The 144,179-nt window shown below is 48.0% G+C and overlaps 1 protein-coding gene across 1 annotated transcript; it reads right to left on the bottom strand.

The window, feature by feature from the left end:
* Window positions 1–55,926: 55,926 nt before the first annotated feature.
* Window positions 55,927–137,756, bottom strand: fhdc1 (FH2 domain containing 1). The gene is made up of 11 exons (XM_078211221.1): window positions 137,122–137,756; window positions 118,635–118,696; window positions 91,819–91,921; window positions 70,634–70,719; window positions 69,278–69,378; window positions 68,607–68,677; window positions 68,397–68,504; window positions 67,424–67,494; window positions 64,690–64,807; window positions 62,453–62,617; window positions 55,927–60,635 (listed from the first exon to the last, which is right to left on the bottom strand). Exons 1-11 carry the CDS (start codon window positions 137,533–137,535, stop codon window positions 58,194–58,196), a joined length of 3,741 nt encoding a protein of 1,246 aa, XP_078067347.1. The 5' UTR covers window positions 137,536–137,756; the 3' UTR covers window positions 55,927–58,193.
* Window positions 137,757–144,179: the final 6,423 nt, after the last annotated feature.

The following is a 144,179-nucleotide window of genomic DNA, read 5'->3' as shown; positions in this document are numbered from 1 at the left end:
CCTGACCCAGTCTGAGCCAGGATGGGCAGCAATCTGACCCAGTCTGACCCAGACTCGCAGCAATCTGCCCCAGGATGACCCAGGATAGCAGCAGTCTGACCCAGGATGACACAGGATAGCAGCAATCTGACCCAGTCTGACCCAGACTAGCAGCAATGTGACCCAGTCTGGCCCAGGATTGCAGCAATCTGACCCAGCCTGACCCAGGATAGCAGCAATCTGACCCAGGATGACCCAGGATGGCAGCAATCTGACCCAGGGTGACCCAGGATTGCAGCAATCTGACCCAGTCTGACCCAGGATAGCAGCAATCTGACCCAGTCTGACCCAGGATTGCAGCAATCTGACTCAGTCTGACCCAAGATTGCTGCAACCTGACTCAGTCTGACCCAGGATTCAGCAATCTGACCCAGTCTAACCCAGGTTGCAGCAATCTGACCCAGTCTGACCCAGGATAGCAGCAATCTGACCCAGGATGACCCGGGATAGCAGCTATCTGACCCAGGATGACCCAGGAAGGCAGCAATCTGACCCAGTCTGACCCAGGATTGCAGCAATCTGACCCAGTCTGACCCAGACTAGCAGCAATCAGACCCAATCTGACCCAGGAACATAGAAATCATAGAAATCCTACAGTGCAGAAGGAGGCCATTCGGCCCATCGAGTCTGCACCGACCACAATCCCACCCAGGCCCTACCACCACATATCTTACCTACTAATCCCTCTAACCTACGCATCCCAGGACTCTAAGGGGCAATTTTTTTTTAACCTGGCCCATCAACCTAACCCACACATCTTTGGACTGTGGGAGGAAACCGGAGCACCCGGAGGAAACCCACGCAGACACGAGGAGAATGTGCAAACTCCACACAGACAGTGACCCGAGCCGGGAATCGAACCCGGGACCCTGGAGCTGTGAAGCAGCAGTGCTAACCGCTGTGCTACCGTGCCGCCCAGGATGGCAGCAATCTGACCCAGTCTGACCCAGGATAGCAGCAATCTGACCCAGGATGACCCAGGATGGCAGCAATCTATCCCAGGATAGCAGCAATCTGACCCAGGATGACCCAGGATGGCAGCAATCTGACCCAGTCTGACCCAGGATAGCAGCAAGCTGACCCAGTCTGACCCAAGATAGCAGCAATCTGTCCCAGGATAGCAGCAGTCTGACCCAGGATGACCCAGGATGGCAGCAATCTGACCCAGGATGACCCAGACTAGCAGCAAGGTGACCCAGTCTGACCCAAGATAGCAGCAATCTGACACAGTCTGACCCAGACTAGCAGCAATCAGACACAGTCTGACACAGGATAGTAGCAGTCTGACCCAGGATGACCCAGGATAGCAGCAACCTGACCCAGTCTGACCAAGGAAGGCAGCAATCTGACCCAGTCTGACCCAGACTAGCAGCAATCTGCCCCAGGATGACCCAGGATTGCAGCAGTCTGACCCAGGATGACACAGGATAGCAGCAATCTGACCCAGTCTGACCCAGACTAGCAGCAATCTGACCCAGTCTGGCCCAGGATAGCAGCAATCAGACCCAGGATGACCCAGGATTGCAGCAATCTGACCCAGGATAGCAGCAATCTGACCCAGTCTGACCCAGGATTGCAGCAATCTGACTCAGTCTGACCCAGGATTGCAGCAATCTGACTCAGTCTGACCCAGGATTCCGCAATCTGACCCAGTCTGACCCAGGATTGCAGCAATCTGACCCAGTCTGACCCAGGATAGCAGCAATCTGACCCAGGATGACCCAGGATGGCAGCAATCTGACCCAGTCTGACCCAAGATAGCAGCTATCTGACCCAGGATGACCCAGGAATGCAGCAATCTGACCCAGTCTGACCCAGACTAGCAGCAAGCTGACCCAGTCTGACCAAAGATAGCAGCAATCTGACCCAGTCGGACCCAGCCTAGCAGCAATCTGACGCAGTCTGACACAGACTAGAAGCAATCTGACCCAGTCTGACCCAGGATAGCAGCAATCTGACCCAGTCTGACCCAGGATAGCAGCAATCTGACCCAGGATGACCCAGGATAGCAGCAATCTGACCCAGTCTGACCCAGACTAGCAGCAATCTGACCCAGTCTGGCCCAGGATTGCAGCAATCTGACCCAGCCTGACCCAGGATAGCAGCAATCTGACCCAGGATGACCCAGGATTGCAGCAATCTGACCCAGGATAGCAGCAATCTGACCCAGTCTGACCCAGGATTGCAGCAATCTGACCCAGTCTGACCCAGGATTCAGCAATCTGACCCAGTCTGACCCAGGATAGCAGCAATCTGACCCAGGATGACCCAGAATGGCAGCAATCTGACCCAGTCTGACCCAAGATAGCAGCTATCTGACCCAGGATGACCTAGGAAGGCAGCAATCTGACCCAGTCTGACCCAGACTAGCAGCATGCTGACCCAGTCTGACCAAAGATAGCAGCAATCTGACCCAGTCGGACCCAGACTAGCAGCAATCTGACGCAGTCTGACACAGACTAGAAGCAATCTGACCCAGTCTGACCCAGGATTGCAGCAATCTGACCCAGTCTGACCCAGGATAGCAGCAATCTGACCCAGGATGACCCAGGAAGGCAGCAATCTGACCCAGTCTGACCCAGACTAGCAGCAAGGTGACCCAGTCTGACCCAAGATAGCAGCAATCTGACCCAGTCTGACCCAGACTAGCAGCAATCTGACACAGTCTGACCCAGGATAGTAGCAATCTGACCCAGTCTGACCCAGGATAGCAGCAATCTGACTCAGGATAGCAGCAATCTGACCCAGTCTGACCCAGGATAGCAGCTATCTGACCCAGGATGACCGAGGATGGCAGCAATCTGACCCAGTCTGACCCAGACTAGCAGCAAGCTGACTCAGTCTGACCCAAGATAGCAGCAATCTGACCCAGTCTGACCCAGACTAGCAGCAATCTGACGCACTCTGACCCAGGATAGTAGCAGTCCGACCCAAGATGACACAGGATGGCAGCAATCTGACCCAGTCTGACCCAGGATACAGCAATCTGACCCAGTCTGACCCAGGATCATAGAAATCATAGAAATCATAGAAACCCTCCAGTGCAGAAGGAGGCCATTCGGCCGAAAGAGTCTGCACCGACCACAATCCCACCCAGGCCCTACCTCCACATATTTTACCAATAATCCCTCTAACCTACGCATCCCAGGACTCTTAGGGGCAATTTTTTTTAACCTGGCCAATCAACCTAACCCGCACATCTTTGGACTGTGGGAGGAAACCGGAGCACCCGGAGGAAACCCACGCAGACACGAGGAGAATGTGCAAACTCCACACAGACAGTGACCCGAGCCGGGAATCGAACCCGGGACCCTGGAGCTGTGAAGCAGCAGTGCTAACCGCTGTGCTACCGTGCCGCCCAGGATGGCAGCAGTCAGACCCAGTCTGACCCAGGATAGCAGCAATCTGACCCAGTCTGGCCCAGGATGGCAGTAATCTGACCCAGTCTGACCCAGGAAACCAGCAATCTGACCCAGGATGACCCAGGATGGCAGCAATCTGTCCCAGGATGGCAGCAATCTGACCCAGGATGATCCAGGATGGCAGCAATCTGACCCAGTCTGACCCAGGATAGCAGCAAGCTGACCCAGTCTGACCCAAGATAGCAGCAATCTGTCCCAGGATAGCAGCAATCTGAGCCAGGATGACCCAGGATGGCAGCAATCTGTCCCAGGATGGCAGCAATCTGACCCAGGATGATCCAGGATGGCAGCAATCTGACCCAGTCTGACCCAGGATAGCAGCAAGCTGACCCAGTCTGACCCAAGATAGCAGCAATCTGTCCCAGGATAGCAGCAATCTGACCCAGGATGACCCAGGATGGCAGCAATCTGACCCAGTCTGACCCAGGCTAGCAGCAAGGTGACCCAGTCTGACCCAAGATAGCAGCAATCTGACCCAGTCTGACCCAGACTAGCAGCTATCTGACACAGTCTGACCCAGGATAGTAGCAATCTGACCCAGGATGACCCAGGATAGCAGCAACCTGACCCAGTCTGAGCCAGGATGGCAGCAATCTGACCCAGTCTGACCCAGACTAGCAGCAATCTGCCCCACGATGACCCAGGATTGCAGCAGTCTGACCCAGGATGACACAGGATAGCAGCAATCTGACCCAGTCTGACCCCGACTAGTAGCAATCTGACCCAGTCTGGCCCAGGATTGCAGCAATCTGACCCAGCCTGACCCAGGATAGCAGCAATCTGACCCAGGATGACCCAGGAAGGCAGCAATCTAACCCAGGATGACCCAGGATTGCAGCAATCTGACCCAGGATATCAGCAATCTGACCCAGTCTGACCCAGGATTGCAGCAATCTGACTCTGTCTGACCCAGGATTGCTGCAACCTGACTCAGTCTGACCCAGGATTCAGCAATCTGACCCAGTCTGACCCAGGATTCAGCAATCTGACCCAGTCTGACAAAGGATAGCAGCAATCTGACCCAGGATGGCAGCAATCTGACCCAGTCTGACCCAGGATTCAGCAATCTGACCCAGTCTGACCCAGGATTCAGCAATCTGACTCAGTCTGACCCAGGATTCAGCAATCTGAACCAGTCTGACAAAGGATAGCAGCAATCTGACCCACGATGGCAGCAATCTGACCCAGTCTGACCCAGGATAGCAGCTATCTGACCCAGGATGACCCAGGAAGGCAGCAATCTGACCCAGCCTGACCCAGGATAGCAGCAATCTGACCCAGGATGACCCAGGAAGGCAGCAATCTAACCCAGGATGACCCAGGATTGCAGCAATCTGACCCAGGATATCAGCAATCTGACCCAGGATGACCCAGGATGGCAGCAATCTGACCCAGTCTGACCCAGGCTAGCAGCAAGGTGACCCAGTCTGACCCAAGATAGCAGCAATCTGACCCAGTCTGACCCAGACTAGCAGCAATCTGACACAGTCTGACCCAGGATAGTAGCAATCTGACCCAGGATGACCCAGGATAGCAGCAACCTGACCCAGTCTGAGCCAGGATGGCAGCAATCTGACCCAGTCTGACCCAGACTAGCAGCAATCTGCCCCACGATGACCCAGGATTGCAGCAGTCTGATCCAGGATGACACAGGATAGCAGCAATCTGACCCAGTCTGACCCCGACTAGTAGCAATCTGACCCAGTCTGGCCCAGGATTGCAGCAATCTGACCCAGCCTGACCCAGGATAGCAGCAATCTGACCCAGGATGACCCAGGAAGGCAGCAATCTAACCCAGGATGACCCAGGATTGCAGCAATCTGACCCAGGATATCAGCAATCTGACCCAGTCTGACCCAGGATTGCAGCAATCTGACTCTGTCTGACCCAGGATTGCTGCAACCTGACTCAGTCTGACCCAGGATTCAGCAATCTGACCCAGTCTGACCCAGGATTCAGCAATCTGACCCAGTCTGACAAAGGATAGCAGCAATCTGACCCAGGATGGCAGCAATCTGACCCAGTCTGACCCAGGATACAGCAATCTGACCCAGTCTGACCCAGCATTCAGCAATCTGACTCAGTCTGACCCAGGATTCAGCAATCTGAACCAGTCTGACAAAGGATAGCAGCAATCTGACCCACGATGGCAGCAATCTGACCCAGTCTGACCCAGGATAGCAGCTATCTGACCCAGGATGACCCAGGAAGGCAGCAATCTGACCCAGCCTGACCCAGGATAGCAGCAATCTGACCCAGGATGACCCAGGAAGGCAGCAATCTAACCCAGGATGACCCAGGATTGCAGCAATCTGACCCAGGATATCAGCAATCTGACCCAGGATGACCCAGGATGGCAGCAATCTGACCCAGTCTGACCCAGGCTAGCAGCAAGGTGACCCAGTCTGACCCAAGATAGCAGCAATCTGACCCAGTCTGACCCAGACTAGCAGCAATCTGACACAGTCTGACCCAGGATAGTAGCAATCTGACCCAGGATGACCCAGGATAGCAGCAACCTGACCCAGTCTGAGCCAGGATGGCAGCAATCTGACCCAGTCTGACCCAGACTAGCAGCAATCTGCCCCACGATGACCCAGGATTGCAGCAGTCTGATCCAGGATGACACAGGATAGCAGCAATCTGACCCAGTCTGACCCCGACTAGTAGCAATCTGACCCAGTCTGGCCCAGGATTGCAGCAATCTGACCCAGCCTGACCCAGGATAGCAGCAATCTGACCCAGGATGACCCAGGAAGGCAGCAATCTAACCCAGGATGACCCAGGATTGCAGCAATCTGACCCAGGATATCAGCAATCTGACCCAGTCTGACCCAGGATTGCAGCAATCTGACTCAGTCTGACCCAGGATTGCTGCAACCTGACTCAGTCTGACCCAGGATTCAGCAATCTGACCCAGTCTGACCCAGGATTCAGCAAACTGACCCAGTCTGACAAAGGATAGCAGCAATCTGACCCAGGATGGCAGCAATCTGACCCAGTCTGACCCAGGATACAGCAATCTGACCCAGTCTGACCCAGGATTCAGCAATCTGACTCAGTCTGACCCAGGATTCAGCAATCTGACCCAGTCTGACAAAGGATAGCAGCAATCTGACCCACGATGGCAGCAATCTGACCCAGTCTGACCCAGGATAGCAGCTATCTGACCCAGGATGACCCAGGAAGGCAGCAATCTGACCCAGTCTGACCCAGACTAGCAGCAATCTGACCCAGTCTGACCCAGGTTGCAGCAATCTGACCCAGTCTGACAAAGGATAGCAGCAATCTGACCCAATGTGGCAGCAATCTGACCCAGTCTGACCCAGGATACAGCAATCTGACGCAGTCTGACCCAGGATAATAGCAGTCTGACCCAGGAAGACACAGGATAACAGCAATCTGACCCAGTCTGACCCAGACTAGCAGCAATCTGACCCAGTCTGACCCAGGATTGCAGCAATCTGACCCAGTCTGACCCAGACTAGCAGCAATCAGACCCAGTCTGACCCAGGATCATAGAAATCATAGAAATCCTACAGTGCAGAAGGAGGCCATTCAGCCCATCGAGTCTGCACCGACCACAATCCCACCCAGGCCCTACCTCCACATATTTTACCTACTAATCCCTCTAACCTACGCATCCCAGGACTCTAAGGGGCAATTTTTTTTTTAACCTGGCCAATCAACCTAACCCGCACATCTTTGGACTGTGGGAGGAAACCGGAGCACCCGGAGGAAACCCACGCAGACACGAGGAGAATGTGCAAGCTCCACACAGACAGTGACCCGAGCCGGGAATCGAACCCGGGACCCCGGAGCTGTGAAGCAGCAGTGCTAACCGCTGTGCTACCGTGCCGCCCAGGATGGCAGCAATCTGACCCAGTCTGACCCAGGATAGCAGCAATCTGACCCAGGATGACCCAGGATGGCAGCAATCTGTACCAGGATAGCAGCAATCTGACCCAGGATGACCCAGGATGGCAGCAATCTGACCCAGTCTGACCCAGGATAGCAGCAATCTGACCCAGGATAGCAGAAATCTGATCCAGTCTGACCCATGATCGCAGCAATCTGACTCAGTCTGACCCAGGATTCAGGAATCTGACCCAGTCTGACCCAGGATTCAGCAAACTGACCCAGTCTGACCCAGGACAGCAGCAATCTGACCCAGGATAGCAAAATTCTGACCCAGGATGACCCAGGATGGCAGCAATCTGACCCAGTCTGACCCAGGATAGCAGCAAGCTGACCCAGTCTGACCCAAGATAGCAGCAATCTGTCCCAGGATAGCAGCCATCTGACCCAGGATGACTCAGGATGGCAGCAATTTGACCCAGTCTGACCCAGGCTAGCAGCAAGGTGACCCAGTCTGACCCAAGATAGCAGCAATCTGACCCAGTCTGACCCAGACTAGCAGCAATCTGACACAGTCTGACCCAGGATAGTAGCAATCTGACCCAGGATGACCCAGGATAGCAGCAACCTGACCCAGTCTGAGCCAGGATGGGCAGCAATCTGACCCAGTCTGACCCAGACTCGCAGCAATCTGCCCCAGGATGGCCCAGGATAGCAGCAGTCTGACCCAGGATGACACAGGATAGCAGCAATCGGACCCAGTCTGACCCAGACTAGCAGCAATCTGACCCAGTCTGGCCCAGGATTGCAGCAATCTGACCCAGCCTGACCCAGGATAGCAGCAATCTGACCCAGGATGACCCAGGATGGCAGCAATCTGACCCAGGATGACCCAGGATTGCCGCAATCTGACCCAGGATAGCAGCAATCTGACCCAGTCTGACCCAGGATTGCAGCAATCTGACTCAGTCTGACCCAGGATTGCTGCAACCTGACTCAGTCTGACCCAGGATTCAGCAATCTGACCCAGTCTAACCCAGGTTGCAGCAATCTGACCCAGTCTGACCCAGGATAGCAGCAATCTGACCCAGGATGACCCAGGATAGCAGCTATCTGACCCAGTCTGGCCCAGGATTGCAGCAATCTGACCCAGCCTGACCCAGGATAGCAGCAATCTGACCCAGGATGACCCAGGATTGCAGCAATCTGACCCAGGATAGCAGCAATCTGACCCAGTCTGACCCAGGATTGCAGCAATCTGACTCAGTCTGACCCAGGATTGCAGCAATCTGACTCAGTCTGACCCAGGATTCCGCAATCTGACCCAGTCTGACCCAGGATTGCAGCAATCTGACCCAGTCTGACCCAGGATAGCAGCAATCTGACCCAGGATGACCCAGGATGGCAGCAATCTGACCCAGTCTGACCCAAGATAGCAGCTATCTGACCCAGGATGACCTAGGAAGGCAGCAATCTGACCCAGTCTGACCCAGACTAGCAGCATGCTGACCCAGTCTGACCAAAGATAGCAGCAATCTGACCCAGTCGGACCCAGACTAGCAGCAATCTGACGCAGTCTGACACAGACTAGAAGCAATCTGACCCAGTCTGACCCAGGATTGCAGCAATCTGACCCAGTCTGACCCAGGATAGCAGCAATCTGACCCAGGATGACCCAGGAAGGCCGCAATCTGACCCAGTCTGACCCAGACTAGCAGCAAGGTGACCCAGTCTGACCCAAGATAGCAGCAATCTGACCCAGTCTGACCCAGACTAGCAGCAATCTGACACAGTCTGACCCAGGATAGTAGCAATCTGACCCAGTCTGACCCAGGATAGCAGCAATCTGACCCAGGATAGCAGCAATCTGACCCAGTCTGACCCAGGATAGCAGCTATCTGACCCAGGATGACCGAGGATGGCAGCAATCTGATCCAGTCTGACCCAGACTAGCAGCAAACTGACCCAGTCTGACCCAAGATAGCAGCAATCTGACCCAGTCTGACCCAGACTAGCAGCAATCTGACGCACTCTGACCCAGGATAGTAGCAGTCCGACCCAAGATGACACAGGATGGCAGCAATCTGACCCAGTCTGACCCAGGATACAGCAATCTGACCCAGTCTGACCCAGGATCATAGAAATCATAGAAATCATAGAAACCCTCCAGTGCAGAAGGAGGCCATTCGGCCGAAAGAGTCTGCACCGACCACAATCCCACCCAGGCCCTACCTCCACATATTTTACCAATAATCCCTCTAACCCACGCATCCCAGGACTCTTAGGGGCAATTTTTTTTAACCTGGCCAATCAACCTAACCCGCACATCTTTGGACTGTGGGAGGAAACCGGAGCACCCGGAGGAAACCCACGCAGACACGAGGAGAATGTGCAAACTCCACACAGACAGTGACCCGAGCCGGGAATCGAACCCGGGACCCTGGAGCTGTGAAGCAGCAGTGCTAACCGCTGTGCTACCGTGCCGCCCAGGATGGCAGTAATCTGACCCAGTCTGACCCAGGAAACCAGCAATCTGACCCAGGATGACCCAGGGTGGCAGCAATCTGTCCCAGGATGGCAGCAATCTGACCCAGGATGATCCAGGATGGCAGCAATCTGACCCAGTCTGACCCAGGATAGCAGCAAGCTGACCCAGTCTGATCCAAGATAGCAGCAATCTGTCCCAGGATAGCAGCAATCTGACCCAGGATGGCAGCAATCTGACCCAGTCTGACCCAGGCTAGCAGCAAGGTGACCCAGTCTGACCCAAGATAGCAGCAATCTGACCCAGTCTGACCCAGACTAGCAGCAATCTGACACAGTCTGACCCAGGATAGTAGCAATCTGACCCAGGATGACCCAGGATAGCAGCAACCTGACCCAGTCTGAGCCAGGATGGCAGCAATCTGACCCAGTCTGACCCAGACTCGCAGCAATCTGCCCCAAGATGACCCAGGATTGCAGCAGTCTGAACCAGGATGACACAGGATAGCAGCAATCTGACCCAGTCTGACCCCGACTAGTAGCAATCTGACCCAGTCTGGCCCAGGATTGCAGCAATCTGACCCAGCCTGACCCAGGATAGCAGCAATCTGACCCAGGATGACCCAGGAAGGCAGCAATCTAACCCAGGATGACCCAGGATTGCAGCAATCTGACCCAGGATATCAGCAATCTGACCCAGTCTGACCCAGGATTGCAGCAATCTGACTCAGTCTGACCCAGGATTGCTGCAACCTGACTCAGTCTGACCCAGGATTCAGCAATCTGACCCAGTCTGACCCAGGATTCAGCAATCTGACCCAGTCTGACAAAGGATAGCAGCAATCTGACCCAGGATGGCAGCAATCTGACCCAGTCTGACCCAGGATTCAGCAATCTGACCCAGTCTGACCCAGGATTCAGCAATCTGACTCAGTCTGACCCAGGATTCAGCAATCTGACCCAGTCTGACAAAGGATAGCAGCAATCTGACCCACGATGGCAGCAATCTGACCCAGTCTGACCCAGGATAGCAGCTATCTGACCCAGGATGACCCAGGAAGGCAGCAATCTGACCCAGCCTGACCCAGGATAGCAGCAATCTGACCCAGGATATCAGCAATCTGACCCAGTCTGACCCAGGATTGCAGCAATCTGACTCAGTCTGACCCAGGATTGCTGCAACCTGACTCAGTCTGACCCAGGATTCAGCAATCTGACCCAGTCTGACCCAGGATTCAGCAATCTGACCCAGTCTGACAAAGGATAGCAGCAATCTGACCCAGGATGGCAGCAATCTGACCCAGTCTGACCCAGGATAGCAGCAATCTGACCCAGGATGACCCAGGATGGCAGCAATCTGACCCAGTCTGACCCAGACTAGCAGCAAGGTGACCCAGTCTGACCCAAGATAGCAGCAATCTGAGCCAGTCTGACCCTGACTAGCAGCAATCTGACACAGTCTGACACAGGATAGTAGCAATCTGACCCAGGATGACCCTGGATAGCAGCAACCTGACCCAGTCTGACCCAGGATGGCAGCAATCTGACCCAAGCTGACCCAGACTAGCAGCAATCTGCCCCAGGATGACCCAGGATTGCAGCAATCTGATCCAGTCTGACCCAGACTAGTAGCAATCTGACCCAGTCTGGCCCAGGATTGCAGCAATCTGACCCAGCCTGACCCAGGATGGCAGCAATCTGACCCAGGTTGACCCAGGATGGCAGCAATCTGACCCAGGATGACCCAGGATTGCAGCAATCTGACCCAGGATGGCAGCAATCAGACTCAGTCTGACCCAGGATTGCAGCAATCTGACCCAGTCTGACCCAGGATTCAGCAATCTGACCCAGTCTGACCCAGGTTACAGCAATCTGACCCAGTCTGACCCAGGATAGCAGCAATCTGACCCAGGACGACCCAGGATTGCAGCAATCTGACCCAGTCTGACCCAGGATAGCAGGTATCTGACCCAGGATGACCCAGGAAGGCAGCAATCTGACCCAGTCTGACCCAGACGAGCAGCAAGCTGACCCAGTCTGACCCAAGATAGCAGCAATCTGACCCAGTCTGACCCAGACTAGCAGCAATCTGACGCAGTCTGACCCAGGATAGTAGCAGTCTGACCCAGGATGACACAGGATAGCAGCAATCTGACCCAGTCTGACATAGGATTGCAGCAATCTGACCCAGTCTGACCCAGGATACAGCAATCTGACCCAGTCTGACCCAGGATCATAGAAATCATAGAAATCATAGAAACCCTACAGTGCAGAAGGAGGCCATTCGGCCCATCGAGTCTGCACCGACCACAATCCCACCCAGGCCCTACCTCCACATATTTTACCTACTAATCCCTCTAACCTACGCGTCCCAGGACTCTAAGGGGCAATTTTGTTTTTAACCTGGCCAATCAACCAAACCCGCACATCTTTGGACTGTGGGAGGAAACCGGAGCACCCGGAGGAAACCCACGCAGACACGAGGAGAATGTGCAAGCTCCACACAGACAGTGACCCGAGCCGGGAATCGAACCCGGGACCCCGGAGCTGTGAAGCAGCAGTGCTAACCGCTGTGCTACCGTGCCGCCCAGGATGGCAGCAATCTGACCCAGTCTGACCCAGGATAGCAGCAATCTGACCCAGGATGACCCAGGATGGCAGCAATCTGTACCAGGATAGCAGCAATCTGACCCAGGATGACCCAGGATGGCAGCAATCTGACCCAGTCTGACCCAAGATAGCAGCAATCTGTCCCAGGATAGCAGCAATCTGACCCAGGATGACCCAGGATGGCAGCAATCTGACCCAGTCTGACCCAGACTAGCAGCAAGGTGACCCAGTCTGACCCAAGATAGTAGCAATCTGACCCAGTCTGACCCAGACTAGCAGCAATCTGACCCAGGATGACCCTGGATAGCAGCAACCTGACTCAGTCTGACCCAGGATGGCAGCAATCTGACCCAGTCTGACCCAGACTAGCAGCTATCTGACACAGTCTGACATAGGATAGTAGCAATCTGACCCAGAATGACCCTGGATAGCAGCACCCTGACTCAGTCTGTCCCAGGATAGCAGCAATCTGACCCAGTCTGACCCAGGATGGCAGCAATCTGACACAGTCTGACCCAGACTAGCAGCAATCTGCCCCAGGATGACCCAGGATTGCAGCGGTCTGACCCAGCATGACACAGGATAGAGCAATCTGACCCAGTCTGACCCAGGATGGCAGCAATCTGACCCAGTCTAACCCAGACTAGCAGCAATCTGACCCAGTCTGGCCCAGGATTGCAGCGGTCTGACCCAGCATGACACAGGATAGCAGCAATCTGACCCAGTCTGACCCAGACGAGCAGCAAGGTGACCCAGGATGACCCAGGATTGCAGCAGTCTGACCCAGGATGACCCAGGATTGCAGCAATCTGACCCAGCCTGACCCAGGATAGCAGCTATCTGACCCAGGATGACCCTGGATAGCAGCAACCTGACCCAGTCTGACCCAGGATGGCAGCAATCTGACCCAGTCTGACCCAGACTAGCAGCAATCTGCCCCAGGATGACCCAGGATTGCAGCGGTCTGACCCAGCATGACACAGGATAGCAGCAATCTGACCCAGTCTGACCCAGACTAGCAGCAATCTGACCCAGTCTGGCCCAGGATTGCAGCAATCTGACCCAGGATGACCCAGGATGGCAGCAATCTGACCCAGGATGACCCAGGATTGCAGCAATCTGACCCAGGATAGCAGCAATCTGACCCAGTCTGACCCAGGATTCAGCAATCTGACTCAGTCTGACCCAGGATTGCAGCAATCTGACTCAGTCTGACCCAGGATTGCAGCAATCTGACCCAGTCTGACCCAGGATTCAGCAATCTGACCCAGTCTGACCCAGGTTGCAGCAATCTGACCCAGTCTGACCCAGGATAGCAGCAATCTGACCCAGGATGACCCAGGATTGCAGCAATCTGACCCAGTCTGACCCAGGATAGCAGCTATCTGACCCAGGATGACCCAGGAAGGCAGCAATCTGACCCAGTCTGACCCAGACTAGCAGCAATCTGCCCCAGGATGACCCAGGATTGCAGCGGTCTGACGCAGCATGACACAGGATAGCAGCAATCTGACCCAGTCTGACCCAGACTAGCAGTAATCTGACCCAGTCTGGCCCAGGATTGCAGCAATCTGACCCAGGATGACCCAGGATGGCAGCAATCTGACCCAGGATGACCCAGGATTGCAGCAATCTGACCCAGGATAGCAGCAATCTGACCCAGTCTGACCCAGGAGTCAGCAATCTGACTCAGTCTGACCCAGGATTGCAGCAATCTGACTCAGTCTGACCCAGGATTGCAGCAATCTGACCCAGTCTGACCCTGGATTCAGCAATCTGACCCAGTCTGACCCAGGTTGCAGCAATCTGACCCAGTCTGACCCAGGATACCAGCAATCTGACCCAGTCTGACCCTGGATAGCAGCTATCTGACCCAGGATGACCCAGGAAGGCAGCAATCTGACCCAGTCTGACCCAGACGAGCAGCAAGCTGACCCAGTCTGACCCAAGATAGCAGCAATCTGACCCAGTCTGACCCAGACTAGCAGCAATCTGACGCAGTCTGACCCAGGATAGTAGCAGTCTGACCCAGGATGACACAGGATAGCAGCAATCTGCCCCAGTCTGACCCAGGATTGCAGCAATCTGACCCAGTCTGACCCAGGATACAGCAATCTGACCCAGTCTGACCCAGGATCATAGAAATCATAGAAACCCTACAGTGCAGAAGGAGGCCATTCGGCCCATCGAGTCTGCACCGACCACAATCCCACCCAGGCCCTACCTCCACATATTTTACCTACTATTCCCTCTAACCTACGCATCCCAGGACTCTAAGGGGCAATTTTTGTTTTAACCTGGCCAATCAACCGAACCCGCACATCTTTGGACTGTGGGAGGAAACCGGAGCACCCGGAGGAAACCCACGCAGACACGAGGAGAATGTGCAAGCTCAACACAGACAGTGACCCGAGCCGGGAATCGAACCCGGGACCCTGGAGCTGTGAAGCAGCAGTGCTAACCGCTGTGCTACCGTGCTGCCCAGGATGGCAGCAATCTGACCCAGTCTGACCCAAGATAGCAGCAATCTGACCCAGGATGACCCAGGATGGCAGCAATCTGTCCCAGGATGGCAGCAATCTGACCCAGTCTGACCCAAGATTGCAGCAATCTGAACCCGGATGACCCAGGATAGCAGCAATCTGACCCACGATACCAGCAATCTGACCTAGGATGACCCAGGAAGGCAGCAATCTGACCCAGGATGACCCAGGATGACCCAGGAAGGCAGCAATCTGACCCAGTCTGACCCAGGATAGCAGCAATCTGACCCAGGCTGACCCAGGATAGCTGCAATCTGACCCAGTCTGACTCAGCATAGCAACCATCTGATCCAGGATGACCCAGGATTGCAGAAATCTGACCCAGGATAACAGCAATCTGACCCAGGATGACCCAGGATTGAAGCAACCTGACTCAGTCCGACCCAGGATACAGCAATCTGACCCAGTCTGACCCAGGATAAGAACATAAGAACATAAGAAATAGGAGCAGGAGTAGGCCATCTAGCCCCTCGAGCCTGCCCCGCCATTCAATAAGATCATGGCTGATCTGACGTGGATCAGTACCACTTACCCGCCTGATCCCCATAACCCTTAATTCCCTTACCGATCAGGAATACATCCATCCGCGCTTTAAACATATTCAGCGAGGTAGCCTCCACCACCTCAGTGGGCAGAGAATTCCAGAGATTCACCACCCTCTGGGAGAAGAAGTTCCTCCTCAACTCTGTCTTAAACCGACCCCCCTTTATTTTGAGGCTGTGTCCTCTAGTTTTAACTTCCTTACTAAGTGGAAAGAATCTCTCCGCCTCCACCCTATCCAGTCCCCGCATTATCTTATAAGTCTCCATAAGATCCCCCCTCATCCTTCTAAACTCCAACGAGTACAAACCCAATCTCCTCAGCCTCTCCTCATAATCCAAACCCCTCATCTCCGGTATCAACCTGGTGAACCTTCTCTGCACTCCCTCCAATGCCAATATATCCTTCCTCATATAAGGGGACCAATACTGCACACAGTATTCCAGCTGCGGCCTCACCAATGCCCTGTACAGGTGCATCAAGACATCCCTGCTTTTATATTCTATCCCCCTCGCGATATAGGCCAACATCCCATTTGCCTTCTTGATCACCTGTTGTACCTGCAGACTGGGCTTTTGCGTCTCATGCACAAGGACCCCCAGGTCCCTTTGCACGGTAGCATGTTTTAATTTGTTTCCATTGAGATAGTAATCCCATTTGTTATTATTTCCTCCAAAGTGTATAACCTCGCATTTATCAACGTTATACTCCATTTGCCAGATCCTCGCCCACTCACTCAGCCTGTCCAAATCTCTCTGCAGATCTTCTCCGTCCTCCACACAATTCACTTTTCCACTTATCTTTGTGTCGTCTGCAAACTTCGTTACCCTACACTCCGTCCCCTCCTCCAGATCATCTATATAAATGGTAAATAGTTGCGGCCCGAGTACCGATCCCTGCGACACGCCACTAGTTACCTTCCTCCAACCGGAAAAACACCCATTTATTCCGACTCTTTGCTTCCTGTCGGATAGCCAGTCCCCAAACCACTTTAACACACTACCCCCAACTCCGTGTGCCCTAATCTTCTTCAGCAGCCTGTTACGGGGCACCTTATCAAACGCCTTTTGGATAGCAGCAATCTGACCCAGTCTGACCCAGGATAGCAGCAATCTGACCCAGGGTAGCAGCAATCTGACCCAGTCTGACCCAGGTTGGCAGCAGTCTAACCCAGGATGACCCAGGATAGCAGCAATCTGACCCAGGATGACCCAGGATAGCAGCAATCTGACACAGGATAGCAGAAATCTGACCCAGTCTGACCCAGGATTGCAGCAATCTGACCCAGGATGACCCAGGATGGCAGCAATCTGACCAAGGATAGCAGCAATGTGACCCAGGATGGCAGCAATCTGACCCAGGATAGCAGCAATCTGACGCAGGATAGCAGCAATCTGACCCAGTCTGACCCAGGATAGCAATAATCTGACCCAGGATTGCAGCAATCTGACCCAGGATAGGAGCAATTTGACCCAGGATGACCCAGGATACAGCAATCTGACCCAGTCTGACCCCGGATAGCAGCAATCTGACCCAGTCTGACCCAGGATTGCAGAAACCTGACCCAGGATAGCAGCAATCTGACCCAGTCTGACCCAGGATAGCAATAATCTGACCCAGGATGACCCAGGATAGCAGCCATCTGACCCAGGATGACCGAGGATAGCAACATTCTGACCCAGGATGACCCAGGACTGCAGCAATCTGACCCAGGATTCAGCAATCTGACCCAGTCTGACCCAGGATAGCAGCAATCTGACCCAGGATGACCCAGGATAGCAGCAATCGGACCCAGGATGGCAGCAATCTCACCCAGTCTGACCCAGGATAGCAGCAATCTGACCCAGGATGACCCAGGATTGCAGCAGTCTGACCCAGTCTGACCCAGACTAGCAGCAATCTGACTCAGTCTGACCCAGGATTGCAGCAATCTGACCCAGTCTGACCCAGGATAGCAGCAATCTGACCCAGGATGAACCAGGATGGCAGCAATCTGACCCAGTCTGACCCAGGATGGCAGCAATCTGACCCAGTCTGATCTAGACTAGCAGCAATCTTACCCAGTCTGACCCAGGATATCAGCAACCTGACCCAGTCTGACCCAAGATAGCAGCAATCTGACTCAGTCTGACCCAGGATTGCAGCAATCTGACCCAGGATGAACCAGGATGGCAGCAATCTGACCCATGATGACCCAGGATGGCAGCAATCTGACCCAGTCTGACCCAGACTAGCAGCAATCTGACCCAGTCTGACCCAGGATAGCAGCAATCTGAGCCTGTCTGACCCAGGATGGCAGCAATCTGATCCAGTTTGACCCAGGATTGCAGCAAGCTGACCCAGTCTGACCCAGGTTAGCAGCAGTCTGACCCAGGATAGCAGCAATCTGAACCAGCCTGACCCAAGATAGCAGCAAACTGACCCAGGATGACCCAGGATTGCAGCAGTCTGACCCAGGATGACACAGGATAGCAGCAATCTGACCCAGTCTGACCCAGAATAGCAGCAATCTGACCCAGTCTGACCCAGAATAGCAGCAATCTGACCCACGATGACTCAGGATTGCAGCAATCTGACCCAGTGTGACCCAGGATAGCAGCAATCTCACCCAGTCTGACACAGACTAGCAGCACTCTGACCCAGTCTGACCCAGGATAGCAGCAATCTGACCCAAGATAGCAGCAATCTGACCCAGTCTGACCCAGACTAGCAGCAAGCTGACCCAGTCTGACCCAGGATAGCAGCAATCTCACCCAGTCTGACCCAAGATAGCACCAATCTGAACCCGGATGACTCAGGATAGCAGCAATCTGACCCAGGATAGCAGCAATCTGACCCGGGATGACCAAGGATAGCAGCAATCTGACCCAATCTGACCCTGGATAGCAGCAATCTGACCCAGGCTGACCCAGGATAGCAGCAATCTGACCCAAGATAGCAGCAATCTGACCCAGTCTGACCCAGACTAGCAGCTAGCTGACCCAGTCTGACACTGGATAGCAGCAATCTGACCCAGTCTGACCCAAGATAGCAGCAATCTGAACCCGGATGACCCAGGATAGCTGCAATCTGACCCACAATAGCAGCAATCTGACCTAGGATGACCCAGGAAGGCAGCTATCTGACGCCGGATGACCCAGGATGGCTGCAATCTGACCCAGGATGACCCAGGATGGCAGCAATCTGACCAAGGATAGCAGCAATGTGACCCAGGATGGAAGCAATCTGACCCAGGATAGCAGCAATCTGACCCAGTCTGACCCAGGATAGCAATAATCTGACCCAGGATTGCAGCAATCTGACCCAGTCTGACCCAGGATAGCAGCAATCTGACCCAGTCTGACCCAGGATAGCAGCAATCTGACCCAGTCTGACCCAGGATTGCAGCAACCTGACCCAGGATAGCAGCAATCTGACCCAGTCTGACCCAGGATAGCAATAATCTGACCCAGGATGACCCAGGATAGCAGCCATCTGACCCAGGATGACCGAGGATAGCAACATTCTGACCCAGGATGACCCAGTACTGCAGCAATCTGACCCAGGATTCAGCAATCTGACCCAGTCTGACCCAGGATAGCAGCAATCTGACCCAGGATAGCAGCAATCGGACCCAGGATGGCAGCAATCTCACCCAGTCTGACCCAGGATAGCAGCAATCTGATCCAGGACGACCCAGGATTGCAGCAGTCTGACCCAGTCTGACCCAGACTAGCAGCAATCTGACCCAGTCTGACCCAGGATGGCAGCAATCTGACCCAGTCTGACCCAGACTAGCAGCAAGCTGACCCAGTCTGACCCAGGATAGCAGCAATCTGACCCAGTCTGACCCAGGATAGCAGCAATCTGACCCAGGATGGCAGCAATCTGACCAAATCTGACCCAGGATAGCAGCAATCTGACCCAGTCTGACCCAGGATAGCAGCAATCTGACGCAGGATGACCCAGGATAGCAGCAATCTGACGCAGGATGACCCAGAATGGCAGCAATCTGACTCAGTCTGACCCAGGATAGCAGCAATCTGATCCAGGATGACCCAAGATAGCAGCAATCTGACCCAGTCTGACCCAGGATGGCAGCAATCTGACCCAGTCTGACCCAGGATAGCAGCAATCTGACCCAGGTTGAACCAGGATGGCAGCAATCTGACCCAGTCTGACCCAGGATGGCAGCAATCTGACCCAGTCTGACCCAGACGGGCAGCAATCTGACCCAAGATGACCCCGGATTGCGGCAGTCTGACCCAGGATGACACAGGATAGCAGCAATCTGACCCAGGTTGAACCAGGATGGCAGCCATCTGACCCAGTCTGACCCAGGATGGCAGCAATCTGACCCAGGATGACCCAGGATTGCAGCAAGCTGACCCAGTCTGACCCAGGATAGCAGCAATCTGACCCAGTCTGACCCAGGATTGCAGCAAGCTGACCCAGTCTGACCCAGGATGGCAGCAATCTGACCCAGTCTGACCCAAGATAGCAGCAAACTGACCCAGGATGACCCAGAATTGCAGCAGTCTGACCCAGTCTGACCCAGGATAGCAGCAATCTGACCCAGTCTGACCCAGACTAGCAGCACGCTGACCCAGTCTGACCCAGGATAGCAGCAATCTGACCCAGTCTGACCCAGGATAGCAGCAATCTGACCCAGTCTGACCCAGAATAGCAGCAATCTGACCCAGGAAAGCAGCAATCTGGCACAGGAGGACCCAGGATAGCAGCAATCTGACCCAGTCTGGCCCAGACTAGCAGCAATCTGAGCCAGTCTGACCCAGGATGGCAGCAATCTGATCCAGTCTGACCCATGATTGCAGCAAGCTGACCCAGTCTGACCCAGGATAGCAGCAATCTGAGCCAGTCTGACCCAGGATTGCAGCAAGCTGACCCAGTCTGACCCAGGATAGCAGCAATCTGACCCAGTCTGACCCAGACGAGCAGCAATCTGACCCAAGATGACCCAGGATTGCAGCAGTCTGACCCAGGATGACACAGGATAGCAGCAATCTGACCCAGGTTGAACCAGGATGGCAGCCATCTGACCCAGTCTGACCCAGGATGGCAGCAATCTGACCCAGGATGACCCAGGATTGCAGCAAGCTGACCCAGTCTGACCCAGGATAGCAGCAATCTGACCCAGTCTGACCCAGGATTGCAGCAAGCTGACCCAGTCTGACACAGGATGGCAGCAATCTGACCCAGTCTGACCCAAGATAGCAGCAAACTGACCCAGGATGACCCAGAATTGCAGCAGTCTGACCCAGTCTGACCCAGGATAGCAGCAATCTGACCCAGTCTGACCCAGACTAGCAGCAAGCTGACCCAGTCTGACCCAGGATAGCAGCAATCTGACCCAGTCTGACCCAGGATAGCAGCAATCTGACCCAGTCTGACCCAGAATAGCAGCAATCTGACCCAGGAAAGCAGCAATCTGGCACAGGAGGACCCAGGATAGCAGCAATCTGACCCAGTCTGGCCCAGACTAGCAGCAATCTGAGCCAGTCTGACCCAGGATGGCAGCAATCTGATCCAGTCTGACCCAGGATTGCAGCTGCTGACCCAGTCTGACCCAGGATAGCAGCAATCTGACCCAGGATGACCCAGGAAGGCAGCAATCTGACCCAGCCTGACCCAGGATAGCAGCAATCTGACCCAGGATATCAGCAATCTGACCCAGTCTGACCCAGGATTGCAGCAATCTGACTCAGTCTGACCCAGGATTGCTGCAACCTGACTCAGTCTGACCCAGGATTCAGCAATCTGACCCAGTCTGACCCAGGATTTAGCAATCTGACCCAGTCTGACAAAGGATAGCAGCAATCTGACCCAGGATGGCAGCAATCTGACCCAGTCTGACCCAGGATAGCAGCAATCTGACCCAGGATGACCCAGGATGGCAGCAATCTGACCCAGTCTGACCCAGACTAGCAGCAAGGTGACCCAGTCTGACCCAAGATAGCAGCAATCTGAGCCAGTCTGACCCTGACTAGCAGCAATCTGACACAGTCTGACACAGGATAGTAGCAATCTGACCCAGGATGACCCTGGATAGCAGCAACCTGACCCAGTCTGACCCAGGATGGCAGCAATCTGACCCAAGCTGACCCAGACTAGCAGCAATCTGCCCCAGGATGACCCAGGATTGCAGCAATCTGATCCAGTCTGACCCAGACTAGCAGCAATCTGACCCAGTCTGGCCCAGGATTGCAGCAATCTGACCCAGCCTGACCCAGGATGGCAGCAATCTGACCCAGGTTGACCCAGGATGGCAGCAATCTGACCCAGGATGACCCAGGATTGCAGCAATCTGACCCAGGATGGCAGCAATCAGACTCAGTCTGACCCAGGATTGCAGCAATCTGACCCAGTCTGACCCAGGATTCAGCAATCTGACCCAGTCTGACCCAGGTTGCAGCAATCTGACCCAGTCTGACCCAGGATAGCAGCAATCTGACCCAGGACGACCCAGGATTGCAGCAATCTGACCCAGTCTGACCCAGGATAGCAGGTATCTGACCCAGGATGACCCAGGAAGGCAGCAATCTGACCCAGTCTGACCCAGACGAGCAGCAAGCTGACCCAGTCTGACCCAAGATAGCAGCAATCTGACCCAGTCTGACCCAGACTAGCAGCAATCTGACGCAGTCTGACCCAGGATAGTAGCAGTCTGACCCAGGATGACACAGGATAGCAGCAATCTGACCCAGTCTGACATAGGATTGCAGCAATCTGACCCAGTCTGACCCAGGATACAGCAATCTGACCCAGTCTGACCCAGGATCATAGAAATCATAGAAATCATAGAAACCCTACAGTGCAGAAGGAGGCCATTCGGCCCATCGAGTCTGCACCGACCACAATCCCACCCAGGCCCTACCTCCACATATTTTACCTACTAATCCCTCTAACCTACGCGTCCCAGGACTCTAAGGGGCAATTTTGTTTTTAACCTGGCCAATCAACCAAACCCGCACATCTTTGGACTGTGGGAGGAAACCGGAGCACCCGGAGGAAACCCACGCAGACACGAGGAGAATGTGCAAGCTCCACACAGACAGTGACCCGAGCCGGGAATCGAACCCGGGACCCCGGAGCTGTGAAGCAGCAGTGCTAACCGCTGTGCTACCGTGCCGCCCAGGATGGCAGCAATCTGACCCAGTCTGACCCAGGATAGCAGCAATCTGACCCAGGATGACCCAGGATGGCAGCAATCTGTACCAGGATAGCAGCAATCTGACCCAGGATGACCCAGGATGGCAGCAATCTGACCCAGTCTGACCCAAGATAGCAGCAATCTGTCCCAGGATAGCAGCAATCTGACCCAGGATGACCCAGGATGGCAGCAATCTGACCCAGTCTGACCCAGACTAGCAGCAAGGTGACCCAGTCTGACCCAAGATAGTAGCAATCTGACCCAGTCTGACCCAGACTAGCAGCAATCTGACCCAGGATGACCCTGGATAGCAGCAACCTGACTCAGTCTGACCCAGGATGGCAGCAATCTGACCCAGTCTGACCCAGACTAGCAGCTATCTGACACAGTCTGACATAGGATAGTAGCAATCTGACCCAGAATGACCCTGGATAGCAGCACCCTGACTCAGTCTGTCCCAGGATAGCAGCAATCTGACCCAGTCTGACCCAGGATGGCAGCAATCTGACACAGTCTGACCCAGACTGGCAGCAATCTGCCCCAGGATGACCCAGGATTGCAGCGGTCTGACCCAGCATGACACAGGATAGAGCAATCTGACCCAGTCTGACCCAGGATGGCAGCAATCTGACCCAGTCTAACCCAGACTAGCAGCAATCTGACCCAGTCTGGCCCAGGATTGCAGCGGTCTGACCCAGCATGACACAGGATAGCAGCAATCTGACCCAGTCTGACCCAGACGAGCAGCAAGGTGACCCAGGATGACCCAGGATTGCAGCAGTCTGACCCAGGATGACCCAGGATTGCAGCAATCTGACCCAGCCTGACCCAGGATAGCAGCTATCTGACCCAGGATGACCCTGGATAGCAGCAACCTGACCCAGTCTGACCCAGGATGGCAGCAATCTGACCCAGTCTGACCCAGACTAGCAGCAATCTGCCCCAGGATGACCCAGGATTGCAGCGGTCTGACCCAGCATGACACAGGATAGCAGCAATCTGACCCAGTCTGACCCAGACTAGCAGCAATCTGACCCAGTCTGGCCCAGGATTGCAGCAATCTGACCCAGGATGACCCAGGATGGCAGCAATCTGACCCAGGATGACCCAGGATTGCAGCAATCTGACCCAGGATAGCAGCAATCTGACCCAGTCTGACCCAGGATTCAGCAATCTGACTCAGTCTGACCCAGGATTGCAGCAATCTGACTCAGTCTGACCCAGGATTGCAGCAATCTGACCCAGTCTGACCCAGGATTCAGCAATCTGACCCAGTCTGACCCAGGTTGCAGCAATCTGACCCAGTCTGACCCAGGATAGCAGCAATCTGACCCAGGATGACCCAGGATTGCAGCAATCTGACCCAGTCTGACCCAGGATAGCAGCTATCTGACCCAGGATGACCCAGGAAGGCAGCAATCTGACCCAGTCTGACCCAGACTAGCAGCAATCTGCCCCAGGATGACCCAGGATTGCAGCGGTCTGACGCAGCATGACACAGGATACCAGCAATCTGACCCAGTCTGACCCAGACTAGCAGCAATCTGACCCAGTCTGGCCCAGGATTGCAGCAATCTGACCCAGGATGACCCAGGATGGCAGCAATCTGACCCAGGATGACCCAGGATTGCAGCAATCTGACCCAGGATAGCAGCAATCTGACCCAGTCTGACCCAGGAGTCAGCAATCTGACTCAGTCTGACCCAGGATTGCAGCAATCTGACTCAGTCTGACCCAGGATTGCAGCAATCTGACCCAGTCTGACCCAGGATTCAGCAATCTGACCCAGTCTGACCCAGGTTGCAGCAATCTGACCCAGTCTGACCCAGGATACCAGCAATCTGACCCAGTCTGACCCTGGATAGCAGCTATCTGACCCAGGATGACCCAGGAAGGCAGCAATCTGACCCAGTCTGACCCAGACGAGCAGCAAGCTGACCCAGTCTGACCCAAGATAGCAGCAATCTGACCCAGTCTGACCCAGACTAGCAGCAATCTGACGCAGTCTGACCCAGGATAGTAGCAGTCTGACCCAGGATGACACAGGATAGCAGCAATCTGCCCCAGTCTGACCCAGGATTGCAGCAATCTGACCCAGTCTGACCCAGGATACAGCAATCTGACCCAGTCTGACCCAGGATCATAGAAATCATAGAAACCCTACAGTGCAGAAGGAGGCCATTCGGCCCATCGAGTCTGCACCGACCACAATCCCACCCAGGCCCTACCTCCACATATTTTACCTACTAATCCCTCTAACCTACGCATCCCAGGACTCTAAGGGGCAGTTTTTGTTTTAACCTGGCCAATCAACCGAACCCGCACATCTTTGGACTGTGGGAGGAAACCGGAGCACCCGGAGGAAACCCACGCAGACACGAGGAGAATGTGCAAGCTCAACACAGACAGTGACCCGAGCCGGGAATCGAACCCGGGACCCTGGAGCTGTGAAGCAGCAGTGCTAACCGCTGTGCTACCGTGCTGCCCAGGATGGCAGCAATCTGACCCAGTCTGACCCAGGATAGCAGCAATCTGACCCAGGATGACCCAGGATGGCAGCAATCTGTCCCAGGATGGCAGCAATCTGACCCAGTCTGACCCAAGATTGCAGCAATCTGAACCCGGATGACCCAGGATAGCAGCAATCTGACCCACGATACCAGCAATCTGACCTAGGATGACCCAGGAAGGCAGCAATCTGACCCAGGATGACCCAGGATGACCCAGGAAGGCAGCAATCTGACCCAGTCTGACCCAGGATAGCAGCAATCTGACCCAGGCTGACCCAGGATAGCTGCAATCTGACCCAGTCTGACTCAGCATAGCAACCATCTGATCCAGGATGACCCAGGATTGCAGAAATCTGACCCAGGATAACAGCAATCTGACCCAGGATGACCCAGGATTGAAGCAACCTGACTCAGTCCGACCCAGGATACAGCAATCTGACCCAGTCTGACCCAGGATAAGAACATAAGAACATAAGAAATAGGAGCAGGAGTAGGCCATCTAGCCCCTCGAGCCTGCCCCGCCATTCAATAAGATCATGGCTGATCTGACGTGGATCAGTACCACTTACCCGCCTGATCCCCATAACCCTTAATTCCCTTACCGATCAGGAATACATCCATCCGCGCTTTAAACATATTCAGCGAGGTAGCCTCCACCACCTCAGTGGGCAGAGAATTCCAGAGATTCACCACCCTCTGGGAGAAGAAGTTCCTCCTCAACTCTGTCTTAAACCGACCCCCCTTTATTTTGAGGCTGTGTCCTCTAGTTTTAACTTCCTTACTAAGTGGAAAGAATCTCTCCGCCTCCACCCTATCCAGTCCCCGCATTATCTTATAAGTCTCCATAAGATCCCCCCTCATCCTTCTAAACTCCAACGAGTACAAACCCAATCTCCTCAGCCTCTCCTCATAATCCAAACCCCTCATCTCCGGTATCAACCTGGTGAACCTTCTCTGCACTCCCTCCAATGCCAATATATCCTTCCTCATATAAGGGGACCAATACTGCACACAGTATTCCAGCTGCGGCCTCACCAATGCCCTGTACAGGTGCATCAAGACATCCCTGCTTTTATATTCTATCCCCCTCGCGATATAGGCCAACATCCCATTTGCCTTCTTGATCACCTGTTGTACCTGCAGACTGGGCTTTTGCGTCTCATGCACAAGGACCCCCAGGTCCCTTTGCACGGTAGCATGTTTTAATTTGTTTCCATTGAGATAGTAATCCCATTTGTTATTATTTCCTCCAAAGTGTATAACCTCGCATTTATCAACGTTATACTCCATTTGCCAGATCCTCGCCCACTCACTCAGCCTGTCCAAATCTCTCTGCAGATCTTCTCCGTCCTCCACACAATTCACTTTTCCACTTATCTTTGTGTCGTCTGCAAACTTCGTTACCCTACACTCCGTCCCCTCCTCCAGATCATCTATATAAATGGTAAATAGTTGCGGCCCGAGTACCGATCCCTGCGACACGCCACTAGTTACCTTCCTCCAACCGGAAAAACACCCATTTATTCCGACTCTTTGCTTCCTGTCGGATAGCCAGTCCCCAAACCACTTTAACACACTACCCCCAACTCCGTGTGCCCTAATCTTCTTCAGCAGCCTGTTACGGGGCACCTTATCAAACGCCTTTTGGATAGCAGCAATCTGACCCAGTCTGACCCAGGATAGCAGCAATCTGACCCAGGGTAGCAGCAATCTGACCCAGTCTGACCCAGGTTGGCAGCAGTCTAACCCAGGATGACCCAGGATAGCAGCAATCTGACCCAGGATGACCCAGGATAGCAGCAATCTGACACAGGATAGCAGAAATCTGACCCAGTCTGACCCAGGATTGCAGCAATCTGACCCAGGATGACCCAGGATGGCAGCAATCTGACCAAGGATAGCAGCAATGTGACCCAGGATGGCAGCAATCTGACCCAGGATAGCAGCAATCTGACGCAGGATAGCAGCAATCTGACCCAGTCTGACCCAGGATAGCAATAATCTGACCCAGGATTGCAGCAATCTGACCCAGGATAGGAGCAATTTGACCCAGGATGACCCAGGATACAGCAATCTGACCCAGTCTGACCCCGGATAGCAGCAATCTGACCCAGTCTGACCCAGGATTGCAGAAACCTGACCCAGGATAGCAGCAATCTGACCCAGTCTGACCCAGGATAGCAATAATCTGACCCAGGATGACCCAGGATAGCAGCCATCTGACCCAGGATGACCGAGGATAGCAACATTCTGACCCAGGATGACCCAGGACTGCAGCAATCTGACCCAGGATTCAGCAATCTGACCCAGTCTGACCCAGGATAGCAGCAATCTGACCCAGGATGACCCAGGATAGCAGCAATCGGACCCAGGATGGCAGCAATCTCACCCAGTCTGACCCAGGATAGCAGCAATCTGACCCAGGATGACCCAGGATTGCAGCAGTCTGACCCAGTCTGACCCAGACTAGCAGCAATCTGACTCAGTCTGACCCAGGATTGCAGCAATCTGACCCAGTCTGACCCAGGATAGCAGCAATCTGACCCAGGATGAACCAGGATGGCAGCAATCTGACCCAGTCTGACCCAGGATGGCAGCAATCTGACCCAGTCTGATCTAGACTAGCAGCAATCTTACCCAGTCTGACCCAGGATATCAGCAACCTGACCCAGTCTGACCCAAGATAGCAGCAATCTGACTCAGTCTGACCCAGGATTGCAGCAATCTGACCCAGGATGAACCAGGATGGCAGCAATCTGACCCATGATGACCCAGGATGGCAGCAATCTGACCCAGTCTGACCCAGACTAGCAGCAATCTGACCCAGTCTGACCCAGGATAGCAGCAATCTGAGCCTGTCTGACCCAGGATGGCAGCAATCTGATCCAGTTTGACCCAGGATTGCAGCAAGCTGACCCAGTCTGACCCAGGTTAGCAGCAGTCTGACCCAGGATAGCAGCAATCTGAACCAGCCTGACCCAAGATAGCAGCAAACTGACCCAGGATGACCCAGGATTGCAGCAGTCTGACCCAGGATGACACAGGATAGCAGCAATCTGACCCAGTCTGACCCAGAATAGCAGCAATCTGACCCAGTCTGACCCAGAATAGCAGCAATCTGACCCACGATGACTCAGGATTGCAGCAATCTGACCCAGTGTGACCCAGGATAGCAGCAATCTCACCCAGTCTGACACAGACTAGCAGCACTCTGACCCAGTCTGACCCAGGATAGCAGCAATCTGACCCAAGATAGCAGCAATCTGACCCAGTCTGACCCAGACTAGCAGCAAGCTGACCCAGTCTGACCCAGGATAGCAGCAATCTCACCCAGTCTGACCCAAGATAGCACCAATCTGAACCCGGATGACTCAGGATAGCAGCAATCTGACCCAGGATAGCAGCAATCTGACCCGGGATGACCAAGGATAGCAGCAATCTGACCCAATCTGACCCTGGATAGCAGCAATCTGACCCAGGCTGACCCAGGATAGCAGCAATCTGACCCAAGATAGCAGCAATCTGACCCAGTCTGACCCAGACTAGCAGCTAGCTGACCCAGTCTGACACTGGATAGCAGCAATCTGACCCAGTCTGACCCAAGATAGCAGCAATCTGAACCCGGATGACCCAGGATAGCTGCAATCTGACCCACAATAGCAGCAATCTGACCTAGGATGACCCAGGAAGGCAGCTATCTGACGCCGGATGACCCAGGATGGCTGCAATCTGACCCAGGATGACCCAGGATGGCAGCAATCTGACCAAGGATAGCAGCAATGTGACCCAGGATGGAAGCAATCTGACCCAGGATAGCAGCAATCTGACCCAGTCTGACCCAGGATAGCTATAATCTGACCCAGGATTGCAGCAATCTGACCCAGTCTGACCCAGGATAGCAGCAATCTGACCCAGTCTGACCCAGGATAGCAGCAATCTGACCCAGTCTGACCCAGGATTGCAGCAACCTGACCCAGGATAGCAGCAATCTGACCCAGTCTGACCCAGGATAGCAATAATCTGACCCAGGATGACCCAGGATAGCAGCCATCTGACCCAGGATGACCGAGGATAGCAACATTCTGACCCAGGATGACCCAGTACTGCAGCAATCTGACCCAGGATTCAGCAATCTGACCCAGTCTGACCCAGGATAGCAGCAATCTGACCCAGGATAGCAGCAATCGGACCCAGGATGGCAGCAATCTCACCCAGTCTGACCCAGGATAGCAGCAATCTGATCCAGGACGACCCAGGATTGCAGCAGTCTGACCCAGTCTGACCCAGACTAGCAGCAATCTGACCCAGTCTGACCCAGGATGGCAGCAATCTGACCCAGTCTGACCCAGACTAGCAGCAAGCTGACCCAGTCTGACCCAGGATAGCAGCAATCTGACCCAGTCTGACCCAGGATAGCAGCAATCTGACCCAGGATGGCAGCAATCTGACCAAATCTGACCCAGGATAGCAGCAATCTGACCCAGTCTGACCCAGGATAGCAGCAATCTGACGCAGGATGACCCAGGATAGCAGCAATCTGACGCAGGATGACCCAGAATGGCAGCAATCTGACTCAGTCTGACCCAGGATAGCAGCAATCTGATCCAGGATGACCCAAGATAGCAGCAATCTGACCCAGTCTGACCCAGGATGGCAGCAATCTGACCCAGTCTGACCCAGGATAGCAGCAATCTGACCCAGGTTGAACCAGGATGGCAGCAATCTGACCCAGTCTGACCCAGGATGGCAGCAATCTGACCCAGTCTGACCCAGACGGGCAGCAATCTGACCCAAGATGACCCCGGATTGCGGCAGTCTGACCCAGGATGACACAGGATAGCAGCAATCTGACCCAGGTTGAACCAGGATGGCAGCCATCTGACCCAGTCTGACCCAGGATGGCAGCAATCTGACCCAGGATGACCCAGGATTGCAGCAAGCTGACCCAGTCTGACCCAGGATAGCAGCAATCTGACCCAGTCTGACCCAGGATTGCAGCAAGCTGACCCAGTCTGACCCAGGATGGCAGCAATCTGACCCAGTCTGACCCAAGATAGCAGCAAACTGACCCAGGATGACCCAGAATTGCAGCAGTCTGACCCAGTCTGACCCAGGATAGCAGCAATCTGACCCAGTCTGACCCAGACTAGCAGCACGCTGACCCAGTCTGACCCAGGATAGCAGCAATCTGACCCAGTCTGACCCAGGATAGCAGCAATCTGACCCAGTCTGACCCAGAATAGCAGCAATCTGACCCAGGAAAGCAGCAATCTGGCACAGGAGGACCCAGGATAGCAGCAATCTGACCCAGTCTGGCCCAGACTAGCAGCAATCTGAGCCAGTCTGACCCAGGATGGCAGCAATCTGATCCAGTCTGACCCATGATTGCAGCAAGCTGACCCAGTCTGACCCAGGATAGCAGCAATCTGAGCCAGTCTGACCCAGGATTGCAGCAAGCTGACCCAGTCTGACCCAGGATAGCAGCAATGTGACCCAGTCTGACCCAGACGAGCAGCAATCTGACCCAAGATGACCCAGGATTGCAGCAGTCTGACCCAGGATGACACAGGATAGCAGCAATCTGACCCAGGTTGAACCAGGATGGCAGCCATCTGACCCAGTCTGACCCAGGATGGCAGCAATCTGACCCAGGATGACCCAGGATTGCAGCAAGCTGACCCAGTCTGACCCAGGATAGCAGCAATCTGACCCAGTCTGACCCAGGATTGCAGCAAGCTGACCCAGTCTGACACAGGATGGCAGCAATCTGACCCAGTCTGACCCAAGATAGCAGCAAACTGACCCAGGATGACCCAGAATTGCAGCAGTCTGACCCAGTCTGACCCAGGATAGCAGCAATCTGACCCAGTCTGACCCAGACTAGCAGCAAGCTGACCCAGTCTGACCCAGGATAGCAGCAATCTGACCCAGTCTGACCCAGGATAGCAGCAATCTGACCCAGTCTGACCCAGAATAGCAGCAATCTGACCCAGGAAAGCAGCAATCTGGCACAGGAGGACCCAGGATAGCAGCAATCTGACCCAGTCTGGCCCAGACTAGCAGCAATCTGAGCCAGTCTGACCCAGGATGGCAGCAATCTGATCCAGTCTGACCCAGGATTGCAGCTGCTGACCCAGTCTGACCCAGGATAGCAGCTATCTGACCCAGGATGACCCAGGAAGGCAGCAATCTGACCCAGCCTGACCCAGGATAGCAGCAATCTGACCCAGGATATCAGCAATCTGACCCAGTCTGACCCAGGATTGCAGCAATCTGACTCAGTCTGACCCAGGATTGCTGCAACCTGACTCAGTCTGACCCAGGATTCAGCAATCTGACCCAGTCTGACCCAGGATTCAGCAATCTGACCCAGTCTGACAAAGGATAGCAGCAATCTGACCCAGGATGGCAGCACTCTGACCCAGTCTGACCCAGGATAGCAGCAATCTGACCCAGGATGACCCAGGATGGCAGCAATCTGACCCAGTCTGACCCAGACTAGCAGCAAGGTGACCCAGTCTGACCCAAGATAGCAGCAATCTGAGCCAGTCTGACCCTGACTAGCAGCAATCTGACACAGTCTGACACAGGATAGTAGCAATCTGACCCAGGATGACCCTGGATAGCAGCAACCTGACCCAGTCTGACCCAGGATGGCAGCAATCTGACCCAAGCTGACCCAGACTAGCAGCAATCTGCCCCAGGATGACCCAGGATTGCAGCAATCTGATCCAGTCTGACCCAGACTAGCAGCAATCTGACCCAGTCTGGCCCAGGATTGCAGCAATCTGACCCAGCCTGACCCAGGATGGCAGCAATCTGACCCAGGTTGACCCAGGATGGCAGCAATCTGACCCAGGATGACCCAGGATTGCAGCAATCTGACCCAGGATGGCAGCAATCAGACTCAGTCTGACCCAGGATTGCAGCAATCTGACCCAGTCTGACCCAGGATTCAGCAATCTGACCCAGTCTGACCCAGGTTGCAGCAATCTGACCCAGTCTGACCCAGGATAGCAGCAATCTGACCCAGGACGACCCAGGATTGCAGCAATCTGACCCAGTCTGACCCAGGATAGCAGGTATCTGACCCAGGATGACCCAGGAAGGCAGCAATCTGACCCAGTCTGACCCAGACGAGCAGCAAGCTGACCCAGTCTGACCCAAGATAGCAGCAATCTGACCCAGTCTGACCCAGACTAGCAGCAATCTGACGCAGTCTGACCCAGGATAGTAGCAGTCTGACCCAGGATGACACAGGATAGCAGCAATCTGACCCAGTCTGACATAGGATTGCAGCAATCTGACCCAGTCTGACCCAGGATACAGCAATCTGACCCAGTCTGACCCAGGATCATAGAAATCATAGAAATCATAGAAACCCTACAGTGCAGAAGGAGGCCATTCGGCCCATCGAGTCTGCACCGACCACAATCCCACCCAGGCCCTACCTCCACATATTTTACCTACTAATCCCTCTAACCTACGCGTCCCAGGACTCTAAGGGGCAATTTTGTTTTTAACCTGGCCAATCAACCAAACCCGCACATCTTTGGACTGTGGGAGGAAACCGGAGCACCCGGAGGAAACCCACGCAGACACGAGGAGAATGTGCAAGCTCCACACAGACAGTGACCCGAGCCGGGAATCGAACCCGGGACCCCGGAGCTGTGAAGCAGCAGTGCTAACCGCTGTGCTACCGTGCCGCCCAGGATGGCAGCAATCTGACCCAGTCTGACCCAGGATAGCAGCAATCTGACCCAGGATGACCCAGGATGGCAGCAATCTGTACCAGGATAGCAGCAATCTGACCCAGGATGACCCAGGATGGCAGCAATCTGACCCAGTCTGACCCAAGATAGCAGCAATCTGTCCCAGGATAGCAGCAATCTGACCCAGGATGACCCAGGATGGCAGCAATCTGACCCAGTCTGACCCAGACTAGCAGCAAGGTGACCCAGTCTGACCCAAGATAGTAGCAATCTGACCCAGTCTGACCCAGACTAGCAGCAATCTGACCCAGGATGACCCTGGATAGCAGCAACCTGACTCAGTCTGACCCAGGATGGCAGCAATCTGACCCAGTCTGACCCAGACTAGCAGCTATCTGACACAGTCTGACATAGGATAGTAGCAATCTGACCCAGAATGACCCTGGATAGCAGCACCCTGACTCAGTCTGTCCCAGGATAGCAGCAATCTGACCCAGTCTGACCCAGGATGGCAGCAATCTGACACAGTCTGACCCAGACTAGCAGCAATCTGCCCCAGGATGACCCAGGATTGCAGCGGTCTGACCCAGCATGACACAGGATAGAGCAATCTGACCCAGTCTGACCCAGGATGGCAGCAATCTGACCCAGTCTAACCCAGACTAGCAGCAATCTGACCCAGTCTGGCCCAGGATTGCAGCGGTCTGACCCAGCATGACACAGGATAGCAGCAATCTGACCCAGTCTGACCCAGACGAGCAGCAAGGTGACCCAGGATGACCCAGGATTGCAGCAGTCTGACCCAGGATGACCCAGGATTGCAGCAATCTGACCCAGCCTGACCCAGGATAGCAGCTATCTGACCCAGGATGACCCTGGATAGCAGCAACCTGACCCAGTCTGACCCAGGATGGCAGCAATCTGACCCAGTCTGACCCAGACTAGCAGCAATCTGCCCCAGGATGACCCAGGATTGCAGCGGTCTGACCCAGCATGACACAGGATAGCAGCAATCTGACCCAGTCTGACCCAGACTAGCAGCAATCTGACCCAGTCTGGCCCAGGATTGCAGCAATCTGACCCAGGATGACCCAGGATGGCAGCAATCTGACCCAGGATGACCCAGGATTGCAGCAATCTGACCCAGGATAGCAGCAATCTGACCCAGTCTGACCCAGGATTCAGCAATCTGACTCAGTCTGACCCAGGATTGCAGCAATCTGACTCAGTCTGACCCAGGATTGCAGCAATCTGACCCAGTCTGACCCAGGATTCAGCAATCTGACCCAGTCTGACCCAGGTTGCAGCAATCTGACCCAGTCTGACCCAGGATAGCAGCAATCTGACCCAGGATGACCCAGGATTGCAGCAATCTGACCCAGTCTGACCCAGGATAGCAGCTATCTGACCCAGGATGACCCAGGAAGGCAGCAATCTGACCCAGTCTGACCCAGGATAGCAATAATCTGACCCAGGATTGCAGCAATCTGACCCAGGATAGGAGCAATTTGACCCAGGATGACCCAGGATACAGCAATCTGACCCAGTCTGACCCCGGATAGCAGCAATCTGACCCAGTCTGACCCAGGATTGCAGAAACCTGACCCAGGATAGCAGCAATCTGACCCAGTCTGACCCAGGATAGCAATAATCTGACCCAGGATGACCCAGGATAGCAGCCATCTGACCCAGGATGACCGAGGATAGCAACATTCTGACCCAGGATGACCCAGGACTGCAGCAATCTGACCCAGGATTCAGCAATCTGACCCAGTCTGACCCAGGATAGCAGCAATCTGACCCAGGATGACCCAGGATAGCAGCAATCGGACCCAGGATGGCAGCAATCTCACCCAGTCTGACCCAGGATAGCAGCAATCTGACCCAGGATGACCCAGGATTGCAGCAGTCTGACCCAGTCTGACCCAGACTAGCAGCAATCTGACTCAGTCTGACCCAGGATTGCAGCAATCTGACCCAGTCTGACCCAGGATAGCAGCAATCTGACCCAGGATGAACCAGGATGGCAGCAATCTGACCCAGTCTGACCCAGGATGGCAGCAATCTGACCCAGTCTGACCCAGACTAGCAGCAATCTTACCCAGTCTGACCCAGGATATCAGCAACCTGACCCAGTCTGACCCAAGATAGCAGCAATCTGACTCAGTCTGACCCAGGATTGCAGCAATCTGACCTAGGATGAACCAGGATGGCAGCAATCTGACCCATGATGACCCAGGATGGCAGCAATCTGACCCAGTCTGACCCAGACTAGCAGCAATCTGACCCAGTCTGACCCAGGATAGCAGCAATCTGAGCCTGTCTGACCCAGGATGGCAGCAATCTGATCCAGTTTGACCCAGGATTGCAGCAAGCTGACCCAGTCTGACCCAGGTTAGCAGCAGTCTGACCCAGGATAGCAGCAATCTGAACCAGCCTGACCCAAGATAGCAGCAAACTGACCCAGGATGACCCAGGATTGCAGCAGTCTGACCCAGGATGACACAGGATAGCAGCAATCTGACCCAGTCTGACCCAGAATAGCAGCAATCTGACCCAGTCTGACCCAGAATAGCAGCAATCTGACCCACGATGACTCAGGATTGCAGCAATCTGACCCAGTGTGACCCAGGATAGCAGCAATCTCACCCAGTCTGACACAGACTAGCAGCACTCTGACCCAGTCTGACCCAGGATAGCAGCAATCTGACCCAAGATAGCAGCAATCTGACCCAGTCTGACCCAGACTAGCAGCAAGCTGACCCAGTCTGACCCAGGATAGCAGCAATCTCACCCAGTCTGACCCAAGATAGCACCAATCTGAACCCGGATGACTCAGGATAGCAGCAATCTGACCCAGGATAGCAGCAATCTGACCCGGGATGACCAAGGATAGCAGCAATCTGACCCAATCTGACCCTGGATAGCAGCAATCTGACCCAGGCTGACCCAGGATAGCAGCAATCTGACCCAAGATAGCAGCAATCTGACCCAGTCTGACCCAGACTAGCAGCTAGCTGACCCAGTCTGACACTGGATAGCAGCAATCTGACCCAGTCTGACCCAAGATAGCAGCAATCTGAACCCGGATGACCCAGGATAGCTGCAATCTGACCCACAATAGCAGCAATCTGACCTAGGATGACCCAGGAAGGCAGCTATCTGACGCCGGATGACCCAGGATGGCTGCAATCTGACCCAGGATGACCCAGGATGGCAGCAATCTGACCAAGGATAGCAGCAATGTGACCCAGGATGGAAGCAATCTGACCCAGGATAGCAGCAATCTGACCCAGTCTGACCCAGGATAGCTATAATCTGACCCAGGATTGCAGCAATCTGACCCAGTCTGACCCAGGATAGCAGCAATCTGACCCAGTCTGACCCAGGATAGCAGCAATCTGACCCAGTCTGACCCAGGATTGCAGCAACCTGACCCAGGATAGCAGCAATCTGACCCAGTCTGACCCAGGATAGCAATAATCTGACCCAGGATGACCCAGGATAGCAGCCATCTGACCCAGGATGACCGAGGATAGCAACATTCTGACCCAGGATGACCCAGTACTGCAGCAATCTGACCCAGGATTCAGCAATCTGACCCAGTCTGACCCAGGATAGCAGCAATCTGACCCAGGATAGCAGCAATCGGACCCAGGATGGCAGCAATCTCACCCAGTCTGACCCAGGATAGCAGCAATCTGATCCAGGACGACCCAGGATTGCAGCAGTCTGACCCAGTCTGACCCAGACTAGCAGCAATCTGACCCAGTCTGACCCAGGATGGCAGCAATCTGACCCAGTCTGACCCAGACTAGCAGCAAACTGACCCAGTCTGACCCAGGATAGCAGCAATCTGACCCAGTCTGACCCAGGATAGCAGCAATCTGACCCAGGATGGCAGCAATCTGACCAAATCTGACCCAGGATAGCAGCAATCTGACCCAGTCTGACCCAGGATAGCAGCAATCTGACGCAGGATGACCCAGGATAGCAGCAATCTGACGCAGGATGACCCAGAATGGCAGCAATCTGACTCAGTCTGACCCAGGATAGCAGCAATCTGATCCAGGATGACCCAAGATAGCAGCAATCTGACCCAGTCTGACCCAGGATGGCAGCAATTTGACCCAGTCTGACCCAGGATAGCAGCAATCTGACCCAGGTTGAACCAGGATGGCAGCAATCTGACCCAGTCTGACCCAGGATGGCAGCAATCTGACCCAGTCTGACCCAGACGGGCAGCAATCTGACCCAAGATGACCCCGGATTGCGGCAGTCTGACCCAGGATGACACAGGATAGCAGCAATCTGACCCAGGTTGAACCAGGATGGCAGCCATCTGACCCAGTCTGACCCAGGATGGCAGCAATCTGACCCAGGATGACCCAGGATTGCAGCAAGCTGACCCAGTCTGACCCAGGATAGCAGCAATCTGACCCAGTCTGACCCAGGATTGCAGCAAGCTGACCCAGTCTGACCCAGGATGGCAGCAATCTGACCCAGTCTGACCCAAGATAGCAGCAAACTGACCCAGGATGACCCAGAATTGCAGCAGTCTGACCCAGTCTGACCCAGGATAGCAGCAATCTGACCCAGTCTGACCCAGACTAGCAGCACGCTGACCCAGTCTGACCCAGGATAGCAGCAATCTGACCCAGTCTGACCCAGGATAGCAGCAATCTGACCCAGTCTGACCCAGAATAGCAGCAATCTGACCCAGGAAAGCAGCAATCTGGCACAGGAGGACCCAGGATAGCAGCAATCTGACCCAGTCTGGCCCAGACTAGCAGCAATCTGAGCCAGTCTGACCCAGGATGGCAGCAATCTGATCCAGTCTGACCCATGATTGCAGCAAGCTGACCCAGTCTGACCCAGGATAGCAGCAATCTGAGCCAGTCTGACCCAGGATTGCAGCAAGCTGACCCAGTCTGACCCAGGATAGCAGCAATGTGACCCAGTCTGACCCAGACGAGCAGCAATCTGACCCAAGATGACCCAGGATTGCAGCAGTCTGACCCAGGATGACACAGGATAGCAGCAATCTGACCCAGGTTGAACCAGGATGGCAGCCATCTGACCCAGTCTGACCCAGGATGGCAGCAATCTGACCCAGGATGACCCAGGATTGCAGCAAGCTGACCCAGTCTGACCCAGGATAGCAGCAATCTGACCCAGTCTGACCCAGGATTGCAGCAAGCTGACCCAGTCTGACACAGGATGGCAGCAATCTGACCCAGTCTGACCCAAGATAGCAGCAAACTGACCCAGGATGACCCAGAATTGCAGCAGTCTGACCCAGTCTGACCCAGGATAGCAGCAATCTGACCCAGTCTGACCCAGACTAGCAGCAAGCTGACCCAGTCTGACCCAGGATAGCAGCAATCTGACCCAGTCTGACCCAGGATAGCAGCAATCTGACCCAGTCTGACCCAGAATAGCAGCAATCTGACCCAGGAAAGCAGCAATCTGGCACAGGAGGACCCAGGATAGCAGCAATCTGACCCAGTCTGGCCCAGACTAGCAGCAATCTGAGCCAGTCTGACCCAGGATGGCAGCAATCTGATCCAGTCTGACCCAGGATTGCAGCTGCTGACCCAGTCTGACCCAGGATAGCAGCAATCTGAGCCAGTCTGACCCAGGATTGCAGCAAGCTGACCCAGTCTGACCCAGGATAGCAGCAATCTGACCCAGTCTGACCCACGATAGCAGCAAACTGACCCAGGATGACCCAGAATTGCAGCAGTCTGACCCAGGATGACCCAGGATAGCAGCAATCTGACCCAGTCTGACCCAGACTAGCAGCCAGCTGACCCAGTCTGACCCAGACTAGCAGCAATCTGACCCAAGGTAGCAGCAATCTGACCCAGTATTACCCAGACTAGCAGCAAGCTGACCCAGTCTGACCCAGGATAGCAGCAATCTGACCAAAGATAGCAGCAATCTGACCCAGTCTGACCCAGACTAGCAGCAAGCTGACCCAGTCTGACCCAGGATAGCAGCAATGTGACCCAGTCTGACCCAAGATAGCAGCAATCTGAACCCGGATGACCCAGGATAGCAGCAATCTGACCCACAAAGCAGCAATCTGACCCAGGATGACCCAGGATAGCAGCAATCTGACCCACGATAGAAGCAATCTGACCCAGGATGACCCAGGAAGCAGCAATCTGACCCAGGATGACCTAGGATGGCAGCAATCTGACCCAGGATAGCAGCAATCTGACCCAGGATGGCAGCAATCTGACCCAGGATAGCAGCAATCTGACCCAGGATAGCAGCAATCTGATCCAGGATGACCCAGGATAGCAGCAATCTGGCCCAGTCTGACCCAGGATAGCAATAATCTGACCCAGGATAGCAGCAATCTGATCCAGGATGACCCAGGATGGCAGCAATCTGACCCAGTCTGACCCAGACGAGCAGCAATCTGACCCAAGATGACCCCGGATTGCAGCAGTCTGACCCAGGATGACACAGGATAGCAGCAATCTGACCCAGGTTGAACCAGGATGGCAGCAATCTGACCCAGTCTGACCCAGGATGGCAGCAATCTGATCCAGTCTGACCCAGACGAGCAGCAATCTGACCCAAGATGACCCAGGATTGCAGCAGTCTGACCCAGGATGACACAGGATAGCAGCGATCTGACCCAGGTTGAACCAGGATGGCAGCAATCTGACCCAGTCTGACCCAGGATGGCAGCAATCTGACCCAGTCTGACCCAGACTAGCAGCAAGCTGACACAGTCTGACCCAGGATAGCAGCGATCTGACCCAGGATGACTCAGGATTGCAGCGATCTGACCCAGTCTGACCCAGGATAGCAGCAATCTGACCCAGCATGGCAGCAATCTGACCCAGGATGACTCAGGATTGCAGCGATCTGACCCAGTCTGACCCAAGATAGCAGCAATCTGTCCCAGGATGACCCAGATAGCAGCAATCTGACCCAGGATGACCCAGGATTGCAGCAATCTGACCCAGTCTGACCCAGGATAGCAGCAATCTGACGCAGGATGACCCAGGATAGCAGCAATCTGACGCAGGATGACCCAGGAAGGCAGCAATCTGACTCAGTCTGACCCAGGATACCAGCAATCTGACCCAGAATGACTCAGGATTGCAGCAATCTGACCCAGGATGACCCAGGATAGCAGCAATCTGACCCAGTCTGACCCAGACTAGCAGCAATCTGACTCAGTCTGACCCAGGATACTTGCAGTCTGACCCAGTCGGACCCAGGATAGCAGCAATCTGACCCAGGATGACTCAGGATTGCAGCGATCTGACCCAGTCTGACCCAGGAAGACCCAGGATAGCAGCAATCTGACCCAGGATGACCCAGGATGGCAGTAATCTGACCCAGTCTGACCCAGACGAGCAGCAATCTGACCCAAGATGACCCAGGATTGCAGCAGTCTGACCCAGGATGACACAGGATAGCAGCAATCTGACCCAGGTTGAACCAGGATGGCAGCAATCTGACCCAGTCTGACCCAGACGAGCAGCAATCTGACCCAAGATGACCCAGGATTGCAGCAGTCTGACCCAGGATGACACAGGATAGCAGCAATCTGACCCAGTCTGACCCAGACTAGCAGCAAGCTGACCCAGTCTGACCCAGGATAGCAGCAATCTGACCCAGTCTGACCCAAGATAGCAGCAATCTGACCCATGATGACCCAGGATAGCAGCAATCTGACCCAGTCTGACCCAAGATAGCAGCAATCTGACCCATGATGACCCAGGATAGCAGCAATCTGACCCATGATGACCCAGGATTGCAGCGATCTGACCCAGTCTGACCCAGGATAGCAGCAATCTGACCCAGGATGGCAGCAATCTGACCAAGTCTGACCCAGGATAGCAGCAATCTGACCCAGTCTGACCCAGGATAGCAGCAATCTGACGCAGGATGACCCAGGATAGCAGCAATCTGACGCAGGATGACCCAGGATGGCAGCAATCTGACTCAGTCTGACCCAGGATACCAGCAATCTGACCCAGAATGACTCAGGATTGCAGAAATCTGACCCAGGATGACCCAGGATAGCAGCAATCTGACCCAGTCTGACCCAGACTAGCAGCAATCTGACTCAGTCTGACCCAGGATACTAGCAGTCTGACCCAGTCGGACCCAGGATAGCAGCAATCTGACCCAGGATGACTCAGGATTGCAGCGATCTGACCCAGTCTGACCCAGGAAGACCCAGGATAGCAGCAATCTGATCCAGGATGACCCAGGATAGCAGCAATCTGACCCAGGATGACTCAGGATTGCAGTAGCCAGAGTCTCGTGACCTCTGCTTGAGCTTCCCTTGGAGCACTAAGACATCAGGAGTTCTCTGCCTGAGTTACAGTGGAAGCTGAGACGGAGCCAGGAGACACTGCATCATGAGTCAGTCTGGTAGGGTTGTCAGAGGGATGCCTACCATTTCCACCCAGGAAAGAATGGGCTCCGCCATCTGTACCATGCCCTGTGCCAGCTTGGAGCTGGACTCCTCCATGCTGCTTGCCATCAGTTGGAGGCTGTGGGCAGATCTGCTAACACATCAAACATCTTGGCGTGCATTGTGTACAGCATTTTCCCACTGTCCACTGCAACAAGGTCCTCACCTGAGTTCCCCACAGCAGAATTAACTAGTGTCTGCTCTGTGCCTACAGGGTGTTCAAACATTAGCTGATCTATCCCCATCCTGGCTGCAACCCACTCATCACATGTGGATCCCAATTGTACTTGTGAGGCTGTTAGCCGGAGCGATGGTCCTTCTTGCTAAGAACTTTCTTCCTCCTCTCACCTTTCCAGATGAAGCAGCGGTGGCTCAGCAGCCTGCGGTTCCTGACTATCAGAAAGCGGAAAGCCACGGGGGAGGGGGGAGGGAAGGGGGAATGGAGAGGAAAGCAGAACCTCCATGGTCAGTCCATCTGCAGTTTCCATTTCCTGGCACTTTCTCAGATGTGGGTGAGGGGCCGGTTGACAAGGTGCAGAAGGCAGTAGCTGACCACCATTCAGGGAATGGGAACATGAGTATCATGGTTATATAAAGTCATACATCAAACATTGAAAAGCATCTCCTACTCCTCCACAATGCTGAACTAGGTAGAGTCATGGTTTATGATGGTTCATGCTACCTTCGAGGAGTCATGAACCCTAGTCTGCACGAGGGGGACTTTTAAAAGGTAAGTTCATAAGGTCCGCCTCACACAATATGCCAAGTTATGCCCTTCCACCTACTCCCTTCAGCTCACCCTGTGCCAAGCTCTGGCACTTCCATGCCCATTGACCAACTCTCTAGATCCAATGAATAAATATAAATTGGTATGTGTAAAAAAGTGGTTGGAAAAATTTGATCCTTTTGATCATGTTCACTTATGCTTGAAAAAGAATCTGGACAAGCGAATAAAAATGTGAATCATTCAGGCCATTTGAAGTTTCAAAAGCTACAAACCACAAACACTTGAAACTGATTGACTGCGGTCTACCAAAATTATGAAATTGACCGGAGTGTTCAGAGAGTCTGAGCCATCAAGTGAATGATTTTTCCTCTTGGAAGCAGGTGTTCTATTATTCTAATAGATGCCTGGGGTCTCAGCCAAGCATACATAATAAGGCTTGGCTGAGATGCTCATATGAGTCAATGCTGATACCTAGATCAAATCAAAGCTTTCAAGGTATCAATGATCTGCTCTCCTGCAAACCAGCAGACCACTGCCCCTGGGGATGGAAGATGGCAGGATAGGAGAAGAAAGTGTAGACCTTTCTCAGGATATCTGGACATCACATCCATTGCTCGCCCCTGACCCAATACCTGACATGGTCTGTTCACTCCAGCAGCCCCAGCACAAATGTCGGAGGAGCAGTTGGTTGTAGACACGCGGATAGAATCATAGAAAGAGGCCATTCAGCCCATCGAGCCTGCACTGACAACAATTCCACCCAGGCCCTATCCCCGTAATCCCAAGCATTTACCCTGCTAATCCCCCTGACACTAAAGGGCAATTGAGCATGGCCAATCAACCTTTGGACATCTTTTGATCCATGTCAGGTTCTTGGCTAGTCAGTCAATGTGTACATTTTAGCCCAACCCTCACCAGCCTGTCAGAGAAGGGTTAATATTGAGGCCAAATTGTGTTTTTGAGGCATGGTGGCGTGGGGAAGGAGGTAGAGCTAAGAACAAACTGAGCAGGGACAAGTCTTTCTCAGCCGTGCCATTCAACAAGAAAAGAATAATGTAATTAATATCAGGCCAGGAAATAGTAAAGATCACAGAATGTAGCATGAACAAGTGGGACTTATCCTTAACGATACACTGAGAAACATGCACTATTTAAATCTGTACCTTGGTTACCTTTAGTCCTTCATGAGTTAATTTACCAGATGGTAAAATTTGCATACATATTGTATCTAAATTTTGGTTTGACTTTTCTTTCTCCCTCACTGCAGCTTTAGTTAGCTGGGACTCCAAAGAAAATCCACACATCGAGGAGTCACGTTTATTTTCTCCAATTAAGAGTATAGCGCTGTAAGAGATCTGTCCTGCTCAAATCAAAAATAAAATTAATCTGACAGAAGAAAGTAGAGACACAGGGATCTGCTCAAGTCACATGAGGTTCCACACCCTGCCACAGATATTGTTTTGTATGCACAGTGCAGACAATTGGTGCATTCTTGTTCTGTCAGTCTGCTGCCAAAACGGTACAAAGGAAAATAAGTGGGTGCAGGAGGCGATGATTTTTACAGGCTGAACGATCATTATTGTGTTGAATGTTCCCCCTGAGACACAGCCAGTATCGTTGATCCTTTATTGTTTTTCACACTATAATAACAATTTAATTGATTGGAGCTTTTGCACAGTGGACACATTTTGTTCTCAAAAACATAACCTGTGGCCATTCCTTTCTTCAGCTTACTGACAATGTTTTATTGTGCTGGATGCTGCTTACTCCCACGTTCTGTGGTGGAGCAGTAATGTTCACACCCTTTGTCTCACACCCAATCTCCCAATGTCAGAGACCCAATGGCGCAGATGGTGGACGTGCTAAGTGATACTTTGATATTTTCCCATAGATTGACAAGGCAACAAAGTAAGGCCCTGATTACTTGAGTGTCATTGAATCATTGAATCCCTACAGTGCAGAAGAGGCCATTCAGCCCATTGAGTCTGCACCGACTCTCCGACAGAGCATCTTCCCCAGGCCCTAACCCCCACCCTATTCCTGTAACCCCAGACATTTCCCATGGTTAATCTATCTAACCTGCACATCTTGGGACACTAAGGAGAAAATTTACCATGACCAATGCACCTAACCTGTATATCTTTGGAGTGTGGGAGGAAACCGGAGCACCCAGAGGAAATCCATACAGACACAGGGAGAATGTGTAAACTCCACACAGGCAGTGACCCAAGGTCAGAATTGAACCCAGGTCCCTGGCCCTGCGAGGCAGCAGTGCTAATCACCGTACTACCAAGTCCATGCAAAGCATTCTGTGCTTGTCAAACTGAGAGTGCCGGGGAAGGGTTTGCTCTTTGCCGTGCACTTTGTGGAAACTGGCCACATTAATAAATACGGTCAAGCCCTAAGTGGATTTGTCAGGCACCAGCCGGCCATCTCACATCGCCTCAACTTGCTGGTGCTCTGTGATATCAGGGCCTAACACCACATTGAAGGAATGTGCAGATAATTTTGTTTCAGTGTTGGACAGTTGAGGTGCAGTACTTCAGATGAGATAATGCACCAAGGACCAACTGTCTCTCAGTTGAATGTAAGAATCCTGGATGAGTACATGGAGCTTAATAGGATGGAGGGTTATAGGTAGGTCTAGAAGGTAGGGATGTGTTTGGCACAACTTGTGGGCCGAAGGGCCTGTTTGTGCTGTAGTTTTTCTATGTTTCTATGTTTCTAATCCCATAGATTCAAAGAAGAGCAGGGGAGTTCCCTTCAGTGTCTTGGTCAATATTTACCCTTCAACCAACATTAAGATAGATTATCTGGTCATTATCACATTGCAGTTGTGGGACATTGTTGTGAGCAAATTGGTTGTTGTGTTTCCTACCTAACAGCATTGCTACATTTTAAAAGTACATCATTGTGCATAAAGTACTTTGGGGCATCCCACAGTTGTGAAAGGTGCTATAGAATCTTGTACTTCAAAGGGTAGATTTTACAAATTTGTATTTGTGATATAGAGTTCAGTACTCTGGAGGTGTACATGGAGAATTCAGGTGCAGAATTCATGTTCTGGGGTGTAGTGATCGTCCCATCTACCAGCATGTGAAGGCTGCACTGGAGGTCCACCCAATATATGTAGTGCAAAGTCTGGACACTCTGGGTGGAATTTTACAAGATGTTTTCTAAGTGTCCAGCTGGCTTGAAAATGGGAGAGTTCCAGATCTGTTTTTGGGTGAGTTTTCACACCCAATCTTATGCACTCTGTCTCTGAAAAGTTGGGCTCGTCAGTTTCTAGCCAGAGAGGCTTTGGGTGGGGCTTAACCTGCCAGACAGCCTGTAGAGGGAGATAGTGCGCATGTGCAGAGCTCTCATGCTGCACATGCACATTAGCAGTAGCAGGGGTCTGATAGACAGGGAGAGAGCTGTCAGGCCCCTGTTACTGCAGGCAGCCTCAAACAGCTACCCCCGCCCCCCCCCCCCCCCGCCCCCAACACACAATCATGGGGGCCCATGGCCCGAGATGCAGACCAGACTGATCGTGGCCCTGATTGGTCCCCTCACCGATCGCAGCCCCCCCTCACACTCCGACTGATCATGGCTCCTCTCCCTCCCCCAGCGATCGTGGCCCCGTTGCCCTCCCCCACCAATCCTACGCAGAGTGGCAGTGGACCCCGTCCCTCATTGGCCCTGCCCTCATTGGCCCACCCCACAGACCCCACTCCCAGAAGCCTTGCCCCCACAGGCCCCCCCCCGTGGAGTTGCCCCCCAGAGGCCCCACCCCCATTGGCCCCACCCCAGCACTGCCCAGTGGGCATTGCCCAGGTGCCAGGGTGGCACTGCCAATCTGGCACTGCTCAAGGGGCATCCCCGCCTTGCACTCGGCTTCCCCGGGTGGCCTCAATGGCCTCGGTTCCACCGGCGAGGCCAACATGATGGTCCCCGTTCATGGGGAGCTGGTGTTTTCCTCGCTGGCGAGGTCATAAAGGCAAATGAGCCCAGACGATTGAGCGCCAAGCTCGCTAAACACATGCAAATTGCTATTTTAATAAATTTAAGTAAATGAATCAGCCCATTTCCAGCGAGAGGCTGACCGCGCCAGAAATCCGGGTGTCGTAAAATTGCGCCAGTCGCGAAAACCGGTGGCAATCGCACTAGCTTTACATCCGATTTTACAACATTTTATCGCTGCAAAACGGACATAGAGCAGCCATAAAATTCCACCCTCCTACTCTCATTCTCCTAACATTACAAAATTGACATGATTGGGCAAAGATCTCTGTGTTTACTTGGAAGCACACACGCCTCGAACTTGCTGCTGGTGAGACCCACAGTAGCATCTGGGAATGCTCTCTGCACTTTGCTCTCTGTGTGTACCAGTCTCAGACCAGTGTATCAGTAACCTTAAACAGCCAAATCATCTCCTACTTACCAGTTGAGGACCAACCCTGACAGAGCAGAAACATAGAAACTAGAAGCAGGAGGAGGCCATTCGGCCCTTCGAGCCTGCTCCGTCATTCACTTTGATCATGGCTAATCATCAAATTCAATATCCTGATCCCCCCCTTGCCCCCATATCCCTTGATCCCTTTAGCCCCAAGAGATATATCTAATTTCTTCTTGAAATCATGTTCAGCAGGTCCTTGACCACTCTCTGGATTGGAGAACAGAGATGAGAAATTCAATAACTAGTAATCCTCGCGACATTTGAGAAACTAGACTTTCAGCCAGCTATGAATAAGTACTAACCACTGGAGTTTCATAACTCTTTTTATCTTTCCAAAATACAGAGTACTTGGTACATTTGTTTGTTGGACCAGAGCCAGAGAATCAATTATAAAATGCAGACTTATGTATAATGATGGAAAATACACCTAATTATATACAAGCCCTCAACCACAAGCAAAACATTAATAACAGGGATTTCAACCAAGCAGAATTACCATAACAAAATAAAAACTGTTGAAATTAAACGCCCCCGCATTAATTAAAGTGTTTTCTTTAAAATCTGTCGACTCTGCGAATAAAGAACTGACTTGGAATTGGTGTGACGATTAATGGAAAATCTTAGTTGGTGAGACGGCAGACTGGATTTCACAAGCTGACGTTCCCAATATGAAGCATTGGGAGGTGATGGTGGTCTCAGCTGCCATTTGGAAATGGCTAGCGGGAACCCCCATTGCCTCTTTTTGAGAAGATCCGCTGTATCTTGTGTCACGCAGGCGTTTAGCAGGACAGCCTTGGACCTTCCCCTGGCATCAAGGACCTCAGGGGGTAGATGCCCAACAGCCTCTGGCCGGCAACTCTCCTGTCCTCAGCAGCACCACTGGGAAACAATGGCTGCTGCTGGGATGACACCCACCCGAGGATTGAGGAGGGACCCAGGCACAGCTAACTGGTAGTGTGAGAGCATTGGGTCAGTAGCAAGGGCAGAAGGGTGGATTTTAGCGGGACCCTGCTTCCGGATGCTGTGTCCTTCAATCAGACGCTGATTGGGGACCCCTGCTCGGATACTGCACTTGTTGTGCTCCCCACATGGCAATGGGCTGTCCACCACTTGGTTAATGCCAGTGGTAGTAAGGCCTTTGCCCACTTAAGGGCTTCATTTGGCAGTGGGGCAGGAAAGCCATCCATGGGTCTTCCTTCTCCAGGCTTAATCGGGGTGGAGGCAGTGTCCCCAATGTGCAATTAAATGCCACCCTGCCACCAAAATCAACACAGGGGAGGGCATAGGATTCTGCCCATAGGTCTCACTGTGCCAAGTTTATCCTCAGGTTGGTGCTTCAATCCACTTTGCTACAGAGTTCCCGGGAGTATTAATGGCCCACAACTCTCCACATGACCAATTCTCAAATTGAGTTGTCCCTTACTGGGATGTGAAAAGCAAAGGTCAAGGACTGCCCTGTTCCCTGCCCCCAACTTTGTGCATCTCCCAGCAACCAGGTAGTGATGATAGTGGAGACCTAGAGTCTGTTTGCCTGTGCATCACACAGAGCGGGGTAGAGGAAATGGTGGTTTCCGTGGTTGATGGTGTTTATGTTTATATGTTTATTTATTAGTGTCACAAGTAGGCTTACATTAACACTGCAATGAAGTTACTGTGAAAATCCCCTAGTCGCCACACTCTGGCACCTGTTCGGGTATACCGAGGGAGGATTTAGCATGGCCAATACACCTAACCAGGTGAGAGGACTGGGAATGGAGATTGTGAGATCAGACTAAATAGAAATGGTTGAGAGCTTCAAGCTTCGAGGTGTCCAGATCACCAACAACCTGTCCAAGTCCCCCCATGCCGACGCTATAGTTAAGAAAGTCCACCAACACCTCTACTTTCTCAGAATACTAAGGAAATTTGGCATGTCAGCTACAAGTCTCACCAACTTTTACAGATGCACCATAGAAAGCATTCTTTCTGTTTGTATCACAGCTTGGTATGGCTCCTGCTCTGCCCAGGACTACAAGAAACTACAAAAGGTCGCAAATGTAGCCCAATCCATCACGCAAACCAGCCTCCCATCCATTGACTCTGTCTACACTTCCCGCTGCCTCGGCAAAGCAGCCAGCATAATTAAGGACCCCATGGACCCCGGACATTCTCTCTTCCACCTTCTTCCTTCGGGAAAAAGATACAAAAGTCTGAGGTCACGCACCAACCAACTCAAGAACAGCTTCTTCCCTGCTGCTGTCAGACTTTTGAATGGACCTACCTCGCACTAAGTTGATCTTTCTCTACACCCTAGTTATGACTGTAACACAATATTCTGCACTCTCTCATTTCCTTCTCTCTGTATGGTACGTTTTGTCTGTATAGCGCGCAAGAAACAATACTTTTCATTGTATGTTAATACATGTGACAATAATAAATCAAATCAAAATCAGGAAACCCAGAGAAACAGGTTTGCCGAATGTCCTGCAGAATTTACCTGCAGGGCTGTTTTGAATTATTTACTGATGGAGTTCCTGTCCACAGACAGCCTGAGCGAGGCCGGATGCAGTTCCAGCACAGGAATCTGCTTCAAAGGCCATTTGAGGGCAGGTCGGTGCAGTGGGGAGTGAGAGAGATCATTGGTGGATAAAACAATTGGGGGGAAGGTGGGGGGGGCGGGGGGGGGGGGGGGGGTGTCTGGAACACCGGTATGACTCAATTGTGAGTTTGGGGAGGGGGTGTTCTTTGGCGATCTCAGGTACGGAGGTGGCCCTGGGGCAGCAGACAGATTGCAGGTGGAGAGGAGGAATTTACTGGGTACCTTGTTGGGCCTGAAGGAAACACTTTTGCTCCTCCTGACCCACAAGCAGTTATACATATGGATTCAGCCCCTCTCATTTTCTTCCAGCTGCCAAGTATCCTGAGGCCAGGTTAGCAATGTAGGCAGGCAGCCTTACTATAATGTTTATAGGATCAACTGTTTGGTTGGCCTGTTGCATTTTAAGCCTCGGCACAATTCAAACTCATCTTTTGCTGTTAACGCTCAGTTATAGGAAAGAGAATCCATAGAGATGGAAGCAGAAATATCAACAAATAATTAGGACACAGAATGCTGGTACAACATTCCTGTAGTTTGATAGGAATGTGCTGATTTATCAATGATTTTTTTACATCTGTTACGATCGCACTGGCATCCAGTACCTTTTAAAAATAAACTCAAACTCCCAGTTATCAACTGAAAAAAAATACACAAGAGTTGAACAAAGCAAATACTATTAACTTCATTTTGTAAACTCTTATCCGTTAAGCCTGAAAATCTCAACACGACACTTCCTGTTCTACTTTTATTTCCATCCAGAGTTTCCCAATACTTTACAGGATCTTGTACGTTCTGTCACTTCCCCTGGGACCAAACCAAGGTGTGCCACAGCTCTCAGGAATTCAATTTGTTTCTCCTCAAGTGTTCCCACTATTTTCCGAGGTATGAGATTCCTCCATGGGCTTCTTCCACCAGGTTGTCCTCCAATTCTCCTTAATACCTAAAGATTGTGGTCTCCCCTACGCAAGCATGGGCCTCTTGTTCAGTGACTTCAACTCAGAAACACTCCTGATTCCTGAGATCCCTCTGCTACTGGTCCACTGCCTCTTTACAGCTGCTGACTCAATTTTCATTTACCTGTCTCAAAGCTGCTCCCAAGTTGACTGCTTGTTTCTGTGGGAAAATCCTAAACAAAAATGTGTTTCCCTGGACAGCAACGTGGCATACCTGGGGTGTTCCAGATAGCAATCCAAACTAATTCGTTTTCCCTTCAAAGTACCCTTGATTCCAGGACCCACATGAGTAATTTAGACCCCTAATGGAGACAGCATGGACACCTTGGGTGGAATTTTACCAACCGCCTGTCATGGGAATTGAGTGGCAGGATCGGGTGGGATTTTCCAACCTTGGGGCTAGCGTGGCTGGAAAATTCCGCCCACTGTCCAGCAAGAGTCAGAAGGGGTCACCCATTGTTTAATGTTTCCTCACTTCAAACTCTGACCTTTGATAAACATGGACCACCCTTTGAATTTAAATTACCGTAGGCTTTGTTTACCAGCTTCTCAAACTGGAAATTTTCATTTCTTACATTTAAAAAATTCCCAAACTAACATTATATTCCCAAAATAAATGAATCAGGAAATTACATATTCCTAATACAATGCAATCATTATTACTTTGTGACAATGGTGTCAGGGTCTGGATGTGGGGATGCCGGCGTTGGACTGGGGTAAACACAGTAAGAAGTCTGGTGTTGTTAGACCACAGTAAGAACCTGGTGTTGCTACTGTGTCAGGATCTGGCACAGGGGAATAGTGGAAAAAGTGGCTGGAAGATAGACTGTCCTCTTTGAATTGCAGATGTGCCTAAATCCACTGATAAACTTTGATTTCCAATTATTAGTGGTGCCTATTAGTTACTTTGACTCAGCTGAACCCATGTCACCATTTCGCTTCAGAAAAATAATAGCGATGAACCTCAGTGCTACAGAAGAAAATCTGGCACTCTTTAAGAAGTAAAAATAATTGTTTCCTTGAGCTCTGTCAATGGTCTTCACTGTTACTTTGTACTCTCCCCACCACCGTTCTTAAATTGTGAAGTTTGGGAGATGAGCCCACATCTTGCGCCAACTAAATAGATTCCCAGAACATACACCCAAATCATGAAATTAGCTTAGTGCTTCTTTGTAGAAATGCATAGAAAGCTAGGTGGTTGGTTTGTGTTGAAAGAATTCATCATTCATCATATCATCCATGATGAGAACTATGAAGATTAGACAGGAAAATTATGTAAAGGTTAATTTTCTGGACTAATATTGTTTGTTTAAAATGCAACAATCAATGTTACCTCTTGTTCACCATGTACATGATGTTGCCAACATGTGCCATTTAGTACCCATGAAATAGCTGTCATCAAGACCATTTTCAGAGGAAGAATGTTTGAAGGACTACATGCTAAAACCTGCAGAAACGGTGGGATGGAAACTGAAGCACACGCCAGAATGACAGATGAGTTCCTTTCTCACTCGCAGAGGCAACTTAATCCATTCCTGAACAGATCAAGAAAGTGTTGACCAACATTTTTCAATCTTGTAAATTAGTCAGTTATTTTGGAGCCTTCAGATGTTTTGTTGCTGGCGCACTTGCTCAATGGTTGGGTAGTGAGTCATTATTGTTTAGTTTCAGTGCTTGGTTTGCTCATGGTGAATTTCACAGGGCTTGCAAATTGCCTTTTAGACTGAACGGCAGTGATAGTGTCTAAAGTGAATCAACTTAAATCAACAGTGGCCTCTGAATTTTGCACACTGTCTCCTATACCATCACAGAGATTTGGCACTGACAAGATACCACTAAAAATAATTTTAAGTAATAGCAAAGAATGAATTTTAATTATTCAATTAGTAATTTTAATTAAGCAGAGCATCATGTATGGTTAAACCTAATGAACAAATAATGTGATTTTTTTCCACATGTTACATCCTACTTACACGCCAGTGAATGGTATTAATATATTGTAGGTTCATTGCATGTCATGGAAGTTAATTCAGGGAAGAGTGTGAACAGTAGACCAAATTTTCTGATAAACCAATTAATCCACCACTGGTGGTGCAGGGAGTCTTGACAATCTGACATCCTTCCTGCATAACTCCTGCCAAAGGAGGGCATCCACCTAATAAGCTGCAAACTACGGCAGCATCTGGTTAAGTTTGGCCAGGGCTTGTTTAACTTTCCAAGCTGATCTGGGGGCAATGCTAAATTTCCACTTGGTCCAAACATGGCTGTTGCTGTAGGGTCAGGATAATGTGAATCAGGCGTACCTTCCCAAGCACCAACCATTGTGTTCAGCATCTAGTGTCCAGGCTCACACTGTACTCGAAATCCAAGAATGGAACATAGGAGTAGGCCTTTCAGCTGCTTGAGCCTGATCCCCCATTCAATTAGACCATAGCTGTGGAATTTTATTTTTAAAAACTCCATAGGAAAAGGCGCTTAGAGAGCAATAATTGCTTTCGGGATGGGGGTACCTATTAACTCCCTAAACTTGAAACAGAACACATCTATAGCTGGACACTTAGTGTCCAGCACTCCAGTGCCGTGGGTACCTCCATTAGCAGTCAAATTAGAGAAAGTCCAACACTGTCACAGTGGTGGAGATTATCATATTAGCACTTACACTGCAAGGAACCCAATGATATACTTGCTAGATCATAGCCTCAAAATATTTTACAAGATATGTGTACACAGCTTTGCAGTATTTTTCTATTAAATTTTAATTAATACATCTAAGACAATCATTGGATGCATGAAAATTGCAAACCACACATGCAAAGTCCTCAGTCAAGGAGTTTTGCTTGGCTCAAATATTACATCACCAAATCGCAAACCACTATGGCCCTGAACTTCCTGGATGGACGTTTCACAGACCTACCCCTCCAAGGTGTGCTGGGGGACTCCTCGGAATTCCCCATGAACTGACTACACGGGAATTGCCAAGGAACAAAGAACAAAGAACAAAGAACAATACAGCACAGGAACAGGCCCTTCGGCCCTCCAAGCCCGCGCCGCTCCCCGGTCCAGGATTGAATCCTGAATCCAGGATCCCCGCCCAATTTTCCAGCCTATCTACATCCTAATATCCTATCCACCGAGCTGTTCCTCACAGCTACGATGCTTTGTTCATCACAACCCATTAACTCACCCCCACCCCCCCATTCCAGACCATGTGATCTCCAGGGAGAGGCGAAAACCCAGAGTGAAAACCCCAGGGCCAATATGGGGAAAAAAAAATCTGGGAAATTCCTCTCCGACCCCCTGAGGCGATCGAAACGAGTCCAGGAGATCACACTGGCCCTGATCAGAAAATGCTTCCCAACACTATTCATTTCCACTTCTGCTTTACGAACACCATCTGAATTCCCTGCCCCCGAGACAGGTTCCCAACTATCCGCAGTCTCGCTCTGTACTGGCACCAGCAAGTTTGGACTTCCAACGGGAAATACTCCTGTACCTGGAACCCTCTGAAATTGAGTTAGAATTGAAGATTTCGGATGGTTCCGACTCACTTACCAGAATAATTATCCAGGAAAGGTTTGAAGGATTAAAACCAGTTCTAACTTCTGAGTAACTATATTACTGCCTTCCCTGACTCCCTATTTGATACTCCCTTCCTTGCTGACAACACCCCCCTTCCTACCCTCTGATCTGACTACCCCCCCGACCACTATCCCCTCGCCCCGACTATCCACCAACCGGGCTATCCCGCCAACCATCCAACTTTTCGTTCATGGGATGTGGGTGTTACTGGTTGGGTTCGCACTTTTGCTCTTCCCTGATCCCTGAGGATATTTAAGAGTCAACCGCTGTGGGTCTGGAGTCACATGTAGGCCAGACTAGATAAAGATGGCAGATTTCCTTCCCTAAAGGGCCTTGGTGAACCAGATGGGCTTTTATCAACAATTTACAATGATTTCATGGTCATCAGTAGATTTTTAATTCCAGTTTTTTATTGAATTCAAATTTCACCATCTGCCATAGTGGGATTTGAACCTTGGTCACCAGAACATTACTCCCCCAACTATCCTAGCTGCTCTTGCCACCCTACCCCCTCACTGACTTATTGTACACACTTATCTTCTCTCCATAGCTTCTCAAAGTGGCTTTGGGACATTTAAACTTGTTGGAATACTGCAGCCTGTTCCATTAAATTGGCTTGGCTTCCCCCCTTTGATGAACTTGTTCTATGAAGCAGGACTCCCAGACTTGCACGATCTACAGTTCTGAGGTGGTCCATTCGGAAGACCGGGAGAAAAATGTCCAAGGTAAGTAAATAGGAGGAGAATGGCAATCTGATGGTGATTGCCAATCCTTGGAAGATTGGGCCTTGCATGTTAGATGACCAAGGTTGTTTGGATGCAGTACCAAACTGCGAGGTAACCAGCTAAAAATAATTCCCATTCACAAACAGCTAGCAACAAGCTACCGAGAACTGGTAATAGTTTCCCCAAACACAATACACTTAAATTGCCCACCTTCTCCTATACCTCTGTCAAATCCCAGGCATTCCACTGCACTGGAATCTCCAAAAGCATCAGGGTCATCCTCCCATGCTCTCATCCCAGACCTTGTTACTCTAAGATCTCAGTAACACCGAGATCATAGAATCCCTACAGTGCAGAAACAGGCCATTCGGCCCATCAAGTCTGCACCAACCACAATCCCACCCAGGCCCTACCCCCATATCCCTACACATTTACCCGCTAATCCCTCTAACCTACGCATCTCAGGACACTAAGGGGCAATTTTAGCACGGCCAATCAACCTAACCCACACATCTTTGGACTGTGGGAGGAAACCGGAGCACCTGGAGGAAACCCACGCAGACACGAGGAGAATGTGCAAACTCCACACAGACAGTGACCCAAGCCGGGAATCGAACCCAGGTCCCTGGAGCTGTGAAGCAGCAGTGCTAACCACTGTGCTACCAAGCCGCCCATGTCACACCAATACACCAATGATACACCAATGTCTGCCATATCCCTATAAATTCAGGCAGGTGCCACATACCAGCCAGCTTCACATTACCCCCTTTGCCCCCTGCTCCCATTAATACCGAGGCTGCTCCCATTAACGCTGAGTACTTCTGCCCTATTCCCAGACTCCAACATGACCATTTCCCATCCCTGTCCATCTGCTGCTTCCCAACTGACACACCTCATCCCCACTCTCTATCTTTCCAACACCAGCTGTATTGCATTCATTTGAACATAACGTGAAAATAATACGTAAATGTTGAAGCTGGAATGTATGACCACGAAGGTACCTAATAATGTGAAACTTACACCAAAATCGGAACAGGGTAATTTTTCAGAGACTTGAATCCTGGCACAGAGGAAGTACAGTGGAACATTAGCGATGGCACAGAACAGCCACTATCACGTGGGATGCCTTATATTCATCTTATTAAAGTTAATGGAGCTGAATATTGGACAGGTGGATAACAGATAACTTATGTGATATTACTGGATTTGTGCTGTGCTGGTGCCCAGTTTTACTCCTCCAGCCTTCACCAGTTGATCGCCACTGTCTGTCGTGTCCTAATGTAGTAAGAAGTTTAACAACACCAGGTTAAAGTCCAACAGGTTTATTTGGTAGCAAAAGCCACACAAGCTTTCGGAGCTCTAAGCCCCTTCTTCAGGTGAGTGGGAATTCTGTTCACAATTCCCACTCACCTGAAGAAGGGGCTTAGAGCTCCGAAAGCTTGTGTGGCTTTTGCTACCAAATAAATCTGTTGGGCTTTAACCTGGTGTTGTTAAACTTCTTACTGTGTTTACCCCAGTCCAACGCCGGCATCTCCACATCGTGTCCTAATGTAGCAGTGGGCACTCACAAAGTTCACTGAAAAGACAACACAGACACTATTCAATTAGACAGAACTGATTTTTAATACTTAACTGAGCAGAAGTTATGTGGAACGTGCAAATGTTACTGTATACAACACTTCATTTCAATTTACAAAGATACATCACTTTTGTTCACAACCTTAAGGTAATCATACAATCTGAAATGACTATAGTCAGCCATTAGGTTTTTAAAATCAGGATGAAGGCAGCTACTGATGAAGATAAAAGAAAGCAGCTCCCGCAGATGTACTGGCCTCCGTTACACAGCAACACAGGAGGGTGCAATCGATAGGGACTGGAGAAGGTGAAGGAAGCTAACAGTTTGCGACTTCTTTGCCAAACAGCAAAAGCATCTCAGATACGTAGAAATAAAATGCCAGTGGCTTGCCAAGCTGACTTGTGTTGAGCTTTCAGACTCTCATATTTACATTCAACTCTATCTCTATTGTGGATGCAAAATAATCATCCATCACGTCTCAGTCAAAGGTATAAGGAGAGGAAAAAAACTAGAATTCCTTAAAATCTGTCAATTAAAAAAAATAAAAATGCCAGCGATCTCAAGCATGGTGTGGGTGGATTCAGCAGCCTGCAGGTACTGGAGTCCAGCCCACCCTTCAGTCTGGTTCATTTCACAAAGAGTCTGTGGGTCGGTTAGGAGACACAATGAGCTCAGTTCTAACAAAAATATATACTTCTTTTAGAATAAAAGCACAATCTGGAGCGAGGTTAGGGTATAATATATCCCCATAAAAAACACTACGGAATAACAGCATGAGAAATTTGCTGACGCACTGGTCGGACGTTTCCAGCACTTCATGCCGGCGGGATGTTCCGATGGGAACGGAAATTCCAATCGCTGGCCGGCCCTGCCACGGGGAAACCACGGCGGGAGCAGAGGGCTGGAAAATTCCGGCCATTCTTTCTACAGACAGGCATTGGTCCGACAAAGCAGTTGTATACAGACGTATACCGCTTTTATATTTAATCAAATTAGGAAGAACACCACTACACAGACAATGCAACACCTACATATATATATAGATTAGCACGCTGCATATTTATAAGGTCACTATTAAATAAAAAAAAGGGGATGATCTTTCACAGCACAATTTGTGTTTGAAAGTCACCGGCTAACATCTGATATCAAAAGGATTATCATCGTTTTCCAGAGTAAGGGTTTCACAAAGTTCTGTGTTTTACTCTCAGGATACTCCTGCAAGAGGGCCTCTTTTCTATTGTTGTGAGAAAGAATTTCCTTTTACAGAAGGTGTCAGAATACAGAAGAGAGCCACAGACAATGGTCTATCTAAATCTCAAGTTCCAATTCCTGAACAACCCTACAATCAGTGACCAAACATCAGTGGTTATCTCATCCACAGAGTTTAATTAACCAGCTATTGCATTGACTGTATAGATTATGCTATGCACTTTGTAATATACACATTATACATACCACGATACAAAAAATAAATTATGGTGCTGCACTAGGTAATCGAGTGGAACCTTCAGTCCACTAGTTCGTTCACTGGTATCTCTATACATTTCTAATCCTCAGCACCAATCCCCTCCTCCCATAAAAAGAAAGTAGCAGCCCACCATAACGATAAATATGCACCTTCTAGAGATTTAAAGATTTAACATTGATGCGTACTTTAAAGAGATACATTGACTAACTACAAAGAGTGATAAAGCTAACTTAGCTTTGCAAGATTTTGATGTAATGCATCAAGATCCATTTACAGACAAGCAGCATCCGTACTCAATTCTGCAAAATACTGTGCACCAGTCATTCTTCCTGAGGAATTAGCAATCACCTTGCTACTAATCAAGATGTTGCTAGGTTCTGGTTCTGCATCAGTTGCATGTGAATGTCATTTCTATTACAATTATTAGTCCCCACCAGGTCTTTGACTCTGCTGTCACAATAAATGGGACCGGCCAACACATTTCTGCATGCATCAATTCACTGGATAGCGGGAGGTGCACTTCTAAATGGCAGAGCTGGTTCTGGCACTCTCTCCAGCTCCTCCCGGTGCCACAGAGAACACATCTAGAAGCCTGACCGACTGGTTGAAGAACAGTCAGCATCAGTTGACGATGAGAGTCAATGTCTGGTCCTCTGATTGGGAGTCTTAACACTCAAGCACTGTCAGGTTGACTTGATGTGGAACAGCATCATGCACCAATGAAAAGTTGAGCTGCGGGCACACGAGGGAAGAACTTCCCTTTCAAAAAGATTCCGCCATCACCTTTAACTTGTTACTGCCCTAATCTACACACAGGAGGAGAATTTCACTTCCACTTCAGCACCCTTTCTGGGGTTTTCCTGATTCTACTCTCTGCTGCTGGGACAGCTTTCTTTTCTGTTGATTTTAACAAAGCAATGTTTCCTGTGCAAGTGGTTTGTGTTTTACAAGTTGCCGTTTTACTTGTCTCTTGAGGCTTGCTCAGTGGTTTTTGGCTATTTGCCCTTTTCAAGGAGGTACTTTCACTGTTCTTTGTGTGGCTTGTCCCGCTGTACCTTGCCGAGGTCTGCCTCTGCAAAGCAGCCCGGGTGAGATTTGTTGGCTTGCAGGTTTGTTGGGGTTTCTCTGGGATCTGTTTGGAGTCCACTTTCAGACGCCGAGAGGATGACGCCACAGTATTTCTGGCAAAGCTAGGAGTTGGGTTTGGCATGGCCATGCCATTTCTATCCGTGGGCTCTGCTGCTCTGCCAGTGTCTGTTCTAGACTTCGGGAGACTATTTGTAGTTGAGCGACAGATTTTTGTGCTTTCCTCAGGTTTTGGCCTGGAGATATTATGGACTGGTTTAGCACTGGGCTTTCTAAAGGAATCTTTATGCTTTGGCAGACTGTTTGATGAGCTACCCAAAGCAATAGTCCCTCTTGTTGGCTTTTGATCTGCAACCGGATAGCTGGACCTACGGGGAGTCTTTATGCAACTGTCCCATCTATTTGACCCTGGAGCCTTTTGAGACTGTTTTAGTTCATCACTGCTAAATGTTTTTGTTTCTGATCTTTTAACACTATTTGATCTTCTAATTGGCTTTGATATTGGCATAATCCTTTTTATTTCCTCATTATTAGACCGGCTTGCTGTTTTGGGAGATCTGGGACGGATTGAAGTACTGAAACAGTGCACTGTTGTTTTTGCACTGGCCTTTCCTTTCTCTCGAACAGTCAAAGGCTGCTTTAAATTGGAAACCTGCTTTGCTCCCTTTGGCAAATCTGATTTCCGAGAGACTGCCTCAAGAGCTGGAATGTTGTGAGTGTTTTTTCCTTTAGTGACAGGAATGGAAGGATGGTCACATGCCGTGTGGTCCAGATCATCAGATGTAGCTGCCTGCTCTCTGGTATTATTCTCTTGCTTTTCACATGCCTGAAGTAACTCTTCTTTGGTTCCCTGGCACACAGCTTCACATTTCTCTGAGAATCCAGAACAATCCACATCATCTGTGTATCCCAGCACAAAAAACATTGTTCCACACTCCTTATTTGAAACAAGGTTAGCAGGTGATTTTAGGGTATCTGAGCTCAGTTTGGACATTTTTGTGTTTTTTTCATTTCTTTCCTTTTGTGATGATGAGTAAGAACTTGAAACACAGTAAGACTCGCAGTTAGAGCAGCTTTTCGAATCCAAACCGGAAGGAAGTACATTTGAGTCACAGACAGTAGAAGTCTGAAAGTTCACATCTATATCAGCCGTCTGCAAGCTCACATCTGTATCCGCAGTCTGCAAGCTCACATCTGTATCAGCAGTCTGCAAGCTCACATCTGTATCCGCAGTCTGCAAGCTCACATCTGTATCAGCCATCTGCATGCTCACATCTGTACCAGGAGTCTGCAAGCTCACATCTGTATCAGCCGTCTGCATGCTCACATCTGTACCAGGAGTCTGCAAGCTCACATCTGTATCAGGCGTTTTCAAACTCACATCCATATTAGGAGTTTGCAAACTCAAGTCTTCGGCATACTCTAGGTCTGTTAGTGTAACGTCATCACAGGTTGTCATTTGGCTAGAGTCAGTTACTTTAGAATTGGAATAACTAAAAATTTGTAAACCCTCAAGATGCTCAAGTTGTTCTTTGGCTGCAGCCACCTGGTTTAAATTTGCAGTCTGTGTGTGATTCCTATTCTGTTTTATATTTTCATTATTATTGTTGTGGGTATTGTGAGCACTCTGGCTGATTCCACTGTCAATCTTTGTGTTACTGAGATTTGGGGTAAAAATAGTCTCTGTGTTCCCAGTAATGTAGGGCACAGCTGAAGCTCTCCGCTGAAGGTTGTCTTTTATTGGGGTGACTGGAGAAGAGCCCCGGTCCGAGTCGAAGTATGTATTATCTAAGCTTCCTTCTCGATTTTCTGCCATCTCTTGCCAGGCTGCCCTCTGTCTAGAGCAACGTGCAATTGATCGAGGGATACTGTTTGATTTTGTCTGTTCGTCTGTTCCAGCACTCTGCAAAAAGGACAGTAAATGGCTGTCCATTACTGAGCCTCCAGATGAGCGGAGGCGCCGACTTCTTGTTCTTTTTACACCCCCGGGACTTTCTGATCTCTGCTGGGTGAAGGCCAAGAGGTCATGTAGTCCATCCTTGATGAGCAGTTCCACATCATTCTCACTGCTGCTCCTTCCAAACACAGCTCGCTCCCCAGCAGCCCACAAATGCCGCTTCTCCTCCAGTTCTTTTAACCTCTGCTGTTGACGGAGTTCCTGGATCTCTCTGTCTCTGTTCTCCTATGGGATCAAGGGACAAACTTTTCAGTAGCCTAATATTTATCATTTTAGCTCACTGACAATTTTTCTTGCAAAGTTTGAAATAAATGGAATGAAGAAGTCACAAAAATTCTAATTAACATTGATTTAAAGTTTAAAGTTTATTTATTAGTGTCACAAGTAAGGCTTACATAACAAGGCAATGAAGTTACTGTGAAAATCCCCTAGTAGCCACACTCCGGCGCCTGTTCGGGTACACTGAGGCAGAATTTAGCATGATCAATGCACCTAACCAGCACAAGGATATTATTAAACTAGAAAGAGTGCAGAAAAGGTTTACTAGGATGCTACCGGGACTTGATGGATTGAGTTATAAGGAGAGGCTGAATAGACTGGGACTTTTATCTCTGGAGCGTAGGAGGCTGAGGGGTGACCTTATAGAGGTCTATAAAATAATGAGGGGCACAGACAAGGTAGATAGTCAATATCTTTTCCCAAAGGTAGGGGAGTCTAAACCTAGAGGGCATAGATTTAAGGTGAGAGGGGAGAGATACAAAAGTGTCCAGAGGGGAAATTTTTTCACACAGAGGGTGGTGAGTGTCTGGAACAAGCTGCCAGAGGTAGTAGTAGAGGCGGGTACAATTTTATCTTTTAAAAAGCATTTAGGTAGTTACATGGGTACGATGGGTATAGAGGGATATGGCCAAATGCGGGCAATTGGGATTAGTTTAGGGGTTTTAAAAAAAATAGGGCGGCATGGACAAGTTGGGCCGAAGGGCCTGTTTCCATGCTGTAAACCTCTATGACTCTACCTTTGGACTGTGGGAGGAAACTGGAGCATTCGGAGGAAACCCACACAGACACGGAGAGAACATGCAGACTCCACACAGACAGTGACCCAAGCCGAGAATTGAACCCGGGTCCCTGGTGCTGTGAGGCAGCAGTGCTAACCACTGTGCCACCATATCTTATTGCAACATGTTTGCACCAACATATAAAACAGAAACCTCATGTGGTTTGATAAATATTTTATAATAAGGTTTCGAACAATGATATTTCATAGAAATATGATTTACCAACATAAAGTTAGAAAGATATGTACACCTTCTAGTCTGTGAGTGAAAATCTGTTTGAAAACCACACCGAACTCATGATGGGATCATTTTCTTCTTGCACTGATTTGTTCTGTATAAACTCCTCCCCATTTCTTGCAAAGGTTGACTTTTTCTGGGGATTGTTGTCCAAAACAGCCATTCGGGTGTGAGGGATTAAAGGCAGTTAAACCACAGGGGATTATGACTACTGAGCCAGATTCTACCCTCTTCAGATATATACATTACACACATATAAAGATTCCAGTTGGGGCACTGATTAGCAATCAGGACGGGGAACTTTAGTTAATTTCTCTCCCGCACAGCTCAGGGGCAATGAGGCTAATGCATGAAACCCCAACCCCACCACAGCTGCCCAACTCGACAGAGACTGAGGACTGGATCTGAGGGTTTTCCCGTTCCACCTGATTCAGGACCACACTGGCCAGTGCATCCACCCACTCAGCTATCATATTCAACCTCTGTTTTGTAAAATTGGGCTGCTCTCCTGATTGCCCAGTGTTATGCACAGCTGCATTTACAATAACTCCAGCTGTCGCCTCATTTCAAGACTTCCTTAAAATTTCAGGTCAATGAAGAGAATTATTTCTGTCATTCAGTAAACTTGATGATCAACAGTGCGGCTATCAAAAATCCCTGCCATAGATTGGCTTCACACACTGAGGGAAGGGATTCAGCAGGCAACTGCAGCTGTTTCAGATCAGAGCAGCTTGCGGACCAGCTTACCTTGACAGCTTTCTTGAATCTGTCACAAAAGTCTCGAAATATCCTAAAGCATTCTTCTAATTTCATTGTTTCCTTGTCTTCGCAGAAGAAGTCGATGAGAGCGTTGGTCTCCCTTTGCAATTCCATTCGCTCTTTCTCTAATTTGTCCACTTCTCTTAAAGCTTGCTAAGGGAAACACACACAGTGCTTTAGCTAACGCTGGATGGAAGTCAGGGCTCCATTTTTCAATCAATATTAGCTGCAATAAAATCTGACAGTCAATTACGACATCCCTCCAAACCCATACACATCCTGACATGGAACCAAATCACTCTTCCTCCACTGTTGCTGGGTCAGAATCCCGGACTCTCTTCCAAACAGCATTATTAATAAAGCATCATTTTTTAAAACCTACACCAAAAGGACACCCGAGGTTCCAGAAGGCGACTCACCATTGCATTCCCAATGGGCAATTAGGATGAGCAATAAACACTGGCCTCGCCAAATGCTGCTCATATCCCATGAAAGAATATGGAAATCCAATAAACAGTTCCTTAGATCTGATTTTCTAGACTGCAACACCTTCTCGAAACGTCCATAAAAACAAATATTTTTCTTCAGAAATATATTAAATAAGATTTAAAGAACGGATGTCACTAAAAGATATCAAATCACTGTCATGTAGGACAAGTAATAGGTTTAATCATAAAATCAAACATTGAACTCCATCTGTCAGAGTTTGTTCTTGTTTGTTCTGGCATGATGGAAGATGATGCAGTGTAATACACAGTGTATAATATCTAGTGGGAACCTGACTTGTTCCTTCATGTAAGTAAGTATGTGTGAATACACAGTCTCTTTTGTTAATTGGCCTTTCTGGTCTCCTCATTTGCGTGGTATGGCCCCTGCTCTGACCAAGACCTCAAGAAACTACAAAGGGTTGTGAACGAAGCCCAGTCCATCACACAAACCAGTCTCCTGTCCATTGACACTGTCGACACTTCCCGCTGTCTCGGAAAAGCAGCCAGCATAATTAAGGACCCCACGCACCCCAGACATCCTCTCTTCCACCTTCTTCCATCGGAGAAAAGATACAAAAGTCTGAGGTCACGCACCAACCCACTCAAAAACAGCTTCTTCCCTGCTGCTGTCAGACTTTTGAATGGACCTACCTCGCATTAAGCTGATTTTTCTCTCCACCCTAGCTATGACTGTAACACTACATTCTGCACCCTCTCCTTTCCTTCTCTATGTACGGTATGCTTTGTCTGTATAGCGCGCAAGAAACAATACTTTTCACTGTATACTAATACATGTGACAATAAATCAAATCAAATAATATTTTAAAGTATTGAGACTAGCACTATCATAAGATAACTCCTCAGCCCCTCCAAATGTCATTGCTGTTGTTTGTGTTTCCTCCTTGTACATGCATGCTGCAACTAGACATTCCCCTGCTGCCAGGAGATTTAGAATTCAATCCTTTAAACTAGTTAAAATCTCAGAAAGGATACTTCGATGAGGTCACACAATCAGAATTAATATCTCTATTTGACAGAGATACTAAATATTATTATTACATTTGTACATTTGTACAACAGAACTAGAATTTTAAGCTCATTCTATTATTAACTTAATAAAATATGTTTTAATGGCGCTGCTATTCATTTTTAATGAAGCCTTATTTTCAAAATGGCAGCCAGATCATTTTCGGCACAATGAGAACACATTAAATAAAATATCCTTTGCCCTTATAACAGCCCATTAAAATTGTGAACATCATTTTTTAAATTCTGAACTGATATTTAATACTATAATTATGGTAGAAACTGAATACTCTTTGTTTAAATATTGAATATGGATTTTTTACACACAAGAGAAGACTGCCACAAGTTGAAAATGTACACAGCAATTGTATGTTATCTGATCGCCTCACTTATGGGATAAATTCTATATTCAACAACTAAACTTTTAAGTATTCTCTATATATTCAAACAAAGCCCATGAGAAACCTTAGACATTTGTGATAGGCACAATGTGAAGAGATTAAGATTAACAGCAGACCAACAGAGCTATGCTCGTTAATCTTTCTGGTTCAAGTTATCTACTGCAATAGGCCAGTGTTCCCTGTGCTTTCCTAATTGAATACAGTCATCTGATATATTCGGCAGCATAATGTTAATATTTTAATCTTTTCTATTCTATAAAGCTGCTGCCATGTGGATATGAAAGTCAAAGGCCTTTTGACACTGGCTCACCTGGGTAAAATCCTCCATTTGATGCAGGAGTTCAAAATCTTGCTTTAAATTTCCTTGCAGCCATCTTGTTCTGTTGACAAGTGACTTTAGCTCACCATCAATGCTGTCGACTGACAACCTGAAAGAAAAATATCCGTTAACAACAGATTTTCACATTTGAAAAAGTCCTATCTTGTGCACACTCTATCGGCTAGGTTTGGGTGAACCCTCCTCAGGTAAAATTATATCTGAAAAGACAACAAAATCAATTGTGCACGGTGCCGTATTATAAAAAGGGAAGCAGACTTTGTTGAGGTAGCTGCAGTACTGTTTACCGGAATAAACGCTAAATGCTGCAGATGCTAGAAAACTGAAATAAAATCAGAAACTGCTGTCAAGGCTCAGCAGATCAGGCAGTGTATGTGGAGGGAGAAACAGAGTTGACGGTTCAAGTCCACACGGCTGCTTCAAAGCTGTGACGAAGTCACATGGACCTGAAATGCTAACTCTGCTTCTCTCTCCACAGATGCTGCCAGATCTGCTGAGTCTTTCCAGTGTTGTTTACCAGAACTGTTATATAATCAGGCCAAACATTAGTTCTGAAAAAGAGCATTTATCCAAGTTAAATATAAAATATACAAGTGAGGGAACTCTGTAGAGAATTCTAGAAATGCACGGAAAATATAATGGTGGGTTATTGATGTTTTCTTGGTTAAACTTCACCAAATACTGACCAACCTATGATGTATCTCAGGTATTTTATTTAATTCATCCAAGTTACTGTTATTTTGTAACTTTCCATCTTTGCTTTTAACTGCAATTTTTCATTTCCTAAATATTGAAAACAGGAGCTTAAAAATTATGATAGCAAATAATATCCTTTTTCTTGCCGTTCTTGTTTTTATCCCTGTCTCTTCCTGATTGGGAACACTGAAGATCAATGGTGTTGGAAGTAACGGGGCTTTTGTTCTGCAGTTTGATGCTGACAAATGTTTTAAATGTGTTGGGACCAGTGGAAAAAGAAGGTTTTTGGATAATTCCCATGGATTTATTGGATGCTGGAACCACTGGGAATTTGTCCTATCAATGGCGAGACTCAATAGAGTTTCAAAGGATGTTGGAGCAGTAAGGCAAGTAAAGTGAATCTGGGGATCCTTGAAGCTATTCGAGCTACGGGAAAACATGGCACAGCGAGCTGACAAGATAGCGCGTGAGGCTTTTCCGGTCCTGCGCCAAAAGCCATTTTCCTGGCCGTGTTTTGCTGGCGCAATCGGCTTCGCCCCCACAAAGGGGTGGGGCACGGGGAGCAATCAGCAGCAGATCCCGATGTCCATGGGGGGGGGATGGGAGGAGTGGGGGGGAGGGGGGGGGGGGGGGGGGACATGAGATTTCCCAGTACACTGGGAGATCGAGGCGTCTGTGCAATGGCACCCCCAGAGCTCAGCAGCTGGCTTCACCGGCAAGATTAGGCTCCTCCCCCTACTGATGAGAACCACAGCCTGGCTCTTTTTTTAACTTAGTGCCGTACAATTGCGACTGGAAGCCTGACCAAAAAATCAGTGCAATCAATTCTCTCCCTTTTTCACGTTCGTCCGACACTTAGAATTTTTTTTGTTAAATTCCACCCTGAGAATTTTATTGGGAAGATCTTGCCCTGGTTATCCTACAAATGTTATTTTATTTCCAGTGATCCTGGGCATCTCCACCACTCCTCCTGTTTCACCTTCCAGACTGTATTGAACACAGCAGCAGTGCTGAAAACCGATCTCCCTTCCTTAGTGGAAGTTCCTTGACATATCCCTGTTCAGTCCCATCTTACACCAAGGGCACCTTGTGTGCAGTTAAGGGTGAATATCAGTGCAGGCTGTCACTCTGATCAGTGCACACTCAGCTTGTTTTACTGTAAGAAACATCAGAATCTTTTTGCAATTCATCTCATTTTAATCCTCAATTTAAAAACATTGTGTGTAGAAATGTCACTGCATGAAAGTTTTCTCTTTACTCCCCCCTCGTTTGTTTGTACTCCACTTGTGAACAAGATGATTCACACAAAGGTAAGGTTCCACAAGCAGCGGTAAAGCTCTAATCAAAATAAAGAGGGCAAGAACTGGCAAATATAGAAAATAAAATTGGAAATTTTGGAAATACATAGCAACACTGTCAGCATCTGCAACGAGAAATGCCCGTCTAACCTGACTTGTTAATCTCTCTTGTTCTGAGGTCAACTAACTCAAATAGCAATCCAGGGATTGAAGGCGGAAGTTATTTCTTCCATAGCAACACATTATTTACTGCACCCTTAGTTCTTAAGAAGTTATTGTGCACCTAGATTGCTGATGCTCAGAAGTGTAGTGCACTTTGACAATCCAACACTGCACTGTCAGCTTTATCGAGCATGAACATTCAGGCAATAACAAAGCTGAGCATTGCTAATGTTTGCATAGCAGATTCCAGGTACGTGATGGAAACAAAAGAAATAATAACAAACACAACCATTTCGTTAATCCCAGCTGCAGGTGGGCTTTGGTTATGGAATATCTGGAAAGTGCATGTGATCTAAAGATTTTTAGGTGTGGCTTCCTAAATTTGTTTTCAATGTATGAGGTTTCTGCGAAGTATTTGTGAATATTTTTGGGGCACATTTATAATTTGATAACTAGGTGCTTTATTAGTATTGCCTTGGCATTTGTTTTCTTTGTGTATGTTTGTGGCAGGGGAATGAGGTAGGGGGAGAGATAGCCCTGTATTATCTTACCTGGCTGCCTCCTGGACATGCTTCAACTTCTCAGGAAAAGCTGAAAGATTTGCATCCTTTTTTTGTGCTTCCTGTTTGACAAAAAGGATCATTGTTATCGGCTTGCTCTCTTTTATATGAAGAGGAATAAATGACACAATTTAAATAACATTTCTTCTTCATTTATAGTAGTCAATGATCCAGGTTGCTGTGTCTAAAGCTTCATTCTGATGTGCCGAGTTGTTATAACTGTACAATACATTGGTTTGGAGTACTGCGTATAGGAAGGATGTTATTAAACTGGAAAGAGTGCAAAAAAAATTTGTAAGGATGTTACAGGGACTGGAAGGTTGGAGTTATAAGGAGAGGCTGGATAGGCTGGGAATTTTTCCCCTGGAGCGTGGGAGGATGAGGGATGACCTTATGGGGGTTTGTAAAATCATGAGGAGCATTGATAAGATGAATAGCCACGGTCTTTTTCCCAGGGTAGGGGAGTCCAAAACTAGAGGGCAGAGGTTTAAGGTGTGAGGGGAAAGATTTAAAAGGGACTCTAGGGGCAACTTTTTCACACAGTGGGTGGTGCGCGTATGGAATGAGCTGCCAGAGGAAGTAGTAGAAGTAGATACAATTACAGCATTTAAAATAAATTTGGTCAGGTATATGGATGGGAAAGGTTTAGAGGGATATGGGCCAAATGCAGGCAAATGGGACTAGTTCAGTTTAGGAAACCTGGTCAGCATGGATGAGTTGGGCCGAAGGGCCTGTTTCCGTGCTGTATATCGCTATGACTCTATGAGTGAAAAGTGAATTCAGTTTCCCGGAGTTAATGGTGTACCTTATTTGGAAGGTTAATCATTCTCATTATTTATGATAGGAAATTGCTGTCTGAACCAATTCCCAGGAAAATAGGAATTGAGTGACCCAGCCATTAAAAGGGAACTACTAGATGACAGTTGCAAGCATTTGTCACTACAAGTAAGCTTTGAATACAAACCAGAACGACAAAGTGCAGCAAGTTCATTCCTGGCTTGTTTGCCTTTGTATCCGCTAACTTCAGCAATGAAGACAGTTTGAAACCCACAGCATTTCCGGCGTGACCTCCCTGAAGAGAAAATGGGAAGAGGCTGTCAGTGGACAAGAATCACATGGAGAGGTTTTGTGCTATTTAAAGCACAACAAAAAGGGACCATTATAAATCACTTACAGCATTCATGATATTGCCGGCCTGTAGAACCAAATGCAGGATTGCATGAAGTTCCTCACAAGTCATCAATTCTGAAAAATGTTAATAAGGGCACAAAGTTCAGCTACACACCAAAAGGCACTGTGAAACATTTGTGAAACTGACACCAGAACATTTAGAATTTTGTCAATGAAACATCTATCATTGCTTATTCAACAGTATTCGAGGTAAGACAAATAGCCACTCTGAGAGGAGTTCCAAATTTCAAACATTTTTGTCCTCTAGTTTTCACCCTCCACCTCAGAAAACATTGACAACTCGATGAGTTCCTTGGGCACTAGATGCTTTTCCTAAGCCAACATGATTCATGTGCAAGTCTAAACAGTGATTGTTGGCAGTGCAAACAACAAGTGTGATCATTGCAACCAGATATCCACACACATACAGTTCCAGCAGGGACAGGTGGGTCGCACTCAGAAGCAAGATCCACACTTGCACTGTTGTCCATGTCCAGAAGATCTGAACGTGTCCATGTGTCTGGTTTTGGAGCCAGGTTTCTACCATAAATCAGAACAAACGTGCCATACAGAAGTTTACAGTCGGCCTTTGAAAAATATACTGATCCTTGCCAACTGAGTAGAAGACTGGCACCTGAGAGTTGCACTTTTGTCATTTATCAGTGTATTTATTACCTTTTGTAGCCATTCGTATTGCTCTCATTTCTTTGTATAGAGTAAAGCAGGCAGGAGAAAACTCTTCTTTAAGAACCATAGCTTCCATTCGCAGGGCATAGCTGCAAACCAGCAAAATGATTATGTGACTTAGCACGCATTTGTATAATCAAATATAAATATATATTTTTTATTCATTCATGGGACATGAGCGTCACTGGCAAGGCCGTCATTTATTGCCCAGCCCTCATTGCCCAAGGGCAGTTGAGAGTCAACCGCATTGCTGTGGCTCGTGAATCACATGTTGGCCAGACCAGGTAAGGATGGCAGATTTCCTTCCCTAAAAGACATCAGTGAACCAGATGGGTTTTTCCGACAATCAACAATGGTTTTATGGTCATCAGTAGATTCTTAATTCCAGATATTATTTTTTGAATTCAAATTCCACCATCTACTGTGGCGGGATTTGAACCTGGGTCCCTAGAACATTAACTGAGTTTCTGGATTAATAGTCTAGCAATAATACCATTGGGTAATCAACTCCCCAAATATGGAGAACAGTCTGAGGGAGCTAGAATCATAGAATCCCTACAGTGCAGAAGGAGGCCATTCAGCCCATCGAGTCTGCACCATCGAGGGGCGGCACGGTGGTACAGTGGTTAGCACTGCTGCCTCACAGCGACAGGGACCCAGGTTCGATTCTCGGATCGGGTCACTGTCTGTACGGAGTTTGCACATTCTCCCCATGTCTGCGTGGGTTTCCTCTGGGTGCTCCGGTTTCTTCACACTGTCCAAAAATAGGCGGGTTAGGTGGATTGGCCGTGCTAAATTGCCCCTTAGTGTCAGTGGGACTAGCTAAGGTAAATGCATGGGGTTGTGGGGATGGGGCCTGGGTGGGATTGTGGTCAGTGCAGACTCGATGGCCTCCTTCTGCACTGTAGGATTCTATGATTCTAAGACTCTATGACACGGTATCTTACCCAGACCCTGTCCCCGTAACACTACATATTTACTCTGCTAATCCCCCTAACCTTCACATCTTCGGACTGTGGGAGGAAACGGAGCACCCGGAGGAGACCCATGCAGACATGGGAAGCATGTGAAAACTCCACTCCACCCGAGGCTAGAACGGATCCCGGGTCCTTGGCCCTATGAGGGCAGTGCTAACCACTGTGCCAATGTGCTATTTGTTCTTATATCAATTTCCTGCCCACATAGAATTCCACATTGATATCATTGAAGAATGCTGTGCGGACCATGTAGATAGCAACCTGTGGTGCTATCTGCCCCTGGGGAATCAACACTGTCAGCAAAGCAGGGCTACGCAAACAAATCAATCCCCCTATATTTTTCCAGAGCGGGAAAGTGCTACCTTACCTTGGCACTCGGAGCAGCAGGACCATGAATGAATCTGCAAGCGATAGCTTATTTACATCATCTTTGAAGGCTTGTAACTTCTTTGCCTGTAGGATAGATAAGTGATTCAATTAATACAACCTTCTTATTTAAAAAAATCACAGTGCAAAAAAGGATTTCTAATATTTGTTATTCTGCAATTGTGGACACATGTTATGGTACAACTTGTTTTAAGTGCCAAACTCAAGAATGAGAGACGCCACAGCATCAGAATTACAGAATCGTAGACTTATTACAGTGCAGAAGAAGGCTATTCAGCCCATTGAGTCTGTGTCAGCTTTCTGTAAGTAAAAAGCAGAATCCCACTCCTCTGCCTTTCCTTGTACCCCTGAAATGTTGTTTCTTCAGGAGTTTATCCAATTCCCTTTTGAAAGTCAGGATTGAAATTGCCTCCATCAGATTCTCAGGCAGCGCATTCCAGATCCTAAACACTTGCTCTGTAATAACAGTTGTTCTCATGTTGCCACTGGTTCTTGCCACTGAGGGAGGCAATCATGATGTTGGGGGCTAGGCCAGCGAGGAGGGGATCCTGGAGCTCCCGGGGAAGAGGGCGCCCCAACTCTGAGGGGGCTTTCAGAATGAGGAGCACCCCCTTTCTGCCCGAGATGGGATAAAGTGTAAATGTTACTTTTCCACTCACCCCACACCTGCTCCGGTAAACCTAAAAATTGAGGCTGGGTCGGAAAAAGCCATCAAGTAGCCCATAAATAAAATACACGTACATTGGATTGCCCAGTTATTCAAAGATGCACATACAAATGAGACGACAATGGGATGAGGGAGGAGTTGGCTAAGGTAGACTGGAAGCAAAGACTTTATGGTGGGACAATTGAGGAACAGTGGAAGACTTTTAAAGTGATTTTTCACAGTGCTCAGCAAAAGTATATACCAGTGATAAGGAAGGACTATAGAAAAAGAGATAATCAGCCATGGATATCTAAGGAAATAAAGGAGGGTATCAAATTGAAAGAAAATGCATACAAAGTGGCAAAGATTAGTGGGAAACTAGAGGACTGGGAAATCTTTAAAGGTCAACAGAAAGCCACGAAAAAAGCTATAAAGAAAAGCAGGATGAATTATGAGAGGAAACTAGCTCAGAATACAAAAACAGATAGCAAAAGTTTCTGCAAATATATAAAATGAAAAAGAGTGGCTAAAATAAACATTGTTCCTTTAGAGGATGAGAAGGGGATGTAATAACTGGAAATGAGGAAATGGCTGAGGCATTGAACAGGTATTTTGTGTCAGTCTTCACAGTGGAAGACACAAATAACATGCCAAAAATTGGTGACAAGAAGGCTATGGCAGGTGAGGACCTAGAAACTATCATTATCACGAAAGAGGTAGTGTTGTGCAAGTTAATGGGGCTAAAGGTAGACAAGTCTCCTGGTCCTGATGGAATGCATCTCAGGGTACTAAAAGAGATGGCGGGGGAAAGAGAAAATGCACTAGTGGTAATTTACCAAAATTCGCTGGACTCTGGGTGGTTCCTGCAGATTGGAAAACAGCAAATGTGACGCCACTGTTTTAAAAAGGTAGACAAAAGGCGGGTAACTATAGGCCGGTTAGCTTAACTTCTGTTGTAAAGAAAATGCTTGAATCTATTATCAAGGAAGAAATAGCGAGACACCTGGATATAAATTGTCCCATTGGGAGGACGCAGCATGGGTTCATGAAGGGCAGTTTGACTAATTTGGAGGAATTCTTTAATGTGCAGTGGACAATGGGGAACCTGTGGATGTGATCTAGCTGGATTTCCAGAAGGCATTTGACAAGGTGCCGCACCAATGGCTGCTACATAAGATAAAGGTGCACGGTGTTACGGGTAATGTATTAGCATGGATAGAGGATTGGTTAACTAACAGAAAGCAAAGAATGGGGGTAAATGGGTGTTTTTCTTGTTGGTGATCAGTGACTAGTGGTGTGCCTCAGGGATCAGTATTGGGACCGCAATTGTTTATGATTTACATAGATGATCTGGAGTTGGGGACCAAGTGTAGTGTGTCAAAGTTCGCAGATGGCACTAAGATGAGTGGCAGAGCAAAGTGTGCAGAGGACGCTGAACATCTGCAAAGGGATATAGATAGTCTAAGTGAGTGGGCGAGGGTCTGGCAGATGGAGTACAATGTTGGTAAATGTGAGGTCATCCATTTTGGTAGGAATAACAGCAAAATGGACTATTATTTAAATGGTAAAAATTTGCAGGATGCTGCTGTGCAGAGGGACCTGGGTGTCCTTGTGCATGAATCACAAAAAGTTAGTTTGCAGGTGCAGCAGGTAATTAAGAAGGCGAATGGAATTTTGTCCTTCATTGCTAAAGGGATGGAGTTTAAAAACAGCGAGGTTATGTTGCAGCTGTATCAGGTGCTGGTGAGGCCACACCTGGAATACTGTGTACAGTTTTGGTCTCCTTACTTGAGAAAGGATATACTGGCACTGGAGGGGATGCAGAGGAGATTCACTAAGTTGATTCCGGAGTTGAGAGGGTTGGCTTATGAGGAGAGACTGAATAGGCTGGGGCTATACTCATTGGAATTCCGAAGAATGAGGGGAGATCTTATAGAAACATATAAGATTATGAAGGGAATAGATAAGATAGAGGCAGGGAAGTTGTTTCCACGAGCAGGTGAAACTAGAACTAGGGGGCATGGCCTCAAAATAAGGGGGAGCAGATTTAGGACTGAGTTGAGGAGGAACCTTTTCACACAAAGGGTTGTGAATCTGTGGAATTCCCTGCCCAGTGAAGCAGTTGAGGCTACCTCATTGAATGTTTTTAAGGCAAGGATAGATACATTTCTGAACAGTAAAGGAATTAAGGGTTATGGTGAGCGGGCGGGTAAGTGGAGCTGAGTCCACAAAAAGATCAGCCATGATCTTATTGAATGACGGAGCAACACTATGTATGAATTTCAAGGCCAGTGTGGTGTCAGGTATATAGGCTGCACATCCCAACAACCGGCTGATCAAACCAAATAACATTCATTCAGTTGTTGCCATAGTCAGAGCACAGACGGCACGTCACCAGCCTGCACTTGCAAAACCCAAAACAAAGCGTCAATGCTTCAGATGACATTCTGCAATTGAACAGCACCCGCTGAACAATCCTGAGTGTGTTAACAGCTACATAAACAGCCAATCTAAGATAATCAGTCAAGCTTGTATTGTGCTTCATTTCTGCTTGCTAGAAGTGACATACATCAATATGTTATTTGCAAACAAAGCAATATGATCGGGTCTTGCAACATTTTTAATTACCCAAAAGCTAGGGGAGCCTCTAATTGCCCATTGCTTTCTCCATGGCAATGCCTCAACCTATCAGAGATGACCAGCCCTTTTCTGCTGTGGTGTAAATGGTTGTAATTATTTGAAATTTGGCACTCTTACATTTGTCTCCCTTTATTTGATATTGCCTCTTCTTGTTCCTCCTAATGTACACTTCACTGTATTAAATTTCATCTGTTACATATCTCCCCATTCCATCAGGCTGTCTATATCCTCTTCAAATCTATCGCCATCGCACAATACTTCCAAGTTTTGTACCATGTGTAAATTTTAAAATTATGCCTAGTGCCCCCCCGCCAAATCTAGATCATTAATATAGATCAAGGAAAGCAGCCGACCTAGAACCAACCCCCCGGGGAACCCACTGTATATCCCTCACCAGTCTAAAGAACCACAGTTCATCACTACTTTCCAGTTCCTATCACCCATCCAACTTCATATCCATGCTGTCACTTTCCCTTTTTTTCCATGAGTTTTAGCTTTGCTGCAATCCTGTTATGCGGATTTTATCAAATGTCCTTTGGAAGTCAATGTATATCACGTCAACCACATTACCTTTATCAATCCCCTCTTACCACATCAAAGTCTAAGCTCAGTTACTTTGCATACGCACAGGAGAACAGAACACAGCAGTTTACAAAAACAGAAAATGCTATTGCACTGTGACAAAGTGTTATCCTGATTCAAAACGTTAACTCTATTCTCTCTCCACAGATGCTGTCAGACCTGCTGAGATTTTCCAGCATTTTCTGATTTTGTTTCAGATTCCAGTATCCGCAGTAATTTGCCTTTATCTTAGGACAGTTTACAAACCAGGGGAATCCTGTCTGAACAATACAATGGGATGAGCTTAGGGCTCAAGCTTAAAGTCATCTCGCAAACATGGAAAGCATTGCTTGTTGGTTTGTCCAGCTGTTTGCCAAGTGATAGTGGCTGTTATGTGGACACATTTGCCAACAATAAGCACATTGTGGTTAGTTGTTTTTTGTGTTTGTAGATGAAAATGAAAAGATAGTTGCTCAGAAGCGATCCTCCAAAATTCTTACCCTTGGCTTTCCTACGCTAAAAGATAATTGCTGCTTCACACTGTGGGTAGAGGTTCTTGTGAGATTGTGAATTTCTGTTCCCTGGACAGTGATGCCAATCACTTACAGCACGGCCAGGATTTTGTCGGGCCGATGGGTTCTTGCCCACCATTCAGAGAATCCCTGAAAATTCGTTGGAGGAGGCCCAATGAAATCAGGTATCCTTTAGGCACAGCAGGCTACTGTTAGGCCTTCCCTGTGACTGAACTCTCCAATGGTGGAAGCATTGCCCACCAAGAGCTGCCGGCCTCATCAAAGCTCCCAGTGATGACTGCAGGGGACATCGCACCTTTCTGAGGCCCAGGATCACGGAGGAATCTCAGATCACAGGTGAGTGAAAATTTCAGACTGCCAGATTCTTCCCCGCAATATTTTGCTCAATTTTACAGTCTCCCGGGGGCAGGTGTGAAGGCAAGGGATTGTTAAATACAGTGGCTACCCACCCACCAGAACTATATCAACAGCAGGGATGGCATCGAATGGCATGCAAGCCAGTGGGCCAAATGAAGACCTTAAATGGGCAAGTAATTTCCACTTAAGGGCCTCATCCCACCGCCATTTAACTGGAGGTGGGAGAAGCCCACGCCAAGTGGTCACCCTGACAGGTCTCCCGTGTGGGTGGCACACAGGAGTGAAGTGCTTCCTGAACAGTGCCCCATGTCCATCAGAGAACACCCTCAACAAGGTTTTATACTCCAAGGTTTCTATTGACTTCTCAAACCCTACCCATCTCCCACAGTGCCTATCAGTGTGGTACCCATTGCAATCCCCAAACACTTGTCCAAATCCTGATCTAACATGCATGCTCTTTCTCAAAGCACTGGAGAGATGTTGGCCTCCAACTGGCTGGCAGCTCTTTGAGGTGTGACTTCTGGGTGCGGGAGCTCCATGGTGGCACAGTGGTTAGCACTGCTGCTTCACAGCGCCAGGGACCCAGGTTCAATTCCGGCCTCGGGTTACTGTCTGTGTAGAATTTGCACATTCTCCCCATGTCTGCGGGAGTTTCCTTTGGATGCTCCGGTTTCCTCTCGCAGTCCAAAGGTGTGCGGGTTAGGTGCATTGGCCATGCTAAATTGTTCCTTAGTGTCAGGGGGATTAGTGGGGTAAATACGTGGGGTAAATACAGGGATAGGGCCTGGGTGGGATTGTTGTCGGTGCAGGCTCGATGGGCTGAATGGCCTCACTCTGCACTGTTGGGATACTGTGATTCTATGATTCCTATCCCTGGGGGTAAAAATCCCACCAGCAGCCTGTTAACGTCTTGTCTGCAGGGCAGCCGGTGTTCCCCTCAGCTGGCTACAACCCTAATCTTGTTCAGCTGGGAGGGGCCCGGTGAATCTGGTACCTTGTATAATTCAGCCCAGGGAACCAAAATAGGTAAATGGAGTTAAGACACATATCAGTCACGATCTAATTAAATGGTAAAACACGCTCGGGGGAGGCCTACTCATGTTCTCATCTAGAGTTTGCGTTACAAGTGGAACACTACTCTTCAAGTCTAATTATTTTGCATGTCACAACATTAGATTCCATTCTGAGTTACCAATTTTTCAGGGGTTTTGTCAGGTTTTTGTACTTTGGCTAATTTTTTTCTATTAGGCTGACTTACATTGGTGAAGCCTTAATGACCATCCACGTTCTTCAAGGTAGCGCCAAGGTGCTGACGGGCATTTCATTTGGTGAAGGGAAAACCACCCAACCTACCCCCCGTACTTCCTTGCAACCACCCGTACAGTAGTGATGCAGAGCTGTGGGAAAAGACCCTGGTGTGTCTCTAGTCAGCGAGGTATGTTACAATTCATAAGACAATAGTCGGGGAAGATAACCATACATATTACAAAGAAATGCACGTACATAGGATTGCCCAGTTATTCAAAGATGCACATTCAAATGAGAACAGGCGCTACTGAAAACGTTGTATTCTATCGCACCGCCTTCCCATAGTGGTGATTCAAATTGTGATTCTGTGAAAAAAGGGAAATCTGTGCAAATTCAACATCTTGATTTGCTAACCTGCAATTAGATTGAGAATGTTCAAAACAACCCAGTCGCAACAGCAGTGAACTGCAATATAAAAAATAACCAAAGCAAGTGTTTAGCCTCTGGCACACATCATAAAAATCAGACAAAGCAGATTAACCTTTTTGTCTTTTGAAAATTGCATACCTAACTGCTAAAAATGATCTTTCAAAGATGTTATCTTGTTTCAAAGTGGCACGCTGTCTGCTGCGTGACTGCGCCATGAACGGCGGGAATAATGGGATGAAAATCAGAATACAGAAAGAGATTTGAAGCCATGCTCGTACCACCCCCAGGAGTGTGACTGCGGTGAGTCAGCAGGAGAGACCTGGACCAGTTGCCACCTCCCTAACCATGACACAGAACTGGGGAGTTTGTTTGTAATGAACAGATGAAAGGAGTTAGATTGTAGAAGGGATGAAAACGGCCACTAAGTGGGTGGGTGTTCTGCTAATAAGACAAGTTTGTTTGAAAGTCTGATTGCAGCACATAATTTTGAGGCTAATTAATGATTATTGTGATTTAAATGTACCTGAAGGCATTAACACAAACACCTGCGACACGGTGGCACAGTGGTTAGCACTGCTGCCTCACAGTGCCTGGGACCCGGAGACTCTCTCTGCAAGTGTGCCAGCTTAGGTTGATTGGCCATGCTAAATTGCCCCTCAGTGCCAGGGGGACTAGCTAGGGTCAATGAATGGGGTTATGGGGATAGGGCCTGGGTGGGATTGTGGTTGGTGCAGACTCGACGAGCCGAATGGCCTCTTTCTGTACCGTAGGATTTTATGATTCTATCAGTCAAATGCTGATTAGAAGCAATTTCCATGGAGTTGTCCACACATCCATTTCCACTGAAGAGTGGAGTGTGCTGAACGTTCAAGGGTGGCTCAGGGTCAGAGGGAGAGGATGTACTCCAGGAGGTCCTGGGGGTTGGCGAAAGCACAACAGAGTGCAGAGAGGAGAGGGGGCAGATAGACAGGTCATGTGGCAGATGTGGAAGGTGACTGTCCACGAGCTAACAGCCAGGAATCTTGCTGCAGGACATGTTTCAAGTGCCACGGGAAACTGAGCAACTTGTCACGAGTGGTCACAGTAAGATCCTATCTCTCAATAACCACAACCCAGCATCACAAACACAACACACCTTATCCACCTCGGACGGCACGCTGATGTTCACACAACAACTGCATCATGTTCAGCCTGCCTGAAAGGTCATGACTATGGGGACTTGGCCTTAACCTGGCCCATAACGTACAGCCTGGATCCCATTCTACCCGTGTGGTTGCTGACCAGTTCCATCCAACAGCCAGTGAAGCCTGGCACCAAGCCGTGCCTGATGACTGAGCTCACACTCCACTACAGTCTGAGTATTTGCCCCGAAGTAGCTGCAATGGAGGTTCAGCCAGCTCCCATGGCGGCTCTGGCGTCCTCTGCTGAAAGACACTTGCAGAGAGAATCTCTGATGCCAAATATCTATCCTCCAGCAGATCAGCATTAACTGTTTAAATAATTGTGTTTAGTTTTAAGGAAGTGGTGGGCATTAATTGGGATTTCACTTGAGCACATATAAAGAGAGGCATATTGAAACTGAGTAAGGAGGTGAATGTTTGTATTCTTTCACACTATAGCTAAAAGCAGGACTAAGTTAAGATTGGCTCCAGTACTATTCTTCTCCAGCTGGCTTTGTTGAATAGATTTAACTGGCCTAGCTGAAGAGATGCCGAGTTAGCAGCATAGACACCATATGCAGGAAGCTGCTGGCCTCTCTCTCTGGATGCCAACCTTCCTGTTTCCGTCCCACAATTCCACTATTATCCTTGCAGTTGCCTGTCAGCCAAATGCTGAGACTGCTAAAGCCTGTGCTGGGATGGTGCAGGCTGACTGGGGCCTCGTGTCTCACAGCCTTGCCAGGATGTGCTAGGAGGGCACCTGTAGATTCTCAGCAACCACGTGCCTCGCATGCTGCTGCTACTCACAATTCCACTTCAGCAAAGCACCAGAAAAGGCAGCAACACTTACTGGATAGCCAATAGGGTTTAGCAGCTGAGTGACTAGCTTGTGATTTGTAAGTATTGTTGGTTATGCCACGTTTCCAGTGTTTGTGTTTGCTCGAGATGAGGAGTAAGTTTTGCAATTGCCATTATTATTGTTGATGGGGAGGAATTGAGAAGACTGTGTGCAGGTGAATGCTCAGCTGTGGAAGGTAAGGCATGTGGAAATCACTCTCTGAAATGTGATGTTGGAGTTCACCTCTCAAAAGCAGTCTTCAGTTAGACGCTGGCCAGTGTCCCTATAAGGTGCGGGCTATTCACCTTAAACCCCTGATGCTAACCTGGTCCCCTGCATCTTCCTCTTATGGCTCCTGAGTTTGACCTGATAGTCACCAGATTGTTGTGCATTCAACAACAAATCAATGCATATCTGGGGATCTTCTCGGAAGAGTAACATAAGGTACCTTGACCAGTGAAGGCATCAAAACCGCAGCTTGAGGATATTCCAGGTATCCGAGTGGCTCTCATTTCACAGCTGTGCCGGAATTCCCAATCTTCCTGTGCTGGATTCGGAGCAGGTGAGGGGTAGACAATGAAAATGTCCTTTGACCTCAGGCGGGAATTTCTGGTCTCGCTCGAGTGAGGCCCTAAAATCCCACCCTTGCTGTCTGGTTCTTTCTCAATAGAAGAGAGGGGACGGAGCGGCATATTGGTACTGTTGCTGGACAAGTTAATCCAGGGGCCCAGGTAATGTTCTGGGAACCTGGATTTGAATCCCACCATGGCAGATGGTGAAATTTGAATTTAATAAAAATCTGGAGTTAAAAGTCTAACGATGACCATGTTGATTGCCAAAAAACCTCATCTGGTTCACTACTATCCTTTAGGGAAGGAAATCTTCTATGCTTACCTGGTCTGGCCTACATGTGACTCCAGCAATGTGGTTGGCTCTTAAATGCCTCTGAAACTCAGTTCAAGTCCAATTAGGGATGGGTAACAAATGCTGACCCAGTCAGTGGCGCCCATCCATGAAAGAATAAAAAAGAATCATGAGCTGTGATGCCAGAGGATATCCCTTGTTACCTGGTAACCAGCCATACACATAGTGTTGTGGTTCAGAAGTCTGTGGAACAGATGACTATCTCATTATAAACACCTCATGGCAGCTCCCTGGATAGCAAGCATTCACTTGCACGGTGCATTGCCAATGGTCACAGATAAGCTGCACACAGAGGGATTGGAATATCTTCCTGCTCATTAACACCTCTGAAGCATTCACACAGCACAATGTGTTCTGTCAATAGCTCCCTGGACCATGGGGAATTCTACAGTCCAGTCAAATCTAGAGCTCTCTGCCTCTGGTCTTCTCTGGCAATAGGAAATGATATATAATTATTGCTCAGAATATGTAGCTGTTTGTCAGAATTGCACAGAGGACCATCGTACACTTGTAGGGGCTCCAGTAAAGTACAGCCTCCTCCTGCACTGCACTTGGGTCATATCGAGGGTGGAATAGTGCTCTCTGAGACCCTGGGTTCATCGTACCTCCTGCTGAGAGCGCTCCTGTCCCTCTCTTCCCCAGCAGCTAGCGCTACTCTGCCTTGTGTCTTCCCTTTCTCTCAGTCTTCCTGCAACGCCAGGTGACCACAGAAAGATGCCCGGGATCAAGCATTCCCTTTCTCCTAGAGGTAACTAACAAAGTACAGTAGCACAGCATCCACTTCCTTTAGGTGAGGTCCTCAGACAATGTCCTGGAGAAATGTTGATGCAGAGTTAGTGAAATCTTCACTAACAGAGTGTCCCAGGAAATCTCCTGATGTGTTCCAAACGTCCTCGTCAAATGTAATGCTGCCAAGCAATCTCCAGCAGCCAGTGAGGAGTGAAAATTGAGCATTGCTTTATGTAGCACTAGAAATCACCAGAGTGACTTCTTTACTCCAATTCAGTAGGTAGCTGATGGGAGAGATCATTCATTGAAATGTTAGGCATCAAACCACCCTGCAGCCTCTCTAACAACAACCACAGGAAATGATACGAATACAGCACCTTTAATATAAACAATGTTCCAAGGCTCCACTGGAACATTACAAACAAGGCATGACACTGAGCCACATAAGGAGATAGCAGGTCAGCTGACCAAAAGCTTTGACAAAGAAGTAGCTTTTAAGAAATAACTTAAACATACAAATTGGGGGCAGGAGTGGGCCACTCGGCCCCTCAAGCCTGCTCCACTATTCAATAAGATCATGGCTGATCTGATTGGAATCTCAAGCTCCACATTTCTGACTATTCCCGATAACCTTTCACCCCCGTGTTAATCAAAAATCTCTCTAGTTCTGCCTTAAAAACATTCAAAGACTCTGCTTCCACCGCCTTTTAAGGAAGGGAGTTCCAGAGACTCACGACCCTCTGAGAGAAAATGTTTCTCCTCATCTCTGTCTTAAATGAGAGATCCTTAATTTTAATCAGAAGTCTTAATTGTAATCATTGCAGCAGAGAGATGTAAAGAGGGGATTCTAGAGTTTGGTGACTGCCACTGAAAACACAGGAACCAATGTTGCAGTGATTAAAATTCAGGATGCACAACAGGTCGGAGTTAGAGGAACCCGGATATTTCATCGAATCATAGAATCCCTACACTGCAGAAGGAGGCCATTCGGCCCATCAAGACTGCACTGGTAACAATCCCACCCAAGCCCTATCTCGTAACCCCATGTATTGACCCTGCTAGTCCCCCTGACACTAAGAGGCAATTTAGTATTGTAAATCAACCTAACCCGCACATCTTTGGACTGTGGGAGGAAACCAGAGCACCCGGAGGAAACTCATGCAGACACAGAGAACGTGCAAACTCCACACAGACAGTCGGAGGATTATGGGGCTGGAGGAGATGACAGAGATAGGGAGGGGTAAGCCCTGGAGTGTTCTGAAAAGACGGGTGAGAATTTTAAATCAAGGTGTTGCTTGATGTATGTCAGCAATCACAGGATTATGAACATTTGCAGGCAATTTAATTGTCAGTCAGAGCCTTAACGACCCTCTGGGCAGTTGTTTCTACACAGTTCTCAATTCCTTTATCAAAATGGCATTTTACCCTTGACTGGTTATCAGATCAAAGATCCCACCGTTTTAGCACCTAAAACATCCAGGGAAAATTGCCACTCAAAAATTTAACTTTGAAATCTTGCTGGATCAGAACACATTGAATTAGTTGAGCAGTAACCTGACATTTTCAAAATCGAAATCAGCATTTGCACTTCTGAGATTAAAATAAAAATCCTCCTTGAAATATGCACAACACTGGCATTTATTGCCTATCCCAAGTTGCGACTCAATTGCTTACTCGACCACTTCAGAGGGAAGCAGAGAGTCAGCCATGTTGGAGTGGCACTAGTGTCAGGTATACAACAGTAAGAAGTCTCACAACACCAGGTTAAAGTCCAACAGGTTTATTTGGTAGCAAATACCATAAGCTTTCGGAGCGCTGCTCCTTCGTCAGATGGAGTGGATATCTGCTCTCAAACAGTGCACAGACACAGAAATCAAGTTACAGAATACTAATTAGAATGCGAATCTCTACAGCCAGCCAGGTCTTAAAGGTACAGACAATGTGGGTGGAGGGAGCATTCAACACAGGTTAAAGAGATGTGTATTGTCTCCAGACAGAACTGGCTGGCTATAGAGATTCGCATTCTAATTAGTATTCTGTAACTTGATTTCTGTGTCTGTGCCCTGTTTGAGAGCAGATATCCACTCCATCTGACGAAGGAGCAGTGCTCCGAAAGCTTATGGTATTTGTTACCAAATAAACCTGTTGGACTTTAACCTGGTGTTGTGAGACTTCTTACTGTGCCCACCCCAGTCCAACGCCGGCATCTCCACATCAGGTATACAACAGACAGGGTGAGGATGACAGGCTTGCTTCCAAAAAGGACACAAGTGAACTATTCTTCTTTTAAATTTGTTCTAGGGATGTGAACATGCCCAGCATTTATTTCCCATCCCTAATTGCCCTTGGGCAGATGATGGTGTGCCACCTTCTTGAGCTGCTGCAGTTGATGTGGTGTAAGCACATCCACAGTGCTGTTAGGGAGGGAGTTTCAGGATTTTGACCCAGCCACTGTGAGGAAATGGCAATATAGTTCCAAGTCCACTGATTAGAGGAAAAGATATAGTGGCATTGGAGGCAGTTCAGAGGAGTTTCACTAGATTGATTCCGGAGATGAGGGGTTTGTCGTATGAAAAGAGATTGAACAGTTTAGGCCTGTACTCTCTGGAATTTAGAAGAATGTGGGGAGATTAAATTGAGGTATACAAAATGATAAAAGTTATGGATAAAGTAGACGTGGAGCAGATGCTTCCTTTTGTGGGGCATTCTAGGACCAGAGGTCCTTAGGATAAGGGGAAACAAATTTTAAACAGAGTTGAGGAGAAACTACTTCTCCCAAAGGGTTGTGAATCTGTGGAATTCGCTACCCTAAAGTGTGGTGGATGCTGGAACAGTGAGTACATTTAAGTAGGAGTTAGACAGATTTTTAATTGGTAATGGATTGAAGGGTTATGGGTAGAAGGATAATGGGGATGAGGAGCATGATCGAATGGCGGAGCAGACTCAATGGGCCGAATGGCCTAATTCTGCTCCTATATCTAGTCATAGAATCATAGAAAGCCTACAGTGCAGAAAGAGGCCATCTGGCCCATCGGGTCTGCACCGACCACAATCCCACCCAGGCCCTATCCCCATATTCCCACACATTTACCCGCTAATCCCTCTAACCTATGCATCTCAGGACACTAAGGGGCAATTTTAGCATGGTCAATCAACCTAACCCGCACATCTTTGGACTGTGGGAGGAAACCGGAGCACCCGGAGGAAACCCACGCAGGCACGAGGAGCATGTGCAAACTCCACACAGACAGTGACCCTAGCCGGGAATCGAACCCAAGTCTCTGGAGCTGTGAGGCAGCAGTGCTAACCACTGTGCTACCGTGCAGCCCAGTAGTAACTTAGTAGTTATGAACTAAGTCAGGATGGTTTGTGAATTGGAAGGGTGATAATGTTCCCATGCATCTGCTACCCCTGTTCTTCTAGGTAATAGATGTTGTGGGTTTGGATGGTGCTGTTAAAAGAAGCTTGATAAGTTGCTGCAATGCATCTTGTATATGGTGCCCACTGCTGCCATTGTGTGACAGTGGTGGAGGCAGTGAATGTGGTGGCTGGGGTGTCAATCAGGTGGGTTGCCTGGACAGTATTGTGCTTCTTGAGTGGCTTTGGAGCTGCACGCATCTGGGCAAGTGTAGAGTATTCCATCATGCTCCTTGTGGATGGTGGACTGGCTTTGGGGAGTCAGGAGATGAGTTACTTGCCACTAGCTCCTGACCTGCTCTTTCAGATACAATAGTTTGGCTGGACCAGTTAGGTTTCTGGTCAGTGGTACCCTTCAGCATGTTGATAGTGGAGGGATTCAGCAATGGTAATGTCCTTGAATGTCAAGGCAAGATAGCTAGATTCTTTCTTGTTGGAGAGGGTCATTGCCTGGCATTTGTGTGGCACAAATGTTACTATCAGACCAAGTCTGAATGTTGTCCAGGTCTTATTGCACCTGGACACGGACTGCTCCATTATTTGAGGAATTGCAAATGGTTCTGAATATTGTGCAATCATCGGTGAAGATCCCCAATTCTGACCTTGCAATTGAGGGAAAGTCATTGATGAAGCTGCTGAAGATGGTGGGATCGAGGACACTACCCTGAGAGATCCTTGTAGCAATGTCCATGGATTGAGATGCCTGGGCTCCAAAAACCAGAACCATCTTCCTTCGCGCTAGGTATGACTTCAACCAGTGGAGAGCTTTTGCCTTGATTCCGTTAACTTCAATTTTACAACATCGCCTTGATGCCACACTCAATCAGTGCTGCCTTGGCAGTCACTTTCACCTCACCTCTGAAATTCAGCACTTTTGTTCACATTCAGATCAATGCTGTAATGAGGTGTGGAGCTGAGCGGCCCTGGAGAAACCCAAATACAGCATAAGTGAGCAGTTTAATGCTGAGTAAATGCCACTCGGATCACAATGGCACCTTCCATCACTCTGCTGATGATTGAGAGCCGACTGATGGGGCGGTAATTGGTTGGGTTGGATTTGTCCTGCTTCTTGTGGTCAGAACAAACCTAGGGAATTTTCCACATTGCTGGATAGATGCCAGTGTTGTAGCTGTACTGAAACAGCTTGGCTAAGGGTGTGGCTATATCTGAGCCTTCAATACTACAGCCAGAGTTGCGCCAGGGGCCTCTGCCTTTGCAGTATCCAGTACATTCAGCCACTTCCTGATACCATAGTGTCTGAAAACTGGCATCTATGACAGGCTGGGTTTTTATTGCCAATTTGATCCCTTCGTGGTCACTTTTACCGAACCCAGTTTGCTGAATTTATATCAGAAATAAACATTCCAATTTTCTGATGCCAGTCTCAACAAGCTTGGTAAACAATAATTAGTGGGCAAATATAAGAAGGGGAAAATTAAAACACTTGAGTCAGAAATTATAGTGCTGGATCGGTACACATGCAGCTCACACACACATCAGAAGATTTTAAAACTACAATTAATAGGTGCTGGATTTGCTCTGATCCTGCTTTATCATTTTAAACATTGGTCAAAATCCTGGAATTCCCTCCCTAACAGCACTGTGGGTGTACCTACACCTCAGGCACTGCAGCAGTTCAAGAAGACAGCTCACCACCACCTTCTGAAGGGCAAGTGGGGATAGGCAATAAATGCTCCACTAGCCAGTGATGCCCACATCCTGTAAATTAATTTTTAAAAAAAGTTGGCTGGGATTCTCCCAAAACAAAACTAAGTGCCCAACAGATGGGAAAATGGAAGAATTTCCCACCCTTTTTTTTGGGCGTACTTATCGGAACAAATTTCCGACCCTCTGTGCTTCACAGAGTGCCTCAAAAAGTTTAACGGCAGAAAGTGGGGCCAGGGCCTCATCCCGCCCGAGAGCCAGCAGCGGAGTGTTGAGTGGGTCGCTGCGCATGCGCTGACCTGTCAGTAGGGAGATTGGCACAGGCACACTGCCCCCCCCCCCCCCACCGCCACCATTGCCAACCTTCTGATTGCCGGCCTCCTGTTTATCCCCGAACTCCCACTCTGATCGCTGGCCTCCCTCTCTCAATCGCTGGCCTTCCCGACAACCCCACCCCCCACTCCCTGGGGCCAGCCCTGATCTCAACCCCCTTGCCTAGAATGGCCAATCCCGACCTCCCATTCAAGGTCAGCCCCGATTGCCCCCTCACCCCCTCCCTATTGCAGGGTGGCAGCAATACCACTGATCACCCTCCAATAGGCCTCAGTATGCCCTGCCCCTTGGCACTGCCCAGGGTACCCCTTGGGCAGTGCCAGTGTACCAGGCTGGCACTGCCCAAGGGGCACAACTCCTAACCTCTTGGGGTGGCCTCAATGGCTATGGGGCCCACCAATGGGGTCAGATGTCTGTGCCCCATTAGTAGGGAGCAGTTGTAAACCCCACTAGTGGCAACCTCTTCCGGCAGGGGGGAGGGGGCAATGCTAGTGGGCCTGGAGACTACTGGCCTGGGCCCGCTAGTTAGATGGAAATGTCAATTTCCATATGATAACCAGCTCCGTGCCAATTTCCAGTGCGGATCTGATTGCGCTAAAAAAAGGGCCTGGGAGACTCGTGATGGACTGAATGCTGGGCACAAATCTTGTGAAAGTGTCCTCACTCCTTCCGCGCCCCCCCCCCAACCACCGTTGTCTCCTGGCCTGTTGCGCTACTTGAGCAGCACGGCGGGCTGGGAGAATCCCGGTTGTTGTATCCCTGGCCTTGTTCCATTCTCTAAAACCAGAAGCAATTACATTTTTAAAGCATTTCAGAAAAGAGGAATAAACTCACTGTGGTACTTGCTGCAGATTTTATGAGCTCACTTGTCCCTTTTAGAAGTGTCACACTTTTGAAATAAGTTAGGCTGTTTTGTAATCAATCACCTTTTTATGTACCAAGTCCTGAAAGCCCTTCGCAATACTCAATGAAAGGACTGCACAAAGCGGCTCTTTTCGCCCAGCATTGCTGGGAAATGTGATGGGCCTGGATTTTGCAGTTAGTCGCTGACCTTGAAGGAAGCTGCTGTCAGAACTCCAGCCATCCTCGTGGCGTGGATTTCACCTTTCCTGATGTTAATTCAAATCTGGCGACAAGTCTCGAGGTGACCAGCAAGAGTGAGGTCGTCAAGCATAAAATTACAAGGAGATATTAATAGATGAAGCAAATGGGAAAACTGCAGCAAATGGATTTCAATTTGGAAGATGGTGCTTTCTATAAGGCCAAAAGTTAGAAACAGTAGAGGTCCAGAGAGGTTTGAGGCTGCCGCTACATAAATCATTATAATGGACTGAAATTGATCAAATGTGATAGTGGAATGTTAGCCTTTATATCTAGTGTGGCACGATGGCACAGTGGTTAGCACTGCTGCCTCACGGCACCAGGGACCTGGGTTCAATTCCCGTCTTGGGTCACTGTCTGTGCAGAGTCTGTATGTTCTCCCCGTGTCTGCAGAGTTTCCTCCAGGTGCTCCGGTTTCCTCCCACAGTCCGAAAGACGTGCTGGTTAAGTGCATTGTCCATGCTAAATTCTCCCTCAGTGAACCCGAACAGGCGCTGGAGTGTGGCAACTAGGGGATTTTCACAGTAACTTCATTGTTGTGTTAATGTAAGCCAACTTGTGACACTAATCAATAAACAAACTTAAAACTTAGTGCATTAGAACACAAGGGATAGAAGTAATGCTAAACAAAACCCTGGTGAGACCACACCTGGAGTACTGGGAGCACTTCCGGGCACCATACCTCAACAAAGATAGATTAGTCTTGAGGGAATGCAGTGTAAATTTACCAGAATGATAGCTGGATTCCAAAGGTTAAATTACGAGACAAGATTCGACAAACTAAAGTTATGTCCCCTGGAATTTGGAAGATTAAGCGATGATTTCTTCAAAGTTTTTGAGATATTCAGGCAAACAGAGAGAAACTATTTTCTCTGTTAGTGAGTGTAGGGCTAACGGGCATTGTCTAAAATTAGAGCCAGATCTTTCAGGAGTGAAGTTCGGAAAAACAACAAAGGGGATGAAAGTTTAAGGGCGCGATCTTACTGACCGTTCACGCCACATTCCCGCTGCAGCAAAGTCAGAGAATTTCAACCAAATCTCCATTTACTGCAGCGGGATGGGAAAATCCTGCCGGCATGAACAGCCATAACATTCCGACCTAAAACTCTCTTGCACAAATGCGACTGATGCTGGGTTGATTGTAAATCTGAGATTGATAGGTTTTTGATATCCAAAAGGATAACAGAGGGAAAGGTGGGTGAATGAAGTTCAGTCCCACATCAGCCATGTTCTCACTTATACATTCTCCAGAGAGCAAAATAAAGATTGGAACATACCTGATAGAAGCGGAATTATTATAAGCAAACTGTAAAATATTTTAAAAACAATAGCATTTTTATCATAAAGGAAAAGCTTGACAGGGCAGCACAGTGGTTAGCACACCTGCCTCACAGCGCCAGGGACCCAGGTTCAATTCCAGCCTTGGGTCACTATCTGTGCAGAGTCTGCATGTTCTCCCCATGTCTGCTTGGGTTTCCTCCGGGTGCTCCAGTTTCCTCCCTCAGTCCAAAGATGTGCAGGTTAGGTGGATTGGCCATGATACATTGTCCCTTAGTGTCGGGGGATTAGCAGGGTAAATACTTGGAATTATGAGGTTAAGGCCTGGGTGGGATGGTTGTCGATGCAAGCTCAATGGGTCGAATGGACTCCTTCTGCACTTTAGGTATTCTATGATTCTACATAAAAATAAATTAGTTTTCTATGAGAGGGTGTTCAGTAATTGTACTGACTTAACACACTGTTAAAAACCCCGCTACACTTCATTAACATGGTGCACCTTTTTCAGGGATTATTAACAGTGACTTTCCAATGTAAAAGGGGAATTCTTGTCAATTCAGTAATTTCAGATGGCCATCTGCAGAGACATGAACAATGCAGCCTGTGGAGGAGCAGATGTTTAACAGAGCATGTTCAGACGCCAGGCGTTGTTGTCAGTTTCAAGGGCAATTATGGCGAACATTGACAGTTACACCATCATTCTAACTGCAAAATCCAGACTATTATCTTGAGTATTTTGTTCATTTAGATGTTCCACAATACAACAACAACGGCTACTACTTGTTTTTATATAGCGCCAAGGTACTTCACGAGAGCATTATCAAACAAAATTTGAACCAAGACACAGAGAGATATTGGAGAGAATCTTACCAAAATATTTGGCAGTGTTGTTTCTGGCAAGAAACCTATCAGTTTTCTCTCCATATCATATGACATTCTGCCAAAAAGAAATCAAGGCGTGGGGTGTGTTTCATGCCGTCATGCAGGGGGCGGGGCCTTAACACGCCAGCAAAACCCAGCTGCACAGAGATCGGGGCATCACCCTTAAAGGACGCCCCGATCAGAGCCTGAGTAAACCTCCCCCACAGCCCACCATGGCGGTCACAGGGGCCCCGCTTACCATCCCTGATTGGAGTCAACATTTCTCTTCCTTCCCCTCCCTGCACCCCGATCATAAGCTCCTCCCCCCCACCCCACCCCAATCATTGGTCCCTCCCCCCACAATAATTGGAGTCTGCACCAACCCAGCAGTGCCAACCTGTGTCAAGGGGCAGTGCCAGGGGGCATTGCCAAGCCGTTGTCTGGCTACGTCCCTCCTCTCCCCCCCCTAGGGACTATACTTACCTTTAGGCCCCCTGGGACGACCCCAGGTTCATGTCTAGGCAAGCCTGTTGTAAACTATGACGACATGATGTCACACCCCTGCAGTGTCAATATACAGCGGTGGTCAATATCTGACGAGGGCGCTGGTTAGTAACATTGAAATTCTGATGATGTAGCTGGGTAGAGGGAGGGGGGTGGGGGAAGGCCTGAGATCGCGATCTGGCCGGTGAGAACCGCGATTTCTGGATCTTCAGCCTCTGCTGGCATTCGTATAGACGGCGAACGCTGGCTCAAGATCACCCCCATTAGGTCAGGTGACCAGAGGCTTAGTCAAAGAGAAGTGGCCAAAGGTTTTAAGGAGTGTTGTAAGGGAGGAAAGAGAGGTAAAGAGGCAAGAGTTGGAGGGAGGGAATTCCAGAGATTTGGATCTTGCCAGTCGGAAGCACAGCGGCCAATGGTGGAGAAGTTAAAACTGGGGGGTGCGCAAGAGGTCAGAATTTGAGGAATGCAGATATCTCAGGATTTGGGGGGTTTGTCGGGGAGGGGGGAAGGCCATGGAGGAATTTGAAAACAAGGTTGAGAATTTTAACATGGAGGCGTTGCTTAACTGGAAACTAATATAGGTCAACAAGCATGAAGATGGGCAGCTGTATTGTGCAGCTGTTCCCAAGTACAATATAAACATTGGACTGGATCCCATGCTCTTCTTCACAATATCCCACGTAACCTTTTACATCCACCTGAGAGGGCACATATCCCAGTCTAACAAACTGCACTTTCAGCTGAGCAGCCCTTTCTTAGTGCTGTGAGGGGAGGAGCATCAAAGGATTTTGTACTCAAATGGGACTTCAACCCACAGCGATTGGACTCGAAGGCAAGACCTCTGAGCCAAGATTACACCAGCAGACATGACAAAGGGCCAATCGTAAGGAGCTGTGGACAATAACTAAGTGGACTACCTTAGCAAGTGGGGAGAGACAAACCAAATCAAAAATACTTCAGGACATATTGTGCTGATTGAGTGGTTAATGGTGTTTCATGTGAACAAGTGCAAAGCAATGAAACTGAGGAGGAGAAATAACCAATAGTAATATTCATAAAATCATAGAATCTACAGTGCAGAAGGGGGCCAATTTTGCCCGCACTGACAACAATTCCACCCAGGTCTTGTCCCATCCCTGTAACTCCACATATTTACCCTCCGAATCCCTCTGACATTAAGGGGTAATTTATCACGGCCAACCTAACCTGCACCTATTTGGATGGTGGGAGGAAACCGGAGCACCCGGAGGAACCCAATATTGATCAATGGCTCCAAGCTAGGTTAACACATTTCAGAAATTTGAATGTTTGCATTGCTCCCTGAAGGGAACAGCGCAGCACATGGCAGCAAGAAGGAAACCCAACCAGATCCACTTGGATACAACAAATAAATCACTAGAGGTAGTGAGTCTTTACAAGATGCAGCTGCATGTGTACCATTCCATTTGCCCTACTGCAAGGGTATTCGAGCATTACCAGGCAGTCTGAGAAGAAGATCAGATCTGATAAATAGCTTATGTTGCTTGAACTATAACCTAAAGGCAGGATTCTGGGACTCTTTATAGGAGAGAGGGCGTAAGGAAACATTACTCAAGTGTTGAGGATTCTGAAGGGAAAAACAGAGCTCTGATCATACATTTCAGATCACAACAAATTTTCGGAGCAATGATATCAGCTTAAACTGCAAGAGGGAAGGTGCACAGTTTAACTTTTTTTTACAGATGGTGAACATCCAGAATGGACCATTACGCAAAAAGGAAGAATTGGATAGATATTTGAAGGAGTGGGGGATGGAGGAACGGAGATTCAGATGGCAACACTGGATAAAAGGAATGCTTAGTCTTTTCAGCCTCTGTACTTCCCCATGTTCTGAACCCTATTAATCACTCAGGTTCATTCTCATTATTGGGAAGTAAAAGAGTTACTGCTGACAAGTCTGACCTCTTCTGCCTCCGGTAATATTTTGAGAAGTTCACGGAGTTTTTCCGAGCCATAAGCCTCGCTCCTTCCTGACCGAATATCTTCAATGATGCACTGATTTGACCTTCAAATACAAGAGAATAACCATTAGTATTTTAATGATACACGGTTAGTGCAGAAGATGCAAAAGAATGATTTCATCTCAAGTTTCAAATTATTGTTATCACTTGGAGCATAGTGAAGTAATGAACATGTGAAGTGTACAAATCCCGTCTGCTTGAACAGTGGAACCTAGGCACCAGCACAATTACAGTGATTCTAAACTTGGGTTGTGTCTGGTGAGATCATTCTGACTTCTGTAACATTGGAGAGAAGTACTGCAAGTTACAGGCCTCTCGCTGGCAGTGGTCCTGGTGGAGGCAATTTGAGGCGATGAAATGAGTCAGTCCACAAGTCGTACACTGATTTTTCCCTAGAACATACTGCTACTGACGTGCTAAATAAGCCTTGTGGCAACACAGCTTGTAATGCTGTAAATTTAAGTTGCAATCCACAAGTATCCTTATGACAGCTGCAATTAGCTGCTGTATGACTCATAATTTCTGGAGGGAAAAAAGGATAAGTGCCTTCTCCTGATCTCTTTTCTGGCAGGAATTCTGCATGCCCAAATTTCCCAGTAATTCTTTCAACCGTGATTGATATGGTTGCCTCTGATTTAAATAAGTCTGCAAAGGCAACATATTTTAAATTATAATAAATATCGCAGCAGTGCAAAATATACACAGAATGAAAAAAAACTTTCTATTTATTTAAGGAGCACACATGAAACGATCAGAAATTCCACAAAGTATTTTAGTTAGATGTAGGCCTTTGAATCGTTCCTCATCAACGTACGGATGATAACATCAATTACATCCAAATCAAGTCACGGCAGGGATTTCAAATGAAGTTTAAAAGTTGAAACTGCAGATTGGGGTGAGAGAGGGGGAGTGGTGAAGCAGGGTGTGGGGTACAAAGAGATAGCACTTTGAAGAATGTAGTGAGGCTGGCGCCATCTGTTACTCACAATGCCTGAAGTGAAAGGAAACTCATCTGAAAACATCTATCAGCTCAGTAAATTATTAGTGGTTAGTGTCTAAGGAATTAACTCATGTTCCAGTCACCAATCAGTAAACACTTCTTCTGTCTTTTATTTAGAAAAGCATTTGAAGGATGTCTCTCTTTTTAAAAAGGACTCATTTTTCCAATTTTCATTTTTTAAAGGGGTACAATAAAGAAACTTAAAAGACAACAAGCCTGTATCTAGGGTCCATCTGTCCAATCACATTGCAATCTAACTTGCCGCCAGCCCCCCCCCCCCCGCCCCCAACCGCCTCCCCACAACATTCTCAGAGGAAGAGTCGTTTTTGTTCTCAGGGGACCCAGGATTAGACCACCAACTAATATTAATGCCCAGTCTGTAAAACAGATGGGGAGAAAGAGAAATAAAAACAGGACTATATACACTCACTCAAAAAATAATTTTATTATAGAGTGGGTGACATATGCTCATTACTTTCCTTCATTTTTCCAACCGCTATACTATTGACTGTTGCTGTGGCAACCTGAGCAGTAACGGCAGAAATTTACAACAGGGGATGAGGAAGGCATTGAAACCCACAGCAATAATGAAGCTCTTCAGCCTCACAGGCCCAATTCTAATGGCCAAAATTCAGAGGCACAGACATTTAAAACTGGTGGGGCTAAGTTTACCGGTCTAATGTGTGCTATAAAATATCAGCTTTTAAAAGAGGATTCAATCATATCTTTCCCAGCATGGAATTTTCTTCCCCTATACAAATTAAATTTGACAGTATTGCGTATGGCTTCGAACATGTACCTCCCTGGTCCAAACTATCAGAGAATTATTTATCACTCTTATTGATTCACAGCCAGGACAGGCATAAACTTCTCAGACAGTCCCTACTGCCATTTTAGCTTATTCATTTTTTTCAAGGGAATATAAGACCCTCAGGGCATTTGCATTTATCATACAAACACAACACTGTCGACGTTTAAATGATTGATTCGCGCTGCTGCTCAAGGGGGTGAAATTCCAACTCATGGGAAAGTTTGAAAAAATAATTGAAGGGGGCGATCTTACCATTTTTCCCTCCCAGTTGATGGTTGGGGTGAGCCGGTAAGATTGCGAGAAAGCCGAAAAATCGGGTTTGCGCCCAATTGCTCTTGCTTCTTGTGTTCTTACCGGCACCGGATATCCGCCGCGGGGCTGATTATAATATTTAAATTCTTTTGTAGGTAGAATTTAAATATTACAAGTGAGCCCGGGATGCAATCCTCGGGACTCACTTGCCTGAACACCTTGCCTGAAGGTCCTCACTGGTGAGGATCACGTATGGTTCCCATTAACGGGGGCCTGTCCTGATGGACCTGCTGGTGGGACTGGAGGCCATTGAGGCCCCCTGGGAGGTCGGGGCAGAGTTTGCCCCTTGGGCAGTGCCAGACTGGCACCCTGGCAGTGCCAACCTGGCACACTGGCGCTGCCAGCCTGGCACACTGACAGCGCCCACTGCGCGCAGGGGAAAGTGCCCAGGGGGTGGGGCCAGAAGGGGGGCATGCACAACGGCACCCTCTGTTGTAAACTGGTGGCTTTCAGGCGAGCGTAGGCCAGGGGGCCCAAGCTGACAATTGTGCGGTGCCAATGCCCGGGGGCAACCCCTGCCACCCAACCCTCTGGGGGGCCCTGATTGTCCCCCTTTACTCCAGAGGGGTCGGACCGCTAGTTCCCTGTTAGTGGGGAGCCACTGTAATCCTGCTGGAGTGAACTAATCTGGGGGGGTAGATGCTCGCAAGCCCCGGACTTCAGTCCCGGGCCCACTAATGAAACTTAAATTGTATTAAAATTACCATTTAAATGGCCTTGGCACCTCCTCGCCGATTGTGACGCAGCTGGAAATCAAGCTACCAAATGGTAAGATGTGAGTGACTGTCCCCGGCTCGAAGTCCCTCCAGAGAAGGAGAGAGAGAGAGAGTCAGAGTGGGAAAGGAGAGAGAGAGACAGACAGACAGACAGACAGTGGGAAAGGAGAGAGATAGAGGAGAGATAGAGTGGGAAAGGAGAGAGAGAGAGAGAAAGAGACAGAGCAGGAATTGAAAGCATGCAAAAGGTGGAGCTGAGTTTCAGAAACGATGTGGTTGAGACACAGAAACACGATGTCAGAAACACAGAAGCTGTGCTACTTAGGGCTTGTTTGGGTGATTTAATGTCATCCAATTTTCATTTATACAGTATTTCTGTTCTATTCAGTGATTTATTTTGTTTTGCAATTTATTCCAGCTAGGAATGCACAATGCAACACATGTACTGTACAGTTTTTCAACTTGAATATTAGTTTTTCTGGGTGAAAAATGTCCAAAGGAACCTAACTCCAGCTTTCGCATTGATTCCTATGGGAACACATCATTCACTTAAAGTTGCTTCACTTAAAGTCGCTTCACTTAAAGTCACAATCAGAGGAACGGAACCAAAACTTTAAGTGAGGATTAGCTGAGTGCTATGCTGCTCACACTGAACATTGGCAGACACACTTTGATATCGGGTCAATGGCTGCGAATATCTAATTCACAGACCTGGAATCTTCAGTGATGAGGAAAGATTGGAGAGGTTGGGACTGTTCTAAGGTTAAGAGGAGATTTAATAGAGATGCTCAAAATCAGAGTAGACAGGGAGAAACTGATCCCACTCGTAAAAGGATTAAGAATGAGAGGGCATAGATTTAATGCGATTTGCAAAAAAGGCAAATGTGATGGATGAGAGAAAAACTTTTTCACACAGCGAGTGATTCTGGTCTGGAATGCACTGCCTGGAAATGTGATGGAGGCAGGTTCAATCGAGGCATTCAGGAGAGCATTAGGTGATTATTTGAATAGGAACAATATATAGGGATACAGGGAAAAGGCAGGAGAATGGCACTGGATCATAATGCTCATTTGGAGAGTTAGTGCGGACACGATGGGCCAAATGGTCTGCTTCTGCACCGTAACAATCCTATGATTCAGTGATCTAAGCTGGCAGTACCGGGCAGGCAACCCGACTGTCTAGACTCTTGCTCTGGGCTGCAGAGAACTATGTCCATCCATTAGCTGGCCAGACAACTGGTATTTCACGATGTCCACCACATTTATTGATGGGTGCAGAGGGAAACCATTCGGAAGGAGTCACGCCAGGTATGAGGGAGCATATCTATGGTTCACCTGAGCAGAAGAGTTTGCTGGTGAAGGAGGGAGCGTTTGCAAGTTATTTTAATAATCGTTCTGAACTTTTAGTTGGAGATGTGCCTAGCGATAGGTCTAAAGTGTATTGGACCCTGAGATCGCTGTCCCCATGGAGGAGAACGAGGAATCGGGCCAGTGACAGGCAGCTGCTCTGGGCTGGAGTGAGAGGGGGAGGATCCCATGGTCAGAGTCCATGATGATTCCAATAACATAGGTAGAGCAGGGAAAGAGGTTCTGCTGAGGAACTTTGAGCAACTATGGGCTAAATTAAAAAGCAGAACCTCAACAGTTAATAATCTTTAGGTTACTTCCTAAACCGTGAGCAAATTGGCATTGAGCAAATCAAATTAGAGATTAGATATGTGGCTCTAAGACTGGAGACTTGGGTTTCAATTCATGGGCCAATGGCACCAGTACTGGGGAAAGAGGGAGCTGTCCAGTCTTCACCTGAATCGTACTGGGACCAGTGTTGTGGTGAGTCGCATAACCAAGACTGTAGATAGAGCATTAAACTAAATAATGGGGAGAGAGATAAAGACTGGGAAGATGTGTTAAATTAGAGAAGACAAGGTAGGAATAAGGGAAATGATGATCAGCATGTGGCAAGAAGGGACAGAGTGCACAAATCTAAGAACACACCAGCAGATAAGGCTAGAGATTTAGAAAATGGTACAAAACAGAACTAAAAGCTCTGTATCTGAATGCAAAAAGAAAGCATATGTATTGACAATGTAATTAGAAATAAATATGTATGATCTGATAGCCATTACAAAGACACGGCTGTGGAATGACAAGGCCTGAGACATGAATATTGAAGGATACATGACATTTTGGAAGGACAGGAAGCTAAGAAAGGGTGGAAGGGTATCTCTGTTAATAAAAGATGATGCTGGCACAATAGAGAGAGAGAGAGAGATGACCTTAGTTCTGGAGATCAAAACATAGCGTCAGATGGGTAGCGTTTTGGATAGAGATGAGAAATAGTGAAGCAAAATGGTAAATAAGTCACTTATGGGAATGGTTTGTAGGCCCGATACATGCTGCAGGGCAGGGTATACAGGAAGAAATAAAGGGGACTTGTGAGAAAGATACAGCGGTCACCATAGGTGATTTCAATCTACATATCGATTGGATGAATTGGATTGGCAAAGGTTGTCTGGGTGATGAGTGTTTTTGGGACAGTTACTTAGAGCAGCACATTCTAGCACCAACACGAGAATAGGCTATACTGGATCTGATAATATACAACGAGAAGGATTAATTAATGACTGCATTCTGAAGGCACCCCTAGATAGCAGTGAACATAATACGATTGAATTTCACACTCAGTTTGAGGGAGAGAATAGTGGTTCTAAGGTTAGTGTTTAAATTTAAATAAGGGCAATTATGAGGGCATGAAGACAGAGTTAGCTAAAGTGAAGAGGGAATTTAGGTTAAGGAATAGGCCAGTAGAGATGCAATGGCAGACATTTTTCTTTATTCTTTCATAGGATGTGGGCATCACTGACTGAATCAACATTTGTTGTCCTCCCTAATTGCTCTTGAACTGAATAGCTTGCTAGGCTATTTCAGAATGCAGTTAAGAGTCAACCACATTGCTATGGATCTGGGGTAACAAGTAGCCCAGTCTGGGGAAGGGCGGCAGATTTCCTTCTCTTAAGGACATGAGTAAACCAGATGGGTCTTTACGGCAGTTGACAATGGTTTCATGGTCATCTTTTAATTCCAGATTTTTATTGAATTCCAATTTCACCATCCACTGTGGTTGGATTTGAACTCAGGTCCCCAGAGCATTACCATGAGTCTCTGAATTACTAACCAAGTGACAGTAGCACTATGCCACCACCATCCAAGGAGATATTTCAGAACACTCAAACAATATACATTCCAGTGAGGAAGAAAGACTCTAAGTGAAGGATGCATCATCTGTGGCTAACTAGGGAAGTTAAAGATAGTATCATAGAATCCCTACAGAGTATCAAGGCTGCACCGACCACAATCCCAACCAGGCCATATTCCCATAACCCCACATATTTATCCTGCTAATCCCCTGACACTAGGGTCAATTTAGCATGGCCAATCAACCTAACCCGCACATCTTTGGACTGTGGGAGGAAATCATAGAAATCATAGAAACCCTACAGTGCAGAAGGAGGCCATTCGGCCCATCGAGTCTGCACCGACCACAATCCCACCCAGGCCCTACCCCCACATATTTACCCGCTAATCCCTCTAACCTACGCATCTCAGGATTCTAAGGGGCAATTTTTAACCTGGCCAATCAACCTAACCTGCACATCTTTGGACTGTGGGAGGAAACCGGAGCACCCGGAGGAAACCCACGCAGACATGAGGAGAATGTGCAAACTCCACACAGACAGTGACCTGAGCCGGGAATCGAACCCAGGACCCTGGAGCTGTGAAGCAGCAGTGCTAACCGCTGCGCTACCGTGCCGAAACTGGAGCACACGGAAGAAACTCACGCAGACATGGGGAGAATGAGCAAACTCCACACAGACAGTGACTCGAGGCTGGAATTGAATCCAGGTCCCTGGCGCGGTGAGTCAGCAGTGCTAACCGCTGTGCCACCATGCCGCCCTTTAAATTGAAATAAAGCAGTATACAACTCCTGAAAGATGAGTGGCAGTCAGAAGATTGAACGGAATATAAACAGCAAAGAATGAGTAAAAGATGAACAAGGAGGGAGAAATTAGAGTACCAGAGAAAGCTAGCGAGAAATATAACAACAGATATGAAAAGTTTCTGCAGGTATTTAAAAAGGAAAGGAATAAGTGAGCATTCGGCCTCTAGAGAGAGTTGGGGAATTAATAATGGAAAATAAGGAAATGGCAGATGAACTGAACAGATATTTTGTGTCGGTCTTGATTGTAGAGGATACAAATAATATCCCAGAAATTATTGTGAATCAAATGGTGAAAGGGAGGGAGGAACTTAAAACAATTACAATCATCAGGGAAAGGGTACTGAGGAAATTATTGGAACTAAAAGCTGACAAGGCCCAGATCCTGGTGGACTTCAACCTCATGTCCGAAAAGAAGAAACTGCTGTGATAGTAGATACATTTTCCAAGATCCCCCAGATCCTGGAATGGTCCCATTAGATTGGAAAATAGCAAATGTGACTCCTCTATTTAAGAAAGGAGGGAGGCAGAAAGCAGGAAACTACAGGCCAGTCAGCTGAACATCTATCCTCAGGAGACTCGGGAATGAGACTTTGGAATTCTCTCCTTCAAAAGGCTTTGGAAGCAGAGTCTTGAAATGTTTTCAAGGCAGAAGTAGATAGATTCTTGATAAACAAGGGGGTGAAAGGTTACCGGGGTTAGGGAAGAGATTACAGTCAGATTAGCTATGATTTTATTGAATGGTGTAGCAGCTCGAAGGGCCGAATGGCCTACTGCTTGTAGTTCGAATGACAGTGTCACTGATTTCACACAGGTTCAGTGAATTTCACAGCTGATGTTTACTCTACGAATAAAACATATTTAAATCTCAGTGGTATTTTGTATAAATCATTTTTTTAACCATCACAGATAAGCACACAAACTCATGAATGAAGTCAAAGAGATGCTGGACTGGAATCATTAATTCAATGCAAGAATTAGGCAGCAGGTTACATAATGCTCGACACCAAGAAAAATGCCAAAACAGAAAATGAGTTTTGTGAAGAGGAAGGAAGGAGGATTAAAACCGTATCTCTCAGAATTCAATATAATCTGTGATTGTGTAAAGGCAACATGGCTTTTAATGTGAAAACAGAAAACAAATGTACGTTTTGGGATGAGAATGAAGTAGTTCTTTATGAAAGGTGCGACATGTATGTGAAAAATTCAGCAAAACTTCTCAAACCCCTTCACAGAAATGCAAGCAAAGAAAAACCTGACACCTGAGCCTGTGGAGGAAACACATTGACATGTTGAACAAAAGCTTAGGTCACTGATCTTGGTTTTAAGGAGGATCTTGATGAAAGAAAGAGAGATGGAGAGTTGGAGAGGGGTAAGAGATTCCAGAGTTTACAGCCCAGCAACTGAAGGTTGGGTGAAAGTCAATGAACATACAAATGAACATCCGAATTAGGAGCAGGAGTAGGCCACTCGGCCCCTCGAACCTGCTCCACTACTCAATAAAATCATGGCTAATCTGATTGTAATCTCAACGCCACATTCCTGCCTGAGCGATAACCTTTCACCCCCTTGTTAATCAAGAATCTATCTGGCGCTGCCTTAAAAACATTCAGGACTCTGCTACCATGCCTTTTGAGGAAGAGAGTCCCAGAGACTCGGACCCTGTGAGATAAAATATTTTTCCTCATCTCTGACTTAGATGAGTGACCCCTTATTTTTAAATAGTGAGCCCTTGTTCTCGATTCTCCCACAAGAAATCATCATAGAAATCATAGAAACCCTACAGTACAGAAAGAGGCCATTCAGCCCATCGAGTCTGCACCGACCACAATCCCACCCAGGCCCTACCCCCATATATTTTACCCGCTAATCCACGCATCCCAGGACACTAAGGGGCAATTTTAGCATGGCCAATCAACCTAACCCACACATCTTTGGACTGTGGGAGGAAACCGGAGCACCCGGAGGAAACCCACGCAGACACGAGGAGAATGTGCAAACTCCACACAGACAGTGACCCGAGCCGGGAATCGAACCCGGGACCCTGGAGCTGTGAAGCAGCAGTGCTAACCACTGTGCTACCGTGCCGCCCCAAGAGGAAACATCCTCTCCATATCCACCCTGTCAATGCCCCTCAGTATCTTAAAGGTTTTGATCAAGTCGCCTCTTCCTCTTTTAAACTGTGGTGGATAGAAACCCAACCTCTCCAACCTTTCCTTATAAGACAACCTGCCCACTCCAGGTATTCGTTTAGTAAACTTTCTCTAAACTGCTTATAACGCATTTACATCCTTCCTTGAATAAGGAGATCATTACTGTACACAGTACTCCAAATGTGATCTCACCAATACCCTATACAACTGAAACATTACCTCCCTACTTCTGTATTCAATTTCCCTCACAATAAATGATAACATTTTATTAGTTTTCCTAATTGCTTGCTGTACCTGTTTATTAGCCTTTTGTGATTCAGGCACTTGGACACCCAGATCCCTCTGCATCTCAGTGCTCTGCAATCTCTCACCATGAGCCTTTTTATTCTTCCTGTCAAAATGGACAATTTCACACTTTTCCACATTATACTCCACTTGCCCGAGTTTTATCCACTCACTTAATCTATCTACATCCCTTTAAAGCCACCTTAGGTCCTCTTCACAATTTACTTTCCTACCTATCTTTGTGTCATAAGCAGGGGTTAAAACAAAAAGCAGTAGACTGCATGTGCGACCTCACCCTCCCCACTAGCTGAACTTGTGCATTTCTTGCCTCCCGCCCTGGTTACAGCGGTCAAATTTGCCATCAACAGGTCCAGGCAGCAGGCGACTGAGGGGGTCATCCGACCCGACTGTCTGCCTCTCTACCGTAGTTACATTCGCAGCCGGGTATCACTGGACAGGGAGTATGCAGAGTCCACAAGCACCATCGAAGCCTTCCGTGCCCACTGGGCCCCGTAGGGCTGGGGCATATTATTGACTCTTTTAATCACATTTTAGTTTGATGTTTTAAGTTTCCTTTACGCTTTGTCTCTTGGTTTGGGAGGTTCCCTTGTTTTTGGGGGCTGCCCTTCTTGCTTTGATTTAGTTTATTGGTTTTGCATTAAGAGAAATGTCCTGGTTGCAGCCCACATGCAGATCCTGCCTCTAAGTCTATCCTTTTAGATTTGTGCAAGATCAGTGTCTAAGCTGGTGGCTTCCAGTGGGATATCGAGTGATGGCGGCGTGTCTTCATCATCACTCTTTTTGGTCATTGCCTGGCCTGATCGCATCGCCTGGAGGGAGAAAATACACAAGACTAAGGAGGGTGTGAGGAGAGTGGAAACTGTGCATGGATACACCATCTGCAGCTTACAAATCAGAAGAGAGTGCAAGATGAGTGGCAAGTGGGATGTGAGAAGAGTAGTTATGAGGATAACATGATCTTCAATGGTTTCAGTCATGCCTGGATCGTCTCAGCAATGGCTGTTCCAACAATTGCCATCACCATCTCCTCCCCAGGGCTGAGGAAATCCATGCACACCTGTCCATCCTGTATGTGGATGTCTGTCCTGGAAGAGAGAGACAGAAGTATGTCTGAGTGGCATGCAATCTGTTTGGCTGATGTGGATTCCATGGTTAAATACCTGGCTGTGTGCAGTCTGTGAAACGTGGACATGTGACTTGCAGCAGTGCTGAGGGAGGGAGGATGAGGTGAAGCAGAGTTGTTGTTAAGTGTAAGCCTGAGTGAGAGGAGATTGTTGGTGGGTGAGTAGTGGGTTTGCTGTATTGAACAGTGACTGAGGCGAGTGGTGTAGTTGATAGTTGATAGGATGTGGCTGTGTTCACTGGCCTTGACGTGTAACATGTGAAGTCAATGAACTGCTTGTGACACTGCATCCGTGTCCTTAGGGTTCCACTCCTGACCTTGATCATCACAGTATCAGCTAGTGTTTGACAGTTTCTGGGAAAGCTCCATTTCTCCTTTGGAAACCTTGGGACATCTCTCCTTCTCCTCCATGAAGACCTTTTTTTGACAGTGAAAAACATGGAGCCAGCTCTCTCCCCTGTTGTGCCACTCCTCTTTCCTGGGTCAGATTCTCCTCAACCATGTCTCCCAGCATCTGCCTCAGCCACACTGCACCTCGGGGGGAATTTTCCTGTCCCGCCCGCCACGGGAATCGTAGCGGGCAGTGGGTGGACCATCCAAAAGCCCGTTGACCTTGGGTGGGATTTTCTGGTTTTGGCGTGAGCGTGGCCAGAAATATCCCGCCCCTCATCTTTAAGAGCTGCAGGCTGGTTTTACCCAGCACAGGATAACTTTAAGTGATACGAAGCACTCGTGATATTGGCTCCCCACTGATGCGCTCAGCCACTCAACAGTTAGCTTTGGCTGGATGCGGAGCTGATTCAATGACGCAGGCAGCACAGGTTGGCATGCTGCCTGCAGTGAAAACAGTGAGCAGACAGGTTAGCCCAATTTAGCCCCCATTTATAATGAACAGAACAAGATTTGAAACGAGACATTTTAATGTTCTAATAATTTTGATGAAAAAGTATTCACAGGTGACCCAGCATGTGGAGCATTTCCAATTTGATTTGCATGCAATATACATAGTCCATTCCCATCCTTCTGCTTTCAAATCACTTTATCCTGGATGTTTGCCCATTGAATGTTATGGTAAAACCTCCTGATCCAGAGCACCACACACGTATGGTCAAGATAAAAACTGGTGTCTTTTTGTTTGAAATAAATTGAAAGATTTGCATTTATATAACCCTTTAGATTCTCAGGGTGTCCCCAAGAGCTTTTTACCCAATTAAATACTTTTGAAGCATAGGCACAGTTGTAATGTACAAATCCGAACAACATTACCCTAAGATGTATCCACAACAACTTGGGGCTGGCAAAAGCACACAACAAAAGTCAAACAGGAAAAAACAGACGTGTTTTAGTAAGATGCAAGCTCACCAAATGATGATGCACCATTCAAGATTCATTTCTTGAGGGTGTTACAATAAAAACTTGTGTTTCACAAGATTTCTCAGCAACCCACCCAGACATCAGTGACCACTGTGAGTCACAAAATCTTGTTAAAACTCTCCCTCACAAGGGAGAGCCACCCTTCACTTTCAAAGCCTCTGAATCCCCTCGAATGTGCTCTGACTTGGACTGCCTCAACAACTGCTCACCTCCCAATAGTTCAATCTCTTCTGCTGAGACTGTGTTGCATGGAATTCACAAAGCTGCACTCCGACCTCTACCTGCATACTTTCAACTCTTTCATCGGCTGCCAGCTTCACTGCCGCTAGGTTTCTCTGAAACTCCAGCCTCATAGCTGCACCAAGCTATAAATGGCTCCCAGGGCTTCTCTGAGCTCAAGCTGCTTGGCACAAAACCTTCCGTCACCTTCTCAGCTTCCAACCAACTCCCTCTCCTAGAAAACACTCAGGCAAATTAGTACGAGAAAACCTTCTTAATCCCCAGCCATCTCCTGATGACATAGCTTTTCAGGGTTCACTGAATGCTTTTAAACTAACTTAGCTCCAATTTTCAAAACAAAGCATCGTTCTGGATTGCACTTCTTTACAAGCAGTGTGGACATCGTTAGCAATGGTCACTCCCAAGGTATTTTAGTTACCTTACGCTTCACACCAATCCTCCCAGAACTAAACATTAGCTCCAAAATATTAACATGAACCATGAACTAGATATTCGTCACAATATGTATCTTCTTGGGAGTGGCCTGTGACCAAATATTAGCAAATAAGGCTGCCCTCAACAGATCAACATAGGGAGAACCAGCAAATACTGAACGGGAAGGTTAGAAACAACAGCAAGTCTTCAATCCATCAACATAATTGTAAAATGGCTGAACATGTGGCAGGTCCAAAATGTGTCATAATGACGACCATCTTCCCCACAAACATCAGGAATGTCAACGGTTCAGCCATCATTTTAAAAATATTATTTCACCAGATGTGGGTGTCGCTGGCTCAGCCAACATTTTCATTGCCCATCCCTAATTACCCTGTAGAAAATGGTGGTGAGCCAACCTCTTGAACCGCTGCAGTCCATTTGGCATAGGTACACCCACAGTGCTGTTAGGAAGGGAGTTCCAGGCTTCTGACCCAGTGACTGAAGGGATGGCGATATATTTCCAAGGCAAGATGTGAGTGACTATCAGAAATGCACAATTTTCAAGTGGTTCCATCTGAGCCTGTTATGTATCGTAGACAGTTGGTTTTACATTCTTCTCTGTAATAGCCTGTGTGATAATTTAAGTTTTCTCTCAAGTAGCTAGTCATGTTCAGTGGATTCGTTGAATAAAATGAATAGTAAAAGTGTTTATCAGTGAAAAAAGTCTCCAGGGTTATTTAAATGTGTCTAGTGGAATATTTGCAAGTCAAAGTCGTTAAAGATGGGTACGTGAATATCGAGAAAGGAAGTATCTTCATGCTGCCATTTCTATAAGGTAAAAGGCAGCGAGGAAAGCATCTGGGCATTTCATATCAGGCACATTTTTTTTGTGTTCGAAATTAAGGGGTGACATCAGAATTTTAACAGGGTAGTTTAGTGTGGGAAATAAACCTGGGCAACCCACATACTCCATGTCTAATGTTCAAACAGCTGAGGGTGACGTTGAAACAGATAAATACAGAGAGTGCGTGAGGCTGCAGTTGGTGTTGTGCTCGCACCCGTTAGCCATAAAGTTGGTCTACCCAACTCATCCGAATGATTCTGTACAGAGGAATCTTTGCCTCCAGTACTGGCCTCCTACTCTCAGTGCTGTGGGTGTGGTTCGAGCCAGGAGCACCCTATCCCAAACACACAATGCAACCAGCCTGCTTTCTATTGAAAAATTAACACAGGGGTTTGCATTAGTAATACAGGTTGGCAGGAGTGATGCCCTGGTCTCATGGTTGGTAGGTGTGCCAAGAAGGCCCTGGAAGATCACACCCAATATCCAGCGGCATTGAGAGGTGGGTGTGAGACTGACACATTGGTAGGTGCATTCAGTGGGGTGGAGTATCTGGAGTTAAGCTTGTGTCCTGAGTGCCAGGGAGTGCTGATGTGGTAAGTCATTAATGTTGTGTGAAGATGGCTGACGTTGACTATACGTGAGGTCATTGGGCCTGTGGCACAGCTGCTAGATCCTTGGATCCACTCCCCCATGATGGGGGTCCTTGAGAGTCCCTCCTCCTGCCCACCTAAATTCTCCAGTGCCACATCCATCACTATGAACCCTCTGTCTGCCCTGCTGTTTAGCATCTGTCAATTTCCATTGCAGCAATCCTTTTTGCAACCTCTCTTTGTGAGGCAGCCTGCCTTTAAGAGTAGGGACTCAGTAGCATGTGGTCTATAACATTGACAGGGGCGCCTCTGTCCACAGCTCACTGGCTCCGTTATGGAGCACAGATCAGTGCTGGAGGTACACCAGCCAGCAACACAATCATTCAAATCAAGTGGATACATGAGATCTGTGGGCTGACCTCCTCGATACGAATCGTGATTCCTGTACTCAGAGGTTGAGGTAGCTGAATTTCTAGCCGTTATTTTCTTGCTCTCAAAAGATGGGCAGTAAAATTGCAATTCACTGGGTGAGATTTTCCTGGAAATTGGCAACGGTCGATAGCGGGCGGGAAAAGTGACGTTGAAGCTGCCGACAGCAACGGTAAAATAAAGTACCAAAGGGCAGACACATGATGTACCACTAGCGAGGCAGCCTCTGATTCACGTGCCCGCCAGTCTCTCGATGATTGGGCTGACATTTCTAAAGGCCACCCTAGTGTAAACAAATTCACCAGGAACCCCACCCCAGGCATTGCCCTGGCATGATCTTCTTCCCCGTGACCTTTGCACTCCACTGGGAGATCTGCTCACCAGGTGCACGCCTCGGGAGACCGGTCATGGTTCACGCTGTTCTGCCCTCACACCCACATGGATGGATTTTCGGACGGGGGGGGGCAGGGATGATTCTGGCCTAGGTGCCTGGTAACGATTTGTTAATGAATGCAAATGATGTTCCAGACATTGGCACCCCATCACTGACAGGGAGTGGGGACAATCACGTCGTGTGTTTACATCAACATAAAAAACAATTTGGTTGTTCCCGTGATATTTTCCACTCCCATCGTCAAACCTGCCTGACGTGATCGGGAGGGGAAAATCCCGGCTATAATCTTTGGAAAAGAAGTGTTGTTGCTTCTTAACCCTTTATTAATGAGTTTTGTTTTGGAAAGGTGTGGCAGGTTTCCACTGGGGAACATTAAGACAGTCAGTTAGGAATTAATTTACTCATTCAGGTAGAATTAATTCAACAATGAATCAGCTAAGCACTTTGGTAAAGAATCTGTTTAACAGAACGTTTACTTCAGTTGCAGGTGGGAGTAAGTTGCTTTAGAATACCAGCTCCATCACAGATAAATCACCCATCCCACAGATTATTATTGGAGTTTTAAACAAATGCCCGACTGGACTGCGACAGCAGCTCCAAAATCACTCGATCACAAAGTTAACCGGCCCTCATCGGGAAAGCAAAGATTTCAATGTTTCAAAGTATAGACTGATCATTAAAAATACAAAGGTCAATGGTAACCATAAAGTAATCATAACTTGCAAGGAATACAATCTATTTTCCATACTTGGGAATTGAAACACATGCAATTCCGCAGCTTTTCATTGGTGAGGTTCATACATAGGGTTACGGGGATAGGGCTTGGGTGCAGGCTTGAAGGGCCGAATGGCCTTCTTCTGCACTGTAGGGGTTGTATGATTCTATGAAACCCATCGTCAGCGGACAGCACTGCAGTCATGGCTGGGCTATTAAAAAGCCAAACAGAGAGGCTCTTCACCACGGCCTGAATGTTCCTGCCCAATTCCACTGCCACTAAGATAAGTTCTTCAAAGTTAAACTTCATTTGTAAATATTTCACATTACATTGGTTTCAGCTTATCTGTATGTGCTTTATCATTATTTGCTGAGACTAGTTTAGTCAGGGAACTAAGTGTACCGGCATGGCCTGTGGATGGCGCGCAGTGATTGGTCACAGGGGAGTTTGGGACATTTACTTTATTGAATGTTCATCTTAGCATCTATAATCTTGTACTTTACTGCTCTGTTACACACTGCTGAACTTGCAGGCTCTGCTGGCCCTCTCTGCCATGCATTATTGTCCGAGACCACTCTCTGCGGGGATATTGGAATGATGTAGGTGAACTCTGTGTTGTGTAGGGAATCTGTCAGTCGACGCTGTGAAGTAGGCACACATTTGGACAATACTGACACAAACCTTTAGCCCCTCATTTTCTTACCTTGACTGACTGTTCTTAGCAACCCTCCCCACCAACACACCTAGGATGCCAAGTTCTTCCCACTTTACTACTCCATGTCCCTGACCCCACCCTCTGTCCATCACTGGATCCCTTTTCCACTCCTTTAGCCCGTGAGCCCTCTCCAGACCACCACCTCCCACCACTGACTCACCCTTGCTGCTCCCCAGCCTCCCAGCAAGCTGCCATCCTCCTGCTCCCCCCTCCCTCGTGCTGTGTAAGGGGTGCGCGAGAAGACAGGGATTGAGACGGAGACCGAGGGAATAGTGACTCGTATTCATCTGGGAATTCGGTGCATGGGCAAATGATGTGAGATTATCTTGGGTCAGGATCAGGAGCAGCTGTGCAGAAAGGGACATGGGTGGAAAACTCGCCTTGAAAAAGAATTGGGACAGTGGCATCACAGGAAAACCATAAAATTCATTGGAAATTACTGTTATGGAGTGTCTTTAATTAGCTGTAAATTAGAAAAGTATATATTTTTAAAAAGTAATAAACATTCATGAAAAGTAATCAACTTTCAAAGTTGATAAGGATGAGGTATTGCATAAACTATCGATTCTCAAAGTTGACAAGGTACTGAGACTGGATGAGGTGCATCCAAGGATACTGAAGGAAGTGAGAATGGAATTTTGATGGGTGCTGGCCATAATCTTCCAGTCTTCTCGCGGCTCAGGGGAAGTGCCAGAGGAGTGGAGAATTGCAAGTGTTATGCCTTTATTCAAAAAATTGATGAAGGTAGGGCAGTTGATGTCATATACATGGATTTTAGTAAGGCGTTTGATAAGGTCCCCCATGGTCGGCTTATGATGAAAGTGAGGAGGTGTGGGATAGAGGGAAAGTTGGCCGATTGGATAGGTAACTGGCTGTCTGACCGAAGACAGAGGGTGGTGGTCGATGGAAAATTTTCGGATTGGAGGCAGGTTGCTAGCGGTGTGCCGCAGGGATCAGTGCTTGGTCCTCTGCTCTTTGTGATTTTTATTAATGACTTAGAGGAGGGGGCTGAAGGGTGGATCAGTAAATTTGCTGATGACACCAAGATTGGTGGAGTAGTGGATGAGGTGGAGGGCTGTTGTAGGCTGCAAAGAGACATAGATAGGATGCAAAGCTGGGCTGAAAAATGGCAAATGGAGTTTAACCCTGATAAATGTGAGGTGATTCATTTTGGTAGGACAAATTTAAATGTGGATTACAGGGTCAAAGGTAGGGTTCTGAAGACTGTGGAGGAACAGAGAGATCTTGGGGTCCATATCCACAGATCTCTAAAGGTTGCCAGTCAAGTGGATAGAGCTGTGAAGAAGGCCTATAGTGTGTTAGCTTTTATTAACAGGGGGTTGGAGTTTAAGAGCCGTGGGGTTATGCTGCAACTGTACAGGACCTTGGTGAGACCACATTTGGAATATTGTGTGCAGTTCTGGTCACCTCACTATAAGAAGGATGTGGAAGCGCTGGAAAGAGTGCAGAGGAGATTTACCAGGATGCTGCCTGGTTTGGAGGGTAGGTCATATGAGGAAAGGTTGAGGGAGCTAGGGCTGTTCTCTCTAGAGCGGAGGAGGCTGAGGGGAGACTTAATAGAGGTGTATAAAATGATGAAGGGGATAGATAGAGTGAACGTTCAAAGACTATTTCCTCGGGTGGATGGAGCTATTACAAGGGGGCATAACTATAGGGTTCGTGGTGGGAGATACAGGACGGATATCAGAGGTAGGTTCTTTACGCAGAGAGTGGTTGGGGTGTGGAATGGACTGCCTGCAGTGATAGTGGAGTCAGACACTTTAGAAACATTTAAGCGGTTATTGGATAGGCACATGGAGCACACCAGGATGATAGGGAGTGGGATAGCTTGATCTTGGTTTCAGATAAAGCTCGGCACAACATCGTGGGCCGAAGGGCCTGTTCTGTGCTGTACTGTTCTATGTTCTATGTAAATATTGGCAGGATGAGCCCAGCAATTACAGACCGGTCAGTTGAATCTTGGTGGAAGGGAAGCTTCTAGAAACAGTGGCCAAAAAATAAAATTGCACGGACGGCCTTCCCACTGGAATTCCGCACACCCCGACCCAAACAACTTCACTGCAAGGTGGACAGGAATTCCACCCGTGCCCCTATTACAGCCATTCAGGCTGGAGGAAGGCTTGTAGCGGTGCTCCCCGGGGGTCAGTCTTGGGACTCTTGCTTTTCCTGATATATGTTAATGATCTAGATCTTTGTGTGCAGGGGACAATTTAAAGTTTGTGGATGATACAAAACTTGTAAGCATTGTGAACTTTGAGGAGGACATTAACTTCTAATGGACATAGGCAAGTTGGTGGATTGGGCAGATAGGTGGCAGATGAAGTTCAATGCGGAGAAGTGTGAGGTGAAGCTTCTTGGAGGAAGAACATGGAGGGATCATACAATAAGGGGTAAAATTCTTAAAGGGGTGCAGGAGCAGAGGAACCTGGGTGCTTCGATCAGGGAAGGTGGCAGGTCAGGTGGAGAGAGCAGTCAATAAAGCATATCATATTCTGGGCTTTACTAATAGGGGCATAGAGTACAAGAGCAAAGAGGTTATGCTGAACCTATACAAGACACTAGTTAGATCTCAGCTGGAATATTGTGTACACTTCTGGACACCACACCAAAGGAAGAATGTGAATGCATTGGAGAGAGTGCAGAAAAGGTTTACAAGAATGATTCCAGAGGTGAGAAACTTCAGTTATGAGGGTAAATTGGACCTGCTCTCCTTGGAGAGAAGGCAGCTAAGAGGAGATTTGTTAGAGATATTCACAATCATGAGGGGGCTGGACAGAAGAGATAGGGAAAAACTGTCCCCACCTGTAAAAGGATCAAGAACGAGAGGGCACAGATTTAAAGTGATTTGCAGAAGAAAATAACTTTTTCACACAGCAAGTGGTTTGAGGCTGGAATGCACTGCCTGGAAGTGTGGTGGAGGTAGGTTCAGTTGAGGCATTGAGAGGGTATTGGAAAATTATTTGCATAGAGACAAAGTGTACAGTTATGGAGAAAAGGCAGGAGAAAGGCACTTTGTCATATTGTTCATTCAGAGAGTCAGTACAGAATGTTGGGCCAAATGGTCTTCTTCTGCACTGTAATTATTCGGTGATTCTGAATTTAATAAGAAAATCTGCTGACCTTACACACAACTGCACAAAGCCAACTAGCACACCACCATTAAACAGATATGAACCGGGTGCCATGAGATTCTTGCACACTGCTGACTTTATCTTGGAAGTAGAAGATGATTTTAAAAGTTTTCCGTTAATGAATATGAATATTCCATGAGGAGGAACCTGTTACAGGCCGGTGTGAGAGGCCTGACAGGCCACAAACAGGCCGCTGACTTTATCTCTGTATCTCAACTAATTAGGAAATCGAGATTTTGCATCCTGCCTAATTAAGTCACCTCACACACCACAATCCACACTCTTAAGGACTCTGCAGGCTGTTATCTACAGCCATATTTAACTCTGTTTCCACCTAACATCCAGGTCGAATGGGGAGAAATGGATCATAATCATTCCATAACACTTTGCCAGGCTTTAGAGCCAACTTTAGGACCTTAACAGTGTCCCATTTGAAAACAGCTAAAATAGTTGTTGAAAAGTTCATTTTGTAACCTTTTAGACGATATGCAATACACAAGATTTGGATGGTACATACCAAGAAAAGGTGCCACAGAAGAGGGTACGATTCTATTTCATTAGCAAAGTCACAAAATTAGCGCATAGTTGAGTAACCTACCAACACTTATCAACTCTGTTCACGGCTGAAGGATTGTCACTTGTGCCCATGGAACTATATCCTAGCATTGATTTAACAAGCTGAATTTTTACATGGGAGGGTGTATAAATTAGGGGTAAGCCTGCCTCCACTTAGCCAGCTCACCTCAAAGTCACTTAACGGCCCTCAGGACTTTAATTGACTTGAGACAAGCTATCTGCTCCCACTGGATATTTATACTAGTCTTTCCATTCTCAGAACACCCCAAAGAGGTTCACAGCTAATAAATTACTCTTGATGTGCAGTCAGTATTATATAGGAAACTGCCACAGCCAACTTGAGCACAGTAAAGTTCCACAAACAGCAGTCAGATAACATTTTTGGTGATGCTGATTAATGGATACTGGTTACAACGTTGCAGCAACGCTTCTGATCTTTAATATTGCCACAGAAATATTTCATATCCAACAGACAGAATTGACTGCACCTTGGTGTAATGTCTCACCTGCAGCCCCATCTCCAATAGGGCAGCATTCCCTTAGGATTGCACTGGAGTGTCAGCCTAGATGTTGTGCTTGAGTTTCCAGCGTGGGATTTGAACCCCTATTGCCCTGCCTCAGAGACAAGTATGAAGCCCAATGAAGCAGGATCGGTCATCTCAGCATTTTCAGTCCAGTCAGTATAGAAAGGGCGTTTTTTTAGTTGACATCATATGAACAAGGGAGGTGGGGAGACTAGAAGTTACTGTGTGGTGAAGAGGCAACAGCAGTCAATGGTTATGCATGGAGCTAAGCTTTCCTGTATTACACAGACAAGCCGGAGCTACTGTAACTAACAGAGCCGAGGATCTTAAATAAGATGGACACTTGTAAATGACAGCCCAGATAGTGAGTACCATCATTGATCCAAATGAACAGTTTCCACCTCACTGTGGTACACTAAACTGTTTAAAAGATGAACTAAATTAACAGTGTGAAGCAAAGATTGTACATATTTGTGTGTCTTTTTGCTTACTGGTTGATGAGTTTCTTCAAAGATGTGCGGGTTAGGTTGATTGGCCAGGTTAAAAATTGCCCCTTAGAGTCCTGGGATGTGTAGGTTAGAGTGATTAGCGGTTAAATATGTGGGGGTAGGGCCTGGGTGGGATTGTGGTCGGTGCAGACTCGATGGGCCGAATGGCCTCCTTCTGCACTGTAGGGTTTCTATGGTTTCTATGATTCAAAAATTGAATAAACAAACAGCTACCAAGATATCTGCATGATCATTGGTGCCAAAAATGTATTACTATGGGAAAACTACTCAAATTAATTTCAATTTCATCAGGACGAGATCTCAGACTCAGTTTCACCCATAATTAGGTCACTGCTGTAGCATTTTCTTCTCTTACAATTGCAGTGCAGGTAAGCAGTCTTGGAAACGGCAAGCAGTAATGCTAGCTAGGAGATACTGTACTGTATCTTATTTCCTCGAGCTTCAACACATCTTCATTCAAATATCTAACAAAGGTGAAAACGGACTGCATGATGTTCATGTTTAAATTTTTAATTTTATCAAATAATTTGACCTTTCAGCAGTCACCTATTAAATGACATTTCTCTTTTCAAAATAACACAGAGGGGGAGTAAATTGGGACATTTTGAACATAAGAGAATCATTAGCCAGTGAAGTCTAAAGAAATGTCTATGGCGATCTTTCAACAGAAAAGACAGGGCTGGAGTGTATTCATTGCTGAGCAGCAAGAATAGTACATGGTGTGATCGTGTGTGGTTATTTATTGTGGTTAATTAAGCCATGGAATCAAAATAAGCCTGGGAAATGACTCATTAAAAACATGGCGAATTCAAAATTAGGCCCTTGAGCTCCAAGTTCTTGCTCAATAATAACAACACACTCTGTTCCCAGAAAATGCCATCTATACAAATGCATTTGAGAAAGTCTAGAAATTCAAATGGAAGATTCTTTGGTTAGGTTTGACTGGAGGAGGTGCTGGATATGAATTTTGCCATAGTTGCGACAACTCAACACAAATAAATGCACAACAACACCACCACAATGTGAACATTTATTAATGCTCGAGGATGTAAGAATGCTGGTAGAGGAAGCATATCCACACACACTTTTCAAAATGCAAACATGAACACTGCTACAATGCAGCACATCATCTTGCCTCCTGCCTTCAACATCCTGGCCTTACACACAGCCAAGGTCCCTGCCACCCCACCCTCCCAGTGTAAACATGGAGACGAGCCTTGCCCACTCAGCTGGCTCAACCCACAGACGTTTAACAGTCGGCAGTGGACCTTTAAGTGGCTTGATACAAGACTTCCTCCCCAATCTAGAGAGGAAGTCCTGCCTCTGAAAGCTGTTGGCCGACCAGCCAATCATATGGACAGCAGATCTCTGGTCCCAGGAAGTGCCACTGGGGAGCGGTCATCACGAGAGCCAGTTGGGGGAGGGAGGAGGGGGGCTACTTAACCTTGTATACCTAATCAAGTCAAGAATCCAATCCACTTTGCACAATCATTTAACCAGTGTGAAATGGACACTGCAGATAAGGATTTAACACATGCAATAAGCAGTATCAGAAGCCCAAATGGCAATGATATTGGCGAGAACACTGGTTAGTTAATAATTAACACTTGCATGTTAATAACTTGTTATTACTCTTGGTTTTGCAGATATTAGGGATGTCTTGCAGTCTGCCATTTAGGAGCCTGAGAACAAGCCGAGAAGAATGGCCATCGCCCACAGCACAGTACAGCACAAGGTAGAAAAGAAAGGAGTCAATAATAAATCAATCAAGAAGCAGTGTTGAGGTGACACCGAATATTTGTTTTGGAAGCCGAAAGATTGAGGGAAAAAGGTTGGAATTATCATGGGTGATGTATCTACAATCAAGAAATGTCCACTTGAAGACTTTGCAAATTTCTAATCAGTTTGACTTGGAACATCTAATGCCTGATAATTTTCTAGACGACATTAGGCTAGTGTTAGAGGTAACAAGTCTACACAACATAATCTTAGAAACAATGTACGTCAATCTGTGATCTTAAGAGATTGCAGTAAGTCATTGCCCCAAAGACACAGTGCCATCCATCAGGCCCCCAGTATACCAGTGAATACATCTGTTCCCTTTACTTGCAATGTCATTGACTACAACAGTAAAAGCATTCTCCTCCAATGCCTCCACATGTTCAGGGAGCTGAGTTGCACAGACCAGGATAGCCCCATTTTCTATCCTTGATGAATTCGTTGATCAGAACGGAGGTTCGCAGATCAGTAGACACCTAAGTGAAGTATCAGAGATTGACTGATGCTCAGAAACCATAGCCCAGTGAGGAATTAATACTCTCAAGAAAGATGGAGGGGGAAGGAGAAGAAAACTGAAAGAACGCTTTCTCAGTCAAAAGTCAAAAACAGAACTAACAGGAAGAGAACGTGAACCTGATGGAAAGGAAATGGAATCACAATCAATTTAGACCACTTTATTGTCCATTAAAATTGCTTGTGGAGCCTCCCCCTGATGCTTTGATGGTTTGATTAAATGGACTCCACATGAGTGAATAATGCAACATTTTAGTCATGCAATGCCAAGCAGGAAAGATGTGGCCATATAGCTGGGTTCAAATGCTCTATGGATAGCTGAGCTGAAAACTGCATGTTGATCCTGTGGTTGTGCCAGGGCAAGTTCCTCCAATCAAGGGCAACATATAACAACCATTGTTGATAATACACTATGGCCCAGGGAGGTGAGGTTTGATGCTGCTTAGAATTGCATTGGACAAACCCACATTTTTGTTTTGAGAATTGTTGGTTTCTCTCAATTTGTAAACATGCCAGCTTATCACAAGTCGATCACAAATCTTCCCTTTCTTCTTTGCGCTAAGTTTGCTTTTGTTTCTTTCTTCCTTTCCCAGCTTTGGCAGAAGTATATTGTTATACTTTGCGCAAAATGCTCAGTAGAAATTCCCAACTCAGTCAAAACAATGTGTACAAGTCTGATTGGTGAACATAGCTGAGAAGGGCAGTCACGTCTGGTGACTTCTGTTTGATTGCTTGCCTGATACGTTTTAAGTCTCCTGCATGTCCTACACTTGGTTTTGTTACTCCCATTCCTATTGGCAAGTACTAACGTAAAATTGGTACCAAGTTAGTACTTGGCATAGCCCCATAGAATTTTCACTCTTTAACTATTTGTTGATTTAGTCATGCAGATGTGAGCAGAAGCCTTTGAAATACACCTGTGATGAAATGCTCCAAACAACACAGAAAAATTATAAGAAGGTTCAAAGACTTTGGCTATCTGTTATTCTGCAACATAGGATCAATGGAGTAAGCTGTAACGGAGATTGGGTTATTGTTCTTTATTTATACCAACGCACTTTAAATATGGAAAAAAGCATGGGATCAATTTTAAACATGGGCAAACATTGGGCAGGCATCCATAATGCTGCTCACATCTTGCCCTTAAAGAAGAACCGGAAGGCTTTTGAGGGCTCAGTCTCATTTAGTACTTAGTACTGGGCAGCACAGTGGCACAGTGGTTGGCACTGCTGCCTCACAGCTCCAGGGACCCAGGTTCAATTCCCGGCTTGGGTTACATGTGCGGAGTCTGTATGTTCTCCCTGTGTCTGCGTGGGTTTTCTCCGGGTGCTCCAGTTTCTTCACACAGTCTAAAAGATGTGCTGGTTAGGTGCATTGGCCATTCTAAATTCCCCCTCAGTGTACCCAAACAGGCACCGGAGTGTGGCGACTAGGGAATTTTTACAGTAACTTCATTGCAGTGTTAATGTAAGCCTACTTGTGACACTAATAAATAAACTTTAAAATTTTCATCTGATGAAGTTCCCTAAATTGTGGAGGATGAAAGTACTGGGTTTCAGGGGTTTGGAGTATTCCTTCATTAATGATGATGTTGCCGTCCCAAGGTGAATCATAGAATCATAGAAACCCTACAGTACAGAAAGAGGCCATTCGGCCCATCGAGTCTGCACCGACCACAATCCCACCCAGGCCCTACCCCCACATATTTTACCCGCTAATCCCTCTAATCTACGCGTCCCCAGGACACTAAGGGGCAATTTTAGCATGGCCAATCAACCTAACCCGCGGACGGTGGGAGGAAACCGAAGCACCCGGAGGAAACCAACGCAGACACGAGGAGAATGTGCAAACTCCACACAGACAGTGACCCAAGCCGGGAATCGAACTGTGAAGCAGCAGTGCTAACCACTGTGCTACCGTGCCGCCTGTTTCAAAGAAGCAAGTATGAAACAAAATTTGATACGGGAAGATGTTAGGGCAAAAGGGCAGATTTTAAAAAGTGAGAGAGATGGAGATTAGAGAGAAGTGGGGTAAGGCGGGTGGCAGTGAGATTTAGAGAGGGAATTCTAGACTTTTCAGCTTAAACAGCTGAAAGCACAATGATTGATAGCAGAAAGAAAGGAAGAAAATTGGTGATGCTCAAGAGGCCAGAATAGAAATTAGTGTTCTTAGTACCGTCTGTCTATAGGAAGTTACTGAGAATGGAAAGGGGGAGATCATGGAAGGATTGAAACACGAGAATGTCAAATCAGAAGCACTCCTGGAGTGGGAGCCAATGTCAGTCAGCGAATACAGGGATGAAGTGTAAGATGGACTTGGTGTGAATTGGCATTTGAGCAACAGACAATATCCCTGACCAATAATCCATGGAAGGATAACACATTCCCATTTGTTGTTGGTTGATAGGAGAGAAATGATGAGATGGGATCGCTGGAGAAAAGAGAGATCACCAATGATGTACACAATGAACTAGGCATTGCAAGTGTAACCCTGAAGGAGACCACAAAACAGAAACAGACTGCAGTTATCTCCCGAGTTACTGATAGTACAGCTCTTTTCAGGGAAGGTAATTACAGGTGGTCAATCAACAAGATCTTTGTGAGCACATCTCGACTGAGATTGAAATAGGAACAAAATATGCTGGAAAATCTCAGCAGGTCAGGCAGCATCTGTGGAGAGAAACAGAGTTAACTTGTGGGATTTTACGGCCTTGCTTGAGCGAGACTGGAAATTCCCGCCCGAGATCAATGGACATTTCCGCTGTCCACCCCTCACCCACTCCAATTCCATGGCGGGCGAGGCGGTAGGGTTCCGGCGAACGTTTCAGGTCCACGATCTTTCATCAGAATTACTATTGAGAACTGTACTGAGACTGAATTGACAGGCATTAGCAGGGACTTTGAGCCTCTAAATAGAATAATCCAACCTACCTCTGCTGTTGTGAAGTGAGTGACTAAGGGAAACACTTCACATATTATATTTTAAACTCCTAAGTCTTGGTTTTAATGTGTTTCAGCTCTGGAGGTTTTGCTTATACAGATGTGCAATGGAATCCCGTTGTGAATGCTTGGCTGAGCTCAAACCCCTTCAAAAGATTCAGTTAAACAGAGGTTGCTGACATGTCAAAGGGCCTGAGCATTAGCAAGTGATCTTTGAAGCTAGTTCAATCATTAATTTTTTTTTTGAACCTTAACAGTATCTGATTTTATCAGATCATTGCCAATAACTGTTTTTTCTGGTGTTTTAGTAAATAAGCAATATTACGTTAAAATATATAGGAATTAGTCTGCAGTAACAATTACTGCTAAGAGACGTCTTAACAGTATTAAACATTAACTTGCATTTTCAAAAAGATTGACAAGAAATAGAACTTCTCCCCCCCCCCCGCCCCCCCCCCCATCAACCTCCTGAATTTTAAACAAAATATTTAATCAGGTCTGCGCAAGTATCTGAAGGTAATTTTTTTAAAACAATATATTATCAAGGATCCAAAGTACACCAGAGTTCATTACATAAAAGAAAATATGATAATATAAAAGTCAGTGTTGTTCAGAAAACAATATCTTACCTTTTAAATTGCTTCAGAAATATTCCAATATTCATGCTTCTTTTTGCATCCAAAATACTGATCTATGAAAATAAATAATGTAAATATGATGGAATGACATCAGCAGAAAATAAAATTAAAAAGCTTTGTTTAACCTACTTGCACATCAGCGCTGTGTTTGCCCTTTATAAAAGATAAGGAAACAGTGGATCGGATTTTCCCCTCCTGACGTAGAGCAAACGCATGTCAGGAGGTCGACAGCCCAGTAGGATTATCGCTAGACTATTAATCCAGAAATTCAGTTAATGTTCTGGGGAACCAAGTTCAAATCCCGCCACGGCAGATGGTGGAATTTGAATTCAATTCAAAATATATCTGGAATTAAGAATCTACTGAATACCATGAAACCATTGCCAATTGTTGGAAAAGCCCATCTGGTTCACTAATGTCCTTTAGGGAAGGAAATCTGCCGTCCTTACCCGATCTGGTCTACGTGTAACTCCAGACCCACAGAAATGTGATTAACTCTCAATTGCCCTCTGAAGTGGCCTAGCAAGCCACTCAGTTCAAGGGCAACTAGTGGTGGGCAATAGCCACTCAGTTCAAGGGTGACTAGCGGTGGGCAATAGTCACTCAGTTCAAGGGCAACTAGCGGTGGGCAATAGCCACTCAGTTCAAGGGCAACTAGCGGTGGGCAATAGCCACTCAGTTCAAGGGTGACTAGCGGTGGGCAATAAATGCTGGCCAGCCAGTGACACCCATGTCTCACGAATGAATAAAAAAGACAGGCAGAAAAAGAGACGGGCAGCTTCCACATCTGGATGATCCAGCCCCATTCCTGTCTCTCCCAATTTGGCATTCCACACAGCACTCCCCAGCTTGCTGGCTGCGTTGCAGAGTAGATATTTTAGACCCACATCCCCTTCGATTTTGCTGGAAACAAGCTGGTTTTTGAAGATGATCTGGGTGACACCAGCTTAGTGAGCTGGTGAACCACGGGGAAAACTCTCATCTGGAGTAAGGAACCGTTTAACATGTAGGTTCACAACTTCACATGTCATATTCGAGAAGTTAAATATGGTTTCAATCCAATGATTGATGGTAAGGCTTTGTCCTTCTCTAATGAATAAAATTTGCCTTTGCACTGACAATTGTGATATTCAGATTTGACTGTTGATTGTCCCCTGTGATTTCATCTTTTCATTAATTGACAGCTCTGACAACTGTTCCCTGCTTTAAAGCTTAAAAAAAGATGGTTGAAGGCTGTTAATGACTTCAAAAGGCTCGATGTGTTCAGCTCTGGAGGTTTTGCTTATACAAGTGTGCAATGGAAACCCATTATGAATGCTTGGCTGAGCTCTAAACCCCCATCAAAAGATTCAGTTAAACAAAGATTGTTGACATGGCTGTCAAAGTGCCTGTGAGTTCTACCTTGCCAGTTTTATGACCACTTAATAGGGTTTTTTTTTAATGGTATCTGTTATGGTCGGACTGAAGAGTTCTGTACACAGTGGGTACTGTGTGAGTGGACATGGTGGGGGTGGGGTGGGTGAGACTGAATTGGGGAAAGAGGGGCATAGGGGCGAGGGCTAGGCAGCTTTATACTCAACTATGGAACTGGGCCAATGTTCCAGTGAATAGAGATGGGCCTTCCACCCTGGCCGCCTTGGCATCCGCTTGATTTCCGCATCCATCCTGCTTGGGCAGGTGGACAGCACAGACTCCAGTCTATCCCTGACTCTAGGGGTGAAAATATGGTAGAGAGATGGGAACACCACTTCGAGAATGGGCTAAGTCCTGCCTCAAAGAGGAAAATCTGCCCTAATGTTTAAATAATGATCTGGGTTCAATACTTGAACCTAGTATCTTGGGCCCAAGTATTTGGATCAAATTGCATGTCCCAGTTATAACTCACATCTCATTGAAGTCAACTGATTCCCATGTACTGGTTATACTGTATAAAATTATCCCCAACATGAACAACTTGGTTTTGTAACTGCAAGTTCAACAAAGTGTACAGTTGAAAGCAAATATCATTTTTTCCTCAGAGATTTGGGTCCAGACTTTCATGCCTCCATCTATATTGGAACAGAGACAGGAAGGCAGGTTATAATAATGGCAGGTGAGAGTTGAATCCTGGATTCCGAGCCCCATTCCCATCAGCAACTATTTTTAGTGGCACAAGAATGTGGATGGTAACCATACAGTCTATCCCAACCTTGCCACTTCCTTTGCAAAGGATCGGCATTTTAAATCCTCTCCTGTTTTCATGGAGTCAGGGGTCTTCTGAAGGTGACATGGTTCACGGTAGCTCAGTGATGTCATGAACCATGAGGGATCCCTAGTTTGGAGTCAGAAATGTTTTGTCATAATGAAATGCTGTGTGATATGTTAAGTATGTCTAAATACAGTGGTTTCTAATAGAGCCTTCTTTAGAAAAGGTAATTGACTATTAAATTGACCAGTTTAGTGAAAGTGGAAAAAGTCTTCAAATGCATTAGAGAATATTAGCCACTGGATAAAGTGCTCTTTGGCATTGCAAAGTGTTGAGATTCCAATTTTATGGTGCCAATTGTACCCTGTACTTTGATCTTTCCATTGATTGACAGGTCAGCTATCTGTTCAAGCAGTTTAGCAGATGCTAACTATTCCACTACTTCACAGGCTTTGATATATTCAGCCCTAGATGTTTGTGAGAAAAGTTGTAAGATTGAATCTCATTTGGGAGGTGGACGTCCCAGGCCCAAGCCCAACCCTCACTCCCATGAGCTTGGCTGAGCTCCAAACCTCCAATAATAGGCAGCTCACCACCACCTTCTCAAGGGCAACTAGGGATGGGCAATAAATGCTGGCCAGCCAGCGACGCCCATGTTCCATGAATGACTAAAAAAAAGTTTCAGCTCAGCAGGAGTGTTGCTAGAGTTGCCAAAGGGACTGTGAGCATTGGCTTTTACGAGCTCGTAAGCAGATTATGTTTTTGAAGAGGTTTTTGAATGGTTGTTTACTTATTCTGACAGTTTTATGACCACTTAATAGGATTAAGTTTTTTTTTACCAAATGGGGTTTGAATGCCTGTGTTTGATTGACAGTTTTATCAGCTCCAAAAAGGATTAGAAATTTTGGAGGTGGAGTTTGAATGTGTTTGCTCACTTCAACAGCTTCACAAGCATCTCAAAGACTTCCCAGTGTTATCATAACGTACACAAGTTCTGTCCATTGTGGATACTGCATGAGTGAGCATGAAGGGATATGAGGGTAGATGGGGGTTTTTATTCATTCATGGGGATGTGAGCATTGGTGGCTAGGCCAGTATTTATTGCTCATCCCCAACTTCCCTAATGTAGGTGATATGAGTTGCCTTTTTGAATCGCTGTAGTTCGTGGTGCGGTATAGCACAATACTGATGGGGAGAGAGTTCCAGGATCTGACCCAGCGACAGTGAAGGAACAGTGATATATTTTGCAAGTCAGATTGCGGCTTGGAGGGGAACTTGCAGGTGGTGGTGTTCCCGTGTGTCTGCTGTCCTGTCCTTCTGGATGGTAGTGATCGTGTGTTGGGGAGGTGCTAAGGCAGGCCTGTCCAATCTTTTCTCTCAGGGGCCACAAATGCCTAATGTTCTCATTCAGGTGGCTGATGACAAAATTTTGGAAACACAAGATTTGGTATAAGAGTTAAATGAATGAAACAGTTGGGGTTTTAAGGAAAGAAAAGATTTCTGAGCCAAAGAAAGGCAAAGCAAGAGCTATAAGTTGTTAAGTATAAAAGAAGTGTAAGTGATAAAAACGACTAGCGTGTGAGAGGGTTAGTGTTTTTTTTTATTCATTTGTGGGACATGGGCGTCGCTGGCTAGACCAGCATTTATTGCCCATCCCTAGTTGCCCTTGAGAAGGTGGTGATGAGCTGCCTTCTTGAATCGCAGCAGTCCATGTGCTGTGGGTTGACCCACAATGCCGTTAGGGAGGGAATTCCAGGATTTTGATCCAGTGACTGCAAAGGAATGGCGATATATTTCCAAGTCAGGATGGTGAGTGGCTTGGAGGAGAACTTGCAGGTGGTGGTGTTCCCATGTATCTGCTGCTCTTGTCCTTCTAGATGGAAGTGGTTGTGGGTTTGGAAGGGGCGGCACGGTAGCACAGTGGTTAGCACTGCTGCTTCACAGCTCCAGGGTCCCGGGTTCAATTCCCGGCTTGGGTCACTATCTGTGTGGAGTTGGCACATTCTCCTCGTGTCTGCGTGGGTTTCCTCCGGGTGCTCCGGTTTCCTCCCACAGTCCAAAGATGTGCGGGTTAGGTTGATTGGCCATGCTAAAATTGCCCTTAGTGTCCTGGGATGTGTAGGTTAGAGGGATTAGTGGGTAAATATATGGGGGTAGGGCCTGGGTGGGATTGTGGTCGGTGCAGACTCAATGGGCTGAATGGCCTCTTTCTGTGCTGTAGGGTTTCTAAGATTTCTAAGATGTGGGTGGGGGAGTGTGAGTGGGTGTGGGAGGGGGTCAAGGAGAGTGAGTAACTGGGTGGAAGGGAGACTCACACTAACTCCATCTCTTCCCGGCTCACGCCCGTCACTCGCCCACTCTCTAGCACTCGCCCATTCTCTGGCACCCGCCCACTCTCTCCCATCCATTCCCCAGCACACTGTTCCCCAGTCCCCCTGCCCAGCACACTGTTCCCCAGACCTCCTCCCCAGCACACTGTTCCCCAGTCCCCCTCCCCAGCACACTGTTCCCCAGTCCCCCTCCCCAGCACACTGTTCCCCACTCTCTCTCCCCAGCACACTGTTCCCCAGTCCCCCTCCCCAGCACACTGTTCCCCACTCTCTCTCCCCAGCACACTGTTCCCCAGTCCCCCTCCCCAGCACACTGTTCCCCACTCTCTCTCCCCAGCACACTGTTCCCCACTCTCTCTCCCCAGCACACTGTTCCCCAGTCCCCCTCCCCAGCACACTGTTCCCCGGTCCCCCTCCCCAGCACACTGTTCCCCACTCTCTCTCCCCAGCACACTGTTCCCCAGTCCCCCTCCCCAGCACACTGTTCCCCGGTCCCCCTCCCCAGCACACTGTTCCCCACTCTCTCTCCCCAGCACACTGTTCCCCAGTCTCTCTCCCCAGCACACTGTTCCCCAGTCCCCCTCCCCAGCACACTGTTCCCCACTCTCTCTCCCCAGCACACTGTTCCCCACTCTCTCTCCCCAGCACACTGTTCCCCACTCTCTCTCCCCAGCACACTGTTCCCCAGTCTCTCTCCCCAGCACACTGTTCCCCGGTCCCCCTCCCCAGCACACTGTTCCCCGGTCCCCCTCCCCAGCACACTGTTCCCCACTCTCTCTCCCCAGCACACTGTTCCCCGGTCCCCCTCCCCAGCACACTGTTCCCCACTCTCTCTCCCCAGCACACTGTTCCCCACTCTCTCTCCCCAGCACACTGTTCCCCACTCTCTCTCCCCAGCACACTGTTCCCCACTCTCTCTCCCCAGCACACTTTTCCCCAGTCCCCCTCCCCAGCACACTGTTCCCCAGTCCCCCTCCCCAGCACACTGTTCCCCACTCTCTCTCCCCAGCACACTGTTCCCCACTCTCTCTCCCCAGCACACTGTTCCCCACTCTCTCTCCCCAGCACACTGTTCCCCACTCTCTCTCCCCAGCACACTGTTCCCCAGTCCCCCTCCCCAGCACACTGTTCCCCACTCTCTCTCCCCAGCACACTGTTCCCCACTCTCTCTCCCCAGCACACTGTTCCCCACTCTCTCTCCCCAGCACACTGTTCCCCACTCTCTCTCCCCAGCACACTGTTCCCCAGTCCCCCTCCCCAGCACACTGTTCCCCACTCTCTCTCCCCAGCACACTGTTCCCCAGTCTCTCTCCCCAGCACACTGTTCCCCAGTCCCCCTCCCCAGCACACTGTTCCCCACTCTCTCTCCCCAGCACACTGTTCCCCACTCTCTCTCCCCAGCACACTGTTCCCCACTCTCTCTCCCCAGCACACTGTTCCCCAGTCTCTCTCCCCAGCACACTGTTCCCCGGTCCCCCTCCCCAGCACACTGTTCCCCGGTCCCCCTCCCCAGCACACTGTTCCCCACTCTCTCTCCCCAGCACACTGTTCCCCGGTCCCCCTCCCCAGCACACTGTTCCCCACTCTCTCTCCCCAGCACACTGTTCCCCACTCTCTCTCCCCAGCACACTGTTCCCCACTCTCTCTCCCCAGCACACTGTTCCCCACTCTCTCTCCCCAGCACACTTTTCCCCAGTCCCCCTCCCCAGCACACTGTTCCCCAGTCCCCCTCCCCAGCACACTGTTCCCCACTCTCTCTCCCCAGCACACTGTTCCCCACTCTCTCTCCCCAGCACACTGTTCCCCACTCTCTCTCCCCAGCACACTGTTCCCCACTCTCTCTCCCCAGCACACTGTTCCCCAGTCCCCCTCCCCAGCACACTGTTCCCCACTCTCTCTCCCCAGCACACTGTTCCCCACTCTCTCTCCCCAGCACACTGTTCCCCACTCTCTCTCCCCAGCACACTGTTCCCCACTCTCTCTCCCCAGCACACTGTTCCCCAGTCCCCCTCCCCAGCACACTGTTCCCCACTCTCTCTCCCCAGCACACTGTTCCCCACTCTCTCTCCCCAGCACACTGTTCCCCAGTCCCCCTCCCCAGCACACTGTTCCCCACTCTCTCTCCCCAGCACACTGTTCCCCACTCTCTCTCCCCAGCACACTGTTCCCCACTCTCTCTCCCCAGCACACTGTTCCCCACTCTCTCTCCCCAGCACACTGTTCCCCACTCGCTCTCCCCAGCACACTGTTCCCCAGTCCCCCTCCCCAGCACACTGTTCCCCACTCTCTCTCCCCAGCACACTGTTCCCCACTCTCTCTCCCCAGCACACTGTTCCCCACTCTCTCTCCCCAGCACACTGTTCCCCAGTCCCCCTCCCCAGCACACTGTTCCCCACTCTCTCTCCCCAGCACACTGTTCCCCACTCTCTCTCCCCAGCACACTGTTCCCCACTCTCTCTCCCCAGCACACTGTTCCCCACTCTCTCTCCCCAGCACACTGTTCCCCACTCTCTCTCCCCAGCACACTGTTCCCCACTCTCTCTCCCCAGCACACTGTTCCCCACTCTCTCTCCCCAGCACACTGTTCCCCAGTCCCCCTCCCCAGCACACTGTTCCCCACTCTCTCTCCCCAGCACACTGTTCCCCACTCTCTCTCCCCAGCACACTGTTCCCCACTCTCTCTCCCCAGCACACTGTTCCCCAGTCTCTCTCCCCAGCACACTGTTCCCCGCTCTCTCTCCCCAGCACACTGTTCCCCACTCTCTCTCCCCAGCACACTGTTCCCCAGTCCCCCTGCCCAGCACACTGTTCCCCACTCTCTCTCCCCAGCACACTGTTCCCCACTCTCTCTCCCCAGCACACTGTTCCCCAGTCCCCCTCCCCAGCACACTGTTCCCCACTCTCTCTCCCCAGCACACTGTTCCCCACTCGCTCTCCCCAGCACACTGTTCCCCAGTCCCCCTCCCCAGCACACTGTTCCCCACTCTCTCTCCCCAGCACACTGTTCCCCACTCTCTCTCCCCAGCACACTGTTCCCCACTCTCTCTCCCCAGCACACTGTTCCCCACTCTCTCTCCCCAGCACACTGTTCCCCACTCTCTCTCCCCAGCACACTGTTCCCCACTCTCTCTCCCCAGCACACTGTTCCCCACTCTCTCTCCCCAGCACACTGTTCCCCGGTCCCCCTCCCCAGCACACTGTTCCCCACTCTCTCTCCCCAGCACACTGTTCCCCAGTCCCCCTCCCCAGCACACTGTTCCCCACTCTCTCTCCCCAGCACACTGTTCCCCACTCTCTCTCCCCAGCACACTGTTCCCCACTCTCTCTCCCCAGCACACTGTTCCCCACTCTCTCTCCCCAGCACACTGTTCCCCAGTCTCTCTCCCCAGCACACTGTTCCCCGCTCTCTCTCCCCAGCACACTGTTCCCCACTCTCTCTCCCCAGCACACTGTTCCCCAGTCTCTCTCCCCAGCACACTGTTCCCCACTCTCTCTCCCCAGCACACTGTTCCCCACTCTCTCTCCCCAGCACACTGTTCCCCAGTCCCCCTCCCCAGCACACTGTTCCCCACTCTCTCTCCCCAGCACACTGTTCCCCACTCTCTCTCCCCAGCACACTGTTCCCCACTCTCTCTCCCCAGCACACTGTTCCCCACTCGCTCTCCCCAGCACACTGTTCCCCAGTCCCCCTCCCCAGCACACTGTTCCCCACTCTCTCTCCCCAGCACACTGTTCCCCACTCTCTCTCCCCAGCACACTGTTCCCCACTCTCTCTCCCCAGCACACTGTTCCCCACTCTCTCTCCCCAGCACACTGTTCCCCACTCTCTCTCCCCAGCACACCTTTCCCCAGTCCCCCTCCCCAGCACACTGTTCCCCACTCTCTCTCCCCAGCACACTGTTCCCCACTCTCTCTCCCCAGCACACTGTTCCCCACTCTCTCTCCCCAGCACACTGTTCCCCACTCTCTCTCCCCAGCACACTGTTCCCCAGTCCCCCTCCCCAGCACACTGTTCCCCAGTCCCCCTCCCCAGCACACTGTTCCCCAGTCCCCTCCCCAGCACACTGTTTCCCAGTCTCTCTCCCCAGCACACTGTTCCCCACTCTCTCTCCCCAGCACACTGTTCCCCAGTCCCCCTCCCCAGCACACTGTTCCCCAGTCCCCCTCCCCAGCACACTGTTCCCCAGTCCCCCTCCCCAGCACACTGTTCCCCAGTCCCCCTCCCCAGCACACTGTTCCCCAGTCCCCCTCCCCAGCACACTGTTCCCCAGTCTCTCTCCCCAGCACACTGTTCCCCAGTCTCTCTCCCCAGCACACTGTTCCCCAGTCTCTCTCCCCAGCACACTGTTCCCCACTCTCTCTCCCCAGCACACTGTTCCCCACTCTCTCTCCCCAGCACACTGTTCCCCAGTCTCTCTCCCCAGCACACTGTTCCCCAGTCCCCCTCCCCAGCACACTGTTCCCCAGTCCCCCTGTCCAGCACACTGTTCCTCAGTACCCTTCCCCAGCACACTGTTCCCCACTCTCTCTCCCCAGCACACTGTTCCCCAGTCCCCTCCCCAGCACACTGTTTCCCAGTCTCTCTCCCCAGCACACTGTTCCCCACTCTCTCTCCCCAGCACACTGTTCCCCAGTCCCCCTCCCCAGCACACTGTTCCCCAGTCCCCCTCCCCAGCACACTGTTCCCCAGTCCCCCTCCCCAGCACACTGTTCCCCAGTCCCCCTCCCCAGCACACTGTTCCCCAGTCCCCCTCCCCAGCACACTGTTCCCCAGTCTCTCTCCCCAGCACACTGTTCCCCAGTCTCTCTCCCCAGCACACTGTTCCCCAGTCTCTCTCCCCAGCACACTGTTCCCCACTCTCTCTCCCCAGCACACTGTTCCCCACTCTCTCTCCCCAGCACACTGTTCCCCAGTCTCTCTCCCCAGCACACTGTTCCCCAGTCCCCCTCCCCAGCACACTGTTCCCCAGTCCCCCTGTCCAGCACACTGTTCCTCAGTACCCTTCCCCAGCACACTGTTTGAGCAGCATTATCATACCCAGCTCCAGGGGCACTTCAAGAGGCTTTGCAGGACATAGCCATCCTGTGGGCTGTACTTTGGGTAAGGCTGTGTTGAGGAGCCTGGTGAGTTGCTGCAGTGCATTTTGTACATGATACAGACAGCTGGCTCTGTGCACTGGTGGTGGAAAAAGTAAATGTTTGTGGACGGGGTGGCGATCATTGAGGGATGAGAGTTGGGAACCTAATATATTCACAACAGGTCCATCTCCAAGGGAACTGAGAAGGCCCTTCTATCCTGCCTGTCACAACATCCTCCTACCTTCGCCCTGCTTCAGGAGACAGCAGCCCCGATTCCAGCCTGGCCCTGTGTTCTCACGATGAAACAGCGTGGCTGACAATGCCAGGCTGGAGGTAGCATCACAATGTTGGGAAATTGCTGGGCTTGCGACTTTCACTTTGAATATAGAAATCAGACCCAGCTGGTTTCTTGCTCAAGGACAGAAGCATGATTTCAAACTTTTTAACATCTGCCAGAATTTACTTTCTGCTTTTTGCCCCAGTCTGCTTCTGAGAACACATGAATCAATACTTTATTCACAGTGGTAAAGGTGGTATGGGTGAGGCCAAAAAGCTTGATTGCCTTTGAAATGTACAAGCTGAATCATCCTCGCTCGGGTCGATGTGAGAGCATCGCTGTTTATACGGCATTTCTCATGCTGTGGGCAGTACCCCTTGAACCAAGTTACTCATTTAAAACACAATACTTTGCTGCTGGAACTTGTTAATTATAAACAGCTCTGTAGTGTATAATTATACAATTATATAATTATACTATGTGTTCATGTTTAAATTAGTCAGAAAGTGCACGCCTTTGATCCGGCTAGGTTTTGGTGTGGGCCCTATATGGCGAGTTACAAAATTGGTAAAATGACAAAAATCATCATTTAAATTCCTCAGGCCTCTTTGAAAAGAATGATTTTTCTCTTGAGGAGAGAGGTGTATGTCTATGTGTAAGTGCCTCCTTTGTCTGTAATGATGTCACTGCAATAGGATCTGCTTTCTCACTCTTTCCCAATGCGGGTTTGACATGTGAGACAGGCTGTTTTTGGATTAACAGGTATCACATCATGATTCCTTTACAATTTTCATTGGCCTGTTGTACAGTGTGGTGAAATAGTTCTGGTAAAAGTATCACACTTCAGGTCAGGTCTTGTGCTTTGGTATAAGCAGCTATTGAGAACAGACGTTTTATTCTTAGCAGCCAAGAAGAGGTGGAGAGCCTGAGCAAACCGACTCTCAAACGCTCTTCGAAATGAAACAGATTCATCACTTCTGCTTTTTCTTGCAATATAAGAGCACCATTTAAATTCAAAACCACAACATTCCTCAAAATAAATACACTCCAATCCTTGACTTGTGTTTTCCAAGCTTTTTTCTCCATTTTAACATTTGAAAAATTGCCCTTACCTCAGAATGGGATGGATGGGAGGAGGGGAGCTCTCAGAGTGATGTCATGGGAGGTGGGGGTGGGGGGGACTCAGAGGTGTCAGAGTGGGGCATAAAGTTGTCCAGGGTGTTGGGGTGGGGAGAGGTAGCTAGGGTTTTTCAATTATCATTTTGCAGACACTGATGGGACCTTGGGGAAACATCTTTGCGGATGCACTGTTCAAATCCCAGACAGAAGTAAGGAGCTGCACGTGCATATCAAAGGCTATGGAGCTGGCACCGGCACTGTCCCACCCGGGTTCCCACTCCATGGTCACCATTGCTATCTTGAAACTCGGGGATCCCAATCGCTCATTCTCAGAGTCACAACTCGCGGTGGCACGGTGGCAAAGTGGTTAGCACTGCTGCCTCACAGCACCAGGGACCCGGGTTCAATTCCCAGCTTGGGTGACTGTCTGTGTGGAGTTTGCATGTTCTCCCCATGTCTACGTGGGTTTCCTCTGGGTGCTCTGGTTTCCTCCCGGAGTCCAAAGATGTGCTGGGTTAAGTTGATTGGCCATGCTAAATTGCCCCTTAGTGTCAGGGGGACTAGTAGGGTAAATGAATGGGGTTGTGGGGAGAGGACCTGGGTGGGATTGTGGTCGGTGCAGACTCGATGGGACGAATTTTTCTGCTTTTAGGATTCTTCTATAACTCATGGTTTTAGGGAACCCCTGACTCCCCAATGAATCCCATTCATAGTTATAGTGGGATGTAATAATTGCCATCAACATCCTTAGGTAGTGCAAAATAACAATAAAAACTCAGCAACATCCCACGTCTACGTGTGTTCTCCTAACCACCATTCAACATGCTTTGTTAGAAATACCCCAGGTGAGTGTGAAGTGTGGAAGTAATGGCCTCAAAATGCCCACTAATATTCCCTGAAGAGGCTCTTCCTTGAAAAATAACTTCTTGGATAGTTATAGTTATTGAATAATTACCCTCATGAGGCCAGAGCTAGAGAAGAGAGAAATAAAGCTACCAATACCCATATAAGATTTGAAAATAAACATTTTATAAAGTTCTATTGGAATACTTAACTACAATTTCAACAATTAGATTAAGAATCACACAAACTTTGAAATGGCATGCTTCCTTCGTCCTTTGCAATGAGCAAGACATGTCCTCAGTGCTTGGAAGATTAGACAACACCTGCACTGAGTAAAATCAAGGCTCCAGGCAAAAGAATTTGAAAACATGCAGAAGGTATTTGTTAGAGTGTTTCCCAGGATTTGTACATTTACAAATCCGGCGGTATATGGAAGCATTTTAATTGTAAGAAGTATTAGCACAAAATTACAGAGTACATCATTTATTAGAAAGCTTTGGCAGCTGTATTTTGGGATGGATGCCTCATAATTGAGAGCTAATTAGTGTACAAATTCACACATTAGCCTAAAAATTAATGTTAATATCAATGGTTAACTTCTATCATAGTCCTCTGTCCCTACTCTTAACTCAAGCATAAAGGAGTTTACTTTAACTCAATTAGGACCCGACTAAAAATATCAGGGATAGTGATCTCTAAACTATTATCATAGAATCATAGAATTCCTGCAAGTGCAGAAGGAGGCCATTTTGGCCCACTGAGCCTGCACTGACAACAATCCCACCCAGGCCCTGTATTTACCCTGCTAATCCCCCTAACACTAAGGGGCAATTTAGCATGGCCAATCCACCTAACCGGCACATCTTTGGAGTGTGGGAGGAAACCGGAGCACCCGGAGGAAACCCATGCAGACACAGGGAGTATGTGGAGATCCACACAGTCACCCAAGCCGGGAATCGAACCCGGGTCCCTGGCGCTGTGAGGCAGCAGTGCTAACCGCCATGCTGGTCATAAATGTTTTTGTTGGATTGAGAAACATTGCATTGTTTGGCAGCAAAAGTAAATAAAGGCAATCAGGTATAAGATCATTTACATATAACAATTCTTGATTCGAATTTACTTCAGGTGTTTTCTTGTAGGATTGGTCTATTTGGAAGAGCTCAAATTGCATCGCAACATCTGGTGGCCTAGCACGGCCAATGATCTTGAAATGACACATTATTCAAACACATTAGAATTACGATTTAACAGCATGCTTTAATATGCCAGCCTGAAATTGCGTGCAGTTTCTCCTCTCCTATCGTAGCTCAAGCAGACCAGACAAGTCCTCAGAGAACGAACAGGCAGGTGTTAAACCGGTTCCCCCGGGATTCTGCTGATCCCCTGTTGCAGAGTTGCAGCAATCAGTTAGAATTCATTCCCAGCCAATCTCTCTCTCTGCACCTTCTACCCTGCACTAACACCTGTTCCCCACCACCTACCACCCCCCCCCCCCCCCCCCCCCCCCCCACCACCACCACCAACCATCACCCACCCCTTCAGACTGGAACTTCCAGGCCACTAGGGTGAGGACTGTCCTACATAATTAATACAGCACAAAAGCTGCAAGAAGAGGTGGTTTAAATTTTTTTTCCATACATGTTGCTTCATTATTTATTGCTATTCCCTCATCTGTTCTCCAGGCTGCTTAATGGGACACTTGATAGCTTAGACACAGTGTGTGTACCTTCATCACTCTTGTCTCAGCCTGTAGCTGTGCAACAGTAAGCTTGATTGGCACTTCTCCCTTCCCTATTGAACTACCTAATCTCCAGCAGGCACTTCATCCCACTCAGATTGGAATTCAACTGTGGGGAATTCTAGGAACCATCCAAAGCCACAAAACAAAGTTTACTGCTCTGCTAAGCGAAGCAGAACAGTCCTCTTTGTATACCAAAGGGGAGCCATTTTCAGTTCTGAAGAAGTCATATTGGACTCGAAACGTTAACTCTTATTTCTCTCTCCACAGGTGCTGGCAGACCGGCTAAGTTTATCCAGCACTTTCTGCTTTTATTTCAGAATGAACTGTTGGAGTAAACTGCAGCTGTGCATCCCCACCTCCCTACAGTCTGGCCCCATTTCTCAGTCTCTCCTACTATTTAAGATACAAAGATGAACAAAAACAAAGTGTGGACCTGACCTTCGAGATTTGAGTCTAGTAGAGTTAACGAGGTTGAGGGTACATTATGCTAACAATTTTAAAAAGTGCTTCATTTTAAAAAGGCATATTACATTCGCTGTCTGGAGAAATTGGGAAGGCTGCAGTGCATGATGGGTAACCTACTGGGAAGATGGATGCTGTGAACACATTTTTCTTTTTAATTCCCCGCCACCCTCTCCATCAATTTTCGCTCCGATTCAGACTTATTCTCCCAGCTCTACTTTGGCGCAGTTAATCCCTTTCCCTGGCATTGATATTCCTTGTGCAAAACTATGGCTTGACAGCTTTTCTCTCATCTGTATTCTGTGTCCTTGCTGTCTCTTTTCCGACTCAAACTTGTTTACTCCTGTTCTTCTAACCCTGCAGCTACAGCAAGTGACAGAAGACAAGAAACCGGATACTGAGACAATACTGCAGATTTCAGAATAGAGTTGTGCCTGTTTAAAGCAGTGGATCATTACTGAGCAATGCAGCTAATGTAAGGGTGAGAAAATCATTTTACAATCTTTATAAAAGTGCATTAATCAGCCCTCCAGTAGTTTTTACAGGACCACTTACAACCTGATCCTCATTGGAGAGGTCACATTCACACATGGTATTAGAAAATTTTGTTTGCCAGAACTAAAAAGCAACAACTTAATGTGGAAATTGGCTTAAAAGATTTGGTTGCTGATCTTTGCTATGTTACGTGATAGAGTACTTTTTAACCTAATTTAAACAAATTTTACAAACTTCACTTCTGCCTTACCTATCATTTAAAAATAAGGTTTTTGAAACTTTGGAGTGTTCTTCAGCAGGGGGGCAGAATATAAATATAGCTAATCGAATCAAGTTACAGTTTTTTTTAAAAATCAGAATTGGTTTGGAATGGATTCATCATTTGTCAAACTCTCTAAATAGCGTCTTTCAATGAATAAGGCAGGTAGATTCTGGCAGTAACTTCATCAGAAACCACCATGGCTGAAAGAAAGATAGCAAATCTGACATTTCCCCTTTGGTCTCTACTGGAGCCAGGTGTCCACAGATGGAAGACTTTTCTAAGTCGAATTCTGATCGGATGGTGGCTCAGGGTAGTGGGTTTGGAGTGGAAGATCAGCAGATTATGGGGAGGAAGGCTCAGTGCCGTGTGTTTGGGTGGAGTCGGGGGGACGGGCTATCAGCAGATCACTGGGAAAAGACTCAGGATCATAGGTTTGGGGGTTGGGGGGGAATGTCGACCCATGGCAGCAAGGAGGGCCTGGCCCACCATTGACAGCTCGACTGAGCGCTGGGGAGAACTCCTACTCCTCCAAGCTCACAATCAGCAGTCTGAAAAGCACTTACCTTCAACCGCCACTGCCTCCATTAGCTTACGGGTTTTTCAAGTGCTGGGAAATCTGGCCAGCGGCCTTTAAATTTAAAACCTCGGGCTCCCAAATACACTGTGGGAGGTATTGCTCCAAGGTGAGCGCAGACACACTAGGCAACTGACTGCTGTGAAAATAGTGACAAGTGTGTGTATAACAAGTTGGGCGGTTTCATATATTTTATTTTTAAGCTCCTGACCCTCTCCCGCCTATCATAAGGAAGTTAATATTGACCCCTGGATGTCATGCAAGCAATATGTCGATTGGATTCTACTGAAAATTTAGACTCTAATAAAGTTGTCTGGTCTGTTTGTGTGCAATCTGCCATACTCAATTCCATGTCAAAGAACAAAGAAAATTACAGCACAGGAACAGGCCCTTCGGCCCTCCAAGCCTGCACCAACCATGCTGCCCGACTTAAATAAAACCCTCTACCCTTCTGGGGACCATATCCCTCTATGCCCTCCTGGTCATGTATTTGTCAAGACGCCCCTTAAAAGTCACTACCGTATCCGCTTCCACTACCTCCCCCAGCAACGAGTTCCAGGCACCCACCACTCTGTGTAAAAAATCTGCCTCGTACATCTCCTTTAAACCTTGCCCCTCGCACCTTAAACCTGTGCCACCTAGTAATTGACCCTGGGAAAAAGCTTCTGACTATCCCTTGCTCTGGCTACTTTTCCACTCCATATCCCAGCTAGTCCATTGATGCTGTCTCCTAAACCTCCGGCCAGAATTCCCATGGAGGAACCAGTACCCATCTGAGTCACGCACTATACTGAATGAAGCAGTTAGACTGCATCTCCACCACCGTTTCCGCACTTGTCACAGCCAACCATTCAGCAAGGTTCGCTTTCTCCAGTTAGCCTCGACAGACACACACTCAGTCCGTGATGGACACCATGAGAAATTTGTTTGCTTGAACTATCATTTCACTAATTAATCAGTGATATTATTGACCTAATCAATGAATACGATAAGGTATTTGCATGATTGTGATGATAGGGATTTTCTCTCTGCCATGATTAATAGCACTCTCTGGTATAACGCTGGAACCTTCCCATTATTTTGTAAATTGAGTTTGTGTCTTTATAAGCTCTGTTTGTGAACAGAATTCCCACTCACCTGAAGAAGGAGCTTAAGGCTCCGAAAGTTAGTGACTTTTGCTACCAAATAAACCTGTTGGACTTTAACCTGGTGTTGTTAAACTTCTTACTGTTATAACGCTGGAACCTCAGCAGAACCTGGACTTTTTCCTGGCCTGACAAGCTGTTAACACAGGTTTAAATCAGAAGGGAAATAGTGAATAAGCTGCACCAGCACATGGAGCTTGGGGACTTCCATTTGGGCATCACTTTCCTGGCACTGCTACTTAAATAAATACACCAATAGATAAAATATCAAACCTAATGGTAACTGAATCCATTCAGATACACTTCCACTGCCAATGTTGCTCTAAGAACAACACTGGCAGAGGATTGACAATGAACTCCAGATTCAGCTAGAGAATGGTGTGGTAGGAACAAGAAGGGAGTAAATATGATTGAAAGGAATAACAAAAATGCTGATAAATGCACAGCAGGTGTTTCAGCATCTGAAAACAAAAAAAAAAGACAGAACCATAGAATCCCTACAGTGCAGAAAGAGGCCATCCAGCCCATCCGGTCTGTACCGACTCTCTCAATAGTTTCTTATCAAGGCCCTCTCCCACACCCTCTTCCCGTAACTCCACGCTTTTACCATGGCTAATTCACCTAACCCTGCACATCTTTGGACACTAAGGGGCAATTTAGCATGGCCAATCCACCATCCTGCACATCTTTGGACTGTGGTAGGAAACCAGAACACCCGGAGGAAACCCACACAGAACGGGGAGAAGGTGCAAACTCCACACAGCCAGTAACCCGAGATTGGCATTGAACCCGGGTCCCTAGCGCTGTGAAAAAGCAGTGCTAACCACTGTGCCACCGTGTCATGCATCCTGCCACATGTTAACTTTCTAATAAATAACCTCCTTCCAAAATGTTAAATTGACTTTTGAGAGACTGATGGTTCTGCTGAATAATTCTAAAATTTTCACTTTTCATTTCATCATTTTATAGTACGAATATTTTCAATTTTTTTCAGTTCCACATTTCAAATCGGAAGGGGGTGAATATGGTTTTAAAAGTAATAATCATTTAAATCCTACAGTCTGCAATTCACTGCTTGATTTTTGGCAAATTCTTCACAGAAATTTAATTTTGTTGAGTATATAATAGAGCAAGAAAGAAAATGTGTAGCACGTTTGCAACCCAAAGTGATTTCCCGTCAGTGATGTACATTGAAATGTACTTACTGTCATGTACAAAATGACTTGATAACCTGGTTAAGAAAAAAAAGGGCAGCAGATGATCTGATCTGACCTCAGCAACTGAGGCTCCATTCCCATCGGCCCATTGCAGCTGGAAGGATGCCGGTCTCATTCTCAGATGTGGGTTGGGGAACAAATATTAGCCCAGCACTTCTTTGACATAGTGCCTTGGGATATGCTAATTGCACCTGGGAGGGCTGCTGGAGCCTTTTTTAACGTCTCACCTGAAAGATGGAAGCTCCAACAGTTCGGCACTCCCCCAGTACTGCACAGAAGTATCAGCCTAGATTATAGAATCATAGAATCCTGCAGTGAAAAAGGAGGCCATTCGGCCCATTGAGTCTGCAGCGACCACATTCCCACCTAGGCCATATCCCCATACATTTACCCTAGTTAGTTGCCCTGACACTAAGGGGCAATTTAGCATGGCCAATCCGCCTAGCCTGCACATCTTTGGACTGTGATGAACTCTCTAGATTAGGGGAGTGATTTTCCGGCTACGTTCACCCCGAGACCGGAAAATCCTGCCCAAGGTTAATGGACCTTTGCATGGTCCGTGTCCCGCCGGCTATGATTCCCGTGGAGGGCAGGACGGGAAAATTCCGCCCAAGGACTTCAACCCAAAGCTTTATGGCAGAGACAAGACTGGTACCACTGAGCCAAGATTAACACTCAATATATCTCAGAAATAATCTTTATCCTGTGATAAAATAAAACACACGAAAAAGTCAAATTCTGATATTTACCTCTTGGCTGTTGGTTTTAAACGGGGATCTTGAATTCTTGTTTGTCGTACCAAATTTAGTTTTGACTTCATCTTGCTGTCCAAACAGCTCCTCAACAGTACTTGTGTCGATTCTGTAAGAGTGCTCTCTTGCACTAATAGTCCAAATATTGTTTTTTCCACGGATGTGCTCCTCAGGGATGGTTTTCCAGAAGAAACTGCGAATGCGTTTTTTATGCCCAACATGGGAACCTGGCGGAGGAGGGGGTGGAGGAGGAGGTGGGAGTCCTGGTGGAGGTGGTGGTGGAGGTGGAGGTGGAGGTGGCCCTGGAAGTGGAGGGGGTGATGGTGCTGGTCCAGGTACTAAATCAGCAACTGATGGAGAACTTGCATTCTCTTTGTCATTTACAAATGACAGGCAACTCATCACTTGCATTGTAATTCCAAGAATAAAAAAAAGGTAGCTTGGCTTTATTTCCCCCCTTTGTAAGGTCGCTAATGTGCTGGGCTAAATCGTAGCCATCGTTCCAACATCCACTAATAAACTCCTGTCACTCACAGGATTTTCTGGACATGGTCCACTGAAGAGTAAAACGTCCCAGAAGACTTGTACTTTATCATGGTTGGTCTACCGAAGTGCCAGAACCTGTTCACACACTGAAAATAAAACAAGAACAAATATTAAATTAATGGAGTAATAATAAATCACACACCCATTAGCCTCTCACAATGCCCAATAAAGAGACACTTCCTAAACATTTATCGCTTGTTCTTTTTATTTAAATTTGCAAAATAATTCTAATTTATTTCTAACAGCTCTTTGCCGAGTCAACAATGAGAGCACTACCAAAATCAAAATAATGCCCACACATTGTGGGAAACAACAGCAGAATCATCACCAATATCAAAAAATCCATCCACAGCCTTGTGATGTCAGAACAGTGGGAAGTACGATTGGTGTCAGAAAGCATGCACCTGGAAAACAGTACTCCCAGGGGAGCTCGGGGTGAGTGCAGCGTTCGAGGGACAGGGGGAACGGGTGTGTTGTGCCAGAGCAGTGCCACTTTGATGCCAGGGAGTGCCGGGGGTGCACCTGGGCAAAGATTGTCTCCTGGTTTGCTAGCTGTGCACAGGGACAGCCTTTAAAAATGACACCTGGATTGCCGGGCATCTGATTTGATGGCGGGGCAGGCGAAGCAAAGGTTGCCTGCCAACGATCAGTGCCGTGTTGGCAGCTTCAACTCCACTCTTCTTGCCCCACATCGGCCTTTGCCAATATCGGAGATAATCCTGGCCACTGCCTTATGTGAGGTACAGAGCCATTGATGCTCGAAACAACTCAATGCCTTGTGGCCTTTCTTCATGCAGGAACCTGAACAGAGATTATAAAGAGGTCATTCCTTTTGGGGTCATTGTAACTGAATGCATTCCTGCGTGTATACCTATCTTACACAAACACTTCAAGCAGATTTAATTGAAATGTGCTCAGAAGCATGAACACTTGCCAATGTACCATCTGACAAGGGACACTAATGCCAACTGGAAGTCTCCTTCCCCTACTCCTGCTGGAGTTGAAAGCTGTCAATTCAGCAGAGATCGGAAATCCAACCTGGCATTTTCCTGTTTTGTCGGTCTCAGTATCTCACCCCTGGTACAACTACCTTGTGCCCCATGAGGGAGGTTCTTTTTCTATTCAAACTATTTTCTTTGATAATCAGTGAGACTACATTTTTGTTTAATATCAGCACAAATAATAATAAAATTATAATGAAATACTCAGCGGGTTTGGCAGCATCTGTGGACAGAGGAAAACGGGTCAATGATCTTTCATCAGAACTCAGATAAATTGGAGAGGAATAGGGTGGTTGGGACAAGGACAAAGGAAGATCTGTGATGTGGTGCAAGACAGGGCAGCACGGTGGCCCAGTGGTTAGCACTGCTGCTGCACAGCGCCAGGGAACCGGGTAACTGTCTGTGTGCAGTTTGCCCATTCTCCCCGTGTTTGCGTGGGTTTCCTCCGGGTGCTCCGGTTTCCTCCCACAGTCCAAAGATGTGCAGGTTAGGTGGATTGACCATGATAAATTGCCCCTAGTGTCCAACGATCTGTAGGTTAGCAGGATAAATGTATGGGGATAGGGCAGCGAATGGGTCTGGGCAAGATGCTCTTCGGAGAGTCAGTGCAGACTTCATGGGCCAAACAACCTCCTTCTGCACTGTAGTAATTGTTGATTCTAGATTGAAAAACAGAACAGTTAGTCTTAAAGAGTCAACGAACAAAGGGGACGATTCTCCCATCCTGCTGCGCTGCTTTATTAGCGCAGCGGGCTGGGAGGCTGTACCAGCAGCCGATTCACGCGGCTGCCCAGGCCTCTGCATGTCTCCCAGCACCCCGCCAGGAGCGGTTCACTCCAGCGGGGTTTACTATAGCTCCCCACTTGCGAGGAGCTAGCGACCCTGCTGGAATGAAGTGGGGTAATCAAGGCACCGGGTTTGGGGGGGTTGCCCCCTGGGCATTGCCACCTTGGCAGTGTCAGCCTGGATGTCCTGGCATCGGGCAGTGCCAAATGAACAGGGCCTGATGGGGAGCAGGGCGGTCCCGCTGCCAATCTGAACTTGGGCTGAGTGACAGAGGGAGGGAGGCCAGCGATTGGGTGGGGGGGTGGGGAGTGGGTTTCCATTTCTGGCAATAGGCTATCAACTAATATTTGTTATAAGCCCACAGCTACCTTGACTACACTTCCTTATTCTCTACACCCTGTAAGGATTCCACTGCATTCTCTCAGGTCCACTGTCTCCATCGCATCTGTCCCAATGATGCAATCATCCACACCAGTGTTTCTGAGATGTCTTTTTTTTCAACCGATGTTTCCCCTCTCATCATGGTTAACAGAGCCCTCGACCACATCCGCCACACTTCTGCTCTCACCCGTCCGTCCCCCCCCCCCCCCCCCCACCTCCTCAGGACTGCGATAGAGTTCTCCTTGTCCTCAGCTTCCCCCCTACCAGCCTTTGTATTCCGCAAATCATTGATCGCCATTTCCGCCACCTCCCGCGTGATGCCATCATCAATTTATCTTTCTCTCCCCGTTCAGCATTCTGAAGGGAGCGTCCCCTCCATAATATCCTGGTTGTTGTGTATTTCTCGGAGTAAGACTAACAGATGCTCAGCTACAGGCAGCTATTACTGAGCTATTTTATTTACATCACCCGAGCAGAGAGGGCAACATAATAAAATGCTTGGATCTTGCAATATACCACATTGCCTACTCACTTAAAAAAAAGTATACATTAAAATGGTGAATTTACATAACATCACAGAATACAATGGGACTAAATCAACATCGACAATATTTAAAAATTAACTGTTTGGGCAGCATATTTGTTTTTACTTTAATCGCAACCAAAACATATATGACTAATATTATTGGAATGATTTAACAAAAGGAATTGTTTCTCCTTAACACCAGTGGGTGTTTAACAAAAATATCTTATCTGAGAAGAATGATTTGAATATAACTTATTTCTTCATTCTCTCTACATAATTTCAGTGAACTTATCTGGTTTCATTCCCTTTCTGTCTGAGTTTTCCAACAGCTTGACTTTGTTCACTTAACATCTTGGACTGGGTGAACCCTGAACTTTTGACTACCAACTCCACTTAATGGTTCAGACTGTGACATTGATTGATTTGCCTTAATCAACGACCCACACTCACTTTGTTGTACTGATGGATTCTATAACACCAGTGTTTCTTTTTCACTTTCCCTTTCTTTCTGACTTTCACTTTGGGCTGTAGGAAGAATTTGGACTCATGCTCTCCCTTTGTCAGATTGCCTCTTTCAAGCAAATGATCTACATGACACTGATGGAATCTCTCTCACTCAGATATGTGAATGCGCTGTGTCTCTTTGCAACAACTCCAATCACACACTTCTCCTTATCATCTCAGTGGTTTATCACCCTGACCTTCTGACCAGCACTAAACTCATTTCATGCATCACCTTCATTTTCTCTTGCTTTTCTCTTACTTTGCTTTTACGTCAGGTTTAAGCAAACTAAATCCTATCATAGGAGTGTGTTTAAAGAATAACTTGTAAGGTCAGCAATCTGTTGTAGACTGTTAGCTTATTTGCTAAGACAACAGAAAATTAGCGAGCCTGTGTCAAACTGAAATATGGAAATTATTGTCTAGCTTGTCACCTAGCAAAGACATCTGCAAAGATGTACACTTCTTCCTGCAGCACCATTTGATGTTGTGTGATGTGGTGGTATTCGTGTATTTGACTCAATTCTTACTCGGAAATATTTCTAACTCTTTTGGTGTAAATTGTGGACCATTATCTAACACCAACACCGCTAGCAACCCATAAATTACAAACCAACTTATCGATATCTCTATAATGTTGGCACTTGTAGTATTGGGTATGGACTCAACATTTATCCATTTGCTATAGTTAACGACCAAAATAAGATACCCTTTCCCTTCTACTTCAAAGAAGTCAATATGCTTGTTCCCATGGTTTTCTTGGATTTTGACTATGGAATGAAAGGAGTTTAGGAACTTTCCCCAACTCTTCATTATCTTTATCTGCCTTTGAATACCAAAAATATTCTTGCTACTACTTTTACACGGATTATCCCTGTATGCTCTTGAAGTTCCTCTAATAATCTCTCTCTAAACCTTGGCAGAATAATGAATCTTAAACCCCATTGGAGTCTGCCTTGACCTACGCACAGTTCATTTCCATATGTGAAATATTGTTGTTTCCTTTCATTCGAGAATGTAATGAAGAAGGAGGAGATGGTGACGTAGTGGTAATGTCACTGGACTAGTAACCCAGAGGCTCAGGCTGATACTCTGAGGATATTGGTTCAAATCCCACTATGGCAATATGGTGGAATTTAAATTCAAATTAATAAACCTGGAATTGAAAACTAGTCTCAGTAATAGTAACAATGTGATTGTCATAAAAACCCATCTGTCTCATTGACACCCTTTAGGGAACGAAATCTGCTTACTTTAAACTCCCTCAGTTCGAGGGCAATTCGGGTTAGGCAACAATTGCTGATCCTGCAATTATTTCCCATGAGAGAATACATTTTAAAAAGTCTCACTCGGCAATTGCCTCCTTTCATAAAATGCTACCCAGTGCAATCTCATTCGTAGTCATGCTCTAACCTGAATGCAGATTCTCATTAATTTCAGAATAGTTGACTGTGGTAGGGTCTCACAGCCAACATTGGTTAGATGCCACTTCAAAAACATCACAGTGAGGAGAATATTTACATTATCCTCAATTCTTATTTTATTCACTATTCTTCGTAACTACACCAATCCGCTCTATTAGGATTGAATTCCTCTATTGTCTTATAGAACATAGAACATAGAACAGTACAGCACAGAACAAGCCCTTCGGCTCACGATGTTGTGCCGAGCTTTATCTGAAACCAAGATCAAGCTATCCCACTGATGCGCGATATAACTCACGAGGCTAGAGATGCTCGAGGAAATAAAGGCTTTTATTGACTACTACAATAGAGCTACCATATATAATACACGATCCCAGACTGAGGGGTCCCAGACAGAGCAGTGACCTTTATACCTCTCCCAGGAGGCGGAGCCCGACTGGGATGTACCATAATAACTATAATACAGGTAGAACAGCCCAACCCTAAGCCCAACAGTAACATGTAGAACAACCCAACCCTCACCCCAACAGCAACATATATACAGACTCATAGTACTGGCCAGACCCTGGCTCAGTACTACCTGGTGGGAACCAACAATGGTTCACCACACCCACTCCCTATCATCCTTGTGTGCTCCATGTGCCTATCCAATAACCGCTTAAATGTTCCTAAAGTGTCTGACTCCACTATCACTGCAGGCAGTCCATTCCACACCCCAACCACTCTCTGCGTAAAGAACCTACCTCTGATATCCAATACTATCTTCAATACTATTTTTCAATTACATACTCTGCTGATTCACTGTATACCTGAATATGATATGAACATACAGTAATTCAAAGTGCTCAAACATCCTCAAAATCAACTTTAGCAATTCCAAAAATGTGTCACAATGCTCTTCATGCCCTGAATGTCTCAAGTGAAATGTAAAACAAAAACCCGGTTCAGCCTTCCAGCCATCTTTCTGGCAACTGAGTTAAGATTAGCACATATTCAACTGCAGGCAGCCATTACTGAACAACCGTATTAACGCCTCCCCAGCAGAGAGGGCAGTATAAGAAGATGCTCAGATGTTGCAACATACTACACAGGTCCACTCCTCAATGATCTCCAACATCTACCTGAGCTTCACTAGAAGAGTGCAGCAGGCCAAGGATAGAGATGTCAGCATGAGAGCAAAGTGGAGAATTAAAATGGGTGGCCACAGGAAACATGGGGTCATGCTTGCAGGCTGAACGGTGGTGTTCCACAAAGTGGTCACCTAACCTGTGTTTGTTCCCCCCAGTGTAGGGGAGACTATTTTATGAGCAGTGAATACAGTAGACGAAACTACAACAGGTACAAGTAATTCTGCCTCACAGCCAGGAACCTGGGTTCAATTCCAGCCTCGGGTCACTGTCTGTGTGGAGTTTGCACGTTCTACCCGTGTCTGCGTGGGTTTCCTCCGGGTGCTCCGGTTTCCTCCCACAGTCCAAAGACGTGTGGGTTAGGTTGATTGGCCATGCTAAATTGACCCTATTGTCAGGGGGATTAGCAGAATAAATGAGGGTTACGGAAATAGGGCTTGGGTGAGATTGTGGTCAGTACAGCCTCGATGGGCCAAATGGCCTCCTTCTGTACAGTCGGGATTCTATGATAAATTGCTGCCTCACCTGGAAGGAATGCTTGGGGACTTGGATGGTGAGGGGAGGGTAGGTAAAAAAGCGGGAGTTACACCTCCTGTGTTTGCATGGAAAGGTGCTGTGGGAAGGGAACAGGGAGCACAGGAGGGTATCACAGAGGGAACTGTCCCTTTGGAATGCTGAAAGGGGGAGGGGGGAATTTGTTTGGTGGTAGCACCACAGTGTCGGTGGCAGAAAATGATCTGTTAAATATGGAGGCTGGTGGAGA

Source organism: Mustelus asterias, chromosome 1, assembly GCF_964213995.1.
Source record: "Mustelus asterias chromosome 1, sMusAst1.hap1.1, whole genome shotgun sequence".
NCBI lineage: Eukaryota > Metazoa > Chordata > Chondrichthyes > Carcharhiniformes > Triakidae > Mustelus > Mustelus asterias.
The sequence above is the reverse complement of the archived record's forward strand: the minus strand, read 5'-3'. Positions and strand labels throughout refer to the sequence as shown.

Excerpts from the sequence above, each read along its gene's own strand:
- fhdc1 (XM_078211221.1), bottom strand. The coding sequence starts at position 137,535 with ATGCAAGTGATGAGTTGCCTGTCATTTGTAAATGACAAAGAGAATGCA. Across the intron at positions 70,720-91,818 it reads TATTACCGGAGGCAGAAGAG|GCAAAGAAGTTACAAGCCTT; the intron begins GTCAGACTTGTC and ends TCTATCCTACAG. Across the intron at positions 62,618-64,689 it reads AAATGGAGGATTTTACCCAG|CAAGCTTTAAGAGAAGTGGA; the intron begins GTGAGCCAGTGT and ends TGTTTCCCTTAG.